The sequence below is a fragment of the Myotis yumanensis genome, unplaced genomic scaffold (assembly GCF_028538775.1).
Source record: "Myotis yumanensis isolate MYYU_CA2020_CCGP unplaced genomic scaffold, mMyoYum1.0.hap1 SCAF_16, whole genome shotgun sequence".
NCBI lineage: Eukaryota > Metazoa > Chordata > Mammalia > Chiroptera > Vespertilionidae > Myotis > Myotis yumanensis.
Window position 1 is genome coordinate 10,175,009 of NW_027223767.1, and position 142,532 is coordinate 10,317,540.

Here is a 142,532-nt window from a genome sequence, read left to right on the forward strand (position 1 = left end):
ACGTGAGCCCGTGAGGATGGCCTTGACCGATGGAGGGCCATGTCCACGGAGTGGAGCCCCTCTCCAGCCGGTGCTGGGATGGCCTGGGCCTGCCCTGCCTCCCGGATGGACATGACTCTGTCTGGGCTTTCATAGCCCATCAGTCCCCCTCTGCTGATGCTCTTCTCTCAGATATGTTCACGCATTCCTCAGCGCCCTCTAGCTGGTGGCCCTGGAAGGCCATCCGTGTCTTTCTGTGAGCGTGCCGGTCTCTGCTCCATTTCCTAGCATTGGACTGGCAATCCCTCTCTCAGAGAACAAGCAAGCACGGCTACCTCCCAGTTCTTGGAGGACAGATGCCCACACGCTGCCCAGGCACCGCTGGCTGCTGGTGGAGAAGCGAGTCCCCGTTGCCTGGCACCAGTGGCTCTGACTGCTTTCACAACGCTGTCACTGACCTGGGCGCCAGGGGGTAGCCCAGCAGGATAAAGGCCTGTGCCACCCTCTGTGCCGAGGGAAGGCAGCGTTGGCAGGCCCCTACTCCCCCCCACACCTCAGCATCTCTACAGCACCGTACCATTGCGGTGAACATGCATAATGTAATGTCTCCTCAAGCAGAGCTCCCTGGGATACTGGATTCATTTAAACTTATTCCTCATTATGTTTCAAAGACTTCTCTTCCCTGTCTTTGCACAATCTGGACAAGCCTACAGCAGGGGTGGGGGAGGGGTGCGGGATCTCAAGCATTGGCTTAACTATTGAATCAGGATTATACCAGGCATCATTCTGTGTCACAAAACCCCAACTCACACAGGCTTATGTATAAAGAAGAGACTTTGCTGGCTCACAAAACTGAGAGGTGGAGAAGCAGCTTCAGGTGCGGCTGGATCCAGAGCCTCAAGCGATGTCATCAGCCTCCTTTATCTCTGAGTTTTGCTTCCTGTCCATGAGTTCTTACATGCTACCAGCTCACCATGCTCACCAAAAAGCAAGCTTCTCTTTAATAAATAGTCCAGCTAGTCCAACTACCAGATTCAGCAATTATGTGGGACACATTATTGCTAAGAAACTATCCCTAGCTAATCTGGAATGCAAATGTAACTAAGCGTCCTGTATTTTACCTGACAGCCCTCATCTAACACAGGTCCTAGGACTGAATCTGACACATACCTTCCCAGACCAGGTCAGGAGGATGGGCGATGCCCCTGGCAGGCCAGGGTCCCTTGCCCATCTCTGCAAAGGAGGGAGCATGGTCAGCCCTCCCAGTGCTCTGACAGTGGAAATGGGGCCTCCTTCACAGTAATTGGGAGGCTGACCCTCAAAGAAGGGGGGTGAACTCTGCACAGGCAAATACAACAAATGTCCACACAGCGACCCCAAAGGTCCCAAAGAACAGGAAAATGGTGAAACTCCGCCCACAGTGGTGGTCATATGGCACACGGTAATTTATAAAGCATTTTCACACCGCTCTTTCCTTGCCACCCACACCACTCGTTGGTTGGCAGAGCAAATATAAGCACTCCATTTTATTTTGCTCAGGCTGTCATACCAAGTACTACAGAGGGTGGGGGTAGGGGCGCTTAATAGACCTCTCTTTTCTGGCTATGGTTCTGAAGGCTGGAAGTCCAAGATCAAAGTGTCAGCGGGGTTAGTTTCTTCTGAGGCCTCTCTCCCTGGCTTGCGGATGGATGTCGTCTTGCTGTGTGCTCACATGGTCTTTCCTCTGGGCATGTCTGTGTCCACATCTCCTATTCTTACGAGGACACCAGTTGTGTAAACTTTGTTCCCCCATGTCCCGCGTGGTTCAGGGTTCAGGATCTGGAGAGGAGCCGCACACAAATGAAAGAGAAGAGACAAGAGATAATTTGGAAATACTGGGGGGCCAGGCAGGTAAGTCCAACTCAAGGGGAAGGACTTCCACTGGTGCTCAGGCCTCGCCAACCTTTTATTGGTTAGGGATACACCCATAGCCCTTAGGCAGGCAATTTCCAGTAACAGGCAGACTTGCCCTTTAGCAAGGATTTATTTTACATAATAGTAAATGGGGAAGTTGCTTCAGCTACCATTGTCTGGACTAACAGTGGGTGCACAGCCCTGACCTTTGCCAGGGTTTCAAGGGTCACCAGCCTTCCGGGTTCCTTGTCCACACCTCTCTGCTAGTGAAGACAATAGGCGGCTTCCCACAACGAGTCATATTGGATTGAGGCCCACCCTAGTGACCTCGTTCTAACCTAATTACCTCCTTTAAGACCCTGTCACCAAATAGTTACATTCTGAGGACTTCAACATGTCAGTTGACAGAGGGACAAACTTCAGCCCCTCACACTCCACCCTCTCCTATTTTTTTCAGATTAGGAACAGAACAGTGAGGGTGCTCTGAGTTGTCCCCGTCCCAGGACTGATTTAATGGTGGAACTCTGTAAGGAGCCTTATCCAGCTCCAACCAGTGGCAGCCCCTGCTGTGGCCACCCAACCTCTGCCCAGCCTTTCTGTCCCCATGTGGCCATTGCGTAGACAAGGGCCCGCCTGCCAGAGTGGCAGCTCCCTGCCCGGAGAGCACACAGCAAGCCCATGTTCATGGACCCTGCCCCTCACCCAGCACACGATGTTCCTGAAATAAGCATTCCTTGAAAGGAATGAAACCGAGAACAAATTCCTAGAGTGTTAGCTTAGTTAAAGGAAGAGGGCAGGCGCACCTGCTCAAGTGGAGTGATGAAGACTCTAGGACAGCAAAAATCATGAGGCTTATGCATATGCAAATGAGCCGGGGAAGAACTAATCAGAGGGTAGATTACAAAACAGAAAAAGACTAAAACAAGTGAGCGGGGGAACAGTGACTATTTCAGTGTCTTTGGTTCATAAGAAATTCACGAGCAACGCATGTGAAAATGTTGTTGGTTTTGGTGATGGGAAAGAACTGTAAATATGTATAACATGTAAATACCTTTTATAATAAAAACCGTGAAGATAAACGAGCCTGCCGGCAGAAAAGCTGCGATCTGTCTGAGATGCTAATGTAGCTGTCGTCACCCAAAAATTACCATAATGCTTGCAGGGCTTTGAAAGTTCCTGAGCTTTGGAAAGAAATGCACAAATTGGAACCAGAAAACACACAACCACCACGCATCTCTCTCACTGTATATATATAGAAGGTAGCTTGAGTGAGAGCAAGCGCTGGAGTTGACCGATCCGGGGTCAGATGCGACTTCCTTCCACCAGGAAGGCGCTGTGCGGCCCGGCAAGTCGTCCAGTCCCTCTGGGGCTCACTTTCCCATCAGAAATGGGGACACCGACAGCTCCCCAGGCCGCGTTTTGGGGAGGAGCGATCGCGAGAACCGAGTACAAATGAAGCAGCGAGGCTTCCCCACAGGTGCACCCACCTGCTGCCCTGCCTGTCACTGGACCTGGCCGGGCGGGGCGTGTCCGTCTCCCGCGGCCCCGCCCATCGCTCCTGCCCCCGCCCCTGACCCCGCCCCCGGCGCCCGTGGCCCCGCCCATCACCCAGGCCCCGCCCCCGGCGCCCGCGGCCGGGTCGGACTCAGCGGCCCCGCAGATGGCTCCGGCCCAGCCCATGGCGCCCGCGGCCGGGTGGGCGCCCGCCCTGTGGAGGGCCTGCAATGCGCTGATGGCCGCCTTCTTCGCGCTGGCGGCCTTGGTGCAGGTCAGCCCCGGCCCCGGAGGCGGGCGGCGGGCGGAAGGCGGTGGGAGAGGGGCCTGCGGGTCCCACAGGGCGCGGGCTCCAGGCTCCGTGCCCGGCCGGCCTGAGCTCAGGTGGAGGACGGGCATTGGGTGCTGTGCTTCCGGCACCCCCTGGCCTCCCCCACCTAAGACACGGGGCGGCGGGGGTGTTCCTATGACCGCATCCCACCCCTCTCCTGCTCACATGCTGGAAGGAGCTGGATCATGTCACTTTGGAGGGACCTGAGCAGAAGTGGCCGGCGCCTTTCTCAGTATCCGGCCAGTGGATGAGACTGAACCATTTCAGGACCCGGGAACAAACCCTTAGACTTAGAGCCTAATGAGGCCTTCGTGTCCCCACAGGCCCCTCCTCATGGCTCTCCTGGTTCCTTGAGACGGGCGGGCCCAGAACAACACTCCTAGGGGCTCTCCGTGTCAGAGTCCCTTTGCGGATCTTCACAAAAATGTGTGGGCAGGAGACCGCCTGCTGTGCTCAGCCAGGAGCCCCTTCAACCATCTGCTCTGCTCGGCCTTGTCTTCCTCCCGTTTAGTGTCCTCGGTGCCCACGGGGCGCCTGTGGCAGCGTCTGCCAGGTAACAAATGACTGAGACTGGAACCTGACAGTGTGTCTGATGTTTTGGATTCCAGGTGAATGATCCAGACGCAGAACTCTGGGTGGTGAGTATGAGCTGCTGTCCTGCATCTGAAAGCGCTGTGGACTGCAGCGAACACACAGTATTGTCCATTTGCCACCACCCCCTCACATTGTGTACTTACAGACTAGAAATCAAATCCTTTGTCAGCTCTTTCCCTAAAATATCAGGGGGAAATGGGTCCGAGTGATAAGGTACGGGGTGTGTGAACTCAGAATTTCCCACAGACATCCAGGTCTTCCAGCAGTATTCCCTTTGAATGAAATGGTCCATACTTCATCTTACTCACGAGGCATACTTGTATCAAGAAGCACGCAGGTGAAAAATAATAGACAACCTGACTAGCATCAGGTTATAAAAATACAGAATTTCTCACTGAAAAGAAGTGCAGAGGCAGCTACTTAATGGTCAACGGCATCATCAGGGGCCTGGGCTTTCTCTTTTGTCTGCTCCTCAATGTGTGCTCTAGCCTCTCATGTTTACAGAATGGCTGCTGCGGCTCCCACATCTCATCCCCAGACAAGAGCATCCCATGTAGGAAGCGGCAAGGCAAGAGCAAAAGGAGTGTTTGTCCTGTGCTTTCTGCCTTTCGACCCGGGAAGAAATGTTTCCCAAGGCTATTTAGTTTGTACACACAAATATGGCTATTGGGCTGGGATCCATTCAGATGAGTCAGCATCTAGGCCTGTTGGTTGTTAAGTACTTTAAGCGTCAGCTTGGCCCCTAGACTTTCCATTTCAGTGCTGGAATGGGACCAACCCTTTGCTGCCAAAAGGGGCTGGGAAAACAAGCAGGCTTTTCCATTCTTCCAGTGGCCAGGGGACAAGGGAGGCAGTATCAGGAATGACTGCCAAGGGACTCCATGACGATAGACTGAGTTAAACTAGATATTGTAAAATAATATTATGATACCTTAGTCTAAAACATCCACCAACAGAAAAAGACTGTTAAGATGGGTTCTACTGAGTTATTATTTACACTCTGCATTGGTTTTACTTGTTACTAAAAACAATTATTTTTAGTCTCTCTGCCCTCCAAAAATGATCTCATTCAAGATAGAGAAAATAATTTAAATAAGGATTGACATGGCACAATGGCCATGGGAAACCATTACTTAATTTTAAGGGTTATTTTGTTCACATGTTTACAATATACTGAAATAAGATCTTACTTTACTCTGTTAGTCACAAAAACGTGATATATTTGAGTGCACATTTAAAAAATCTCTGCCAAACATTTCTTACAGAAAGCACAAAGAAATACTGTACAGCCTGTGTGTGTTAAATTTCTCCCCCTCTCAGTGGCTGAGCCATGAGGTTTTGCAGAGTCGGGACACCAACCCCTCACTGCTCTAAGTGTGGTCTTTGGAACAGCAGCAGCACCTCCCTTGGGAGCTTATTAGAGAAGCAGAATCTTGGGCCCTAACCCAGAACTTAGAATCAGACCTACATTTTAATAAGATTTCCAGTAATTCACATGCACATTAAAGTATGGGAAGCACTGGTCTAGCCCTCAGGAGCATGACTGCCCATCTGTGAGAGATGACCTGACTCCACATTGGCTAATAGACCAGTAATCATTAGGGAGGGAGTAGGAAAGACAAACAGGATCGGTATAATCTAGACGCTCTCTCTCCAGGGTCAAGACAGACATGTTTTCAGTGTCAGCAAATCACTTAAAAACGTACAGCTCTGACAACTTCTCCATAAACTCAACGTTCTGATGTAAGGATCACAATTAATGTAGTGAAGCAACTACGTTTCTGGGAAAACCCATGTTTTTATACACCCACCATCTCCTTACTTGCCCTGGGAAAGACCACGTTTCTTATACACCCACCATCTCCTTACTTGTCCTGGGAAAGACCACGTTTCTTACAGACCCACCATCTCCTTACTTGCCCTCTTCCGGCAGCACACGTGCAGTAGCAGGTCTGGCTAGTCTGCTTGCTATGAATGAGGCTTGCAGATAGGGCCCCTTCAGGGCCAGTCTTCCAAACTGCAAACCAGCTTATCATCAGTTTCTAGGATGAAGAGCCTGGTCTTGTTGGGCACATCTGACCGGCCGTTAGGAAACTTTCTGTGGACTCACTTGCAGAGATGGAATGTTGGGCTGGATGGTCCATGGTGCCTGACCCAGCAGGGCCACCTAGCTGATTATGGCTCCTCCTGACCTATTTGTCAAAGAGCATTTTCTTTAATGCACGTGGGGAAGGGCCATTTGGGCACGGATGTTGCTTGGGAGAGATTAGGAGGTCAGTGTGTCTTGAGACCCAGACTCTGCTCAATGCTAGAGCTCAAAAATGAATAAACCTTTCCTGGTATTGCCTACAATCTAGGAGGAAGGCATATAACATTACAACCTGACATGGTAAGTGCCATAAAAACAGAGGTTACCGCTGAAACCTACAGTAAATCGTGGACTGTGATGGCCACTGATGTCTTTCTTGACTTCAATACTTCTGGACATCTATGTTGGACATACTTCTTAACCCACGTGACTTCCTCTCTCTGTGCTAACAGGTTGTGTATATGATTCCTGCAGTGCTGACCTTGCTTGTTGGACTTAACCCTCTTGTCACAGGTATGAACCTTAGATATTGAATAGAGATACTTAAAAAAATGCTTGTTGAATGAATGAAAAAAAACACAGAGGTTTACCATATATTTATTCTGTAACCTGCTTCTTGGACTCCTTACATATATATATATATCCCAAGTGGGTATACATGTAAAAAATTCACTCAAAATAGCTGGTTTGTATTGCCCAAAGCAGCGGAGTGTGGGAAGGGTGGATTTTCAAGGAAAAGAAGGGCAGTCATCACAGGAAAAGGAGTGCTGGACAACAGAAATAATAAATGCCCACCTAAGTTTATAATTATGGCTTTAACTTCCATGATGTCCCTCAAAACCAAACCAAATCAAACCCAGCCTTTCCCGAGTGCTTTGTCTGAAAGCAGACAACAGCGAAGCACACACCGACCATTTTTCTCTGGAAGGTGATTCCGTGATTTGCTTTCAGGTAACCTCATTTGGAAGAGCGTCTCCGCAGTACAAGCGTTCTTCTGCGTGGTGTGGGCTGCCAGCTTGGCATACCACCTCATGCTTCATGCACAGTGGAACGTCTTACACGAGGAAGAAGGCAGGTGAGCACTGACCTTTGCTCTCTGGGAGAGGTGGGAAGGAGGAAACTTTCTGATCCTCCTCAACACCTTATCTGTGCATGTCTCCACCTACACCATGAAAAGCAGGGACGGGGTCATCGCCATTACAAGCTGAAGAAACTGAAGAAATGTTGGAATCAGCACTCACACCCAGCACCATCTAGCCCACCCCATGATCACTTCCCCAGGCAGCACTGCATATTACATTACCGTCAGGCAGTGGACCTTGGCCCCTTACAATGAGCAAAGATAACAGTCCAGTCTAATCAGGTGAAAATTCCATCAGCACTGATTCAGTTCGGGGCCAAGCCAGAATCTTATCTACAGGTGTGATCAGCCACCTCAGAGGTCAGCCTGGTTCAGCTTGGCCCCGGCATATCTCCTGTCATCTCCCTTTGTCACGGACATTCATTCTTATCAGCTCTCCCTTTGCTGCCTCCCACCCTAGACATCCTGGCCTAATAGCCGGATTCCTTTACGTTTTATCCCATTGCTAACATCTGCAATACGAAGATTTAAAGACCTTTGAGTATCACTGGTGAGGTACTGCTACGTTGTAGGTCCTAGTCCAGTGATGGCGAACCTATGACACGTGAACTCATTTTTTTGGTTGATTTTTCTTTGTTAAATGGCATTTAAATATATAAAATAAATATCAAAAATATGTCTTTGTTTTACTATGATTGCAAATATCAAAAAATTTCTATATGTGACACGGCACCAGAGTTAAGTTAGGGTTTTTCAAAATGCTGACACACCGAGCTCAAAAGGTTCACCATCACTGTAATAGGTCCTAGTCCTTGGAAAGTTGGATCAGGTTGGGACAATGGGAATGTAAACCAAATGCGTTGAATCACCTCCACCCACTTGATGCCTACAAGGTATGGTGAACTCAAGGTGGGGCTTCCAGTGGTACTGTGGCCAAACACAATTATTTTCTACTCTATGAAAAAAGGAAGTGCTTTTAACATATATTTCTAGCATTAGTCGGGCTCACTACAAATCATTTATCTTCATGAAGATGTGGCCTGATCTCTGCAACATGTGCTCAAACCATTTGTGCTCAACCTAACACCGAGCACTCGAAGACAATGTAAAAAGAATACCTGATCAAGTTGAAATTTTCTTGGTTGTAGTATTCCACCCAGTGACATGAAGTGATTTAGCTGTTTCTGTTTTATTGGTTTTGTTGTTCACTTCTACGTTGGGAAACAGTCATGGAGTTCATATCTGCTTTATAAAATGGAATTTATTTTTACATAGGGATTTAAACGGAGAAAAAAGTAATTTTTAAATCATACCAGACTTGAAAAATATTCTATAGATGCTGTATCTTGGGGGAAGCCATTCAATAATCAGAAATCACGTGTCATGGAGATAATGGGGTGATATGCATCTCCCTTGCGGCCATGTCACAAAGATGAAATGTATGCTATTTTATAGGGAGCTGTTTGGTCTGGTGATTATCGCAACATGGATGAGTCTATGCCACAGTTCATCAAAGTAAGTTTTCAAATCAGATGTGTTCAAGGTTGATCAGTTCAAGTAGGTTAGTGAGAATATTGAAACACAAATAAACACAGTAATCTTTTGAAATAAAAATGTCCTTCCCTAAGGAAAGCTAATAGTTAAGTCAAAGTTTCATGATCATTAATCATGAATACCAGTTTCCTACATGGCCCAGTGTAATCACATGGAGTTGCCAGCATAAAGGTGTTCTTCAGGAAGAAGGAAAAATGATCTCAGAGGGAAGCTTGGAGATTTAGGAAAGAATGCAGAGCAAATTTTTAAAAAGTGTGAGTATATATAAATGAATATTAACTTTATAAAACAATAATAATGATATTTTGTGGGCTTAAACATATAAAGAATAAAAATGCATGACAAGCATAGCATATGTTAGAAGGGGATAAATGAAGGTACTGTGTTCTAAGATCCTTAAATTATCTAGAAAGTAGTACCAATTTATATTAGACTTTGATAAGTCAAGAATTCATGTGGTAATCCTTAGGGTTATCACTAGAAGAAAAGAATGATTGTAGAGGGCAGGAAAAGAGAAGGGAAAAGGATAGAACAGATGGGAAAATAGGAAGCAGATGTTTAGAGAAACCCAAGTATATGAGAAGTCACATTAAATGTAAATGTTCCAAATATTCCAATTAAGAGTTCAAGATTTTCAAAGTGGATAAAAAGATTAAAAACCCACTAAACACTGCTTATAAAATTCACCCCTTAAGTATATAGATACAGAAAGATTGAAAGTTAAAAGATGGAAAAAATACACTATCCAAATACCAATCAAATGAAAGTTAGTACATCAATTTTAAAAGTAGACTTTAAGGGCATTACAGAAAAAGGACTTTTTGCTGATTAATTTTTTTTATTTTAAAATATTCAAACATATACGAAATCAGAGAGATTAATAAATAGTGAATTAGATGTACCTATCAACTAGCTTAAATGATTTTCAATATATGTCCAGTCTTGTTTCATCTATATCACTGTCCTCTCCACACTTACCTTGAAATAAATCTGAGACATATTGTTTTATCTGTAAATATTTCAGTATGAATCCTTAAAAGCACTTAAAAAAAAACCACTCTACCATCATCACACACAAAAATTAAAAAAATAATTCTTCAAAACTGAGTTTTCCATTCAGTGTTTATATTTCCCCAACTGTCCTGTAAATGCCTGCTCCTCTGTGCTCTATATTTCCAATAAATTGGTGATTAGATCTAGAGGCCTGGCCAGATTCTGGTATTATTACTATTACTACTAAGCAAAACTACTTCATGGGTGGTATTATGTACTTCCATCATAATATACATAATGCCTAGCTGTTTCTTTGTAATGTTAATAGTCTTTGTGATTATTGCATAAGCCCATTAATTCGAGTTGCAAATACTGCTATTCTAATTGTACCATTCCTTGATTATTAGTTGGAAAACTTCTATAAAGACAAACTTCCACTTATCAATTCTTTGAGATATAGCACATAAGAGGAAAAGGAAAAAAAGGAGTTCTTAATTTACCAGTTATCAAAATAATGAGTCTTTCATGCCTGAGCATCTTCCAATAGTGACCAATGTTCTGTTAGTAGTGTTATTATAAAGTCATGGGTTTCAATATAGTTTGTTTTTTCAGTCCATGGAAGTTATCAAGTTATTGATGCTTTAGCTGTCCATCTTCAACCAGTGGCACTTATTCAGGTTTGGATCCTGAGTTCTTTTTGACATAAGCATAGTAATTTTTGCTTTTTGGTATGACAAAATGTTCCAAGATAATGTTGTACATTTTAAGCCCCAGACCTGGAACCAACCATTCCAAAAAAGCCCTGGTTATTTTTGGTAGGTAATGGTATTTAGAGGTCACAATCCAGGCATAAGCAGTGCTTGTTGCCACTGGATTGGTTGGTTGTTCTTTTTAGTGGACAGAGCTAGGAAATTCTCGTCTATGTGTAATGTATATGTATTATACATATAAAGATAATCTATAATAATAAAAGCATAATATGCAAATCATCCGAATGACTGAATAGCAGAACAACGGTCCAGACAACCCTCTGGACAACCACGCTATGACATGCACTGGTGCCAGGCCTGCCAAGGCAAGTGCAATGCGATTGGTTGGGGGACCCCACCATAGCCCCACGATCGCCCTGCAGAGTGAGGCACAGGCCGCCGGCAGGGCAATTGATGACGGGGTGGGGGGGGGACAGGAGGGGGAGCTCCGTGATTGCCCCAAAGAGGGAGGCCCAGGCCACCCTCTGGGAGCCCTGACCAGGTGGGTGGAGCCTCCCTTTGCTGGGCGATTGATTGTGGAGCAGAGGCCTAGGCCACCAGGCCCAGGCTACCTGACCCTGGGCCTGTGGTGCTGCAGCAGATGGGCGGGGACTCCCTCTGAGCGGTGATCAATCTGGGGACCCCTCCTGCAGAGGGAGGCCCAGGCCACCCAGCCAATATCCACAGGGGGAGGCCCAGGCCAGCCAAGCAATCGCACCCCACGCCTGTTGCCACAGAGGAAGGCGACGGATGGCAGGGGAGGGGGGACCGCACCACACAGATGGCAAGCAGTGGCAGCGATGGGGGCAGGTCCAGCTGCCAGGAGCCAGGGGAAGGAAAGCCCCAATAGGCCCTGATCGCTGGCCAGGCCTAGGGACCCTACCTGAAGGGTCCTGGACTGTGAGAGGGCGCAGGCAGGGCTCAGGGACACTCCCCTGCCCCACTACACACACCCCCTTGTGCACGAATTTTGTGCACCAGGCCTCTAATTTTACATATATACTTAAAAATATCTTATGTGTTCCTACTAATCCCAGCAATTCAAATTCAAGAACACAGATTTTCATTTAACCTCATCAGCAATCTTACATCTATATTTCCTTTTAATCATGTCAAAAATCTCATCTCAACTAAAATACAGAAAAACTTCCTGAATAACCAATGGAAAACTCGCAGGAGAGAACCCTGGCACCTGAGGACCAAAAGAGGAGATCGCATAGAGACTATTCTAAAAAAAAATCTCATCTCAATATCCTCAACATAACTCATTTGACTTAACCCACAATACAAGCACAACCTCAGAATAACAGTATGATTACTAAAGATTTTTTTGGAGTACTTTTGTTTTGAATCAGCCCTCTAAGGGATGTATATTCAAATTGCTTGAGATAGTTACTCTATGTACTAACCCTAACAAGGGAATACAGTTAATTTCACTTTCATTTCTAGGGATAACTTTATTAAAAATATATTTTGTTTATAATATAAAGTATCTACATGGTCCCAGAGTCAAATCTACAAAACAAAGTATATTCAAAGACCTCTAGCTTCTTAGTCCCCTTAGTCCCCCAACCCTATACCCTCCTTTTGTCTACAGGTAAAACTTTTTTTCAATTTTATGGTTTATCCTTCCATGGTTTCTTAATAGAGCAAATATGTGCATTTATTTGTATTACTGTTTGTCTTAGAGAATTATACAATGTCCTCTCCGATTTTTTCATCACTATATGCTAAAGATCACTCAGTAGTATATACAGACTTTCCTTATCTGCTGATAGGTCCAGAGTATTTAATATTTTGCTGTTAAATAGAATTCTAAGAGCATATTGTCAAAATTTTGAATTTTTATTAATTACTAGAGGCCCAGTGTACAAAAATTGCCCTCAGCCCAGCCTGTGCCCTTAGTCTGGGACTTCTCGAGGGATGTCCACCTGCTGGCTTAGGCCTGCTCCCCGGGGGATCAGGCCTAAGCTGGCAGTCAGACATCCCTCTGGCAGCCCAGGAGCCCGGGGGATGTCCACTTGAAAGCGGGGAGCAGGCCTAAGCTGCAGTTGGACATCCTTAGCACTGCTGAGGAAGTGGGAGAGGCTCCCGCTACCACCGCTGTACTGGCAGCCATAGCCTGGCTTGTGGCTGAGCAGAGCTCCCCCAGGTGGGAGCATACTGACCACCAGAGAGCAGCTCCTGCATTGAGCGTCTGCCCCCTCGGGTCAGTGTGGGTCATAGTGACCAGTCATTCCCAGTCATTCTGTTAGGGTCAATTTGCATATTACCCTTTTATTATATAGGACAGAGGCCTGGTGCACGGGTGGGGGCCGGCTGGTTTGCCCTCAAGGGTGTCCCGGACCAGGGTGGGGGTCCTGCTGGGGTGCCTGGCCAGACCGGGTGAGGGGCTGATGGCTGTTTGCAGACTGGTCAAGCCCCCCAGTGGGAACCCTCACCTCATGGGGGTGTGGCCAGTCTGGGTGAGGGCCGTTTTCAGGCTGCCCACAGCCCCTTCAGAGTGGGGGTGTCCCCCTGGGGTGCCTGAACAGCCTGGGTGAGGAGCTTATGGCCGCTTTCAGGGTGGCCACATCCCCCAGTGACCCAAGCTCCCAGCCTCTCCTTTTTTTTGCGCCCCCTGGGATTTATTTATCTTCTATAATTGAAACTCTGCTGGGGGCAACCAAGCCTCCTGCTCGCTCCAGCCCTGTGGCCGCCGCCATCTTAATTGGGTTAATTTGCATACTCACTCCTGATTGGCTTATGGGTGTGACTTGAGCATAGCAGAGGGTTGGTTAATTTGCATGTTTCTCTTTTATTATATAAGATTGTTTAGAAATAGGTAGTTTTATTTATTTTTTAAACACATGTTTATTGATTTCAGAGAGGAAGGGATAGAAACATCAATGATGAGAGAGAAACATTGATAGGCTACCTCCTGCACACCCCCTACTGGAGATTGAGCCTGCCACCCAGGCATGTGCCCTTGACCGGAATCAAACCCAGGAACCTTTAGTCCACATGCCGACGCGCTATCCACTGAGCCAAACCAGTTAGAGTGAGAAATGGGTAGTTTTAATTTGCATTATGAGCAAAGGTGAGCATATTTGCATTTAAGAGCCATTTGCATTTTTCATATAAAATATTGGTTCATCTCTGAGAAATATAGGTTTAATCTCTAAAGTTGTTATTCTCTATTTTTAGCTCTTTATATACTATCGCTATTAACATTTTGTGATATAAGCTTGACGTTTTTCTTTTGCAGTCTCTTATCACCCTTTTACTTTGCCATGAAAATGCTTTGCTTTTAAAGTAACCAAATATATCAATCGTTCCCCTTATTGCTTTTGGATTTGGAGTCATAGGAAATCTTTCTTCTAAAGTAAATTTTCTTCTAATACATGTATAGTTTGATTTTTACATTTAAATCTTTGACCTAAAGTGTCCCAAAGAGTGTATACACACTTTGAGTTATTATAAAGTCACTGTTTATTAATATACAGTTCATTTTCTAAATTTAAAATACTCTATAGCAGCGGTTCTCAACCTGGGTAGCAACCCCTTTGGGGGTTGAACGACACTTTCATAGGGTCGCCTAAGACCATTGGAAAACACATATATAATTACATACTGTTTTTGTGATTAATCACTATGCTTTAATTATGTTCAATTTGTAACAATGAAATTGGGGGTCACCACAACATGAGGAACTGTATTAAAGGGCTGTGGCATTAGGAAGGTTGAGAACAACTGCTCTATAGAAATGAATAATTGTTTTTGTCAATGCCTATTTTCAAACTGATGACCATTCTGGTTCAGGCACTGCTGATAATGTGAAGCAAAGGAATAGCAAACATCAAGAATCATTTTGCTCAGTATTTGTGCACCCTCAATTCATCAACTGTTGCTGGTTTTTGTACCATAAACTTTATCCTTTATGTATCTCAATAAAAAAGTCTGGTGAATAAACTTTGTTCAAAGCTTAGTCTGGCTTCATCCAGTATTTCAAATCAGTTAAACCTGAAAAGGAGTGAAAATTAAGTGAGTTATCAGCTGTCAAATGTGTATACATCTTTTTTTTGGGGGGGGGAGACACAGGGTGTTTGAATAATTATAAAAGACAGTGTTTGTACTTCAACTGCATTTTCAAACTTCTAGTAGCATTTTAGGATGAATTTCTTTGTTCAAAGCTTAGTCTGGCTAAAAAGAAAGAAACATCAATTGAGCTATCAGCTGTTAAAATGTGTGTACATGTTTTGGGGACATGTATTTAGAATTTATCCTAGTGTGATTGTATAAAGAATTGATCCAACATTATCTTTTTTTCCTTTTGGCTATCTGGTGATCTCAACACCACATATTATTTGGATTTAAGATGCCAAAGAAAGACACTTTTTAATGACTAAAAATTCATTAAATCAGGAAGTATAATAAACCATTATATCAGACAGATAATAAGAATTCTAAATTTGTATAAAACTAATAACATAGCCTCAAAATAGATAAAAAATTGACAGAATAAAGAGAAACATTGAAAAATTGACAATCATCTTGGGAGACTTTCAGTCACTAATAATACAAGAAAACAAAAATCAATAATGATAGAGACAATTTGAATTACACAATAAGAAACCGCACTTAATGGATGTACACATAACACTGGCATCAAGAATGACAGAATTCACATTCTTCTCAAATACACATTGAATATTTACAAAAAGATTAGATGTTGAGCCATGAAAGAAGATCCAAAAAATGTAAGAGAATGTTCTTTCACCACAGCTAGAAATTAAGCTAGAAATCATTAACAAATAATTAGATAATTATCATATATTTGGAAATTAGGAAATACACTTCCAAATAATATTTGGGTAAAAGAAATTACATGGACTTTAGTAGATACTTTGAACACAATGGAGTACTATATATTAAAATTTGTGTAATGCAGCTAAAAATCATGCTTAGAGAGAAAAATATAGCCTAAACACATATATTTAAAAAACAGAAAAGGGTACAATGAGCTAAGTTTCCAAAAATTTAGGAATTCCCCAATTCAAGAAGTTATAAAAAGAACAGCAAATTAAGCCTAAAGAAACAAGAAGAAAATAAACATAAATGCAGAAACCAATGAAACATAAAAGAAAGAATTAAGTAGATCCATATTCATTCTCTGAAATGATTTATAACATTAGTAAGCCCTGGCAAAATAATAACAGCGAGAGCAAAGAAGAACAGGCACAAATAACCAATAGCAAGAATGAAAAACAGAACATTACTATACAGTATAACAGATATTGCAAAATGCTTAAGTGGGTAGTATGAACAATTATTTTGCCAATAAGTTTGAAAATGTAGGCAAAAATGGACAAATTCATTAAAAAATACCATTTACCAAAAGTGACAGAAGTACTCAGAACAGTCCCATAAATATTAAAGAAATTGAGTCCATAATTAAAATTTTCCCTAAAAGAAAACTTAGACCAAATGGCTTAACTAGAGAATTCTACCTAACATTTAAGGAAGAAATAACGTCAAACTTCAACAAAGTCTTCCAGAGAACAGTAAAAGAAGAAACACTTTCCAATTCGTTTTATTAGGGCAGAATATTCATGATACTAAAATTGGTAATACAAAAACAAAAGGAAGTTACATGGCAATCTCACGACCACAGATAGAAAAATGTTAAACAAAACATTAACAAATTAAATCTTGCAATATATAACTCAACCACCAAGTTGTGTTTATTCTCGGAATACAGATGGTTTTAATATTTAAAAAGCTACAAATGCTTTCTACATTAACAGAATAAAAGAAAACAACCCTCTCAATCTATACAAAAAGAGCATTTGATAAAATTTAATACCCATTCATAGTAAGGGCTCTTGGGAAATAGGCATCCAAGAGAAGTAACATGATAAAGGGTATCTCTGCCAAAGCATGATACATAATAGTGAGCAGGTGAAACTTTCCTTCTGAGATCAGGAATGAGCTGAGGTTAGTCACTATTGATGCTTCTACTGAGCATTGTTCTAGCTTTGTTCTAACCAGTATAATAAGGCAAGAAGAAGAAGGCTCAAAGATTGAGAAGGAAAAATTAAATGCTCATTATTTATGGTGACATGATTGCATACATAGAAAATAAAAAAGAATCTAAAAGTTACTTGTATAAATGACTTGAACATGACTGCTTGATACTAGGTCAATATACTAAAATCAACTGTATTTTTATCAGCAAGTAACAAAATAGTAACACAAAGTTAACATTTATAATAACATAAAAAATTAACTTCCTAGGACTAAATCTAATAGAGATGCAAAATATCTCTACACAAAACTATAAATTATAGGAGAAATGAAAGACCTAAATATTAAAATAAGGAAGACCTAAATAATTATCCAGTGGCAGTATAGGCTAAAATCTATTACTGGCAAAAGGATAAATTAATGAAACAAAATAGAATCTAGAAAGAGATCCATCCATACACAGACCCTTGACTTATGACACAGTGGCGCTGCAGGGTAGCAAAGAAAGAGAGCTTCAATGAACAGTGCTGGAGCAATTGAATAGCATAAGGGAAAAAAGTGAAACAACCCTCACCTTATAACTTTCACAAAAATCAATTCCAGGTGGATTATAGATCTAATGTGAAAATAGAACTTAGAAAATATAACTTAATATTTTCCAAACCTGTGGGAAGTTTTCTTAAACAGGACACAAAAATCATTATGAAAAGATAAATTTTAACAATCATTTCAGTTCCTCCAATAATTATCTAAGACATCATTGAGTGGGAAAAGCTATTTGCAACACATGTAAACAACCAGGATTTGCATTAAGAATATATAAATGTATAAGATCAGTAAGTTATAGTTCAGTATTTTTAAAAAAGGATCATACAAAAAATGATGTATTTTACCAAATTCTATCTTTATACTTGTTTCCAATGTAATCTACAATTTTATTGGATTTTTATTTATGATAATTTTTGTGTCTTTATAGGAATCCAGTTGGAAGAATTCAGTTGGTCGTTGCCACTGTAATTGCTCTTTTCCCATTTACTGCATGGCTCTACATATATATTAACAAGGATATGCGTTCCTCCTGGCCAACTCACTGCAAGACAGTCATTTAAATGAAGAATCCTGTTCTCAAAATGAGAATATTCAATTTTTATAAACATGAATTTTATTTTTTTAGTCCCAGGAATTTTTTAAGGCTGACTACAGGGTTGGATGGGACTAGTAAGAGACGGGGTCTGACATCCTATTGTGTCATAGTGTAGTACAAAAGGCAGTTGAAAAAAAGTTAAGAAATATGAATTCTAACTCAGCTTCCTCACTATCTATGTGACTTGGGAAATATAAAAAACCTCCTGGTGGTTATTTCTTTATCTATAAGCCAGGATTAAAATTAGATCTACTTATAAAGTTGGAAGGATCAAACTAGATATTATGAGAGCACTCTGAAAATATAAAGTGCTTACAAAGGGCTACTATGCATGATTAAAATACAGGGAAGCGGGGCTTGGTTAATATGACAGAAATAGAGGTTCAAGAGGGGACTGTCTCCCTGACCTAATCTCATTACATTTGTGCAGTGCCATGAACTAAATGAGGACCCCGGATGAAACAAATAAGCAAGCATGTCTTGGAAAGAAAGGAAAATTAGATAAAGGAATTTGGAACCAAAAAGGAAACAATATCAATTACACTGTAAATAAAAATAAGACTGAAATCTATACACATTTGAAAAAAATGAATTTCAAAAGGAACCCTGGGGTGAGACCATGCTAGAGCTGTCCTCTCCAATACCGCAGCCCCCAGCCACGTGTGCACTGAGCACCTGAAATGTGTCTAGACGGTGGACGTTTTCTTTTCCATTTTAATTTAAAAACGTATCAATTCAGCTATTAGAAAACTTACAATGTTTGGAACACTTGTTTTAAGCATGCTTGGAGTAAGTATGTGAACCTACTGCAAATTTTATATCTAAATATAGATCAAGTATTTCCAATGACGTTAGTGTCCAAATGGATGGGTTGAAGTATAATATATATACTAGATTTTAAAGACATAGTATAATAAATATAAAATTTTTATATTGATTACATGTTGAAGTATTTTAGATATATTGGGGTAAATAAAACGTATTGGAAGTTGATTTTATCTGTTTCTATTTACTGTTTTAACTCTTTTTTTTATTGCTTAAAATATTACAAAGAGTAGTACATTTGTCTCCTTTTTATTTTTCCCCTTGACCTTCCCCCAGCCTCTATTTACTGTTTTAAATGTGCCTGCTAAAATACTTTATTCATGAGGCTCGCATTATATTTCTGCTGGTCAATGCTGTTTATATGGCAACTTTTTCACATGGGCTACTCAAGACACCATTTCATGAGATGTAGGAAATATTTCACTCAAAAAGTATTAGCACCAATCATAACTCAGGAGAGTGAAAATGAGCCTGGTAGTTTGTCTCTATTCTTATAACCTAAAATACAATTTAAGTATTCTATAAATGTTTGTTAAAGGAGGTATACATGTGTTTTATTTTACACAATGGCCTCTGGATAGTCAGAAATTCTTGATCAAGATTTAGATAAGGTAAAAGGGGAAAAAATCTAGTTGACATTAAAGCGATTAAAGTGAAATTTACTTTAAGGATTTCAGTGTTCCAATGTGCATTTAGTCTACATAGCAGTTATGGCTTTTATACCTCTTTTTGAATAATTATTAAGGTCATACATGAGGAAATGGACTTACTTGCAAATTCTATATAGAACCTACCCATCCTCCAAGTTATGCTTGATTCTGTGCTTAAAAGATAATAATGTTCCAATTTGAAAAAAAAAATAATGCCCAAGATACACGTTCATCCTATCTGCATCTCCCACATCACACTGAATATGTGAGTTTATAGCTCCTTTTAAATCTCCCTAAGTATATATAAGGAACTAACTTTTGGTAGAGTACTGCCTTTAGAAAAGAGCATTACTGAAATTACTTTTAAACTCTACTTTTCAATTGAAGCATTACTAGTAAGTTTAATATTTCTACTATCAAAACATGTCTTCTCACCCCCAATCTTCTTTCTTCCCACTGAGACTTTTGTATACCAGCCTCTCATCATCTACTGCCCGGACTGAAACACGAATCTAATCATATATGGCCCAGCTCAGGAACCTGGGGTTCTCACACTGTGTGGCAAGATAAGTTTGAACTCTGGGCTGGTCATTCAAGGCTCTTCTGCACACAGCCATAGCCTAACCTTTTCCTGCTTTATTACTCAGCACCTTTCGGTGAATCGTGGTATCATTACTTGCATCTCCTAAACTCAGCATATCCTTCAATGCCTCTGCTTATGCTATTCTGTTTACTTGAAATGCACTTCCACACCCATTTAAACCTTTCTTCTTCAAGTCATCCCTAATCCTTTCAAGCAACATGAAATTCCTGCTCCATATTCCCACAGTCCTTTCTTCACACACTTGTATGTAGGGGTCTGTTTCCTCACCATTATAGAGTTGGTTACTGCAGGGAGTACATCAGTCACCTCGGAGGTAGGCTGGATAATGCCCCTCAAAGATACCCAGGCCCTAATCTCCCGGACCTAGGAATGTTACCTTAGATAGCAAAATGGAGCATGGCTCTAACAACAGCTTGATCCCAGCCCAGTGAAAATAACTCCTGACTTTTGACTCCAGAACTGTTAAGAGAACAAATATGTTACTTAAACCACCAAGTTTGTGGTAATTTGTCACCACAGCCATAGAAAACAAATACACCTGTACTGCCTAGGTAAGGGGTTGGGCAGGCACACTCATGTTGATCAGCACTGGTTGATCCCTTACTGTTTTTAAGCCCTTAATCAAACCTTCTCTACACTCCAAACAGTCCCCATTTGCCATATAGTGTTTCTGCAAATAAGCCTTAGCATGACAACTGAATTGAACACGTCCCATTTATCTACGAAGGGAGTTAAGGGTGAATTCATTTAGCTGCTGTCTATCCTCATGCAGCTCTAGCTGGTGGCCCAAACAGACCCCAGAAACAGGCACACAGCTGCACTGGCCACATAACTTCTCTGAAGGCCCTTCTTATAGCCTCACACGAGAGGCACACATCACTTATGGGAATGGGAGCACCATTCATTCATTCACCTGTGGAGTAACATGACAGTTTTGGTCTACAAAATAGGAACACAAGCTTATAAAAATATAATATGATGGCTATTCTGAGCAAAATAATGTCCAAAGCTCATTTGCACAGGATGGTTAAAAGGAAAAGCTTTACCTGAGCTGCTGCTTTATTATGAATTTTAAGTTACATAGCTAGTAAATGAGCATATTCTCCTCGTAAAAAAATTTTCAAAGTCTCAGGTAAGGCTAAAATAAAGTCTGTTTTGAGGACTATACCCCACCCCCACCCTGCCCGGTCTCCTCCCTGGTTCATTCATGGCACTTTTATTCATTTTCTTTCCAATTTTTAGCACTGGATATAGTTTCAAAATGACTTCAGAATGTCTTATGAGCAAAACACTGAAGCCATTAACACATTTTGTTACACCAACAGAACACTAAACAATGAGACTGAGGAGTTAGGGGCGGGGTAGCAGAGCACAAACATGAAGCTAAGTCTCCTCTTTCTATATGGATAAAATAAATCAGACTAAAAGTGGAAAAGGTTTTTCCTTCCTGTAATTCATAATTCTGTCTATAACTCGGCCGCTCCCTTTCAACATCATTTTGTCGGGATAGACATAAATCGTGCCAAAAGCCTGGCTGTCCGGAGCTGTTTCAATGACTCCTTCCACGTTGATGTGGTGCACACCAAAAGGATCCTCAGAGTAGCCACCATCGTGGGTGTGACCGGCGAAGAAACACACCACACACTCATGAGACCAAATGACTGCGAGGGCGTCTCTGTAATTCCAGGCCAGGCACACAGAGTCAGAGGCCTCTGGGTAAATGGGAAGATGACCTGTTAGTTAAAGAGAAGAGTTGTGAGCCAATTAGGATATACCACTTTCACCAAAATAAATGGCTAAAAACGAGTACTCAGGAAAACAATGTGCATTGCTCCTTCATTATGGGCTGAGACCAGCGAGAATTCACATACATGAAGTAATCTATAGCCAGGTGTCTGGAGCATAAAGGAGGGTGAGATAGTTCACATGCAAGGGCAAAGGCCACAGCAGAGACAGAAACCCTGCGAGTCCCAGGATGTGCACACGTCAAGGGAGACCAAGGCAACCTGCACAGGGCAGTCCACAAAGGCAGTAGAATCAGGCCAGTGCTGTGCTGGAGTCCAGCCTCTGACTTCTGAAAGTATAGACATGTTACATACACACACAGATGTACTCTTAAATAAAAGAGAGCTTAGGGATGGACCAGTGAATAATATGTCATTTTTCTAAACACTCAATGTCTTATAAAGAACTGATTTATGCCCCTTTAAACACCTCCAGGAGAACAAGGTAGCTATAGCCATTTTAGAGATGAGAAAACTAGGCGAAAGTGGGGAATATTCATACTAGGTCCCACAGGAGATATGTGAAAGTAGATGCCAAGACGTAAATGAGGCCACATCCTACATCAGGCCACATTTCACTCTGAAGGACAGATACAATAAACAGCTCATTGGTCTTTGCTTCTTCCCACTAATTCTGTTACTGTTTATTTTTATTCTGCTTAATATCTACTAGTTTTGTATAAAAAAGGGGGGCCAATAGTGCACACCTGTCCGCACACATACACTCAGCCAATCGTTAAGATGTGACAAGGGCTAAGGGTCCAAAGAGGCCATGTGACTTTCCAGATCTAGATGCCACACTGGACGCACCTATCAAATCCCCGTAGTGCTGGACACAATTAGTTGCTCCCTTTTTCTGGAAACACCTGGCTCCCAGGACAGTACCAATCCTCCCAGTTTCCCTCCAACCTCAAGGCTACTGATTCTCACACTCCTTTGCCAGCTCCTCATTTCCCCAGTATCTTATTAGGAGTGCCCGAATGTGTGGTTTGTGGGCTCCACTTCTGTCTACACCTAAAGACTTGGTGATCTCTTAGCAATATCCATAGTTTTAAATATCATCCGTATTCTTTCAACTTCCACATTTATACACCTAGCTCAAACCTCTATTCGGAATTTCAGATTCATTATACTCAACATCTCTGCTCATGTGTAACAGGCACCTGAAAGTTAATCTTTTCAACCTTGAACTCCTGAGCTCTCCACCCAAAGCCCCCTCCTGCTGCAGTGTTCCATATTCCAGCTAACAGCAATTCTGTCTTCCAACTTCATGGCCAAAACTCTAGAATTAGGCAAAATGACATGTGAGTAGCCAAAAGGGAAGTGTAAAAGCAAACAGGAAATTTCAATTAGTCATTTTAAACTTTGCTAAAGAAAACCCAAGGCACTGAGTTAAAGGTTTGTTCATCCAGTTTCTAAGTTTACAGGAAAACAGGAGAAATTTTAGAGACTGATAATGTAGATAAGTGCACTGACATAAATACAATGAGAACACAGGATAGTGTGGGAAAGGGGCTGGGATACAAAACATGGACTCTCTAGCCTCAATTCTGTCAGGAGCTGAGGGATTTTAGCTACGTTGTTTAATCTCTTTTGGTTCAGTTTCTTTATCTTTAAAATTAAAAGGTCTGACTATATGTTCTCTAGGTCCCTTTTAGCGCCAATATTCTCTAAAGCAAGGGTGGGGAACGTCCAGCCCACAAAATCACTTGGTCTGGCCCTGTCAAGGCATTAGGAGTGAGTTAATTAAATGTTTGACCAAATATAGCAGGCTAATTTTTAAGCTGATAATTTTGTATGGCCCGGGAATGATGTTATAAATATCCAAATAGCCCTTGGCAGAACAAAGGTTCCCCATGCCTCTAAAGTCACAAGTACAACTTAACAGCAAAGAAGAGACAAGTCAAGAAGTCTCAGTTTTTGAGACCACTCATTGTAAAGCCAAAATAGTGTCACATCATGCCAATAACCCCTGAGGGTCCCTTACATTTTCCAAGCCTTGAATGATATTTGATGGTAGCAGAAACACCCTTAACTCCATCTACATGTTTTTACTACATCAATGAAATGTAATAAGTAAAAACTATATTGATAGAAACCTCATTTTATATCAATTACCTGAGCAGCCTATCATTTTCTTCACAATTTCATTTGATGCAATATTGAGAAAACTGCAGTTTGTAGGTTCGACATATGCCCAATCAAAGCTCACAGATGTAAGAGCCAGATGGCATTCTGTCCTTGTGACCCTTATAGTCCATGTTCTTATCCATTATGCCACATCAATTTAATCCCTAAAACAAGGGATATAATCTCAGCCCCCCAACCAAGTATACCAGCCACAATGCAAATCCCAAGTCAGTTCTTTGTATATACATACATGTGCACACAGCCAATGCATGTACTGTAAGCACCTCCAGATTCCTAAATCTCTGATGACAGCATGTCTGTCAAAATCGATTCTAAATGAAAACAATATTCACGTAAGTGCTCACTGCCAGTTGTATCTCTAACACTTGTCCCTGTTACATCGGCTTTGCTTTCATCCAGGCAGCAGGGCCAGAGGTGTGGTAGGGGACCTAGACTGAATTTTTCATTTAAATATTACTATGTAAATCGATCCCATTTGGAGAAATTCTACTATGAAACCTAAAAGGCCAATTCACAGGCTCTAGTATTTGGCAAGATGTTTTTGTTACTTTACAATTCAATTCTTCCCTAACTCGACCTTAAATGTTAATCTCATACTTAGATTGTTTTTCAATTTAAACTAAGCATTCATTTTACTGAAAGAGGATATCACATGTTATTAGTATGCTTTAAAATCTCATTTCCCATTCTCTAAAATGCTAGTATACACAAATCATTTAAATACTTACTCACGATCACCACCTTTTCTTGGTTTGTGTCAGAGAATGTAAGGACTTCATTCAACCAGTTCAGTTGTTCTTGGCTGAATCCTCCATTAAACTGGACAAACTGAGGCTCAGAAAGTCCTAAAATAAATTCTGTAAGTTAGATCCACCAAATACAATTTTCTCATCATTAGGGCATTTTAACTTAGCTAATATGGGCAACTTATACTTCTCTTTAGGAACATTTGGCAGCAATCGACTTAAAACAGGAAACCACAAGAATTTAGAATACACAAATAAATCACACTGTACCAGTATCCTGCTCCTAGTCTTAACACTCCTCTGCTTATTTCACTAGCTTCCTGTTACACTGAAAATAAATTAGACTCTTAACTGTCCACAGGGCTCTTGCAAAATCATCCTGCACACTGGCCCTTCCCTGCGTTCAAGAATGCCAGTCTTAACTATGCTTAGTGCCTCTGCATTTGTTTATCCCTCTGTCACAAATACTCTACCCAAGGTTGACTCCCTCCAGTCATTTAGATTTCAGCTTAAATGTTTTCTCCTTGGAAAGGCTATCTCTGACCATCTGAACTAAAACAGTCCTCTCAGTCATACTTCATTTTCTTTTTTTTTTTTTTTTTTTTTTTTTTTCATACTTCATTTTCTTGGTAGCATATATCATTGTGGAAATAATCTTGTTACGATTTCATTTATTATTTGTCCTACTTTTCTTGTTCCTTCCACTCTACCCATTAAAAAAGTGATATTGTCAATACTGCTTACAGTCCTAAATAGCTAAGTTCTAGAAAAAGTGCTCAGCCCAGAACAATCATTCAGATATTTAAATAAATCTTCAACCAAAACAGCAACCAATCCATGTGCCATGAGGCTTGTGAGAAATCCTGACCCTGAACAACAGTGACAATATACTTTTACCTTAGTCATCCATCTTCCTGCCGAATAAAAGGTAGCTGAAGAATTTAAAGACAATGTATTAGACTCTCAGCTCAAAGGAATAATTCACCTTGAGGACTATTCAATTCCATATTTGGATTGTGCTCCTTCAGCATCTTCAGACACTGCTGGTATTTTGGAGAGGACTGGTCCACGCCCAAGACACTCAAGTCATAAGAATCGAGTAAAATGAACCGGAATTTAGGGAATGGAACAAAATGGTAAGCGTAAAAACTCCCCGTAGGCACAGTTTCAGGATGGTGTTCAATCTGGTCTTCTAGAAACTTTGTGTTCAGTTTAGAGTTTGTTAAATAGTCTCTGCTGAAGTTATAGAATTCATGATTTCCCCACGTGTGATGAACTGGGACTTTAAGCCTTTGGAACACGTTCATAACAAGTTCTAGTGACTTTTCTGATGCTTTATACTGCGCATTGTAGCCATCAATGATATCTCCAAGCTGAAGGACACAACAGGGTGGACTGCTTTCTCTATTCCAGTGTTCAATAGCACCCTGCAAGTGAAGAAGACTGTGTCTGTAGTATCTTCTTCTGGTTCTTTGGTAATTATAGCCATCTTCTAAGTTAGCATATTGAATATCTGCTATAACTCCAAAGGAGAAGAGATGTTCTGAACTCTCACTTACAGCTCCAGGACTGGGCTTGTCATCCATAACCTCTGAACAGATTTCTAAATAAAGTATAAAAGATAACTCAGTTATAAACATCTTAATCTTCTAAATGGTAAAGTGGGTATTAAACTTAATAGTTGAGTCACTAGGTAGCTTGGTATAGACTCTATAGAGTAAAGTGCCTGGGCTTTAGAGCAGCCGTGGGCAAACTACGGCCCGCAGGCCGGATCCGGCCCGTTTGAAATGAGTAAAACTAAAAAAAAAAAAAAAAAAGACCGTACCCTTTTCTGTAATGATGTTTACTTTGAATTTATATTAGTTCACACAAACACTCCATCCATGCTTTTGTTCCGGCCCTCCGGTCCAGTTTAAGAACCCATTGTGGCCCTCGAGTCAAAAAGTTTGCCCGCCCCTGCTTTAGAGTCTTAGATCCAAATTACCAAGACCTTGAAATGCTTCAGTTTTCTTATCTGTAAAATAGAGAATAACCTGTATTCTTTAGAAGGGTATTAATTTACAAGAGTATTATTCTATTAATGAATAGGCATTCTAATTCTAGCCAAGTCAAAATCAAATCTGGAATAATCTGTAATTTTTACGAAATATACACTAATTTTAAACAGGCACCTTCTTCTAATAATTCTATAAAAATTTCAGGATTTTTTGAAAGTCATACATTATACTCATTCATTGTACTTTATATATTAAATTCCTGCTGTGGGTTATTTTGTGTCTTTGTTGGTGGGTAAGTTTCTCATATTTTTTATCTGGGATAAAAGGATAAAGATATGAGAATAATAATTTTAAACAAAAAAATCTGGCACAAAAACTATGTATGACATTGATGTGACTATTTTCACTTAAAATTTTTTTTAAAAAAATATATTTTTATTGATTTCAGAGAGGAAGGGTGACAGAGAGATAGAAACAGCAATGATAAGAGAGTCATTGATTGGCTGTCTCCTGCACGCTCCACACTAGGGATCGAGCCAGCAACCCGGGCATGTGCCCTGACGGGGAATCAAATCATGATCTCCTGGTTCATAGGTTGACGCTCAACCACTGAGCCATACCAGCGGGACTATTTTCACTTATGAGAGTAGGGGGTCTTCGTTCTTCAATAGTTGGATATTAATTTCAAACCGCTTTTTAAAAGCTGAATATGAACTCCCCTTCCTTACAACAAAACGGATATGTGAAATTCTAATTGTCAGTGTTCCTATCAGAGGTGGAGGTGACAACCTCACAACTGGCAGTAAAGGCCAGACTTCAATTTGACTAATTGGAGAATTAGGGGCTTCTTTTCATTCTACAACTATTTGACCCACCCAATTATGAGCTTCAGCTACTTTCCTTTCTTCCCTAACCTGGTTGGGTATAATTATTCCAAAAACAGGTAAAATATCACCAGAAAAAGGGATGGAGACCCTAAAACATGGCCTGTGTTCTTACACTGGGTTTTTTCATTTGCTCATTTTTCCTGCAGTCTCCATTTGAAAACCCCACCAGATAGCAAGTCAGTCTATAAGTGTGAGGGTGGGTAGATGAGATAATCTGATTGGAAGGCAAAGAACTCAGATACAATTATAATAAATACAAAACTCACCTAAGTTAGTTGAAAAGCTCTAGTTCTAATAGATTTCAAATATTTACGATTCCAAGTACAGATTAATAGAAGAATCAAATCAAAAGATAACTTAGCAAAAGTATCAGTGGAACATTATTACCAAAGCTTAAGGGAAAACTGTTTCTGGGAGTGCTTTTGTCCCTTGTCAAATGCGCTTATTTTTAACTTTAAACTTAGAGCCTTTAAGGCAATAATAAGTTCTTGTGTAACTCTTAGAGGACATTTAGCCCCTATTAATTTCATCTTCTCTCCAGTAGATAGCTGTTATTTCTGCCTGCCTAGCATCCATTTCCTGTTCTTGTAACAGCACCACAATTTCTCTTTAGGTATCTACCTAATTCCTCAATCTTACTTCATGTGGTTTGAGAGGCACAGACCCCTGACCCAGGGTTGGCCTATAAAAGCCATTCCCCACTTGTCAGGGGTAGGCATATAACCTAAGCTGGGCCAAGGGTCAGCCCTGGGACTTTTGTTGGAACTACGAGCAAAATTATTAGAACTACTTCTACTAAGCTGATAACTAAGACTGGAACTGCTGGGGGAAAATTAACTAAGAAATCTGACTGGCAGAAAGAAGTAGGTAGAGTCCTGGGACTATTAGTTGAATACCTGGATTTACCTGTCCCTGCCAGAACTAATATTGGTCATTCATTTAGTTATATCAGCCAAGAAATTCTCCTTTGAGCTTAAAGTCAAAGTGAATTGGCTTTACTTTTCTATCATGTGATTCCAATCAGACACATCTTCCTGGAACACAGTGCAAGTTAGGGATAAAGTAAGATTAGCCAACTTTTTAAAGTGAAGCAACATGGAAGAACCAGCAAGGACCATACACTTCCAAAGAGCAATGTGTTCTGGAGTAGAAAAGAGATCAAAATACTGAATGCATATAGCTTTAAAAAATAAGGTTATGGCCCTAGCTGGTTTGGCTCAGTGGATAGAGCGTTGGCCTGCGGACTGAAGGGCTCTGGGTTCAATGCCAGTCAAGGGCACGTGCCTGGGTTTCGGGCTTGATCCTCAGTAGGGGGCGTGCAGGAGGCAGCCAATCAATGATTCGCTCTCATCATTGATGTTTCTCTCTCTCTCCCCCTCTCTGAAATCAATAAAAATATATTTTAAAAAAATAAGATTATGATATCAGTACAAAATTGAAAGACTCAGAAAGGTGAAGAATAAGAGGTTAGGCAAAGATAATCCCAGAAAAATCAAATATAAGAAAACAGAGGTTACTCCTTTGATGTTGCATTAGGTAGAACTCAGGCCAGAAATGATTAAAGAGGGAGACACAAATAAGGTTACAAGCTGCAAGCTCAACTGGGTCAATTAGTACTATTGGACACAAGGATATTATGACAACTTTGATTTTTAAAAAACGTTTTAGGAGAGTCAGTAAGACTTGGAAACATTAATAAAACTTAAAATCTCTCTTAGTTGAAGATAGATCAAGGAGAAAAAATGTTATAAGGCTATTGAAGACCTAAATGATACAACCAAAAGGTGGATCTCATCGCCATGTATTGCATGTGAAAGAATACACCTTCTTTGCAAATGCACATGTAACACTGAAGAAAAATGATTTGTTGACATATAAAGAAAACTCCCTCAAATTAAAAAATAATAATGAAAATAAGAATAAGGTTATGGCCCTGGCAGAATGGCTCAGCTGGTTGGGCACCAAAAAGGTTGTAGGTTCGATCTCAGATCACGGCACATACTGCATAGATATTTCTCCCTCTCTTTCTAAAACCAAGAAATATGCCCTGGCCGGTTTTGGCCAGTGGTTGGAGCACTGGCCCATGGACCAAAGGGTCGCGGGTTCAATTCCCAGTCAAGTGCAAGTACCTTGGTGCAGGTTCCCCAGTCCTGGTGGGGGCAGGTGCGGGAGGCAACAATTGATGTATCTCTCTCACAAAAATGTCTGTCTGGCTCTAACTTTGTCTCTCTCCCTCCCCCCCACTTCCCTCCTCCCTCCCACTTTCTCTAGAAATTAATGGAAAAAATATCCCAGGGTGAGGATTAAAAATAATAATAAATAAAATCAATAAATATATCCTCAGACGAGGATAAAAAATAACAAGGTTATGGATAGGATAGATGCAATTTTATCACATAAATTATTAAAAAAGACAGAAACTTAAATTCCCGTGCTGTGATCTCTTAAGGGAAAGATACGAGGCAAGAGGAAAGGACACAAGCACTTTCAAGGAATGACAATTAGGATCACAAGGGAGTAAGGCAGGGAAAAAAGCACCCATGCGCAGGAAACCGACTCTCCTGATTAGTTCAGAGTCTTAGATCATGACTCAGGGAGCTTAGAATGAGCAGTCCCCGTAGACAGAGGACAAAACTCAGACACCTCCAGGGGCGAGATTTAGAATTGTCCGGTATTTGCTGGCACCCTGCCCCGGGGGCGAAAAGACCCCCTCCCTCTCTTGGGCCGGTGAAAAACTGACCTCATCACACTGACGTCCAGAAACTGCCCTACCCTGGTGGAAAGTCCCTGCCGGACAAACGGCTCCTGAAAATGGCCAAAACCGCAGGACAGACCGCAGGTTTCACCTGACCCCGGACAACCCCCACTGCCACCAGTCTCTGCCAGCATAAAAACTTGCCCCTGCTCCAGTCTGGCGCGGCTTCTCCTGCTCCCCTCTCCGAGCTGGTGAACCCGCCCGTGTGCTCCCAATAAAGCCTGTTTAATCTGGTCTCTGATTGGACTCACGGTTTTTCCTTGCGGCGGCGTAAAACCTAATAAGAATTAATAAGATTCATCAATTAATTAATTCCAGGGACTTTTTCAAAATATCCCCCTGCTTCACCGAACACAAAAAACATGGGTGAGGAGAGGATGATAATTGTAGATGCTAGCAATGGGTACATGAGGTTTATTCTCTCTACTTTATGTGTTTTTAAATGTCTGCAATACAAAGTTTTAAATAGCATTCAAAAGTTTAGAGTAGCGGTTCTCAACCTGTGGGTCGCGACCCCTTTGGGGGCCCAACGACCCTTTCACAGGGGTCGCCTAAGACCATCGGAAAACACATATATAATTACACATTGTTTTTGTGATTAATCACTATGCTTTAATTATGTTCAATTTGTACCAATGAAAATACATCCTGCACATCAGATATTTACATGACGATTCATAAGAGTAGCAACATTACAGTTATGAAGTAGCAACGAAAATAATTTTATGGTTGGGGGTCACCACAACATGAGGAGCTGTATTAAAGGGTCGCGGCATGAGGAAGGTTGAGAACCACTGGTTTAGAGAAAATAAAGTCTGGAAGAATTAGAATAACCAAGGAAATAATTTGCTTTTGAAAAGAAAGGGAAATACCAAGTTTGTGACTGAGTGTGGGTGAGCCAAGTTGTGATTGCGCAGTCCATGGGGCAGGCGGCTGTGGAAAGAGGAAGGGGAGGGGGAGGGTGGCCTTGAAATGTAACTGTGCTAAATATTGCAGTCATGGCAAAACTGAGGCAGAAATGTTTGTGGCTAGACACCCGGGGTAGATGTGTGAACCAGAGACGAGAATCAAGTTCCAGTGCCGGGAAGGTTTTCTGAAAGTCAGGCCTAGCGGTCCCAGTCAAAACAGTCTACAGCAAGGACATCTGACCAGCATCGTCAGATGATCCTTTGTGTCCGCTCTTCCAAGAAAAGTATTGAAATGGAAAGAAAATTTTTAAAAAAACCCCATCTCATTTGGGGATCTTGGTGGTTTGATGGTAAGTGATAGGTTTACACTAGGTAATGTTTTAGGTAGCTTTTAACACTGAAGTTCCATAGGTCCATGAATCAGGCGCAGAGGTGTTACTAGCAATTCATCCGAAGGACAGCGACCCAGCACCTACTTGGAGTCAAGAACTGTTTCAGAAACTAATATTTTACTTAACATTATAGATTTAATATGAAGAGGCTGTATAAAAATGCTCTGGTAAACAAAGGCAAAGCGATGAAAAGAATCACCCTGGTAAACACAATTTAAGTGACCAGCTAGCAACACCACCGAACTCCATTTCAATGTACATGATGTGTGTGATCAATTAGTCTACAACTGAAAAGGACGGACAGCAATTTCATCCGCTCATTGCCTGAATAAGCAAAGTGCTTTTGTGGCTTTCTGTCAATTTGAGGGAAAATTTCTCCTCGGGCAAACAAATACACAAGACATATGAGGGTAAAGAAATATTACTACCCACAGGCAACTCCAAGACAGAAAATTTAATTTGATTAAAAAGGGCCCTAACCGGTTTGGCTCAGTGGATAGAGCCTCGGCCTGCGGACTCAAGGGTCCCAGGTTCGATTCCGGTCAAGGGCATGTGCCTTGGTTGCGGGCACATCCCCAGTTAGGGGTGTGCAGGAGGCAGCTGATCGATGTTTCTCTCTCATCGATGTTTCTAACTCTCTATCCCTCTCCCTTCCTCTGTAAAAAATCAATAAAATATATATATTTTTAAAAAGGATTTCAAGTGCTGAGCAAACACACGGACTTTGAGCAGAAATTCAAGAAAATTCCCGTTCAACTTTGGAATAAAAAAACACATGGGTGATGCCAGACTACAACCAACGGAGCACACGTGGCCCAGGAAAGCCTGCTCAGCGCCCCGCACCCCGGGCACCGGGAAAGCCAAGCAGGAGTGGGGTCTGCGGCGAAGGAGGAAGATGAGAGGGCGACTTCTCCCTTTTTCTGCATTTTGCGAATCCACCAGGGAAGCCGGGAGGGGAGGGGTTCCGATCACAGACACGGAGACAAAGGCAGACGAAACGAATGCGAGTCCAGCTTTCGGAAGGAACAACTATGGGACTACGGCTCCTCTGCCCCAGAGGAGACACTCGCCCAAACCTTCAGCCGCGGATCGGAAGGGGCAGGGGGGTCGCCGAGGGCTTTTGAAGAAACTAGGGCCGAGGGAGAAAGTTAGGGGACGGGGTGTGACGCAGCACAGCTCCCTCGCCCTGCGCCGCTGTGTGTGACCAGGCTCCATGAGAGCCGGGGGCGCCGGGCATCAGTCCTCCCGGACTCGCCCTCGCCGCTGACCACAGACATCAATCATCCGTATTAGCAACAGTTACTTCCAGCGCCAGGGGGCGGCGTGGAGGTGCAAAGGGGTCAGCAGCCAACTGGCGGCCTCCACACAGGGCAGGAGGCGGGCGACAAGGTGGGGTGAGGGCTGCGGGGACTCGCGGGGCTGCGGACCCCGTTTTCCTGTCCCCGAGACCAAGGGGGGGGGCTGCTCGGGGAGCGAGGGGCCCGCAGCGCTCAGGCCCGCCCGGCCCAGGCCCCGCCGCGAAGCCGGGACCCCCTAGGCGGCCGCTCCGGAGGGTCCCGCTGCCCAGCCCGGGGCGACCCGCCTCCGACCGCGAGGAGCCACCTACCGCGCGCCAGCTCCCAGCGAAGGGCGGCCGGACTCTCCGCTCAGTGACTCACCGCGTCACTAACGAGCCGAGCGGGCCGGGAAGAGCAGCTCCCCCGACTTCCGGAGGAAGTCAAAGTGGAACCGGAAGTCGAGGGGCGGGTCGAAGGAGGCGCGACCTCCTCTGCTCATGGCGGGGTTGATACAGGGATCGGGCCGGCTCATGCGGCTTCCGGGTGGTCAGCTTCGGCTCCTCTCGCCTCGAGGTTTCGGGGTGTGGGGCCCGGCACCGGGGACCGTGGGCGTCTTCCTGAGGCCACTCTGCGCGCAGCCGGAGAAGGGATGGCGGGCCTGGGGGCTCCCTCGCGGCTGTCCGGGGTGCCGGCGCCTCAGCTCCGCGATGCCGCCGCCGCCGGGGGCGCCAGGACCCGAGCCGAAGGGCCGCCGAGACCCCTCGCGCCCCTCGAAGCCCGGGGTGAGTGCACACCCGGAGCACCTCCTTCCCTCGTCGCGGCCGTCGGACCGCCCTCCCACCTGGTCGTCACCTCGGAAAGCACCCGGCCGCGCCTGAAATCGTCTGCGGCCCAGCCGCTCACCTGGGTCAACATTTTAGGTTTCCTTAGCGTCCTCCACCCGAAACTTTCCATTGTTGAGGGGTCAGGGCGTTTTGAGAATCTCGACACTCGGGTCCCCTTTCGGAGGGTCGGTGTGCACGTTGAAATGGAGCAAAATAGGGATCGTTGTTGCCTGCTGGATAGGTCCCCCCCCCTTTTTTTTGAGAGGGGGGTTCTTTCAGGTTCTTCTAGCTGGTGAGTGAGGGCAGTGTTTCTCGGATCTGGGGGATGTTAGTGAGTTAGGCCTGCGCAGCCCCGCATCTGAGGACTCGCGGAGAACCAGGAAATGAGGTTGCCATGCGTCTGCAGGAACTCCACTCGCAGCCTCTTCCACTTCGCGAGCCAGGTTCACCTCCCAAACTTCACTTGGTTTATTGATATTCACAGTAGCAGCACCAGCAGGTAATGAACTGGTTTTCAAGTCAGCAGTGGGGATCAGAGGCACACTGCTTGTCTTTTTTTTTTTTTTTTTCAAAACAATGAAAAGAAATGGGCTGAGCGGACTTGCCCTTGAAAACGTGCCTTTGTGGTTGCGTTTAGGAGCCCAGATACAGCTGCATCCGCAGACACTTTCAGTACGTCCTCATCCCAAGTAGCATGAAACTTTCCGCACATTGAACAATATCAGGGCCCCCGTTTTTATATTTAAAACTACGGTAATATGTTCAGTATGGTTAAGTGTCTGTGTCTTACTGGTGGTTTTGGTTTTGAAATCTCTGCCCCAGTAGCCCGTTTCCTGGAAGTCGTTAGCTGTCACGTTTGCCATTGGAGGAGCTTTACTGGCTGGAATGAAGTTCTTCAAGAAAGAGAAGACTGACAGTGAGTACCTGTCATTTGGTCAGCCCTGCATAACGTCTTTCCTGCCTCTCGACTAGCAACTCTTTGTTTTTAGACTTTTAATTTTGAAATAATTTTAGGTTTACAGAAGAGGTGTAAATATGGCATAGAGCAGCGGTTCTCAACCTGTGGGTCGTGACCCCTTTGGGGGTCCATCGACCCTTTCACAGGGGTCGCCTAAGACCATCGGAAAACACATATATAATTACATATTGTTTTTGTGATTAATCACTATGCTTTAATTCTGTTCAATTTGTAACAATGAAAATACATCCTGCATATCAGAAATTTACATGACGATTCATAACAGTAGCAAAATTACAGTTATGAAGTAGCAACGAAAATAATGTTATGGTTGGGGGTCACCACAACATGAGGAACTGTATTAAAGGGTCGAGGCCTTAGGAAGGTTGAGAACCACTGGCATAGAGAGTTCTCATATACCCATTACCTAGCTTCCCCTAATGTTGACGTGTCATGAAAACTAAGGAATTAGAATTGGTACACTAGTCCTCACTAAACCATTCACTCCCTTTATTTGGATTTCACTTGTTTTTCCGTTGCCTTTTACCTGTTCCAGGATCCAATCCAGCATAGCACTGTCCAACAATATGAAATGGCTTCTTTTGAGACAGATTTGAACGTGGGTTAGTGCAAAGTCCAGAGGCTACAAAGATGACTAAGGTGCATTCCAGCCTTTGTGATAACTGTGAAGTAAAGATTTTACTAGATGAGGTTCTGTCAGGCCAGAGGGAAGTTCAGGGTGCTCTGAGGGCCAAAGGAAGGCTCAGCCCCTACCATAAATCACTGGGTATCAGCAGACAGAAGCAGGCCAGAGACTGACCATGAAGACAGAGAGAGGGAGAACCTGTGGCGGGAAGCTAGGAACCACTGTGAACAGGCACTTGAAGTGTTTAGAAATTGTTTACAGGAAGTTTATATTTTAGCGAATATTCTAGGACTTTTTTTTTTTTTTTAAATATATTTTATTGATTTTTCACAGAGAGGAAGGGAAAGGGATAGAGAGTTAGAAACATCAATGAGAGAGAAACATCGATCAGCTGCCTCCTGCACATCCCCAACTGGGGATGTGACCGCAACCAAGGTACATGCCCTTGACCGGAATTGAACCTGGGACCTTTCAGTCCACAGGCCGAGGGCGGACTTCTTAAGATTTGCTTTAGAGTTTTCAGTAAATCTTTACAGTGTCACTTAAATCTGTTTTGATTTTTTTAGTGTCTCTTTTGATGCCATTATACACAGGATGGTGTTTAAATCTGGGAGTGAGAATTCATAGGCTTTAGAACCTGAGCAATATAAGATTCATGAAGATATTTAGACCTTTCTTTTGTATAACTGGTAGTACTTTATTGATATAATTTTCATATTCTAATAAGCAGTTAAGTTCCTTTAGTATCACAGTGAAATAAAACTGAAAAGCTAGGAAAGTGTTGGTAAAGACATTTAAGGAAAATGCAAGCTTCATTTGACTTTAGTTTGGAATGTCACCTGCAATTAATAACATTTTTATTAAAAATGTATTATGATACATACAGTATTAAAAGTGTTCCTAAATCATTTGAAAATATTTGCTTGACATGATGCCTCAGCATCTCCAAATACTTTATTGTATATTTCTACAAATAAGGACATTCTCCAATATAATCACAATACGGTGTTCAAAATCAGAAAATCGACACTGATATGCTTTACTGTTGAATGTTCAGACCTCTTTAAAGTGGTGCAGCCTGATGCCCTTTTTGGCAAAAGTTGTCTGGTTTAGAACCACACCTCATGCCTAGTTGCTTTTTTAGTCTCCTTCAATCTGTAAGTTTTTCAGTTTTTACTTGACTTTCAGGACCTGATATCAGCTATTTCTCTAAAAAACCCTGTTTCCTTTTTGTGGAGGAGGATATTTAGAAGTCAGGATACGAGTTCGTTGTTATTGGTATATGAGTTCAATGTGTCTTCTCCCAGGTCCTCTCAGTAGACAGAGCTAGGAAAGAGATATACAGTATATATATATATATATTTTATCTATATTTCTCTATATATAGAAACTATAAGTTCATATTGTACCTCCAGTTTCTTTCCAGTACTGCAAGTTTCATTCTAGTTTTCTTTCTTTCTATTGTTCTAACTCCTTGTCCATTTGTAACTTTCTTATCTCTAATATATTTACTTATTTGATCAGCCCCCAGTAAGTAAGTAAGCTCCCATCACCGCTGTCCCCTCCCCTCAGCACACAGCTGCCCTCAGCACACTCAGGCTCAGACTCCCAATGCCAGGCCACCATCTTGCCCTCTTGGGCTCAGGCATTCTGTATAGCTATGCCCCCTCTCTCACCCGCATCATGGCACGCCTGTTGGCTTAGGACTGAATTGTTCCAGAAGAAATATTTTTACCACTTTCGTTTCTTATTGTCTTTAGTACATATTAGATTTATTTTGATTTTGTTTTACTTTATTTTATGCTTATTTTCCTTAAGAGGTTTTTTAAGGTTCTTGAAAACTGACACTATTTCTTGTACATTTTGTGCCCACACAGCCATTAGTATAGTATGAATCATATATCAGGTATTGAGTAACTATGGTTACATTGACGATTTTTGTGTGTGTGTGTGTGTGTGTGTATTTGTGTCTGTTTAAGAGCTGGAGAAGGAACGGCAGCGAAGCATTGGAAAGCCTCTACTTGGGGGACCATTTTCCCTCGTAACTCATACCGGAGAGCGCAAGACTGATAAGGACTATTTGGGTCAGTGGGTATTGATTTATTTTGGTTTCACTCATTGCCCTGATGTTTGTCCAGAAGAACTAGAAAAAATGATTCAAGTCGTGGATGAAATAGGTAAGGAAGCCATCACTTACTATGAAAAGTATGTTTGCTTAATGTCCTTAATGTTACTATGCTTTTCACATTCTAGTATTACTGTTAGATGGAGGTTTGTAATTATTTGGTTTGTGTGAACATAAAATCTTAGTGTTAGGCTTGTCTATTGCTTGGATTCCCATGACCTATAAATTCTCCACCAAAAGAAGCTTGTTATGATGCTAAATATTAGTTTGCTTAAAAATGTCAATGTGGCCCTACCCGGTTTGGCTCAGTGGATAGAGTGTCAGCCTACCGACTGAAGCATCCTGGGTTCAATTCCCAGTCAAGGGCATGTACCTCAGTTGCAGGCTCAATCCCCAGTCCTGCTGCAGGCACGTTGTGGGAGGTAACCAATTGACATGGATGTTTCTCTGTCTCTTCCCTTCCCTTCCACTCTCTCTAAAAATCAATGGAAAAATATCCTCAGGTGAGGATTTAAAAAAAAATGTCAGTGTGATCTGGGTCTCTCTTAACTCTTCTTTGTGTCCCTTTATTGTGGCTTCCATCATTGACTGCACTGTTGCCTTTTGTAGATGACTGTTGGTTAGACTGAAATCTGTCGGTGGTCAATGACGTGCAGGCAGGGGCATTTATTAGTACCAATAAGAAGACAGGCTACATCCTTCTTAAAATGAATTATCCCAGGCTATTCGGTTCTTATGAATAGTTTGCCCTGCCTTTGGGGCATGGTGCGGGGAATAACCTACAATATTGGGTTGGATTAGGGGACAAGATACCCTGGTGCAGGTATTTGGTAGGTTATCTGATTCCACCACAGACAGTATACCGATCTGCTTCTCCTCAAGGCCATCCCATCCCCTTCCAGGTCATGTAACACCAGTGTCAGATGTGCCTTTGTTTCCCTAAGCCTTGCTGTAGCTACTACACTCTACTGTAATTGCTGGTTTTCTTTGTCGTTTCCCTTAACAGTGTGAATACTGACTAACAAACTTTCTTTCAGACGATATTCCAACTCTGCCAGATTTAACTCCACTTTTCATCACTATTGACCCAGAGAGGGACACAAAAGAAGCCATTGCAAATTATGTGAAAGGTATGTTCCATTACTAATACTTAATATCTATTTAGCTCTACAGTTTTTGAAATATCAACTCATTTGTACCTTAAAATGGCCTGTGAAATAGGGAGGACAAATGTTATCTCCAATTTTACAGTCAAATAAAAAGATGAGGCTTGCCGAAACCGGTTTGGCTCAGTGGATAGAGCATCGGCCTGCGGATTGAAGGGTCCCAGGTTCGATTCCGGTCAAGGGCATGTACCTGGGTTGCAGGCACATCCCCAGTGGGAGATGTGCAGGAGGCAGCTGATCGATGTCTCTCTCATCGATGTTTCTAGGTCTCTATCTCTCTCCCTTCCTCTCTGTAAAAATCAATAAAATATATTAAAAAAAAAAAAAGATGAGGCTCAGAGTTGTGACTGTGGCTAGTAAGTAAATAAGAAACAGGCTTCTTTATTGCTGGGGCAGGGTCCTTTTATTTTGTCAGGGTGGGAGAACTGAACTCAGCCTTCGTGTATCAGCAAAGTCAATAGAGCCTTGAATTGAGAGTAAGGGGCCTTGTTTCTAATTCCGCCTGTGCATCTCATTCTCTCCTTTGTAAAATTAATGTGCATACGTTCTGGGAGTATGTGCATTGAGAGATTAAAAATAAATCTTATATAAACACATTTTGAACTCAGGACATAGTTTATAAGCCCAAAATATTGATTATGACGGAAACATAACTACTAGTGGAAGGATTTCAATTCAAACATCTCAACATGCAGGTCAAAACCTATTAGAAGGTACTTTTAAAGACTGTAAATTATGGTAGAATTAAAGGTGAATACTTAGGTCTTACGAGCTTAGGTGAGTTGCTTAATTTCTCTAGATTTGAGTTTTTTCAGCTGAAAAGTGTGTTGAGAATAAAGATCTGATCAAGCAGGTTTTGTTCTTATACTAGTGTGCAGAAAGTGGGTGCTTAAAAATCAGGAATTTAAGTTGTAGTTATGGTGAAATTGATTTAAATTACTGGACAGAACAACTAGTGAATAGTTTTATATTTGTTTTTATTATGGCACAGTCTAATGCACATGTCCTCTAAACCTTTGAGGTTATTTTTTAAAATGTGTTTTTGAAGAACCTTACTATATATTTTATTATTTAACAGACTTATTGAGAGATAATTGACAAAGTGTATATATTTAAGTGTGCAATTTGTTACCTTTTAACATATGTGTACTTGGGAAACCATCACCACAAAAAGAGTAAACATATCCATGCCCCCCAGCAGCTTCCCTGTGCCCTTGCTAACTCCTCCCGCCCCTCCACTTCACCCACCCCTGGCTTCGGCAACCAGGATTTGCTCGCTGTCTTTGTATATCAGTTTGCATTTCTACAAGTCAATGTAAATAGAATTATAGAATATGTACTCTTTTTTTGAATGGCTTCTTTTAGCTTAATTATTTTGAGATTCATCCTTGTTGTAGAATGTATCAATAGTTCGTTCATTTTTATTTCTGAATAGTATTCAGTTGATGAACACTGGAGTTATTTCCAGTTTTTTACTATTACAAATAAAGCTGCTAAGAGCATGGATATGCACCTCGTTGTGGTTTTAACATGCGTTTCCCTAATGTTGAGCATCTTTTCATGCTGTTGTTTGCCATCTGTATGTCTTCTTCAGTAAAAAGTGTCTCTTTATATCTTTTGGGGCTGTTTGTTTTATTTATTCACTTTTATTTATATTCCTGATATAAGTCTCTTATCAAGTGTATGATTTGCAGATATTTTCTCCCATGGCTTGTCATTTCAGCCATGTTTTTTGAAGAGCAATTTTCCATTTTGATGAGATCCAGCTTATAAACTTGTTCTTGTATAGATAATGCTTTTGGCTTTATATGTAAGAAATCTTTGCATAATCCAGGGTTACAAAGGTTTATGTTTTTAGTGTGTAAAAGTACAATTAATGTTCATAGTTTGCAAGTTTGTCAGAAACTTGGGCAATAGGGTATTTTCTAAAGCAAGAAAAAGCAGGTATACTAGTAGTAACCAAACTATAAATACCCCAAATGAATAGATATCTGAGTTGCTGCACCTAACTAGACTACCAAAACCTTGTGGTGATATTTCTCATCAATCACTGTCAATCACTTGGCAGTGATTGATGAAGTAATCATTAGTAATTGCATTTGGGGGGGATTTTAAAATATTTCAATTAGTAGCTAGAAAATTATTGAAATTTCAACAATTTAAAAAGATCATGGATGTGCAACTAATTCAGGCTTCTTTTACCTCTCTCTTCATTTACTCAATTGAGCAGAAAAGAAAGACAAGCCATCTTGCTTTTTCAGTACCTGAACAATTTTTCAATTTATAATGAATTAGTCCAAGGATTGAAAATAGGCTTTCTCTCCCTTCAGAAGAAGGTACTGTGGTTAAATGTTGGACTATCACTTTAATAGTCTGATGAATCCAGGTGTTTTAAGTGACTTTCACCAGCTTACTTACATAAATTCCAAAAACCTAACAGCAGATCCGTAGTATGAGATTATTTGCTGGAAAATGAGATACAGATATTTTGACCTGCTGTGAACTAATACTGAGACAAATTTTTATCTCATGATATGATATAAAGATAAATACTATAGTGCGTAATTATGACAATATCTTTGAACTTCAGCATATCTCATTATTTAAAAACAACTAAATAAGAAATGTGACAAATAATTAGAATATATTCTCTCCTTACTAGATAGTCATGAAAGGATATGACTGATAGATTATTAAGAACCAACTTTCAGTTTCATTGATCTTCTGTATTAATATCCTGTTTTCAATTCCATTGATTTCTGCTCTCATTTTTCTTTTCTGCTTGCATGGGGTTTAATTTGCTCTTTTTTTTCTAGTTTCCTAAGGAGGAAACTTACCAACTTTAGATCTTTCTTCTTTTCTAATGTATGCATTCAGTACTATAAATTTCTCTCTCAAGCACTGCTTTTTCTTCATCCCACAAATTTGGGTAAGTTGCATTTCCATTTTCATTTTTCAAAATATTTTTTACTCTCTTGAAATTTCCTTTTTGACCCATGTTATTTAGAAGTGTGTTTATCTCCACATACTTTGGGATTTTCCAGCTATCTTCTGTTAGTGATTTCTAGTTTAATTCCAGTGTGACTTGTATACAACAGGAAAAATTTTATTTGTTCTCTATGTGAAATTTTTCTCTTTTGAAACCTGAGGAAATGTTTAGGGACTCACAGGAAGAAAGTAGCAATAGGGCTTCTTTATAACTAGTACTGCTTTTTCATGTAGGGATAGGTTGTTTTGTGCGCTTCTCATTTTTTGCTGTCTTTCTCATTTTTTATTTAGAATTTTCTCCCAAACTGGTTGGCTTGACTGGCACAAAAGAGGAGATTGATCAAGTAGCCAGAGCTTACCGAGTGTATTACAGCCCTGGCCCCAGGGATGAAGATGAGGACTACATAGTAAGTACTTGCTCAGGTTTCTACCCACAGGCCAACTCTCAGGGCTCAGATGTTCATATAGATTTAAGTGACAACTGGCATCAGAGAGGAAAGAAAACCTGAGATTTTTGCAAATTCCTTAGGAATTAGGGATAAAGAGAAGCCAGCATTTTGGAGTAAAGCTATTTTACTGGTTAAAAGCGTTGTATTGTTTCTGTGTCCCCTGTGAAGAGGTCAAAGAAATATGCTTCTTTTGAGAAGCAGTGTCTGGCCATAAGGAACTGTATTTTGGGGTTGAATGAATAAGAATTTAGAAAAGCAAAAGCAAGAGAAAATAGGAAAGGCACAGATAGGTAGACTTTCTATAAGGTGTATTTTCTTTCTTTTTTTTTTTTTCTTTGTTAATCCCCACTCAAGGACACTTTTTGTGTTGTTTATCCTCACCCCAGGGTATTTTTCCATTGATTTTTAGGAACAGTGGAAGAGAGAGGGAAAGAGAGAGAAATATCAATGTGAGAGAAACACATCGATTGGTTGTCTCCTCCACAAGCCCTGACCAGGGCCCAGGCCAGGGAGGAGCCTGCAACCAAGGTATGTGCCCTTGACCGGAATTGGACCCAGCCTCCTTCTGTTTGAAGGCTGACCCTCTCTCCACTGAGCCAAACTATCTAGGGCAGGTGTATTTTCATATCTCTATATGACTTGCATCATTAGGTGTTTAATTATGTTCTTTTTAATGATTCCATTAAGGTGTTCTGCTGTAGCTCATACAGTCAAGAGCTATCTACTTTCATCAGCACTGCCCCAGGAGCCCTAGGCTAATGCCCAAGTTCCTGAGTTCCGTTTCTTACCAGTGGTTTCACAGTGAAGCACCAGCGAAGGGCATGCATACTGCTCTATTCGGTTTTCTCAATAGGACATTCTTTCCCATCACATTAAGAACTGACATTGCCTGGCCGGCGTGGCTCAGTGGTTGAGCATTGACTTACGAACCAGGAGGTCAGGGCTTGATTCCCAGTCAGGGCACATCCCAGGTTGCGGCCTCGATCCCCATTGTGGGGCATGCAGGAAGCAGCCAGTCAATAATTCTCTCATCATTGTTGTTTCTCTCTCTCCCTCTCCCTTCGTCTCTGAAATCAATAGAAATATGTATTTTTTTTTTTAAAAAGTTGACATTGTATTTTAGTATCATTTCCATTTTTTTCTTCAGTTGTCATACTCGGGTTTCTGTATTAATTTGGATGGACAAAGTGATTAACCAGAAGAGCTTTTTTACCAGCAAAGCTGTTTTATAGAAAGAAAGCTGGCCAGGACCCTGAGTCATTGATCTGCTGGCTATGCCATGACTCATTTCCAAGAACAGTGTGCAGAGGGGACATCTCACTGTGGTGCTTTATCTGCGGCCCTATGGTTTCTCTGTCACCTTTGAACCTGGGGCACACTGTAGCCTACAGCCTCAATTTGGCTTCTGGTCCCTTGGCTTCAGTCTTATTTTCCATAATCTTATTTTCCAATTCTGATACCTCCTAGATTTAGGGAAACTTGGGTTCATGAGAAAAAAAAGACAAAAATTAGCATATTTCTTGCCCTGACAGGTTTGGCTCAGTGGATAGAGCATCGGCCTGTGGACTGAAAGGTCCCAGGTTCGATTCCGGTCAAGGGCATGTACCTTGGTTGCGGGCATATCCCCAGTAGGGAGTGTGCAGGAGGCAGCTGGTCGATGTTTCTCTCTCATCGATGTTTCTAACTCTCTATCCCTCTCCCTTCCTCTCTGTAAAAAAAATCAATAAAATATATATTTTTTTAAAAATTAGCATATTTCCATAAGCCCTAAGTTTAAGGACAGAGAAAACCCTACTGTGGTTTCCCTTTGTTGCACCAGCAGCATGAGAAGAATGAGAGAAGAGTACAGGGCGAGAGAGGAAGCCATGGCAAGAAATTCCAGCTTATTTACTCTTTCTGTAAAAGAGAGTTGAATTAACTGGTTTCGAGTTTGGGGACTGAGATTTGTACTGTGTACATAATCCAGAATGGGATGTTAATATTTTTATCTTAATGTGGAGTCCATTGCTCTACGTTTGCCAAATCAACCAATAGGGGGCGACACTCTCCAGTTTCTTGGTTCATCATTAGTATGGCTTCTGCCCTGGAAGTCACAGATTTTCATCCACAAGATGGTGTGCGAAACTGCTGTTACAATTTTAGGAACTGCAAGGAGGCAGGGAGTATTTTAAAGGTTGAGGTGTAATGGAATGGGGTTTTCTTAATCTCAAACAACAGCAACAAGGTACGACTCTGGCTTCCAGACGCCAGTGGAGCCCTCAGAATGGTCTGTGTGTGCTGGTGTGCCACTGAAAGCTAAATGCACAGCACTGCACGCTATGCATGCAATCTGACATGATTGTGTATGCATAGAAGCTACTTTTGACAAAGAATATAAATGGCTTTCAAACCAAAAACAGATGTTCAGTGTCACTCAGTGAAAAACCTGTGACTTGTGATGCCATTTTCACTTGTTAGGTCAGCAAAGATCAAAAGTTTGAAATATGTTGTCAAAGTCAAATTTGGGAAAAGAGCCCAGGAGCTGTTGGGATGAGGCACTTCCTGCGTGGTTGACGGGCACACCCTCTTCAGAGGGCAGTTTGTCAGATGCTCTTTCGGTTAGAGCAGTGGTTCTCAACCTTCTGGTGCTTTAAATACAGTTCCTCATGTGACCCAACCATAAAATTATTTTCGTTGCTACTTCATAACTGTAATGTTGCTACTGTTATGAATCGTAATGTAAATATCTGATATGCAGGATGGTCTTAGGCGACCCCTGTGAAAGGGGCATTCGACCGCCAAAGGGGTCGCGACCCACAGGTTGAGAACCGCTGGGTTAGAGATTCTACTGTTTGGAACTTATCCTGTAGCTATAACCTACAGCATTGCTTATAAAAAGACTGAAAACCAGACAACCATTTTTTAAAGGCTTACTATATATGTGCTAATACAGAACAATGTCCAGTATGTCATTAAATGAGAAGAAAAGTTACTTCTTTGTAAAAATAAATAGGTGACAGGTGGTAAAAGAAATAAGTAGATAGAAACTCACACTAATAAATGCAGAGAATTTCTCTAGGACAGGAGTGGGAAACCTTTTTTTCTGTCAAGGGCCATGTGGATATTAATAACATCATTCCCAGGCCATACAAATTTATCAACTTAAAAATTAGCCTGCTGCCGAAACCGGTTTGGCTCAGTGGATAGAGCGTCGGCCTGCGGACTGAAGGGTCCCAGGTTCGATTCCGGTCAAGGGCATGTACCTGGGTTGCGGGCACATCCCCAGTAGGAGATGTGCAGGAGGCAGCTGGTCGATGTTTCTCTCTCATGGATGTTTCTAACTCTCTATCTCTCTCCCTTCCTCTCTGTAAAAAATCAATAAAAAATATATTTAAAAAAAAAAATTAGCCTGCTATATTTGGTCAGACATTTAATTATCTCACCCCTAACTCAGGGCCAGACCAGGTGATTTCATGGGCCTTTTGTGGCCCACGGGCTGGACGTTCCCCACCTCTGCTCTAGGAGAACACAGGAACTGGCAGCAGGGGTTCCCTTTAAGGAGAACTGAGGACTCGGAGGGTCTGGAAGAGGAAGAGGAGGACTTTCGTTGAATAAGTTCGTTCTTTTTTATGAGCATTGGTTACCTTTTCAAAAATTAAAAGGTGTGTGCGTGTATATCCAGTAGAGATAGTGCCAACATGATGATATAAAATGATTGTGGACTTTGAAATTGGACAGATCTAGGTTCTAAGCTTCGGTCCGGTATTTACCAATCTGATAATTTACCCTCTCAGCCTATTTTATTGTTTGTAGAGGTGTCTGATACCTATCTCCTGGGTTAAGGTGACACTTGAAAGAGCTTGTGCCCTGGCCAGGTGGCTCGGTTTATTGTTCTCTACTAGGAACTACTAGAACTTTAGAGTATCCCACTCAAAAAACAGGTGGCAATTTGCTCTGCCCTTAACCAAATGTGCATTGAGACTTGACCACTGACAAGTTTGACATACATGGATAGTACAATATTTTTATTATGTATTAGGAAGTAATTTATATTAAGAATACTCATAAAGTAAGTTCAGTGCACTGACATTCTATTTTTAAATAGAGAACAGAGAAAAGGAAGAAATAGGGAGGAAGAGGGGATAAGCTTCAGGATAAGGTTTGAAGATGAGCTGGAGACCTAGTTCTGACCAATATTTCAAATATGTGGAGAAGCACAGAGCCCCTGCCCTGCTCCTGCAGTAAATGATGCAAGACATGAAGTCACAGCTGCTTGAGCCTGCGGTGTACATTCTTTCCGTATCTGAGTGGGCAGGTGGCTCTTTCCATTTGCTGTGTCTTTATGAATGTGTGTTTATAAAAAAAGTAATTACCTCACACATATACCATATGTTCAGATATATTTGAGGGCTGTCTCCAGTTTGGTATGTGTGATCACATTCCTGTCTTTTAATCTTGCCAAGTAGCAACCAAGCCTGCAGTAAATTCCAAGGACTCTAAATTCTAAGTCTTCTGCTCATTTAAAATGGGGTTTTGTGGAATCATGTAACTAAGAAAGACTGGTGACTAGTCTGAACTTAAGTTAAAGCTAGGAATACTTTAAGAACTTTGCCTGGAAAGGATAGTGCAGTGGTCGGCAAACTACGGCTCGCGAGCCACATGCGGCTCTTTGGCCCCTTGACTGTGGTTCTTCCACAAAATACCACATGCGGGCGATTGAAACTTCGTGGCCCATGCGCAGAAGTCGGTATTTTGTGGAAGAGCCACACTCGAGGGGCCAAAGAGCTGCATGTGGCTCGCGAGCCGCAGTTTGCCAACCACTGGGATAGTGGATTTTAGGTGATCCCTCCGAGGTGTAGTGTTGTGGCTTCTCAGGAGTTTCCTGGTGCTTTGCTTCGGATGGGATTGCCCTGTGTAGTGTAAGAATTTCCTGCGGGAGAAAGACACCTGTTGTCATGTTTCCATTTGAATCACTGCTATCAGGACTAAATACTGTGTTAGAGTCTATAACTTTTTTTTTTTTTAATATTTTATTGATTTTTTACAGAGAGGAAGGGAGAGAGATAGAGAGTTAGAAACATCGATGAGAGAGAAACATCAATCAGCTGCTTCCTGCACATCTGTGCCTGCAACCCAGGTACATGCCCTTGACCAGAATCGAACCTGGGACCTTTCAGTCCGCAGGCCGACGCTCTATCCACTGAGCTAAACCGGTTTCGGCTAGTCTATAACTTTTATAGTTAGTAGTTGGTTTTCTGGTTTCTTCTCATGAAACATGGTAAGCAGAATTCAGGTCCTGATGAATTGACAGCCAGCCAGTTCTTCCTAAAGCAAAGGCATACACCCAAGAACTCATTGAAGAACATAATTTCTCCCCAACATTTTTAATTCCATGTGCTATGTCTTTGTAATATGGTCCAGGGGTCTGATGAAATATTTTACTCATAAATGTCAGCTCTTCCCAAGCGAGCATCGTTCACAAGCATTGACTGTGTTACGAAGGCCAGAGCCGCTGTTTCTTAGAAGTGGAAGTTTTAATAGAGATTGTGTGGATATGCTAAGGATTGAACCAAAGGAAATCCAAATTATAGCTGATGTTTCAAGCAATGGTCAGTGCAGAGTTCTAGACCACAAGCTATTTGAGATAATGTGTCACTATATTAGGCTTCGGCCCATTCCGTAAATAATAGGTGCCACGGGTTATTTAAGCACAATGTGAAGTTCTGTTACCCTGCAGAACCTAAACAGTAAAATAAACCACTTATGTTGGTAATCTTGTCATCCCCACCCCCCTTTCTCTGCAGGTGGACCATACCATAATAATGTACTTGATTGGACCAGATGGTGAATTTCTAGATTATTTTGGCCAGAACAAGAAGAATGCAGAAATAGCTGGTTCCATCGCTGCGCACATGCGGGAGCACAGGAGGAGGAGCTAGCCAAAGCCACTGCCCCTGCACTGTTCTCTACTGAAGAGGAAGGAGCTCTGTCTCCCATAGGAGACCGCTGACATATATGTGCAACCTGCAGGATGGCCTTCAAACCATGAGGACATCTATGTATTGGACAGGGCATGCCACCCTTGGAATCAGCCAGTGTGGGTTCTTAGAACTTACAGGTTACAACCAAAAGTCTTCCAAATAGCACCGCAAGACTGAGGACCAAGTTAATATGAAGCCAGTGGAGTGGACCTCGGAGAAGGACACAGCCGAGAAGGAGGCATAGTCCGTGCGTTTCCGCCCGGGGTAGGGCCCGCTCAGTGTTGCTGCCTCTCCTTTGTCTTGGACCCCTGCTCATGCAGGTTGTGGGGCTGGATTCCCAGGAAGAGTATAATGTCCGCAGTGCTGTTGCTTCCCCTTCGGGTCTGGTGGCTGATGAATTAGACTCGCTGCCATTCGAAGTTGATCTTTACACTTGAAAGCTTATGTGGAGTCGTCCTTGTTAAGAAATATCACTGTCAGGTCTGCATTGCATTCCCTTCAGCAGGTGCTGGTCTGACTAATAAAGAGAGAATCTATTGTTTGGGGGAAACCATTAGATTTGTTTCTTTTGGGAACTTTTATGTGAATTTTAGCCAAATGATGTGCTAGGTTTTCAATGATACAGCAAATGGAAACCGAGTTCTTTTCTGCCTGTACTGATTGCTCTGTGTGAAATAAATGTGTTTTCAGTTTTGCAGCTTGGACAAGCGTGACCTTCCTCATGGGTGAAGAGCCAGAGCGTAGATGGCAGCACACAGCTCAGGAAGACTCCCACAGACTGGAGGGGACGGGTGGGTGGTGCTGTAATGCAGGTTCCCAGACCCCGAGTGGATTCCCTGAGTCGGGTGGGATGTAGAGGCTGCGTTCATAACAGATGTCTGAAGTGCTTCAAATGCTGTGGCCTGGGAACTGCCTTGAGAAAATGTGAGAGAACAAGGTTTGGACGGGGCGGAGTGAAGACTTGACCATCACTTTATGTGTCGATGGAAGTACACACAGCTGGCCCCACCCGGTTTGGCTCAGTAGATATACTAGTAGAGCGTCAGCCTGTGGACCAAAGGGTTCGATTTCAGTCAAGGGCATGTACCTTGGTTGCAGGCTTCTCCCTGGCCCGGACCCTGGTCAGGGGCTCGTGCAGGTGGCAACCAATCAAGTGTTTCTCTCTTTTTCCCTCTCTTCAACTCTTCCTAAAAATTTCAATGGAAAAATATTCTTGGTGAGTATTAAAAAAAAAAAAAAAAGTACACACAACCAGGAAATGACTGTTGAATGATAGAATGAATTTTGGCCTTTTTTTAAATTTCACTTTTTTCCACCTATAGCTGCTGTATAAGGCAAAGTCCTCTGAAAGTTTTCAGATCCTCGCACAGCAGGTATAGTGCCTAGTCACACCACAGATTCTCTGTGCACATCAGTTACGTTTTACATGCACATGAAACAAGCCTATCTTTTGGGTTTTATATATCTTCTTTTTTTTTTTTTTTTTTAATATATTTTATTGATTTTCTACAGAGAGGAAGGGAGAGAGATAGAGAGCCAGAAACATCGATGAGAGAGAAACATCGATTAGCTGCCTCCTGCACATCTCCCACTGGGGATGTGCCCGCAACCCAGGTACATGCCCTTGACCGGAATCGAACCTGGGACCCCTCAGTCCGCAAGCCGACGCTCTATCCACTGAGCCAAACCGGTTTCGGCATATCTTCTTAATACCTAATTAAACCTACTCTAAAGGCATGTCAAAATATGTGAAAAAGAAAAATCATGAACAGTGGTTATGGGCTGAATTGTGTCCCCCAAAATCCATACGTGGAAATCCTAACCGACCTCAGAATGTGACTGTATTTGGAGATGGAGGTCTTTAAAGGTGATGAAGTTAAAATGAGACTGTCAGGGTGGGGCCTCCTCCAGCCTGACTGATGTCCTCATCAGAGAAGATTAGGGCGCCCAGAGGAAGCCTACCCTGCTGACACCTTGATCTCAGCCTTCTGCCTCCAGAACCGGGAGGAAGTACATGTCTAGTTGCAGCCCCTGGTCTCTGGTACTTCATTACAGCAGCCTTAGCGAACGAGCACAGTAGCCGTCCCTTCTTGGGGTGGGTTCCTTAATAAACAACTACAAGGTTGGAATGACTTTCCCAGGAACCTTGTCAAGGTGAGGAACTTACTGAAAGGCTAGTCTCATGTAACAAGATGCTAAGTGTCTAAAATGCCAGACACGTTAAAAGATGGTCTGTTTTAAGCCACTGAACAGTTGTATGGATCACTTTGCAGCGTGCTTGCTCTAGATAAAACTGTCTTCATTCTCAGCTGTTGCAGGTTAGAGCTTGTGTAATGATCCAGAAAGGGAACAGCAGCTTTTGAAGAAACCTTTGATTGGCTCTTCATTCCAGTGTCAAGTTTAAAGGCTTAGGATTGAGATGTTAGAAGCAGGGAGAGGGGCCTCAGGGATGACGTCCAAATCTTGATACATGAGGAGACAATTCCAGAGGTGAAGGTGGCGCCCTTCTGAACCTCGATTATAATTTGGGTCCCAATTTCTAGTCAAGTCACTACTTGTTCCACTGCTGTGGGGTGTTTATGGTGATACTAGTGGCCTGGTGCACAAAATTTGTGCACAGGGGGCAGCGGGGGATGGGCATCCCTCAGCCTGGCCTGTAACCTCTCCAATCTGGGACCCCTCAGGGGATGTCCAACTGCCAGTTTACAATCCCTATGGGATCGGGCCTAAACCGGCAGTTGGACATCTCCCAATCCGAGACCGCTGGCTCCTAACCGCTCACCTATCTGCCTGCCTGATCGCCCCTGACCACTCTGCCTGCCAGCCTGTTCACCCCCAACTGCCCCCCCCACTGGCCTTCTGGCCCCCAATTGCCCCCCCTTGCTGACCTGATCATCCCCAATTGCCCCTCCTCCTGCAGCCTGCTTGCCCCAACTACACACACCCCCACCCCCGCCGCCAGCCTGTTCGCCCCCAACTGGCCCCGCCTGCCGGCCTGCTTGACCCCAACTGCCCCCCCTCACCAGCCTGATCACCCCTAACTGCCCTCCCCTCCTGGCCTGATCGCCCCTAACCGCCTCTGCCTCGGCCCTGCCACCATGGCTTTGTCCAGAAGGACGTCCGGAAGGTCTCCCGGTCTAATTAGCATATTACCCTTTTATTAGTATAGATGAATCCAAAACGGGGTGTTGTGTCCCCGGGGGGCATCCTTTCAATTGTGAATCTTGGGAAATTGAAATCAAGGCTGCCTTTCAGCAAAGCATCACTTGCAGGTCTTTACCTGAGTGGGTTAGAGTGTGTTTTTTCATTGGACTCTTCAATGGAATTAACAAGAAATGCTGTTTATTTGAAAATCGTAAGAATCCTGTCTGCAGTAAGCTCGGAAGTACTTAATACCCAGCTGTCCCTGAGGCAGCTGATACCTTAGGCGTGAGAGCGGAGATTTCAGTAAAAACGCACATGTGAGTTGGAGGCTAATGTGAACTCATTAAAGTGATTTGAAATTGTCAAGCATCTGCCCAAGATATAGTTTTAAATGTAAGGTTAAAGAAAATGTTTCGAATTACCCATAATCCCCCAAGTAACTCTTTTTTGCATACAGCACTATTTAAATTGTGTGTTACCTTTAAAAGAGCAGTCACTCAAGCATTTTTTATCCTTTCAGCTTATTTTTTTTTTTTACTCAGTTATGAATTACATCAGTAATGACATTGGAGTTTATTCCTATTTATTAATGAGATGCAATTAACCTTTTCAGCCATGTGTTGTTTAATAACACCCTTAGAACTTAGGAGATAATTATTTTCTGTTCATTTAAAAAATGTATCTTGCCCTAACTGGTTTGGCTCAGTGGATAGAGCGTCAGCCTGTAGACTGAAGGGTCCCAGGTTCGGTTCCGGTCAAGGGCATGTACCTTGATTGCAGGCACATCCCCAGTTGCGGGTGTGCAGGACGCAGCTGATCGATGTTTCTCTTTCATCGATGTTTCTGATTCTCTATCCCTCTCCCTTCCTCTCTGTAAAAAATCAATAAAAATTTTTTAAAAAGTGTATCTTAAAATTTATTGGTTCTTTCATAATTATAACATCCTCAGTAGAGAAAATTTGTATTATACATACAGAAAAGTCAGAAGAAATTTTTAAATCATCACCAGAAAACAATATTTGGATGCATTTTCTTACCATCTGCAACATTTTAAAATATTTTATTGTACCAGAAATTCACAAATGTATTCCTTTAAAAAAATTAGACATGGCGGATCAAGCTCAAATCTCTTGCCCACCACTGCCCACTGCTATGCAGTGGTGGGTGGGTATCTCCAGAGTATTAGATCTACTTAAGCTGTTTTTGGCTCAAGTGATGAATACTAGGTTAAAAGTTTTATCACCATGACTAGCGCAGATATTACTAGTTTCTGTGGCTTATTTTTGTTATGTCTTTGTATATTTATATTACTGAGTGGTAAATATTGAAAGTAACCCGAAATAGTTCCCCTTCTCCCTTGCCAAGGTTAGGTAGTAGATTAACTCGAGAAAAAATTTGTTTGCGAAGTAAACTTCAGTTGTCCCCTATCCCCACCACAGAGACACACCTGTTATTGAACAATGGTGTTGTTTGGGGTATGTTGTTGGATAAGCTTCCTTCTCTGAGAATGGCCATAAGGAGCTAGGAACCACACAGTCAGGATCCTCTGTTGGCAGAATGGGGGCTCTCCCTGCAGGCACTGGTGGTGTGCAGGGTGCCCACACAGTCTGCTCCCACCATCACCATCACTGCTTGCTCCTCAGGAACTCAATGCACCAGAACCAGCCTGGTCTGAACCCCTGGCTAAGCAACTTCCAGAAGCCTCACTTGTCTTCCCCGCAACCTAGAACACTCACAGACTGTTGTCGGGTCTATTTGACATGAAGGCTCTGATGCACATGCTCAGTAAGGGAGGGTCGCCGTTCTATTTGATGACGGTGGTGGTTTGGAGCTTGCTTGACCAAGGCTGTGTCAGGAGGTGGGTTTGGTCATAAGTGTTTTCACTGTCCCTCCATCACGGTTCCCCTCCAGCCTGCCTTGTATGCTGATCTCTGGTCGCCTCCACGTTTTCTGCAGCCCCACCCCCATACACGTATCTAAGCCTGGAACTGTTTGGTCATCTTGCCTTAACTATTCAAACCTGCCTTCTCCTATGTGGCATTAAATTTAGAGAAAAGTTTCTTGAAAAGACATAAGGTTCAAACCAGAAACTTGGGCTTTTGATCTTGACAGAACATGAGGGCCTGATTTCCTGGGAAGAGCAGGCAGCCTGGGGGGAGGGAGTGTTTCTAGGGGCCTGCTAGGCCAGAGGCCTCAGGAAGCCAGCTGATTTCCAAGTGAGTCCATTGAAGAGAGTGAGCTTCCTTCAGAGTTCTTGACAGATGCTCAGGGCAGAGTGCTGGGGGAGCTGCTGCTCCGCCAGGCCATGGCCATTTCCATCGGGGACTGCTGCTTCCACAGAGGGGTGTCACTCCCACTCTGATGGAGGGACCTGTTGCTGTCCTTTGCGGCCCAGGTTCCCCTAGGGCTAGTGTCTGCTGCTCTGGGCATGGTTAGTTGAATCCGTATCCACCTTGCCTGTAGTCACTGGCTCACAGGGTGGGTTCCAGAACAGATGGTGAGCAAGTTTCCCCTTCTCAGCCCTAGCATAACCAGCCTGGAGAACAGCTTGACTCATCAGCCTACTTGTCTGTTCATTCAACAAGTATTTATTGTGCACCTACTGTGCACAGGCACTGCCCTGGGTGCTGGGGATGCGGGAGTGAACTGAACCAACTCCCTGCCGTGTGGAGTAGGGTAGACAGACTAGAAACATAAATACCCTCCGTGGGTCAGAGAGTAATAAGTGCTGTGAAGAAGGTGGGGGTTTGGGCAGTTATGGGAGGGTGGGTATCAGTGTGATTGGTCACTCCTTCAGGAGGTGACCATCTGAACGCTGGGGGTGAGCCCTGGGAGGATCAGGGGAACCTGGGAGTATGTGTGGGATGCTCGCGAACAGCAGGGAGCCCAGCCGGACAGCACCTTGGAGAGTCACAGTGGGCAATGAGGGCAAAGGGGCAGGACCCATTCCTTTCCCAGCAGGCACTCTGAGTGTCATGGAGGCCCCGGGAGGGCAGAGAGCAGGCCCTGACCTGACCCATCGCCTGGGGCGACACAGGGATTATGGTCTTGATTCACAGATGTCTGACCGTGCTGACGCCACCCCTCCTAGCGGTCTTAACAGCACTCACCCTGTGTAATATTTCAGGAGAATAGCTCTGGATTGTTCATTGAGAGACAACTTGAATTCCTTTTTTTTTTTATTGTGGGAATTTAAAAATCTATTCAGAGTAGAATAGTTGAATGAACTTGAGCTACCCATCATTGAGCTTTAATAATGACCAACATGAGGCTCATCTCGTTTCATCTATACCTCCATCCACTCCCACCCACCCTGATCCTGCATGTGTAGGTATCTCTAAAAGATACCAACTCTAGCTTGAAAAGCATAACTACAATCCCATTCTTACACACCGTCTTTTTTCTTAATATCAAATAGCCAGTCAGTGAAAACCCAAGTTCATTTTGGATCCTATGCTTTGTAGGAGGCACGGTACCGTCGCCGTGGAGGTGTGTTCTGTTCACGCCGCACATGAGACTGCGTCACGTTTGCACCCAGCTCACGGCGGACAGAGGGGTTTAGAGAGAGACGACCCTGCAGCCTCCCTGCCACTCCCACGCACGGCTGGTGGCATTCAGGTTGGGCCAGATTAGAAAGACCTTGGTTCGGTGTTTTGTTTTTGTAAATGGACAACTTGAGGACTAGGTGAGATGCTGGGAGAACAGGGAAAACTGAACTATGATCATAGTCAAAAGAGTGTAAAGTAATTGGGTGGCTAGTAATTGAAAAGCTCGAGGGGACCTTTGGAGCCCTGGGCATGTGCACGGTTTAGTTTGATCCGGATGGTGAATTACGTATCTGAAAATGAATTGAGGTATAAACTAGACTTATGCATTTTGTTGTATAGAATCTATGACTCAAAAATAGGGTGTGGGGGAGGGAAGAAGTGTTCCCGTGAGAGGCAGGCCTGAAAGGAAACTGTGTGTGGTGAGGAGAAGGCATCGGCCACCACCCAGCAACTCGCTCCAGTGTGGCCAGGGGGACAGGAGCTAATGGTCCCCACCAGGTTCCCAGGTGAGAGAAGGCCCACACAGTGACTGCACAGAAGGCGAAACTCCAAAAGCTTTAACTGAGTCAGTGATGGGAGTCAGAGAAGTCGGTGGGTCTGGTGAAGGCCCACCATGTTCAGTACCTTTCTTCTCATCTACACTCAGAGGCTCAGGAAATGAGTAGCTCTGGTGACCCCCATGCTGGGGGACAGGGGCTGAGGCTGCACACTTGGAGAGAGGTTTGCTCAGAGGCCTTCTGGGGCCCAAGACTCAGATGTTTCTGTCTCTTTCTCCCTCTCCCTTCCTCTCAAAGGAGAGAGTTTACTATTGTTACAGAAGAGCAGCAGCTGGGCACTGTCCATCGAGCTGTGTGGCTGCTTGACCACTTGATGGGTGGCTCCTGTGCCTGGTGGAGTCCCTTTTTAGGGAGTAAGCCAGGGACAATGCCCTTAAACTTGAGCCGTCCGAAGTATTCTTGGGCAGAGCCACAGTTAGCGGCCCATTACCCATTTTCCATTCAAGATGATGCAAAGATAAGGGGCCAGACAAACTCTCCAGACACGTGTTAGAGCCTCCCAGTCGCAAGAGGCCTGCCCCAGCTGGGCACCGAAGTTTCCGTGATGCCATCCCAGCATCAGAATTGGCGGAGACCATCTCGTGTGCCTTCACTGTGCAGGAGAGGAGGAGTCCGAGTGAGGACTTGCCCACAGGTTTGTGGCAGAGCTGAGACTAGAACTCACTCTCCAGCCTTACTTCCCAGGTGTGGCCCCGGACCCGCAGCACCACGTCCCCTGGGAGCTTAGGGACCTGGGAGTCACGGGCTCCACTCCACGCCTCCCGGACCTGAGTCCTGTGTCCGTGCAGGTTGGAGAAGCGCTCGCGGCACACTGACCTGTGTCATCTGCACCTCAGAGCCTCTGCTTGTTCCCCAACAGGCAAGGGACAAGGGAAACAATAATAAATGAACTCATCCTCCCCAACCAGGAAGCCCTTTAGTTAATTTGCTTCCATGAAACACATCATTTGTGTCTCTCAAGTAAACAATTCCATTTTCTGATAATTATTTGATGGCCCCATTTTCAAAATTCTCCTCAAAAACATCGATCACTCACTCCCTGTGGCAGCTTCTGTTCAGCACAGGCTACCCGGTGTCTGCACGGAGTTGATGTAACTCCAGCAAACAGCGAGGGCATGGCTGTTGGTCAGCCTGTGAGGCCGGATCAAAGGGGAGGGAGCCTGATTCCTTGCAGGGGCCGCGCAATTCCACCTTCGGCCATGGGTTATGTTGTTGCTGGGCACTGTCGCCCCGAATCTGACTGCACACTTGCATTTGCATTCCACGCCCTGTACAACAGCAACTTTGCAGAATGCCCTCTTGCAATCCGGGACTCCTCGGGGGATGTCGGAGAGCCGGTTTCTGCCAGGTGCAGCCAGCTGGGGAGGGACTGTGGGAGGTCAGCTCCAGGGCCTGTCCAGCCTGTCTTGCCCAGTCCTGCCCTGCCAGCCACCTTTTAATTAATTTCCTTTCGATGTGCATGAATCCATGCACCAGGCCAGTAGTATTGTAATAAGTATGTAAGGTGTCAGATGGGTACTAGACTTATTGGGGTGATCACTTTGTAAGTTATATAAATGTCCAATCACTATGTCATACACCTGAAACTAATGTGATATTGTATGTCAACTGTAATTTCTATGCTACTTTCTTTATTAATTTTTAAAAATTTATCTTTATTGTTGAAAGTATTATAGATGTTCCTTTTTTCTCCAATGACCCCTCCACTTTGCCCCTGCCACTCCCCACCTCCCCGCCCCTACTCAGGCCTTCACCAAAGAAAAAGAAAGAAAAAGGAGTTTTCTGTATAATATGCAAGACTTGAGCATGTAAAAAATTCCATGGGAATCTCTTGGCCCAGACTGAAATTGGGTAAAAGAAAAATTAAACTATTTTTTAACTTAATAGTAAAATTAAAAATTTGGAGGACTTTTTAATGCTTCTATAAAGAAAGAAAGAAAATCTTGATTTATGTAATTTTCCTCTTCTCCCCAAATATCCCATGTCTGATCCAATGTCTGGGTCAGACTCTAAGCAATGAATTGGCTGCAAATAAAATTCCTGTTAAGGTATTTCTTTAACTTACAATGGCATTTTTTGGAGCTCAACAAAAAGATTCTGAAATGAACCTGAAACAATAAATGTGAAAAATGATTAGTAGAAATAAGAGCAAGGAAAAAGGACTTGCCTTAATAATATTAAATATCTTACTAACCATATGAATATTTTTAAAGGATGGTGCTTACACAGCATTTAGCAGATCAAGTCACAAAAGTATGGAAACAGATCCATGTTAATGAAACTTCATTATATAACAAAGGTATAATGTTGGTGAAGATTACTAAAAAATTTGTATTGGAATATTGGTTAATGAAATGATTTTTCTCATTCTGTCCACCTTTATTAGTGGCATTCTTCTGTGACAAAGGGTTTTCCTTCCTCACTGGCCCACCTATAAGACTCATGGACTATTTTCTATCCAATATGTTGATATTCATCTACAGTCATTATTCTTTCAGATGCTCAGATTGAGTCATACTAACAGGCACAATTCAAATGAACATTACAGGGATTTTCTTACCTTCTTGTCTTATTTTATATTTTAGAGTGAAAATATTTGTTTCTCATAAGAAGGACATATTTATTTAGTTATTTGCCTTTTCCAAAAAATATAAATTATTTGAAATTATAATCCATTATTATAACTAATAATAAACACACTTGAGAGGCGTTCCCAGTTTCTTTGCAGTTCTTTTATGCTTTTAATACATTTCCCTGAGAAGGTACACAGTACTTTTCTAAATTGACAGGAGTCTTTTTAAAGTGTGGTTATGCTATCATTTTGATGTACTTTAGGTTTATTTGTTCAGTTTGTATTCAGTTTTAGGAATTGCTTTTCCCCCTCTTTTTCAATTTAAATTTATCTTTGAATATATGTCATTTACATGGCTCCGAGTCAAGGTCATGTAAGAAGGCAGAGTGTATGGTTCACATTCATCCCCTGTAGGTAACCACTTTTACCATTTTTATTAGTTTCTGGTTTAGCCTTGTTTCTTTTTGCAAAAATGAGCAAATATGTATAGATATTCTTATGTCTCCTCACACAAAAGGTAGAATTCTATATACACTGTTCTGCACCTCTCTTTTTTCACTTGCAATATATCTTGGGAATTATTCCATCTCAGTTCATAAAGATCTTTCTAATTCTTTTAATTGTTGCATAGCCATAGACCCACATATTCCATCATGTGGCTATAGCATGATTTAGTCAGCAGGTCTCCCATCAGTACACACTTGGGCTACTTGCGATTTTGTACTGTTTATTTTAAGTACAGTAACCTGGTGCTTACAATGTTTTAGTTCTCATGGACATAGATCTTCAGGGCAGATTACTGGAAGAGGTTTTGCTGGGTCAAAGGGAAATTGCTATTTGCTTTTTTTTAAAGTATATTTTTATTGATTTTAGAGAGAGATAAATGGAGAAGGGAGAGAAACATTAATTGGCACGCCCACTACTGGATATGGAGCCCACAACCTTGGCATGTGCCCTGACTAGGAATCAAACCAGCAACCTTTCGGTGCATGGAACACTGCTCAACCAACCTAGCCAAACCAGCCAGGGCTCTATTTATTTTTGTTAATTTTTTCTAAATTCTCCTCCATAACAGATGCACAAGTTTTCACCCACCAGAAAAGTATGGGAGTATGAATTTAATCACAGGCCCCCAACCGAACATGTTACTCAGTGTTTGGATTTTTTTCCATTCAAAATGGTGAGAAAGTGTGGTTTAATATGCATTTCTCTAAAAACAGTGAGCATTTTTCTATGTTTAAATGCCACCTGGCTATCTTTATCTGTGAGCTGCCTGCTTTGTTTGCTCAGGTTTCTATGTTTTTCTTCTTAACTTTTAAGATTTCTATACTAGGAGATTATCCCTTTGTAATTAAACTGAAAATATCTTCTCCCAGTTTATTATTAATATATCCTCTGCTAACTTTTGTTGCCATTAGGTTTGCTTTAGTTGTCATGATGTTGACTTGGTCTGTTTTTTTATTTGACTGCTCTGCATTTTGAGTCACAGTTGGCTTTCTCCACTCCCAGACTGTAAAGGAATTCACCCAAGCTTTCTTTTAGTACTGCCTGCATTTCTTTACATTTGGATCTGATACTTGTTGTTAATCTGGTATGTGGTATGAGGTATGGATCCAAATTTATCCTCATCCAAATGGCCATCCAGCTGTCCCTCCACCGCTATTAAAGAATCTGTCTGTGCTCCGGGGACTTGAGATGCTCCCTTCATCAGAAATCAAATTCCTTGTGTATTTGGGCCGTTTTCTGGGCCTTTGATCATGTTTTTGTGTATGTGTGTGTGTGTGTTTTTGTCTCTTCAGGCACCAGCACACATTCTTCACTATTGATGTTATCGTGTAGGTTTTAATATCTGGTGGACTGCTTGCCCGTGACTTTTCTTTTTTTTCAGGCCTTTCTTTATTATTCATGCATGCAATTTAGAATCAACTATCTAGCTCTAAAAGATTATTGGTATTTTTATAGGGATTGCATTACATGTATATATTAATTTGGGTATAACTGGCATCTTTATAATATTGAATCATTGTATCATCAATAGCAAAGAAAATCTCTTTTTGTGTCTTCTGGAACCACTTTCAGGTTTTGCACAGATCTTGTTAAGTTTTTTCTACAGTGTTTTCATCTTATTTATGGCTGTGGAGTCTTTTCTTCCACCTGACATCATGTCTTCCAATTGGTTATGCAAAGTTTTTTTTCTTCCTTTTTAAAAAAAATATATTTTATTGATTTTTTTTTTTTTTTTTTTTTTACAGAGTGGAAGGGAAAGGGAGAGGGATAGAGACTTAGAAACATCGATGAGACAGAAACATCGATACAGCTGCCTCCTGCACACTCCTTACTGGGGATGTGCCCGCAACCAAGGTACATGCCCTTCACCGAATTGAACCTGGGACCCTTCAGTCCGCAGGCAAATGCTCTACCCACTGAGCCAAACCGGTTAGGGCCAAAGTTTTTTTCATAAGAGCTCCTCAGGTGATTTTAAGGTATAGCCAACTTGAAAACCACAACTTATTATGAAAATTCAGTGTTATCCTTTGATACACAGGGTATGGCTCAAATCTTAATCAGCCCCTTCCCCCCACACTGGCCACCTTTCTTCCAGAAGCTCTACGATCAGGGTGCTATTTGTTTTCCATTTCATCCCCTTGGCAACCTCCTGGTGATCTTTGACCTTTACCTTCCACACCCACATGCAGCCAGTGGGCTAGTTTACCTGTTTCTTTCTCTATGGCCTTGTCCAGACTCATGCATTACATTTCATTCCTATCCTCCAACCCCTTGGCAAGGCTCTGGGCCAGGTCTGCGTCTTTACCGCCTCCTTGCCCTCGGAATAAAATGACCGTCTTCTCCCAGCCTGTCAAAGCAATCTTCCCTGCTCCCATCATGCTGCTCGGTGCTCCCAGCCACAGACCCATGAGCCATCCAGCCTCTGCCAGCTGGGACGGGACGGCAGCAGGGCCCACCTGCGGCAGGATTCCCTCCTCTTTGCCAGCCCGAGTGGCTCAAGCCTCGCCCACGCTCATCTTTAGTCCTTGCCGTGGGTTTGCCCGACTGGAGTTATCTCCACACTGGCCACGTTTTAGCACCGGCTCTCCCTCTCACTTGCAGATTGAAGTGGGATGTTTTCAGTAAGTTTGCTCTGATTGACTTCACAAACAGGTGGCTCACTTCCCAGTTCCTGACCACCCCTCCCTGAACCCCCCAGACACCTAGCAGGAGGGTCCACATCCGAGTGGGTGAGCATTTACGGTGCTTTGCACTTGCCTGTACATTGAAATTTTTCATAATAGAAAGTGGGGGAAAGGGACGTTTGTGGAATTGAATTCAAGGGGCGGTAAGGCCTCTGCTTCCATTTCACCGGGGGCTCTGGGCATTGGCAGCGGTCTTGGCTCAGTGTAGGTCCTCGTTTCCCAGACACTCAATTCCCTCCCAGTGGGACACTGGGAAGGTACTGGGGCCGGGAGGCACCTGCTCCCAAGAGAAGCTGACTTCATGCTCCGGGGACAGTGGCCTGAGCACGCGGTGCACAGCCCGAGCCCGTGGCCACACAGAGCAGGGGTGGCAGGTGCGGAGGACAGTTTGGGAGGAAGAGTGGGGCTTGGGGAGGGGGCGCAGTGGCCCCCCACTTACTGCCTCCGGAGCCAGTGAGCATTCCTGAGACAATACGTGTTCTTTCCAGCTCATCCAAAAATAAACGCAGCTCTCCGCCCGGCTGCGGGGATTAGCTCTGGCTGGGGGATGGCTGGACCAACAAGGGCTCCTCCTGGTCCCCCAAAGCCGGCTAATAATACACGGATAAGTCATCTGACCCGGTGATCCCGGGAGGAATCCCACCCAGCAGAGGACCCAGTTAGCCCCTGAGGACTGCCCTTGAAGCAGCAAGAGGTTCTCTTCTTTGATATTTTTCTCTCTCTGGATGGAATCTTTGTGAAAAATATATTATATATGTCCATCCCCTCTCCCCCTTCATCTCAATGAAACAAATGTTCAACATAGTCCACTCAGGCTCATCAGAAAGGCAGTGGTACTGCGTGTGCCTAACACACGGAACCTTCACGTGACAGACACAGCGGCAGGCACAGTGTCTGAGAAGCTAACATCCTGCTGAATGCCCATAATCACTGATGTTTTTCTCTCTCCCTCTCCCTGCTTCTCTGAAATCAATAAAAATATATCTAAACCGCTTTCTATGTGGCCATTTCAGTAGTCACTTCCGTCTTCAGGGTTTCTTCTGGAGGGCTGCATTTCATGCCTAACCGGATCCTCTGTTTTATGGCCGTGGGCAGCGTCCTGCCCGCCACTTGCTCAGGTGCAGAAGGAGGTCGGGCAGCAAGTGCGCTCTATGACCTTCCAACTGAACACTCTGATTTGACAGGAAGTTTGAGGAGAGAAGGAGGATGGGTAGCTGGAGAGGCTGGGGAAGGCCGGCAGCATCTCAGAGCCCGTACTGGGCTCGGTGATGTGACATCTGCTCCTTCACGGCGCTCACACAGTCCCGTGGGGAATACACCCTTCAGTTCCTGAGCGTGGGTATGCCTGTGGTTACACAGAGACCTGGGTGAGGTGGTGACCGAGAAGGACAAATCCAAACAGACCTGTGTTCTTCTCCCACAAAGGCCCTCCCCACAGCGCTCCTGTGTTTAAGAAGGCACTGCGAGCGCCAGCCCCACCCTCCCTCTGCCCAGCATCCCTCACCGCCTGAGAGGTAGCCAGGGCCCTTTGCACTGTCCCTTGGCTCCACGGGGCCTGAGAACACCTGTCCCCGCAGGTGACATTTATCTGTCCTGCGGCTGTGCTGCAGGCCTCCCAAAGAGATGGCCAGACAATAGCACAAAGACATAGACGGCAGCCCCAAGGCAGGCGGGGAGCAGGAAGGGGTTAGCAGCCTTTCCCCGGTGGCCACTCACCTGGCCTGGCCTTCCTACAACAGGCACTCAATAAATGTGTTGCATTGAACTTCTATCGCCCAAATCTGAAAAACAATTGATCCATCATTTATAATATAAACTATTAAGCATAAAGGCTGCATCTTCCTTTCCTTTTGTATCTTTTTGAAGTGCTCTGTATAGGGGCCAGCATACAGTAGGTGTTTCATTAATGTCCCCACACCTCTTTGAGTAATCTCCATACCTGGGCTTGGTAAGGGTGGGAGCAGGCAGTCCTTATTCTTAAGTGGGGACCGTTGACACACAGCTCTCTTTCGAATTAACAACCAACGCTTGCCCTCTGGCCGCTCCCAAAGATTTGATCAGAAAACATGGGGTAAAACAAGCGAAAAGTAGAATGGAATGGGCAAAAGCTTCAACTATACCCTTGCTCTTCTCTGAGCTTTATTTTTCCAATCCTGATTTAGAAACAACCACACTTGTAAGACACCCCCACACCCTCCTGTTCTCTGCAGGCCACCGCTGTCCCCCGGCCCCCGGCCTAGGCCAGCAGCTGGTTTTTCCTAATCGGTCATACGTCTTAGTAACAACAGGGCCTTCGCAGCTGTTGCTGGGAATACTAGCGGGTGGGATAGCGCTCAGCATTAATTTACTGGTCCTACTGGTGCTTGAGAAAGGATCACGTTAATATGCTGCTAGTGAAACGGAAAGGTGCACAGGGAAAGGAGAAGAGGGCAGAGCGGGGAGGGAGGGAAGGAGAATTACTATTGTTGCTGTTGTTCCTCGCATACGTTTTATAATCACACAGTCCTGCCACAACCCTGTGTTGTGACAGAAGTCTACTCAAATCTCCAGGAGGATGGGAACATTTTCAGTTTCGTTCACTTTCCTGTAAGATGAGGTTTCTGAGGCCAGTCTGACTGCTCTGTCCCTGGGCAGGGCTCCCCCTGATGTCGAAGCCTGGTAGCTGCCTGTGCGGTGGTCAGGCAGGGTCTCCCCAGCCAGGCTGGTCCTTCACGTCGCCAGCCCCAAGTTCAGCAAAAGGCATTTCAAACTCCCAACTTTCTATAGTTGGAAGAATGGCTATAATCCTGCTCATTTCTATATATACCTTTCCCCTGGCAACAACGCCAAAAAAACGTGAGGCAGGAGCTGCTTCTCAGCCTGTGGTGTGGTCATTCTCTTTCCAAATATAGAGAAGGAATGAGCCAGGGGGGTTAGTGGGGCCTATAAAAGCACAGCCAGCAGCAGCCCCTCATAGCTGCTCTCGTGGGCGGAGGTAAGTCACAGCCCCTCCGGCATGGCTCTCGCCTCGGTGTGGCCGAGCACTCAGGGCCGGGCCTTGCCTGGCTTTGCTGAGGAATAGATGTGAAGGACAGGTCCTCCTCCGGCCTCCCCTCCCCATCACGGGCAGGATCTCCATGGACCTCGGCTTGTCCAGTGGGATCACGGTCTACCTCTGCCTCTCTGAGTGGTGCAGGGACCACGGGATGCGGTGCCTTCCTGTACCCTCACCTTCCCCACCTACATGTGTGCCTGTCACATGCACTGTTCTCCCAAGAACAACCACACAGTCCAGGTGTCAGTCAGCCGGTTTAGAGGTTTCTCCCTGCCCCAGGCCTAGAACCACAAGCTTTTAGACAGAGATGCTGTTTTTATTGTCCACTTCTAATGGGAGGCATTGCAGACTGAACAACGGCCCAGAGTGGGCTGGTAAGAGCCAGGTTGGGGATAGTGGGGGCTTTTACTACCTTAATGGCTTACTTGTGGGTCCTGTCCCATCTGCTCCTCCAGCTTGTCTCTGGGGTAAGTTATTAGTCCTTTCTCCTTATTTACCTAATTTATCAAGAGCTGAATCGAATACAGAGGCAGAGTTGCCTCGAACAGACTGTCAAACTACAGCAGGAAGGCCGGGGAGGGTGGGGGGGTGGGGGGGTGGTAAGAGATCAACCGAAGGACTTGTATGCATGCATATAAGCATAACCAATGAACATAAGACACTGGGGGGTAGGGGAGGCCAGGGGATTGTCAAGGGCGGGGGGAAAAAGGAGAAATATGTAATACTCTTTGTAATAATTTAAGCAATAAAAAAAATATATATTAAAAAAAAAAAAGAGCTGAATCGAAGCTGGACCGGACGCCGCCAGGTGCTCTGAGCTTTCCTCTTGCGTTCTTTGCAGGTCTGATTTCCTGGGCTGCTGCGGCCTCATTGTCTGTTCTGTGTCTGTGACTCTCAGGTGAGAATTCTGGCCACGTCCCTGGCTGGCGGGAACCTGGGAGCTCAGACCAGGACAGGGAGGCTGGGGAGGAGCAGAGGGGCAGCACTTAGGAGACCTCCCAAAGGATGCGAGGTCAGATTCGACTGCTGTTCTCAGCAACTGGACCAGGGGTCCTCAAACTTTTTAAACAGGGGGCCAGTTCACTGTCCCTCAGACCGTTGGAGGGCTGGACTATAGTTTAAAAAAAAAAACTATGAACAAATTCCTATGCACACTGCACATATCTTATTTTGAAGTAAAAAAACAAAACGGGAACAAATACAATATTTGTATTTGCATGTGGCCCGCAGGCCGTAGTTTGAGGACCCCTGAACTGGAGGAAGCCCCGTTGCTTTCCTTGAGGGAGGAGGTGGCCACCTTCATTCAAAATGGTTCAAAAGTTCCTCAGCTATTTGTGACTGAGCAGGATCTCTTTGAAGAATGGCCTTTGTTTTTTATGGTGTTTATTCTAAAGCTTCCCTGGGCAACACCTGGGTTTTAAAGGGAGTGAGGTCCCGAGAGGGCTGGGCTCACCTCTAGGTCCCTCAGCCAGCTGAGCCTCAGATGACGAGGAGACGGGGTTACATGTGCTCCGCTGATTTTCCCAGCACTTACGTCTGTGGGTGGGGCTCCTGGGACCCAGCACAGCCTTGTCCGGAGCCATCGTAGAGCAGAGGTGGGCAGACCTGGAGCCTGCTGGGAGGCAGCGGCTCACGATGGCTTGCCTTGCAGCTGGCGCCATGAGCAGCGACACTGAAATGGAAGTGTTCGGCATGGCCGCTCCCTTCCTCCGCAAGTCGGAAAAGGAGAGGATCGAGGCGCAGAACCAGCCCTTTGACGCCAAAACCTATTGCTTTGTGGTCGACTCGAAGGAAGAGTACGCCAAGGGGAAAATTAAGAGTACCCAGGATGGGAAGGTCACGGTGGAAACCGAAGACAACCGGGTAAGCCCCGTCCAGGCCCGCATGGCCTCCTGGCTCTCCACCTGCTCCTCCAGGCCTGGTCCATGCATCGCCCCGCCCGGCCCTGCCCTGCCGCAAGTGGCCCTGGTGCCAGTGCGCCTCTCACAGCTTCACTGTGAGCTTCCGTGGAGAAAGCACCGCACATGCCGGTGCAGGTGGGAGACCTGACGCGGCTGATGAGAGGAGTTAGTGCCCACGTGGCAGAACCAAGTCTCCTGCTGGCAGCACCATCGCCACCTGCCCCCAAACGTGTCTCCCTCACTGCCAGCGGGCGTTTTCCCTGGTGCTCGCTCCGGACCAGGGCTCACCAGCCTCTTCGCGGGAGACATGTCCGCAGGGGGCACCCGCGCAGAGGACCCCTGGTGAGCACTGTGCCTCTCCCCTTTCAGACCCTGGTGGTCAAGCCGGAGGACGTGTATGCCATGAACCCGCCCAAGTTCGACCGGATCGAGGACATGGCCATGCTGACGCACCTGAACGAGCCGGCCGTGCTGTACAACCTCAAGGACCGCTACACCTCCTGGATGATCTACGTCCGTGCAGGGGGCGCCCTGGGGCCGCGGGCGGGTGGGGGAGGGGGAGAGGCCTGTGCGGTGATGGGATCTGGAGAGATTCGTGTTTGACTAAGCTGTTGAACAAAAGACAGGAAATGGAACCAAGAGGAAAGGGCGAAGAGAAGCTAGAAGATGAGAAAGCGAGGATGAATGGGACAGGAAGGAGAGGGGCTGGAGGAAGGAGGGCGGAGCAGGAGGTTCCAGCGGGGGAGCAGGAACCACAGGCTTTGGGTCTCAGCTGTCACTCACCAGCTGTGGGCGGCCCAGCCACGCCCCTGCTTGAGTCTCAGGGGCCTCACCTGTAAATAGAAATTACATGTTTCCTCCTCTACTAATTGATTGTGAAAAAATAACAAAGGCAAGGTTTTATATATATACACATGCATATATGCTTTTAACCCTCCCACAGACCTACTCCGGCCTCTTCTGTGTCACCGTCAACCCCTACAAGTGGCTGCCGGTGTATAACCCGGAGGTGGTGGATGGCTACCGAGGCAAAAAGCGCCAGGAGGCCCCGCCCCACATCTTCTCCATCTCTGACAACGCCTATCAGTTCATGCTGACTGGTAGGTTTCTGGGAGGAAGCCTGGAGTGGTGAGCAGGCGCTGGACAGGGCTCCGAGGAGCACCTTGTGGTCCTGAGCCTGCCCTATTCGGCCTGTGACCTCCGCACAAAGGAGACGGGGGTAAAGATGCTTAAAGAGCAGAAAGGGGCCAGTTCTCCGAGCCCCTTGCAAGCCCTGGTGAGAAGTGTGCATTTAATGCAAGTATTGGTTAAACCCTATGAAACTAAGATTTCTATGGGCCAAAACATTATTGACAATCTCACATGGTTCAACCCAATACAATCAGAAGCCACTGCCCGGTGACAAGCCACTGGCTGGTTTTAAGCAGGGGCTTAACCCCTCTGAGCCACATTCTCCAGCTCCCACATTGGGCTAAACCAGTGGTCGGCAAACTGCGGCTCACGAGCCACATGCAGCTTTTTGGCCCCTTGAGTGTGGCTCTTCCACAAAATACTGACTTCTGCGCATGGGCCACGAAGTTCCAATCGAACTGTACGTGCACACCCGCACGTGGTATTTTGTGGAAGAGCCACACTCAAGGAGCCAAAGAGCCGCATGTGGCTCTCGAGCCACAGTTTGCCGACCACTGGACTAAACTAACTGTGAGAGGGCAGAGGAATTGTGCATTGAACCGTGACTGCTTGAGAGGTGGGGCAAAGGGGGAAGCTCTTTTTATATTGCCATCAGCTCCGTTTTATTTTTGCTTCTGGCAGATCGTGAAAACCAGTCCATCCTGATCACGTAAGTGTCCGGGCGCAGGGCAGTGTCAAAGCCGTGGCTGCTGTCCCCGGTGCAGGAGGCAGCGGCGCCACGTGCTCTGTTCTGTCCACTGGAAAGTATTTAGAACAAAGTCCAAGCGAAAGATCTACTTGGGGTGGGCGGGAAGATACATGGGAGGCCTCAGAGCACTGGATTGCCCACCCCTGGGTCAGCTCAGCCGTGGGCTTCCCTGGGCCTCTGCCACTCTGTGTGATACATGTGTGTCTGACGTGGCTCACAATGTGTTCAGGCCTCTGTGTGGCATCTTGGAGAGACCGTCTATGCTAACAGAACTGGTTTCTCTCCCTCTCTCTCTCTCTCTCTCTCCCCCAACAGCGGAGAATCCGGGGCAGGGAAGACTGTGAATACCAAGAGGGTCATCCAGTACTTTGCAACAATTGCAGCAACTGGGGACCTTGCCAAGAAGAAGGACTCCAAAATGAAGGTGAGGAGATGAGGGAGGCTTGCTGCGTTTCCACGGCTGCTACCCTTTGTCTTAACTTCCCGGTGAGGGCACGGGAGGCAATACCCCTTCCCCAGGAAAGGCGAGCAGGCCAGGAGTTAACCCTGAAGGACAGTGGCATCTTAGGTGGCCCGTGCAGGGCTGATGGCACAGGACCAGACCCTGTCACTGTTCTGGAAAGGGAGGCTCTGAGGAAGGTCCGCTGGGAGCATCGCAGGGAGCTCCTTCTTTTATGGCAGAATCCATCCCCCCTCTTGAGAGAACTGCAGCGTGTACTCCCTTTCTAAGTGAAAACATTACAACAGTTAGAAGTGAATCAGACAACCTAACTGACTGGAGAGTCAAGGAATGCGGTATTAAAAGAACTTCAAGTCAAGTCCCTCACTATAGCTAAATAGAGCAACGTGGCAAAGGTGTGCTGAGTGAGACGTGCTTTGGCCTCAGATTGGCAAGGGGGAGGAGGGACTGGCTGTGCCCTGACTGCCAGGCACATGGACAGGCAGGAGCGATGGGGGGGGGGGGGGGGGGGGCGGGTGGGAAGCATTGCTTACTGCCGTTCCGCGGCTCCTTCCTCCCCTGACCCGTGCCCAGGGGACTCTGGAAGACCAGATCATCAGTGCCAACCCGCTGCTGGAAGCTTTCGGGAACGCCAAGACCGTGAGGAACGACAACTCCTCCCGCTTTGTGAGTCCGAATCCGGATACGCTGCGGTTTTCTCTGTGGCTTATGAGATAAGCAAGGTCCCCATCCTCACAGAGGTTACAGTCGGAGGGAAGAGACAGTGAAAGAACAAATCAACAAGATGGTTTCCGATAATGATACATTTGTATAAAGTTCAACAAGCAGGGCCTGTGATAGGGTAATGGGGCAGGGTCTCCTTCAGACAGTGTCGGCAGGGGAGGCCTCCAGGTTGGGGGGGAGGGGCCCATGAACCCTGAGCTCTGCAGGGTGAGGAGGAACAAAGGACAACACAAGACTCTGACATAGGAGGGGGCCTGCTGGTAGGGGAGCAGCTGCAGAGAGCTGGGCAGGGGGCGCCCATGAGGTGAGGGGAGAGGCAGAGAGACCTGTCACATAGGTACCTGTAGACTGTGAGGAACAGTTTGGATTTCACACAGGAAGCTCCGGAAGGATTCTACAGACAGGGAAGTGACATGGTATGATTTGCATCTAGAAAAAGACAAGTCTCTTACCTTGTTGGCTGCACATGTGGGGTGGTTTGGAGGGAGCGTGGAATAGAGGAATGGGGAGGAAGGCACATCATCTGGAAAGAGGAGGAGGAAGAGGAGGACATAAGTAATTTCCAGCCACAGGGAATAAGGCTCCTATCACCCAGCCCAGGAGGCTGCTGGGACGCTTGGAGCCATGGTAAATGCTGGGCTCCCTGTTCCCACAGGGCAAGTTCATCCGAATCCATTTCGGCACCACGGGGAAGCTGGCCTCTGCAGATATTGAAACTTGTAAGTAGATGCTCGGGACCGGATGTCTCAGGGAGGTGGGGGGCAGCTTGGAAAACAGTGCTGTGTTGTGTTCACAGATCTGCTGGAGAAATCAAGAGTGACTTTCCAGCTGAAGGCTGAGAGAAGCTACCACATCTTCTACCAGATTCTTTCCAACAAGAAGCCGGAGCTCATAGGTGAGCAAGTCCCCAGCGGGGCTGGTCTTTCAGGCACTTCGGCTCTGACATCACCAGTCCAGGTAGAGCCGCACCTATATACATAGGGGACTCCACAGACAACAAAGTTTGTTTTCTAAATGAGATGTAGGTATATTGACAGTGACGTGCCCATTTGAAAAAAATAAAACAAAACAAAACAAATCCGATGGGCAGCAACAGATGAAACCACTATTGAACTCAGCTCTGGTTTATTAAAGCCTTTTGAGCAGCTAAACATTTAATTGACATGTAGCGCCCCCTTGTGTTCGAGCACAGAAACCCATCTTTCACCAAATGCTGTGAGGCCAGTGCAAAAAGCAATGAGCAATCCAGCCTGTGGAGCGTCCCTGCCCTTTGTTCTGCACCTAAAGGGGCTTGTGCACACGCTCTTCCACACCCTTTGGCTGTGTTTGCTCAGCCTTCTGGTTCCAAGCCTGGGAACAGGCCGCAGCTTTTCAACCTGTGCTCCCCTCCCCCAGACTCTGCCAGCTTCCCTTTTACCTGCTCTGAACCTTCTTCACTAAGCACCATTTGCATGCAGAGCAAGACTTTAAATACTGCACTCTGCCTGGGTTCTTCCTCTACACTGCACAGGCCGGCTGCACTGTCTTCCCCGCACACTTTATATCCAGGCAGAGCCTGAGCACCGAGAGGCTGTTTAGAGATCTCTAACTCTAACTCTAACTCTAACTCTAAATCCAATTTGGGCTCCAGCAGTAAGAGATTCAAACCTGAACGTAGGAGCTCAAACCCACTGGTGGATGTTCTCTTCGAATCTATGCGACCTCCTCTAACTACTCATTTCAGAGCTGCTGCTGATTACGACCAACCCTTACGACTACCCGTTCATCAGCCAGGGCGAGATCCTGGTGGCCAGCATTGACGATGCGGAGGAGCTGCTGGCCACGGATGTAAGTAGAACAGAGAGAGGTGCGGGGTGCTCATCCTGGCCCCTGGGGTCAGCCGGCTGACGTGCTGTTCTTTCCATGCCAGAGTGCCATTGACATCCTGGGCTTCACTGCAGAGGAGAAGTCTGGGCTCTACAAGCTCACGGGCGCCGTGATGCACTATGGGAACATGAAGTTCAAGCAGAAGCAGCGGGAGGAGCAGGCAGAGCCTGACGGCACCGAAGGTACAAAGTCACCGAGACAGGGTGTGAGCCAAGCATGTCAAACTCCAGCTGGCGGGCCACATGCCGGGAGTTTGACATGCTTGGTGTAAGCCAAGGTCGGTGGGTGTTCGACTGAGGCTGTTTGAACCTCTCCAGGGCTCAGATGCCTGTAGGCACTGGTAGCACCCATGTTTGCCGAACGGCTAGAATGGCCCGGTTTCAGCTGCAATGAGCAGTGATCGAAGCTTTCTGGAACCCCTCTGCCTTTCAGACAATCTGCCATGTTCTCGGGGGGACTTAGCTTCCAGTGGCCGCATGTACGCCATTTAGAGATACAAAAAGTAAAACCCCCTGAGACAAACGGAGCCACCTCTGCAGCATCTGGATGACTTTCAAAGCGTCTCTTCTTCGTTGCCAACTTCAGGGCTTCCCTTTGAACCGTCTTTCTTCTCTTGGCAGTGGCTGACAAGACAGCCTACCTGATGGGCCTGAACTCCTCAGACCTCCTGAAAGCCCTGTGCTTCCCCCGGGTGAAAGTCGGGAATGAGTACGTGACCAAAGGTCAAACTGTGGACCAGGTAGGCGGCCCTTCGGGGCGGGGAAGGGATGCGGGTCCACGGCGGCCGCTGCCGGCAGGCTCATCCTGGTCTTGCCCACAGGTCCACCACGCTGTGAATGCCCTTTCCAAGTCAGTTTACGAAAAGCTGTTTCTGTGGATGGTCACTCGCATCAACCAGCAACTGGACACGAAGCTGCCAAGACAGCACTTCATTGGGGTTTTGGACATCGCTGGCTTCGAGATCTTCGAGGTTTGTGTTGCTCATGTTCATGCTTTTATGTGGCCCTTGTGAGGGAATTGGTTCTCATGATTCTGTAGGGGCGATCTTGAGGTGGCCGCCATGTCACAGAATCACATGTTGTAGGAAAACTAGACGGAGGGTGAATCAAGTAGAAGAGAATGTGAGGAGGGTTTGTATGATTTTAAGAGGGGTTGTATTACTTTAAGAGAGGGGAATATTTGTGTCAAGTACAATTTTAAAGGCTTAGCCCAATGAATAAAAAAAATCTCAAATGCAATTACTGACTTAGGGAGAGCCAAGCAAATAATTTGATAATAGGCCAATCATGCAATATTTTGCATAAATATCCTCCTAGCATAGAGCCATTCATCAAAGTGTACATTGGTGTCTACCAGATAGAAGACATGCAGGTAAATAAAAGATGAGCTTGCAGTCTGTAGAGGAAGATGAGAAGTATATAAGGCGCACTGGGGAGTAACTACAAAATAAGACTCTGTGGTGGGTGCACAGGCGAGGACCCAGCCCTGGGAGCTCAGGAGAGGGAGACACACCTGCTAGACGGAGGTGCAGAGGAGACTCCAAAGAGGAGGCATGGCCTGAGCTCGGCCCTGGAGACTGACCATATCTGAAAGTGAAATGAGCTGGCTGGAGCCGAGCAACGAGGGGGGAGGTGGACGGGCCTTTGCCTTAGAAAGAGGTCTAACTTTTCACATGAACATTGCATTTTGGTGTTAGTACAACAGCCTGGAGCAGCTGTGCATCAACTTCACCAACGAGAAACTGCAACAGTTTTTCAACCACCACATGTTCGTGCTGGAGCAGGAAGAGTACAAGAAGGAAGGCATCGAGTGGACGTTCATCGACTTCGGGATGGACCTGGCTGCCTGCATCGAACTCATCGAGAAGGTATCCTGTCTGTCCACTCAGTGGCCTCTCCTCGCACCCTCCGCTGTTCACCACCGCAGCTCTTGTTTACCACATGCATTTCGCCCTAATCTAGCCCATGGGCATCTTCTCCATCCTGGAGGAGGAGTGCATGTTCCCCAAGGCCACAGACACCTCCTTCAAGAACAAGCTGCATGACCAGCACCTGGGAAAGTCCAGCAATTTCCAGAAGCCCAAGGTCGTCAAAGGGAAGGCCGAGGCCCACTTCTCGCTGGTGCACTACGCGGGCACCGTGGACTACAGCGTCTCGGGCTGGCTGGAGAAGAACAAGGACCCCCTGAACGAGACCGTGGTCGGGCTGTACCAGAAGTCCTCCAACAGGCTCCTGGCTCACCTCTATGCCACCTTTGCTACCACGGACGGTAACCGACTCCCCAGAGTGCCCTGTAGTCATGCCTCCTCCTTCCAATTCAGCCCACAGGACCCCCAAATCCCTAGTGGCCTGCTAACAAGCGTGCGCCAACGTCATTTCTTCCAGTTGACAGCGGAAAGAAGAAAGTTGCCAAGAAGAAGGGCTCTTCCTTCCAAACTGTCTCTGCCCTTTTCAGGGTAAGGAAAACACGCGTTGATTTGCTTGTAGCTGGTTTGAGTCATTGCAACATGAGCAATGGAGAGATTCTAAACTCGTTTATTCGAGAACAGCAGTGTGGTCTTAATCTGGTCACTGTCACTTGGTGAGGTGCTGGTGTGATGATGTTTAAGGGAGGCCTGACAGAGGTAGGACTGGACCTTAAGGATCATTTGGTTCTGTAACTAGCCGGGCTGGCTGGGCTGGGAGTGGATCCTCCGCACAAACTTTCTCACTTGCCCGAAGGACACGGGCAGGAGCAACTCATTCACCCAGGGGGCTGCGTACATCTCTTGCATTGATTTCAGAGGGCATTTTCTACTTCGGTAGTCTCTGGCCCGCTGTGAAACAAAAGACTATTATTATATAAGGTTGTGGGTTTTGTGTGTGTGTGTGTGTGTGTGTGTGTGTGTGTGTGTTTTACCCACTCCTCTAGCCATAGGACTATTAAAAGAGTTAAATAGCTCCATCATTCTTTAGAATCCATGATAAGTTTAAAATATGCATCTTACTTTTCATTACAATATTTCTCTGTGTTTGGAAAAGCCTACAGTAAGCTGTCAAATGTAATCTTTTTCTTTCAGGAAAACCTGAACAAGCTAATGTCCAATTTAAGAACTACGCACCCTCACTTTGTGCGCTGTATAATTCCCAACGAAACCAAAACCCCAGGTGAGACAGCGGCGGCTCTCTGGGTGCGGCCGGTCTCCGGAAATGCTGTGCGGAGCTGATGTACTTGCTTCCTTCCTCAGGGGCCATGGAGCACAGCCTGGTCCTGCACCAGCTGCGCTGTAACGGCGTCCTGGAGGGCATCCGCATCTGCCGGAAGGGCTTCCCCAACCGCATTCTCTATGGGGATTTTAAACAAAGGTGTGTCTTAAATATTCTACACGATTCTTGATAAGATGTGCATATACTGGAAATTGAGAGAGAGAAATACTGATGAAAAAAAATCACTTCAACAGAACAGTTAGGGACCTTCCGTGTAATATGAATAACCTTCCACGTGACCACAGTGTACATCCTTCCTCCACGTTTTCTCAGGAGCTTATCTGATGTGCACATGGCAGAAAGCACCTGGACTGGGGATCGGGAGGCCTAGCCTCTAGGCCAGTGATGGCGAACCTATGACACGCGTGTCAGAGGTGACACGCAAACTCATTTTTCTGGTTGATTTTTCTTTGTTAAATGGCATTTAAATATATAAAATAAATATCAAAAATATAAGTCTTTGTTTTACTCTAGTTGCAAATATCAAAAAATTTCTATATGTGACACGGCACCAGAGTTAAGTTAGGGTTTTACAAAATGCTGACACGCCGAGCTCAAAAGGTTCGCCATCACTGGCCTAGGCCGTGACCCAGCATGTGATTACAGTGGCTTTCTTTCTCTTTCTGGACCTTGGCTTTCTTCACAGGAAGAGAGACTGAACTGGATGGTCTCCAAGGTTAATGATTTTGCTAATAGTCTCTGATTGCTTCTGTGTCTACAATGGCAGATACCGAGTGCTGAACGCCAGTGCAATCCCAGAGGGACAGTTCATCGACAGCAAGAAAGCTTGTGAAAAGCTGTTGGCCTCCATCGACATTGACCACACTCAGTACAAATTCGGACACACCAAGGTGAGCCTCAGTTCTGACAGCTGCTGGCCTTGAGTCCCTTGTCGACTTCCGCAGACACGGACTCACGCCGCCCTTCTCCCCTCTAAGGTGTTCTTCAAAGCTGGCTTGCTGGGAACCCTGGAAGAAATGCGCGATGACCGCCTGGCCAAACTGATCACTCGGACACAGGCTGTGTGCAGAGGGTTTCTCATGCGTGTGGAATTCCAGAAGATGGTGCAGAGAAGGTGAGTGGGGTCTGTATTCAGACATGAGGTCTTCTGAGGATGTTTTGGGGCGTGGGTGTCTCTCTGAGAAATAACCAATATATTTTTTTAGGGAGTCCATCTTCTGCATCCAGTACAACGTCCGCGCCTTCATGAACGTCAAGCACTGGCCCTGGATGAAGCTCTTCTTCAAGATCAAGCCCCTCCTCAAGAGTGCGGAGACCGAGAAGGAGATGGCCACCATGAAGGAAGAGTTCCAGAAGACCAAGGATGAACTGGCCAAGTCGGAGGCAAAGAGGAAGGAGCTGGAGGAGAAGCTGGTGACTCTCGTACAAGAGAAGAATGACCTGCTGCTCCAAGTACAGGCTGTATGTGTTTAGAGACCTTTTTGTTTTCACTTTTCTTCTAGAATCGATTATTTAAGAAAACTAGAATTTTGGTGGAAGTTTTGCTTTTCGGTTCAGATGCTTCATAAAGAACTTCATATATAACAAAATACTGGAATGTCACACGCCTTATCTCATTAAAGCAAATCACGATTCTTTTCTTAAAGGAAAGTGAAAACTTGTTGGATGCCGAGGAAAGGTGTGATCAACTGATCAAAGCCAAATTCCAGCTGGAGGCTAAAATCAAGGAGGTGACTGAGAGAGCCGAGGATGAGGAAGAGATCAATGCTGAGCTGACGGCCAAGAAGAGGAAACTGGAGGATGAATGTTCAGAACTGAAGAAAGACATTGATGACCTTGAGCTGACACTGGCCAAGGTTGAAAAGGAAAAGCATGCCACAGAGAACAAGGTACTCTCTGGGTCTTTCCCGTATGATGTTGTCATTGCAAACCAAGCTGTATCTCTTCTTACAGTTGCTTGTGGCTTCTTCTTAGGTTAAAAACCTGACTGAGGAGCTTGCTGGGTTGGATGAAACCATCGCAAAGTTAACCAGGGAGAAGAAGGCCCTCCAGGAGGCCCACCAGCAGACCCTGGATGACCTCCAAGCTGAAGAAGACAAAGTCAATTCTTTGAGTAAAACCAAGAGCAAACTGGAACAGCAAGTCGATGATGTAAGTAAACACTGCTAGTTGGCAGTCCTAGAACTTCAGGGTTGAAAGACTCCCCAACCCCCCACCCCCCAAAACAACAACCCTCTGGCGTAAAAGCATTTGTTCTCAAAAGGAAATGATGCCTTTTGCAGCTGGAAAACTCCCTAGAGCAAGAAAAGAAGCTCCGGGTAGACCTGGAACGGAACAAAAGGAAGCTGGAGGGAGACTTGAAGCTTGCCCACGAGTCCATATTAGATCTGGAGAATGACAAGCAACAGCTGGATGAAAGGCTCAAGAAGTATGCGCTCAAACCACTGGTTTCAATTTTGCAACTTACTGAGTGATTTAACTTCTGCAAGTTAACTGGTATTTTGTCTTCACACATTCTCCATTTCCCTTCACAGGAAGGATTTTGAATATAGTCAACTGCAGAGCAAAGTGGAAGATGAGCAGACCCTAGGCCTCCAGTTTCAGAAGAAAATCAAAGAGCTCCAGGTAGGAGGTGTTGGGGATTTCTCTTTTACATGTGGTCACTCACAGTGCACTGGGTGTTCTGTGCTACAAGCCATTTTGAGCAAGTGGTCATGCCATGGGCCTGCCTGCCTCAGCAGTTTCCTTTCTGCTAGGTGCCAGAGCGTGTGAATAATGTTTTATATAATCTTAAGTAAAATCCATAATTGAAATATTTGAGTCAACAGTTCATTGGATGGACAATATCCTGGGTTGATCACTGTGGGGTAAGGACCATGTTGGTGCAGGAAAAGGTCATATTAAAGAAAATTAGCAATCTTCCTAGCTCTCTGGGAGCGGTTCCAGAATTGGTTTGTTAATGGGGATGGAAACTAGCCTGCTCTTGGCATGCCGAGTGAGTGGCTCGGGGGCTGACTGGCTCACAGGCTCGCATCGAGGAGCTGGAAGAAGAGATTGAGGCGGAGAGGGCGACTCGTGCAAAGGCAGAGAAACAGCGCAGCGACTACGCCCGGGAACTGGAGGAGCTGAGTGAGCGGCTGGAGGAGGCTGGAGGCGTCACCTCCACCCAGATCGAGCTGAACAAGAAGCGGGAGGCCGAGTTCCTGAAACTGCGCAGGGACCTGGAGGAGGCCACCCTGCAGCACGAAGCCACGGCGGCTGCTCTGAGGAAGAAGCACGGGGACAGTGTGGCCGAGCTCGCCGAGCAGATAGACAACCTGCAGAGGGTCAAGCAGAAGCTGGAGAAGGAGAAGAGCGAGTTCAAATTGGAGATCGACGACCTCGCCAGCAACGTGGAGAGTGTGTCGAAATCCAAGGTACCTGGGCACAATGCTTTGGATGCAAGAGACCTCTTGGGTCATTCAAATCTCAAGACTGACTTACTTTTCTCCTCTTTCTCCATCCTTTAGGCAAATCTGGAAAAAATATGCCGAACTCTGGAGGATCAGCTAAGTGAGGCCAGGGGCAAGAACGAGGAGGCTCAGAGGAGCATGAGTGAGCTGACGGCACAGAAGTCTCGTCTTCAGACAGAGGCTGGTGAGCGATGGGAGACGGGGAGGGGCGCCACCTCAGGGAGTCCTAACAGGAGCAACTGGGCAAAACAAAAGACTTTGTTTGGGGGAGAATTTCTACAAAAGTACTTTTTCAGGAAAGAAACTATTGAAATAACCCAGGAAAAGAGCTGCTCGAAATATTCTGAAGGGGGAGAACAGAGTGCGAGTTCAGTAAAAACAAGAGAGAGAGGCAGGCCAGAAAGAGAAGGGACTCAAACTGTCATGTGGTTGAAACTCTTTCAGAAGGAATAGAACCTGAGCTGAAAGAGGCTGAGAGGAAGAACTCGGGCTAGAAACGGAGCCCCAGGGCCTTCCTACTTCTTGCTGCACATGTTTTCAGATTGTCTGCGATCAAGACAATAAGGAAAGGAACATGGCCACTATGCACGGGCTCTCGGTGTGCACTCAATATTAGGGGACATTACTGGGGCTTTTCCTGGGAATGTGGCTGCCCCAGCCCTGGTCCTGCAGCCCATCATCGCAGGTGGACCAACCCCTCACCAGCAGCCACCACAAGGCAGTGAAGACAGGAAGTTTTTTTTTTTTATTGCTAAAAAAAAACCTCCTCACCCCTCCCCCCCCCGCCCTTGACAGTCCCCTGGCCTCCCTTACCCCCCAGTGTCTTATGTCCATTAGTTATGCTTATATGCATGCATACAAGTCCTTCGGTTGATCTCTTACCCCCCTCCCTCCTGCCCCCCAACCCTCCCTGGCCTTCCCGCTGCAGTTTGACAATCAGTTTGAGGCAGCTCTGCCTCTGTATCTATTATTGTTCAAAAGTTTGTAATGGTTTTTATTATCCATGAATGAGTGAGATCATGTGGTATTTTTCCTTCATTGACTGGCTTACTTCACTTAGCATAATGCTCTCCAGTTCCATCCATGCTGTTGCAAATGGTAAGAGTTCCTTCTTTTTTACAGCAGCATAGTATTCCATCATGTAGATGTACCACAGTTTTCTAATCCATTCATCTACTGATGGGCACTTAGGCTGTTTCCAGATCTTAGCTATGGTGAATTGTGCTGCTGTGAACATAGGGGTGCATATATCCTTTCTGATTGGTGTTTCTGGTTTCTTGGGATATATTCCTAGAAGTGGGATCACAGGGTCAAATGGGAGTTCCATTTTTAGTTTTTTGAGGAAACTCCATACTGGAAGACAGGAAGTTTAGTTGTCATTCCAAAATAACCTTCGGATTCTAGAGTCCTAAAGCCTCTCACCCCCTCCTTTCTTCTCTTACCTCCGTATACATGCAAACCTGAACTTAGCATATTCATCCAGCAGACTACCTTCAAATCGTTAGCGATAGCGAGTCCTTGGAAAAGCACTATTTCCCTTAATGACAAATCAACAAACAGCTGGAAACACCAGCCACTGGGAGGTCTGAAGGGAGTGTTTCCGTGTTCCTGGTCATGTCTAAATTTACACTTGTCCCCATGAGTTATGTTGACAGAGTCACTTCACATTTCTAGTCATTTACAACAATACTTACCAGGTCGGGCTTTCATTTTCCTTCTCATGGACTCACCCCTTCACCCCCAAGAAAGGACCACACCTTATCATTTACTCTCTCCCCAGATCTTCTTACAGTGGCTTACACACTATAGGAACTTGCTAAGTGAATGAATTGATGGGTGCGCTCATGAAACCTTTCTTTCTGGACACAGGGGAGCTGAGTCGCCAACTGGAAGAAAAGGAAAGTATAGTATCCCAACTCTCTAGGAGCAAGCAAGCTTTCACCCAGCAAACAGAGGAGCTCAAGAGGCAGCTGGAGGAAGAGAACAAGGTACTATCTGAGCGAGCGCTTCTCTGAGCTAGTTTTCAAGTACCACCGGGCAACTTTGTTCAGTAGGTGCTGAGAGGAGGAACAGACTTGGATTGTGACAGGCACACGGCATTAAAATATCAATCCCCCAGGGGCTCCTCTCTTTCTTAACCATTTTTAGGCCAAGAACGCCCTGGCCCACGCCCTGCAGTCCTCCCGCCATGACTGTGACCTGCTACGGGAACAGTACGAGGAGGAGCAGGAAGCCAAGGCCGAGCTGCAGAGGGCGCTGTCCAAGGCCAACAGCGAGGTTGCCCAGTGGAGGACCAAATACGAGACGGACGCCATCCAGCGCACCGAGGAGCTGGAGGAGGCCAAGTGCGCAACTCTATTTACCTTTAGAACTTGAACCCTTAAATGAGTGGTTCTCAACCTGTGGGTCGAGACCCCATTTGGGGGTCGAACGACCCTTTCACAGGGGTCGCCTAAGACCATCGGAAAACACATATATAATTACAGATTGTTTTTGTGGTTAATCACTAGGCTTTAATTATGTTCAATTTGTAACAATGAAATTGGGGGTCACCACAACATGAGGAACTGTATTAAAGGGTCACAGCATTAGGAAGGTTGAGAACCACTGCCTTAAGTGATCATGTGACTGAGGGCACTGACTTTAGAACTGCTAGGGAATGAACTTGTTTTGTGACTAGATGTCCCCCCATCTCACGCCTTTGCGTGCGGCGCTGTGCCATTGGAGGGACCCGTCTTTGCGCATTTCCTAAGACAGGCCACTTGGATCTTGGCTAGAGGCAAGGCAGGCTGTGGGTCACTGATTTCTAGCAGCCAGGAGGCTCTCCTGAGCTTAGGAGAGCAAATGCACGTTTGAATCACAAGGTTGGTGATTCCAACATGATGAACAGTGAAGTCCAAGAGCCTGGAAACTGAAACGGCACCTGCCTCTCTTTCCCATCCTCCAAGGAAAAAGCTCGCTCAGCGCCTTCAAGATTCCGAGGAACAGGTTGAGGCAGTGAATGCGAAGTGCGCTTCCTTGGAGAAGACCAAGCAGAGGCTGCAAGGGGAGGTCGAGGATCTGATGGTGGACGTGGAAAGAGCCAACTCCATGGCAGCAGCTCTGGACAAGAAGCAGAGGAACTTTGACAAGGTGCGGGGTCAGCCCTGTCCTGCTGAACACTGTGATGCGGGGAATGCCTGTGGTTTGTGAGGAGGAGACTGGGTCCCCTCCTGCCCTGCTGCACAGGGCCCTGTGAGGTTGGGCCAGTCCCCGAACTTCACTGAGCTCTGGTTTCCTCCTCTGTAAAATGAAATGGGAGTGGGATGGGGCTGGAGTTCCTTTCAAACATTGGCAGTGGAGACAAACATCCCCCCCCCCTCCCCAACGTGCCCTCTGCTGGACTCTGTGGGTAGCTGACGCGCAGGAACAGAACCTGGGCACTAGGAGAAGCTTTCTGGGAGCCCCCTGGTGAGATGGCAGAAAGGTTGAGTTGAACCAAAGTTTTAATGAAATCTTTAAAAGTGCAGGCCCATTTCCATGTTAGGAAAAGGGTAATTATGCTCAGCTAATTCCTTCTCAGAGGATCCATTTGCTTGTTGGAGACAATCATTACTGAGCAGTTATGGATCTTGAATAAATCCACAGAACAAAATCTTAGCTAGTCCACCAATGAAGAGCAAGGAGCTGGGCAAGAGACACCCCAACTCTGAGCTTTCCCTCAGGGCGGCATGTAGTTAGAAGCTGGGGGCGGAGCTAGTCAGCGGGCCACCTCCTTGCCTGTCCCAGGTGCTGGCCGAATGGAAAACGAAGTCCCAGGAGAGCCAGGCGGAGCTGGAGGCGGCCCTGAAGGAATCCCGCACCCTGAGCACCGAACTCTTCAAACTGAAAAACGCCTACGAAGAAGCCTTAGATCAACTTGAAACTGTGAAACGAGAAAACAAGAACTTGGAGCGTAAGCAGTTTAAACCTCCTGAAACCTCCCTCTCCCAGCTGCCGAGTGTGTGCGGGAGAGGGTGACGCCGGCTCCCATTTCTGTGCCGCGGGCTCAAAGAGCGTTCATAGAAGGGGCTATGTTGGGGTCTTTCTCTCTAGAACAGTGGTTCTCAACCTTCCTGATGCCACGACCCTTTAATACAGTTCCTCACGTTGTGGTGACCCCCAATTTCATTGTTACAAATTGAACATAATGAAAGCATAGTGATGAATCACAAAAACAATATGTAATTATATATGTGTTTTCCGATGGTCTTAGGCGATCCCTGTGAAAGGGTCGTTCGACCCCCAAAGGGGTAGCGGCCCACAGGTTGAGAACGGCTGCTCTAGAGCATCTTATCTGTAGGAAACAGCGTCCTTAGAATTGAATGAACTAGTGAAAAGGATTTAGTTGATGCCACCTGCCCGGGAACCCGTGCAGAGGGGTTCAAATGCATCACAACTCACTTCTTTGCAGAGGAGATAGCAGACCTCACAGAACAAATTGCTGAGAATGGCAAAACCATCCATGAACTGGAGAAATCGAGAAAGCAGATCGAGCTGGAGAAGGCAGACATCCAGCTGGCTCTGGAGGAAGCGGAGGTGAGCGGACGCTGGGGTGGCGCAGGCGCCATGAGGCCATGGTGGGTGCCACCCTGGCAGGCTAGCTGGTCCCACTGTCTTCATTGTTGTCTCCGTAGAACCCACAGTCTGAAATCTGCACCCTTCCTATCAAACAGCATAACTGCGAGGTTGAATGGGATACTACTGTGAATTGTTTTAAATGTATTGGGAAAATCATTACACTTAAAATAGGTCTAAAAATGAGATTTTACAAAATCTTCGATGAGTTTAAAATATGCACAAGGTTTCCCGGCTGTGGTGGCCCAGTGGATTGAGCATTGTCCCATGGACCAAGGGGTCCCGGGTTCGAGTGCAGGTCAGGACACATGCCTGGGTTGTAGGCTCGATCCCCAGTGGGGGGCGTGCAGGAGGCAGCCAATCAATTAGTCTCTTTCATCATTGGTGTTTCTGTCTCTCTCTTCCTTTCCCTTCCTCTCTGAAATCAATAAAAATATATTTAAAAAATATACACAAGGTGTTATACGCTCCTAAGAAATATGATCATTGCCGTAGCCGGTTTGGCTCAATGGATAGAGCATCACCCTGTGGACTGAAAGGCCCCAGGTTTGATTCAGGTCAAGGGCACATGCCGGGTTGTGGGCTTGATCCAAGTAGGGGGCGTGCAGGAGGCAGCCAATCAATGATTCTCTATCATCATTGATGTTTCTCTACCTTCCTCTCTGAAATCAATAAAAATATATTAAAAAAAGAAATATGATCATTTAATGTTATCATTTCCTGATGATATAACCTAAACAAATAGTAAGGAAACATTTAATTTCTGCACTGAAGATAAATTAGGGATTTTGAATTGCAGAGTTAGGGTTATGAACATTCCATTGAAGCTTTATCACCCAGAAGGGCAGTGTGGCAGGCATGGCACCATTTCCGGCACTATTCCCGTGTTTTGTTCTTTAAAGGCTGCCCTTGAGCACGAAGAGGCCAAGATCCTCCGAGTCCAGCTGGAATTGACCCAGGTGAAATCGGAAATTGACAGAAAGATCGCCGAGAAAGATGAAGAGATTGAGCAGCTGAAGAGAAACTCCCAGAGAACGGTGGAGACGATGCAGAGCGCGCTGGACGCCGAAGTGCGCAGCAGGAACGAGGCCATCCGGATCAAGAAGAAGATGGAGGGGGACCTGAACGAAATTGAGATCCAGCTGAGCCACGCCAACCGCCAGGCTGCCGAGACCCTCAAGCACCTCCGGGGTGTCCAGGGACAGCTGAAGGTTCGAGAGCGCTCCGGGTGGAAACCTCTCCTGCCTCAAACACTCAGAGGTCCTAACGCTGACCTTCCACGAGACCTTCCCTTTTCTCTGGCCAGGACACCCAGCTACACCTGGATGATGCCCTCCGGGGCCAGGAGGACCTGAAGGAGCAGCTGGCGATCGTGGAGCGCAGAGCCAACCTGCTGCAGGCCGAGGTGGAGGAGCTGCGGGCGTCGCTGGAGCAGACGGAGAGGGCCCGGAAGCTGGCCGAACAAGAGCTCCTGGACTCCAACGAGAGAGTGCAGCTGCTGCACGCCCAGGTGTGCGCAGGGAGGCGGGGAGGCAGGGGGCGACTCAGCCCCGGACGCCTGGGTAACCCCGCTCCTCTTACCCCAGAACACCAGCCTCATACACACCAAGAAGAAGCTGGAGACAGACCTCATGCAGCTCCAGAGCGAGGTTGAAGATGCCAGCAGGGATGCAAGGAATGCGGAAGAGAAAGCAAAGAAGGCCATCACAGATGTGAGCTTTCCCCCGCGCCCGTGTGGCAGCCCTGACCGTGTCATCAAAGCCCCTGCCCTCTCCCAACCCCGAGACAGTTCCCCCTGAGACAGGTGGGGCTCCCTCAGGGCACATGTGGGGTGCATTCTGCTCTGAAACCACTGCCCACCTCCCTCAAACTCAGCTGTCCTCTCCTGCACATTTAAAAGGAGGATATGAGAAATACAGAGCACAGAAAAAAACAAAAAGACCAGGAAGGATTACATTCTGTCTCTTATGCCCAAGGGGGCCATGCTCTTCTCTCCCTCCACATATGACTTATTCCACATATAAAAGTGAGACCGACAGCTGTCAATATTCACCACATTTCACCTCACAAGAAGCCATGTGGCTTCCAGCAGCACCGCTTTCTGGGCTCAGATGTCTTCTCACCGAGGCCACAGCGCCCACAGCGCCACCTGCTGCCTGAGGAAGACATTACCTTGCAACTATTTTGCTCTCCTGCGGGTTCAGGCACACCCTGATTCCCTAGCGGCCTTCCCTTAAGCTCCCTACCCCCATACCTGTGATGCCAGGTAGCAAAGCAACCTTCTCTACGTTTCAGATCCCTTTGAGAAAATATATCGGTGATCACGTGATAACAAAAGAATTTCCTTGGGTGGGCAAAGTTCCCAGGAGGCCAGTGTAAGAAACGAAGAAAGCATTTCCCAGCCAGTCCCCGAGGTTCCTCTCTGTGCCTAGTGTAGCCCATTTCATATTCGCTATGAAGGGTGGGCTCATCACCTTAGCCATGGCCCTTTCTGTTAGCGTGGCTCTGGTCCTCTGGCCACCCGGGCTCGGGCAGCTCCTTGGCGCCTGACCCCTGCCTGCATCTTAGTGGCTGTGATTGGCTTTGCAGGCGGCCATGATGGCCGAGGAGCTGAAGAAGGAGCAGGACACCAGCGCCCACCTGGAGCGGATGAAGAAGAACCTGGAGCAGACAGTGAAGGACCTGCAGCACCGTCTGGATGAGGCTGAGCAGCTGGCCCTGAAGGGCGGGAAGAAGCAGATCCAGAAACTGGAGACGCGGGTACTCGCCGTGCAAACAGCTTCCCAGCTCCTCCCGTTGGGGCTCCAGCCCCAGACTAACCCCCCAATCGTGTCCCCAGATCCGAGAGCTGGAGCTGGAGCTTGAAGGGGAGCAGAAGAAGAACACCGAGTCCGTGAAGGGCCTGCGGAAATATGAGCGGCGGGTCAAGGAGCTAACTTACCAGGTGAGTGGGAAGGACTCCGGGGCCTTTCTTCTCCGTAAAGTGCAAACGACACCTCGGTTCTGTCTTGGAGATACAGGAGGACACGCTTCAGCCCCAGGAGCCTGGCCGGACCTCACCCGGCTCTCCATCCCCATGTTCCCGTTTCTAGAGTGAAGAGGACAGGAAGAATGTGCTGCGACTGCAGGATCTGGTGGACAAGCTTCAAGTGAAAGTCAAGACCTACAAGAGGCAGGCGGAGGAGGCTGTAAGTCAGCCGCGTGCGGGGCTCGGAACGGCAGCCGGTGTGTTTCTCGCAGGGAGCGCTCAGGGGGGTGCACGCTGACCTCACCTGCCCGGGCGCTTTGGTTTCAGGATGAACAAGCCAACGCGCATCTCACCAAATTCCGAAAAGCTCAGCATGAGCTCGAGGAGGCTGAAGAACGGGCCGATATTGCAGAATCCCAAGTCAATAAGCTTCGAGCTAAGACCCGAGACTTCACCCCCGGCAGGGTAGGTGGCTCCCGCTGGAGCGAGACGGAGGGCAGCAGATGCGTGCATGACTCGCAGCCCCTGGTGACCTGGGAAGGACCCGCTGTGATGTAGACATTTTTGAACTGGAAGGGGCCTTAGAGAGCCCTCAGCGTTAGAGCTGTGGACCCTGGGTTCAGGAAGGGAAGGGGTTTGCTAAGGTCGCAGAGCTGAGAACAGCCCTGCTAGAACGCTGTTCTGAGTCGCACTGAAAGACACGCCATTCTGGAAAGGAAGGAAAGGTTCCCACTGAGACCTTTCAGTGCTCTCTGCTGGCACCGTCCTCAGTCATGTTCCATGTCGATACCTGTAGGAGGAAGCCCAGTGTGTGGGGCTAGTTCTCTCAGGGCCAGTTTCTCATCTCTGGGTGAGTTCCTCCATGTGTGCCATTGTGCATTCTCCTGAGTTCCAACAAACACCCCACGTCCCACTGAAATATACAAGCAAGCAACTGCCGGCCGCTCGCCAGCAGAGGGCGCAGGGGGCAATGTGTCGGCCACTTGCCCTAACTCAGGCTGCCCGCTGTCTTTGCAGATGGTGGTCCATGAGAGTGAGGAGTGAGCAACCCTCTTCTGGAACAGGGCAGAAGATATGCAAAATGTATATTTTCATGGTACCTGGCCATTTTACTTAATTTCCAAGGGACTGCTTTTCACCTGCAATAAACTTTGCTTTGTTTTCAGTCGGGGGCTCTTTCATTGTTTTCTCTTAGTGGTGGGGAAGTGGTTCATTGTTTGGTGATTTTAGTGCTTAATGTTGAAATCTCAGTAAGCTGATGGCTTGATCAACTGGTGCGTGTTTGTGGAGACAAACAGAGATTGCTCTTGTTCAAATTTGAGATTAGCTCAGAAAGAAAAAGTGCTCCTAGGGTAACCCCAGCTTTGGCAGTGGGAGGAGGAGAAGAGGACCAGTTTGTCAAGAGGCATCTCTCAATATGGCATGCGGGAAACCCAAGTTGAATAGGGTTAAAGGCAAGGGATTCCCCTCCCCCAATTCTATCAGGGAACCTCTGGGAAGTCTGCTGGGCAGACTTCACACAAGCACTGTGCTAACTCTTAGAAATGCACAAATGAAGACCATACACGGGGAACCTGCCACTAGGTCCCTGGCTGGGTCTACACTAGTTCAAAGCCGCACAACAGAAAATCTTAGCCCTTACCCAGGGTAAACCTGTCTTTTTCTTAAAAGACAAAATAAGTAGGAAGTCAGAATAACTCTCTGGTTGACCTGCTACTTGAAACAGCGTCTTCTAACTTGGAATCATTTGTTTATTGTCATAATTAAACTTACCGGAAATAGTTGTGAAGTTCCCTTCTTTATCTGGTTCTAGAAGATTGGCGATGACCAGTCTGACTCCAGGAGAATGAAAGGCCCAGGGGGTCTCCTCGGCACCCAGCACCGAGTTCAGCACCTGCTGGATGTGTCATTTATAGAGAGGAGGCCATAATGAGGTCAGACTTGCCTATCAGTGACTTCAGATAATTGTGTCTCAAAGACCACTTTGTGCTGACTTGCTTTCAATACTCCAGGGCAACGCTGTGACTAAAGCTGGGGTGTCCTCCTGAGGGTGCTGTCCCTGAAAGGGAATCGTAGCAGTGAGAGTGAGTCTGGCCCAGGCCTGAGGCCGTGCCATGGGCTGGAGTCCTCAGGGCCTCCCAGGACTTCCTGGCACTGCCCTCTGTGGAAAGGGCAGGATAGAGAAAGCAAGTGGGGTTTCTCCTTACAGAGCTTTCCAATTGGTAAAGGAGGAATGGAAGAACTAGGATATCATCATTTTTATGTGACTCACAAATCCCAAGTGAATGATGACTACTAGTATCACCAAAATATAGACAACCAGACATTATATGCCTCATGATAGGAGTGCATGCCACGGCCTGGGGAGAATTCTTGCCCCACAATCTAACTTGTGTCTGACCCAAATTAGATGTCATCACCAACTTATAGGAAATGCAGGGGATCCAAGACACAACCAATAAACTCAGGATGTGGGGAACTCAACGACAAACCATCTAGTTTTTTCAATAAATAAATTGCAAGGAAAAGATATAAAAGAAATAGAAGGAGGAACTATAGATTACAGTTTAAAATAGATTTAATGGACCTATCCATCAATTGCAGTGCATGGATCTTGTTAGGACACACACACACACACACACACACACGTACCCCAATTGGTGGAATTTGGAAATTGACTGAATATTTCATGATGATATGGCATTATCATTTATTTCCAATATGTAATGTGATATTGTGAATATGTTTTCTAAGATAGTCCTTATCTTTTAAAAATATGTACTAAAATACAGATAAGAAAGGAAGTGAGAGGAAGGAGGGAGGAGAGTGGGTTATCTTTGAAGTGAACTTGTGTTATAGAATTTCTGACATAGAGAATTGAGAAGAGAGGGCCCTGGTGCATTTTACGCAAAACTTGGCCACAAACTTGAAAACCTCTGAGGCATAAGACCTGACACGCCCACTCATGGGCCAAGCATCAAAGGCGAGGAGTTGGGGTCTGAAAGCTACCCATGACCATCTCTGTGAGTCTGATTTTGGGAAGGATATAAATGGAAAAATTCATTTTCTAAGCGTTAGTATTATGACCACCTCTGCCAGAGTTCATTTATTCCATAAAGCAAAGGATGCCGGGACTGTAGAAAACACAGCCCTGTTTCAGCGGAGAGAAAAGTGAAAGCACGAATCTCATTCCAAAGAAGGACCCACTGGGCCACCCCGCAGCAGAGGGAGCCTTGTCCGGGACGGAGAGGATGAGCTCAGCCACTATTTACTGAACTCTTAGCCCGCTCTCGGCACGTCCTGCCTCACGTCACTGGTGTAACAGCTCCGCGATGACACCATGGGGCTATCACCCTGCTTTCCAGCCGAGAAGAAACCAGAGCACAGTGTAACTTGCTCAAGGCCAAAGTGGCAGAGCTGGGACTCTCTCTAGACCCCACAACTCCTTCCCACTACAAGGCGCTGCCCACTGCGCAGCTGTGGGACACGTGAGAAATGCCTTGAGGAGTGGAGCCAGGGGCCAAGGTGTGTTACTGTGTATGTTCCCCCATGTCCCGCGTGGGTCAGGGTTCAGGATCTGGAAGAGCCACACACAAATGAAAGAGACTAGACAAGAGATAATTTGGAAATATTAGGGGGCCAGGCGGGCAAGCCCAACTCAAGGAGAAGGACTTCTACTGGTGCCCAGGCCTCGTCAGCCTTTTATTCAATTTTGGATACACATCTAGCTCTTAGTCAGGCAGGTAATTGCGGTTAGCAGACAGACTATCTTAAAGGTCAGTAAATATTAGAAGGATTTACTCTGAGACTATTTGATCAGGAAATAACTTGAGTCCCCATTGTCAGGACGACACAATTGGTGCATAACTCTGGCCCTAGCCATGGGTTCAAGGTTCACCAGCATTCCGGGATCCTTGTTTGCACTTCTCTGCTAGTGAAGACAACAGGCAGTCTCCTGCATGTTACCACTTGGCTGATAAGGCACAAAGCACAGGGTTTTTGTCTTTTGTCTTTTGACTGTTTGTGCTACCTTCCTCCAGGCATTCCACTCTAACCCTTCTCTTGCTCAGGCTCAGCCTGCCTGTCTTCTGAGAGTGCTCCTCAGGCCATTGAATCTCTCACAGGAGCCTGGTGATCTTCACTCATTGGTGCTTCTACTGGTTCTTTTGCGCAGGAGCCCATGCATAGGAGGCCCCAAAGGGCGAAAGGTCCCCCCTCTCCCAGCTAACTTCTTTGGGTGGAAGTTAAGTAAAGGGCCATTTTAAATTACTTTTTCTAGAAGGACTCACATTTCCCCTTTATTATTATTATTTATTTTTTTTTACAGAGGAAGGGAGAGGGATAGAGAGTTAGAAACATCGACGAGAGAGAAACATCGATCAGCTGCTTCCTGCACACTCCCTATTGAGTATGTGCCCGCAACCAAGGTACGTGCCCTTGACTGGAATCGAACCTGGGACCCTTGAGTCCGCAGGCCGATGCTCTATCCATTGAGCCAAACCAGTTATGGCTTATTATTATTATTATTATTATTATTATTTTATTTTCCCCACTGTAATCCTTATATTATCCAGAAATCTCTGACTTTCTGAATTCTGTACTGTGACCCCAATCTCTTAGCTATAGATTTCCATTTTTATTATTTTAATAATTTATTAATTACACAAGAAATACATGTTCAAGCACAGGATTAACAGCCACCTGTCAACTATAGGAGGGTGGCCAGCTAGGAGGGCAGGCTCCTTCCTTATTGGGAACAGATGGATCTTGACTGACAATTGGCAGGTGGCCCCTTCTTAAGGACATTGAGGGACGCAGGTCTATAAGAGGAACATGCCCTTAGAGGGGCACAGGCCGCCACCAGCTGGGGGGCGGGGGGCGCCCCACCTTTCTCCACGCCTGGGTCACGGTGACAGCTGAGAGCTTTAATAGAGCGAAGGGCCTTGGAATGTGGGCTGAGGAAGCCGCCCAGAACACGGAGTCTATTTCCACCCGGCCAGTAATCCCACCGCTAAAAACAGAGAGGCCGAGAGGCCCTGTGGCTGCTTGCTGGAGCCCCGCCGGCGATCCGGTTACCCCGCGATGCTGAGACATTCCGGAGGCGCTCAGGGCCCGGCAGCAGCCCCCGGGAGCGGGGCCCAGATGGCCCTGGGTATTTTTAGCTAAGATGTTTCAGCCCTTCCATGGCAGTGAGCAAGGAGCCCCGGCGCCTGGGCATGGGGGGCCTTCTCCATGTTCTCCCTCCTTCAGGAGCCTCGCAGAGATGTGGGGAGCAGGTAATAGGCACCCCAGGCCACCTTGGTCAAGTACCCTGACACCAGCTTGCTGAGAGAAGGGGCAGCTTCAGTAAAGAACATGGACTGCTGTCACCAGCACAAGGCAACCCAGTGACCCAGCAATACAACTAAATGAGACCGAATGTGAAGCTCAAGGACAGTGAAGGAGATATAAATCATAATGATGAAAAACAGAGTCGTGGGAAACTGAGGAATGGGATGGTGACATGCTTTTATAGCCCAAGAGCAAAAGAAAGCCGATTCCTCTAGCAATGAGGACAGTGGTGTGTACACAGCAGGTGCTCAATGAGTGCTTGAACTGGATTCCTAGGAGAAAAAGTGAAGTGGTGGGGGAATCAGGTGCCCTGGAGTAAAACACATGCTTTCTATGCTGATTTTCTGCTCCGCACAGCCTATAGAATAAAAGGCTAATATGAAAGTCGACCAGTGGAACAACTAGTTGCTATGATGTGCACTGACCACCAGGGGGCAGACACTCAACGTAGGAGCTGCCCCCTGTTGGTCAGTGCGCTCCCACGGCCAACCTCCTATGGCCGGCCAACCTTCCATAGTCCTTCCCTGCTGGCCAGCCAGCCCAGATTGCCCCGATCAGGACTGGGTGAGACAGCCCTCATCAGCCCTGATTGCTGGCCAGGCCAAGGAACCCCACCCATGCACAAATTCATGCACCGGGTCTCTAGTCAGTGATAAAAACCGTAATAAGCCAGAAGCCATTCTTCACAAATCTGTGAGCAATCCCAGCCATGAACTTGATTTTCTTGGCTTTCTAAAGCAACGGGTGTGGGCACAGCTGTTCACAATCCCCGGGCTGATAAGCCTGAGGAGGGCATCAGGTATCAGAGGAGGCCCGAGGGGGCAAGGTGCTGCCCTGTGGAGCAGGAGCCTACCAGCTGCTGTGCCCAGCACCAAAGCCCCCACTGGCCCCGGGCTTTCCTGCCTGGAACTCCAGGTCTGGTTTCTTTACACATTTACTGGCTCACCTATCATTTACCGACTGCCTACTACATGCCTGAGAACAGGAAGCAGAAGTCCCCAAGAAAGCTAGACCCGGAAAAGGGAGACAATGCCTGGTTTGAAGTCCCAAGGCTGGGAGTGGGGAGGGCAGGTGGGTGGGTGGAGGGACAGACCTTTCCAAAAAGGGCTCATCCTCAGTCCCGCCCGAGATTAGCATCACAGCAGCTGCTCCTATTTGGGGCCTGGGTCTCTGACCCATGGGCAGCAGGTGTGCAGACCTGAAGAGCAAGGCACAACGTGTGGGTGCTGAGTATGCGGGCATCCTGGCATCATTCCTGGGGGCAAAAGCCAGCCTTTCACAGAATGGTTCTCAGCCAGAAACATAACATTTCCTTCTTCTTTGCTTCCACTGTGGCCATCTGACCCGTCTCCTCTGCACCCCAGGCTACTGGTATGGGATGGGAGCCCCTCTCTGGGTTACAGAAGACAGGGGACATGTTCTGCTCACAGCTCACATTCCGCTCCAGGCTTCTCCTGGAGCAGAGCAGAGTTGGGGAGGCAGAGAGAGGCTGCCCGTGTCTCAGAACCCACCTTAGCATCTGTGCCTGGCTGTGCCGGGGCCAGACACCGCTGGAGGCCCTCCTCTGACGTACAGTATCTACCACCAGGCACAGTTCCCTGAGGCAGCGAAGGCCACCACCTTCACACGTGACGATCCCTGTTGGAAAGTGGATGAAAAGGACACAAGTTTTTACTTTTGAAGTGACTTGCTTTCAGTTCCACAGCAAATCCAGACCATAGCAGGGTCTTATGTGTAGTGTAATCATGTAATCAGTGATCTATACTTATACACTGATTGCATTTGGTGTGGCCACAATTAGTTTCCCATGGCCAAGGGGGCTCGTGCTCACCTTTAAAAAATATTCTTATTGATTTCAGAGAGGAAGGGAGAAGGAGAGAGAGATAGAAACATCAATGATGAGAGAGAATCATGGATCGGCTGCCTCCTGTACGCCCCCTACTGGGGATCGAGCCTGCAACCCGGGCATGTGCCCTGACTGGGAATCGAACCTCGACCTCCCGGGTCATAGGTTGACGCTCACTGAGCCAAGCAGGCCGGGCTTGCTCTCCCCTTTTGAGAGGTTCCCTAGGACAAAGCTGAGTAAGAGCCATTGCCGTTGGGAAGACCAGCACTTCCGCTGGGACCTCGCAGGTTCTGCTGCAGCCAGAGGGAGCCTTACAGACGTGGCTCAGCAGCGTTCTTCCCCTTCCTCCGCGATCCTCCCTGGGAAGGGGTCAGAGGGCAGTACTGGCCAGGCTGCCCCCAAACCCGGATCAGTTCTTTTACTGATGAGGGAGCCCACACTTCTGAACCCCAAACAGCTCCACAGGCCGGTTTCCCATCCTGACTCTGACCCGAGAGCCACTTCTGCCGCCTGAGAGTGAGTGCTGACTGCTGGGCTCCCCGTCCTCCTTCCCTGAAGTTCTGTGCCTGGGAGCCTGACAGTCTGTTCCTTTGGTTTTGTTCTCTGGAACCTGGGGTTGAAGATGGAGATGGGCCTTTTTCGTGGCGTGAGCCGTCTCTGTAAGGGACGATTTACAGCGGTCCCAAGGTGAAAGGTGGTTGGAAGGATTGCTGTTACTCCACGGCACAAGGAAGAGGCCGTTTCCACAGGGGCCCCTCCTCCCTCTCAGGGTCTCCTTGTAGCTGCTGTGGACTTGCAGGCTGGTGATGTGAAGGGGGACCCACATGGTCCACAAGCCCTTTGGCCAGAAGAGCGTGTAGGGTCAAGGCAGCCAAAGTCACCGCCGAATCCGTTCAAATTAGTCCTCAGTTCTGTTCAAAACATCCAGGGATCTCCAGGGTTTTGTCCAGGCACCTCCAGCGCCTCTGCCTCAGGTGAGCACTCATGCCTCAGTGTGACACCCGACAAGCCTGGCTGTTGTCTGCTCCCCCCACCCCTGCCACCTCCACCAGGGCCACCTCTACTTGCTGAAATCCTAACGCACCCCAGATCTGTGGTTCCCTCTGGCCTGCGGGTCAGGCACTGAACCAGCATCTGCACACTAGGGATTGAGATGTTGGTTTTTAACAGGCCCCAGAACCCTCTGGAAGGTTCCTTAGCACTCTTATCACTGGGCCCCCCACTTTCTGATTCTCAGGTTTGGGGTAAAGCCCAAGACTTTACATTCCCAACAAGCTCCCAGGTCCCGCTGCTGCTGGCCGGGGAACCCACTTTGAGAATCACGGCCTTGAAATAATTTCTCAGAATCTTTCCAGTTCCAAGGGCCTTTTTTTCCTTTCTTTAATTCTCTGACTGAAGCCTTTGATGTGTTTTCTTGTTAATCTCCTTGGACACTCACAAACCCCTATTCACTCACCCGAAGGTCCAATATTCTATGAATTAATTAGCAGCATATTATTTATATGCTAAGTTATTTGACACGGATTGTTTGTTCTAAAAGTTTCAAGAACAAGCCACACACTAAGCTGGTGCGGTCACCCCCCCACCACCACACGCGTGGGGCAGGCCTCGCAGGAAGTGCCACTCCAGGACGCTGCGGGAGGAGCCGCCTGGAGCCCCTGCCAGGAGCACGTTTTGTGTCTCCAGAGCTGCTCTCCCGACTAGTCCCGGAGCCAGAGACTTGGTCCCAGAACGCTGGCGAGGGCAGGGGTCACAGAGGGGGTCCGCACCCACCCTCTTATTTCCCAGATGAGGATGCAGAGCACAGGAGGCGGTTTCAAGGTCACCCCACCTACCCATGGCAGCGCTAAAACTAAAGGAATTTCCTGCCTGGGGGACCCAGCCCTCAGGACCGGTTAGAGGCCCCCTCCCCACCTCCCGGCCCATCTGCTCCCCAGTCCCGGCTGCCCCCCCTCAACTGCCACCCAGGAGTATCTCCCAGTGTGGACAACCCCGCTCAGCCTTGGACACCTTTGCCCTCTTTGCTCTGCCTGGCATCTCCCTTCACTCCCTGGCGCCCTGGGCTGCCGCTGGGTGGCACCACTGCTCTGCCGGCCGCGCAGTCCTCAGCCAGAGTTAAAGCAGTGATGCCCGCTGGGGGCCAAGGGGACCCCAGGATCCGGCGAAGCGGGGGGGGGGGGGGGGGGGGGGAGGGGGGAACACACGCTCTCCCTCTGGCTTCGCCTGCTCCTTGGCGGAGAAGCCCAGACAGCGCCACATCAGAGCCGAAGCAAAAGGAAAACCCACTAACACCATCCTGTCTTGTTTAAAACGTTGATATTTTGTTCACCGTGAAGTCATCTGCATTAATTTTAAATGAAAAATACTGTATTGAGATCGTAATATTATCATTACCAAGTTTTCCCCTTAAATTTTGCATCACTTGCCTCACCCCAGCCCCTGCCTGGCCAGAGCAGGGTGGATGGTGCCAGGTGTTCAGAGGCTAATGGAAAGCTATTCCTGCCGCTAGGGGGCCCCTTCTGTCTGAGAGACCCTGCTGCTGGGCTGGGGCAGCCCCCTGCCGGGGACGCGGGGGTGGGGGGCGGGCGGGGGGCCAGGCAGCCCTGTCACTGCAGGACCCAGCTCCTCTCAGGACACGCTCAGCCTCGGGAGCCCCTCAACCTCCCTGTGAACCCAGGTCCCCAAAGACTCCCGAATCCCAGAACCGCCACCGCCCGGCCACAGCAGGAGCCCCGCAATTGGAGGAGCCGGGTCTCCTGCCCCAGCCCTGCCTTCTAGAGTGTTCCATTAGCGTCCTCCCTTGTCCACAGTGTGGCTCCACTGGATTCATTTCAGGGGGCACGAGTGCCCGTGGTCCCTCAGGTACACTGTTTGGGCTCCTGTTTCTTCTCTCCTGCTTTGAGAGGAACCCTTTTCTCTCCTTTCCTTCATGAGCTCGTGTTCTTTACAGCCTCTGGGGCCATCTCTGATGCCCTGGAGTTTCCCTGGACCCAGGCTCCCCTGCAGAGTGCAGCGAAAGGAGAGAAAGACGAACAAGCTGCCCACTGGAGCGACAGGATGGCAGGGCCAAAGCTCTCAACCACTCCCTTAGAGCCCCTGCGAACGCTCAGACAGTCCCAGGCCCAGCCTCGCCCAAGGCCAGTGATCAGAACCTCAGGTGATAGTCTTCCCCCCTCCCCCCACCTGCCCCACCTGCCAGGAATCAGTAGTTTGTAAACCGCCTGGGTGAAAAGTTGTGCAGCCAAGAATGGGAAACCGGGCACCAATGGGCTTGGGCTCCTACCCAGCAGCGCTGCTACCTGCCACCTGCAGGCTGGAGCCAGTACTGCTGTCCACTGGCAGGATGGAGGAGGACAGGTGAGGAGGTGGGGAAGGGGGGAGCTGCACATGGACAGGGGAGACTTTAAGGCTTTCTGCCCACAAATGTTTCCTGAATAAACTCCCCAATGACCTCCAATCTAAGCCCTTCCAAAGACGCGCACCTCCACAGGCCTCCATTTTCATGGGTGGGACCGCCCCCACTGGCTGGCTAGCCAGATGCTTTGACCCGCACCTGACATCTGCCTTGAGAACTCCTCTCCCTGGGCCCTGGGGCTCCACATGAGACACACAGAGAATAAACCCACTCTCCTGGGCCCTCAGCGGCATGAAACCGCTGCCAAGCCCTATGAATCCTGTCTCTTCGGTGAAAGAGCCCAGTTGCTATTTCCTGGCTGTCCTCTTGGGGACATGTTCCACGGGTGATATCCCTTCATCATGGGAGACACCCAGAATTTAGTCTAAACTTTAAAATATAGAGATAAGCCATCAATATTCATTCTTAAAATATATTTGTAGCCCAGTTGATGTGGTTCAATGGTTGAGCATCGACCCACGAACCAGGAGATCACAGTTCGATTACCTATCAGGGCATGTGCCCCGGATGTGGGCTTGATCCCCAGTAGGGGGCATACAGGAGGCAACCGATTGATTATTCTCTTTCATCACTGATGAGTCTATCGCTCTCGCCCTCTCCTTTCTCTTTCTGAAATCAATACAAAGATTTAAATATATATATATATATATATATATATATATATCTGTAAAATATACATTAGAAGTGTCCCTGCCCCTTCATTCCCCCTCAGTCCCACTGTCTGGGTATGGGGTGTGAGTGGGCACCGTTGTGAGCAGGTTAGTTGCACCCAGCACTGAATGTCATATTCTTGCAACAAGAGTGAGATTTCCTCTCTGAGTCTCAGTTTCTTCATCTATAACCCGTAAACAGTTACAGCACCTTTTCCAGAGATTAACAGTATGACACAAATAAAGGGCCAATCACAATGCCTGTCACATTTTAAGTGTTTGCTAAGTGCTAGTTCTTAAATGCTAACTGAATTGTCTCAGGCTATTGGTGGAACTAGGCAGAAGCCTAAAGTACATTAATTTTCCTGATCATTATACTCGCATCACAGACGTATTGGGTTCATGTAGATGAGCAAAATCAGTCCCAAAGTCCCAAGGCTGAGGGCATGTGCTAAGTTGTAAGTTAGAGTCTCCAGCAGGAATCCTAAGCCAATGTGCATTTGATGGAGCTCACCACCAGAGGGCAGTGCGGGGTCACCTATGGCGGGACTGCATCTGTCAAACACAGGGCCATCAAGCACAGCTGCTGTGGAGGCTGCCACAACTCTGGTCACCCTATGTTGAGCCTGGGGTATCCTGCCTGCTGGTCCACCCAGGTCTGAGCTCAGCAGAGTGCCAGGGAGCAGGTCAGCATCTCTGGGGCCCATCTGCAGGTTAGGGCCACCTCAGTGTCCTCACACTGGGCTTCTGTCCTCACTTCCCACCGCAGGGCTTATCCGGGGCTTCTCTCGCTCACCTGCCCCCGGGGCAGATCAACCCTAAATTACAGCATTTTCCACCTGGCTGAGCCCAGGTGTCTTTCTCGGCATCTCATGCCAGACAGTCGCTACCAACTGCTCAGACTCGTCACCTGACCCGGGTCCCGCAGCAGCAGGTACTTCTGAGGGTCTGCTGTGTGCTGGGCACTTTTTTGCTGGCAGCCTGTCCCTGCCCAGCCAGGCCCAGCAAAGGGTTTCCCGACACAGACTGAGTTTTCTGGGGTCTCACAAGTCAGAGCTGTTCTCAGCAAGGTCCCCCAAACTGCTGGGCTTATCCTGACATGAGGGTGGGGGGAGAGCCCTGAAATGTTCAATCCCCACGACACGCTCCGGTCAGACCCTGCCATGCTCCACCAGACAACTTCAGAATGGTGACACCTCTCTCCCCGTGGAAGGGGCTCAACCGCAAACAGCCCTGGGAAGGTCTGAGCCAGACCCGAGGCAGGGCCCCCAGCCAGCCTCTCTCTCACCTCATTCCCACCAAAAGGTAAAGAAAATACTTGCGGAGACTCTACTTCAGGACAGTTCAGACATCAAGTGTCCTCTTCCTGCTAAACACAGAAAATGCTCTTGGACTTGGCAGACACGTGACCTGTTGACTTAAGGGCTGCCGTGCCCCTTGCCTGGAGGTTGGCATTTGAGGATATTTTGATTATGCATCCCTTCAAGGGAAAAAAGGAAAAATGTTTTTTTTAATAATTTTTTTTTACAATGTAATTTTAGAGAAAGGGAAGTCAGTAACATCCTTGCATGAGAGCAACAGACTATTTTGAGAAAGGGGAGAGGAAGCATACAGGAATCAGAGGGTTTTTAATGCCGCTTAGACCAGAGAGCTCATCAAATGCTTGTGGGGGGTTTCTCTCTCAGCTGCAATCTAGCAGACCAGGTCACATGAGATGCTCAAGGCAGCAGCGAGAGAAGGGAGGGTCCCAGTCCCTTTGATCATTTCAGGAGCACGAGAGAAACACACCAGAGATTCAGAGTTGACTTCCATTATGAGCCTTAGTCAAGAGAAGACATGAGAATGCAAGCCTGACCTAGATGATGTACTACTGGTCCAAATGTACTAATGATGGATTGAAGGCGAGTCCAGGGTTGTAAGATGAGGTGTTCAGGAAGCTGCCTCACGGCCTGAGCAGTGAAGAGCTGATGGGCCACAGAATCGAGAGGCCAAGCAGCCGCCCTGCCTCAGTGTTTCTTGAGGTCATCATGTGTACACTCTCAGTAATAAGCCCAAATGATCAAGGAAAGGGAAAATACGCTTTACACTGTTTAAGGAGATAGGAACAAAAGCTCACATCTACACTAATAAAAGACAAAGATGCTAATTGACCATACCTTCGCTACACCCATCAGCCAATCAGAAGAGTATGCAAATTAACCCAACAAAGATGGCCGTTAAATTTGCATACTGCAGGCGGGGCAGCACAGTGTGAGCCGTCACCTGCCCACTGCCATCTTGGCCTCCCGTGTGCGACCCGGGGCGGTGGAGTGGGACAGCACGATCCGCCGCCTGCTCCGCCACCATCCGGGCCTGCCATCTGCGACCCAGGAAGGTGGGGCAGGCACCGCGGGATCGGGCCTGCCATCTGCCACCCGGGGAGCAGACCTAAGTCAGCAGGTGGTTATCTCCCGAGGGGTCCCAGACTGTGAGAGGTCACAGGTCGGGCTGAGGACCCCCTGCCCCCTGCCAGTGCACAAATTTTTGTGCACCAGGCCTCTAGTCCTATATAATAAAAGGGTAATGTGCAAATAGACTAAACAGCAGAACAACCAAACAACCAATCAAAGTGTAATATGTTAATGATATGCTAAGGCTGCTCAACCACTCGCTATGACGTGCACTGACCACCGGGGGCAGATGCTCCAACTGGTAGGTTAGCTTGCTGCTGGCATCCTGCCGATCAGGACTGAGCGAGATGAGTCAGACATGCCTTGGAGCCCTCCCACGGTCCCTCCCTGGCCCAATTGTGCACCAGTGGGGTCCCTCACCCTGGCCTGTGCCCTCTCGCAATCCGGGATCCCTGGGGGGGGGATGTCAGAGAGCTGGTTTCAGCCCGATCTTGCAGGCCACTCCCCTTGGGAGGGTGCCAGACACAGGGCTCATGGTTGGCAAGCACTGTTGTGGCAGCACGAGCCTCTCCTGATCGGGACTTACTGGGCATGAGCCTACAGTAGGCACAATGGGGCTGGGATGAGTGGGAGCTGCAGGTAGGAGCTGCAGGCGGCGTTGGACTGCAGGGTTTGGCTGATCCCTGCAGGCTACCCAGAGGGACCCTACCCGTGCATGAATTTGTGCACCAGGCCTCTAGTCTACACTAATAAAAGAGAAACATGGTAATTGGCGTACGACTGCTACCCTTCCCATTGGCTAATCAGCGTATCCTTATGCAAATTAACTGTCAGCCAAGATGGCGGCCGGCAGCCAGGCAGCTGGAAACGAACATGAGGCTTGCTTGCTTCAGTGAAGGAGAACTCCAACATTCCACGCCTGCCGCTGCCGGCCTCTGAGCTGGCAGTTTGAAACATTCTAACAAATATAGGCCGGGATCTCAGAGCTAAAGTTATACATTGTTTCGATTGTAGAACCGAAACAAACCAGATACCTGCTCTGAGAGCTAGAGCCAGAGCTAAAGCTGGCCCAGAATAAAATAAAAAAAAGGAGCGGTTGGGAGCTTAAAATCAACAACCGCCAGCCTGAAAGCAGCCCTCAGCCCCTCACCCAGACTGGCCAGGTGCCCCAGTGGGGACCCCCACCCTGAAGGGTGTGTGACCAGCTGCAAACAGCCATCATCCCCTCATCCAGGCTGGCAAGGCACCCCAGTGGGACCCCCACCCTGATCCAGGACACCCTTCAGGGCAAACCAGCTGGCCCCCAGGCTTCTATCCTATATAGTAAAAGGGTAATATGCCTCCCAGCACCGGGATCAGCGGAGCCTCGAGGCCTCCTGGCACCAGATCAGTGTGACAGGGGGCAGCGCCCAAACCCCCTGATCGCCCTGCAGCTCTGTGTGTGACAGGGTGCGGCGCCCCAGCTCCCCCCCCCCCCCCCCCCCCCCGCCCCACGGGCCCTGCTCTGTGTGTGACAGGGTAGAGTCATAACCTCTCCATCGGCCCTGCTCTGAGTGTGACAGTGGCTGAGCCCCAACACCCTGATCGGCCCTGCTCTGTGGGTGATAGAGGGTGGCGCCCCAACCCCCCCCCCCCCCACACACACGATCCCTGCTCTGTGTGTGATAGGGTAGAGCCATAACCTCCCCATTGGCCCTGCCCTGAGTGTGACAGGGGGCAGCGCCCCAACCCCCTGATCGGCCCTGCTCTGTGCATGACAGGGGGTGGCACCCCAACCCCCTGATCGACCCTGCTCTGTGCATGACAGGGGGCGGCACCCCAACCCCCTGATTGGCCCTGCTCTGTGCATGACAGGGGGCGGCACCCCAACCCCCTGATCGGCCCTGCTCTGTGCATGACAGGGGGCAGCGCCCAACCCCCTGATGGGCCCTGCTCTGTGCATGACAGGGGGCAGCACCCCAACCCCCTGATCGGCCCTGCTCTGTGCATGACAGGGGGCAGCGCCCAACCCCTTGATTGGCCCTGCTCTGTGCGTGACGGGGTGGCACCGCAACCTCCCCATTGACCCTGCCTTGAGTGTGACAGGGAGCGGTGCCCCAACCCCCCAGTCAGCCCTACCCTGAGCGTGACTGAGGGTGGCATCGCAACCTCCCAATCCGCCCTGCTCTGTGCATGACGGGGGCGGCGCCCCAACTCCCCAATCGGCCCTGGTCTGAGCCTGACCAGGGGCTGCACCTAGGGATTGGGCCTGCCCTCTGCCACCCGGGAGCAGGCCTAAGCCAGCAGGTCGTTATCTCCCGAGGGGTCCCAGACTGCGAGAGGGCACAGGCTGGGCTGAGGGCTCCCCCCCTTTCCAACCCCCGAGTGCACAAATTTTTGTGCACCGGGCCTCTAGTATTATATAATTCTGAGAAATGTCCAGAATAGGCAAATCCACAGACACAGTAACAGATTCGTAGAATGACTGCTTAATGAGAGTTTCTTTTGGGTGTTGAAATGTCTCTTATTAGATTGTGGTGATATTTACATACCTCTGTGAATATATTAATACTACTAAACTTTTAATAGGTTGAGCACTATGTGAAACATATCTCGACAAAGCTGTAAAAAAAGATAGGAAGGTATGTAATGCAACTTATAAATAGTCTATGAGAAATGATTCCAAACTTCAACAATTTAAAGGGGTTAGACTCATTTACCTGGACAATTCAGAGTGTGAAAATTTCATTCTCAGGCAGTGGTGGAAAAATGAGGTGTTCCTAAATAACCAACAGAGTGGGATTCAGTAAAGAGTCTAGAGAAAGAAAGTACAAAATATGCCCTCAATTCACGAGAATTACAGACTCAGACCACGTGATCATTCAGACATAATCTCTTATTTAATGAATGAAGAAGCAATCTAAAGTAGCACAAAGGGTTTTGTAAAAATTATATCTCTTCTACCCCAGTTTATTAGTTTCCTTCCCTAAAGAAATCAGTTTCCAGTTTCTTGTATAACCTTCCATAAATGTTTTATTTGTGTGCAAGTATACACACAGGCACACACACACACACACACACACACACACACACACTCACTTGCCCTTGGTTCAATTAGAACAGCAGTTTTCAACTGGTGTGCTGCAACAATTTTGAAAACAATGCAATACTGACTATTTAGTTAGGGGCCAACTAAATACTGACCTCTTTTCCCTTAGATTGTCAAGTAAAAAAATGACAACAGCCAACACAACAATAGCCATCTGGTGTGAATGAATCAAAATTATACCTCCCCCCCTTTTTTTTGTCAGATCTGCAAAAAAATATAATAAGCCAAGGACTCAGGGGGAGAATTTTAGTAGTTTATGTGCGCCCTGAGATGAAAAAGGTTGAAAATTGCTGAATTAAACTAAAAGTGTAGGAGAAAAAAACATAAATTAATCTTAAGGAAGAGCTTCCTTAATGTGAGAGCAAGTCCTTGGAGTTACTCTAACATTAAAGTAGCTTCCTCTTACTTAAGCACACTCACTAAAATACAGGGGGCAGCCCATGGTGGGGCCTCACACATTCCTGCCTCAAATAGGGAACTGCCCACTGATTGGCATGTGAGTGACTCTCAGTGATGCTCACATAGCTCATCAAATCAGTGGCTACAAAGACTTAGAAACATACCCACAGCTCAGTTTGAACCTGCAGCAGCACAATTACATTCTTTTTAAAGAAAAACACCAGCATCCGTGCAACACAAATCCATCTCTGTTCTCTGGCCTTGGGCTTCTGTGTGGGCTCATTAATTATATTACCAGGGGTGGGAGATGGAGGTGGCACATAGGACTGTGGCTGAGACACAGGGATGGAAGCTCCATTTGCAGGAGTAAAATGAAATACCGGCATCTGCACAGGGAGGTGGCTAGTTCTGTATATTGAGGCTGAGTGTTATCAGGAAAATCCCAGGCAACGTGGTTATTGGGTACATTGGCAGGGAAAAGGTGATGTAATCATGAGTTTCAGCACAAAAATTGGCTTCTAATCAACGGTAACATGAAATATTGGCCAAGCAGATAATATGCAGCTTAACACAGTAACAAGGCTATTACCTTGATATATGATACCAGAATGTGAGAAATACAGTCCCGGTTGCAAAGCCCCCTGGAAGATTCTTTACCCTCCAAGGTATTTTTAGTCCTGGTAACTGTAGATGGTGGACAAAAAGCCCTCAAAATACGGTGGCTCCCAAAGCACAGGGTCAGCAGATGCCATGTCTGTCAGTCCAGCCTGTGAGAAGGACGGGATCAGCTGTGACAGGACAGCTCTCCAGAAGTCACCCATTTTGCACAGCGACTTAGAGTGACCTCGCTGAGGAAATTAAAGTGCCTGTCCCCGTATGTCATTAGCAAGTAGCCTAACTCAACACAAAATAACCCAGCAGTTAGGAACGGTGTGTTGTGGTAACAAGTGTAAGCGGCCCACTGGTGGTCTGCACAGTATTTGAAGGGGAAAGTTTGAGAGTGAGAATCTCCCAATCTGCCACTGGTTGATTGATCCTGGCCCTTGAGGTAAAGGTAGACACAAGGCCATTGGGGCAGCAGATCCTAGGAGAAATAGCACATAAGAACATTCAGCTTTTGTTCTGTGCTCTCCAAGGATCCTGCTGATCCCATTCACCAAGAAGACACTGTACCAGGGCAAAGACTGGATCCACTTCTGGGATCCAGGATAGCTCCTTTTACAAACGAATAAACTAAAATTCAGCTTTAAAAAAATCAGCCTTTTGTGAGTTTGGTTACTAACTTCTGACCACTCAATTAACCCTGGATATCCTGATGAAACCATGCCAGGAACTTCAGTGTATCATTTTTTTACTCAACATTTCTTCAGCATCTACCCTATACCACACACTGTGTAGTAACTGGCAAAACCCAGAAAAGGCCAATGAGCCTACAAAAGTGCTGGCAGAGGCCATTGTTCCTTTTCTGAACCTTCCCCCACAGCACCTTCAGACAGGCACAATATCTGAGCCTCCATCAATCTGGTGATTCTCTGAGACCCTGCCCCACACAACTTATGGGGCCATGTAAGCTGTTTCCAGTAGCTTTTTAATATGAATGGCATGTCTTGGCTCATGCTTCAGACTTTCCTAAAATCTCTCAAACAAGCAGCATCTGGCCTTGGTGTGCCATGTAGCTCTCACTAAATGATCCTCACTAAATGATTCTGGCACTAGCAGCAGCTAGCCTTGGTTCACAATTTAGCCTCTCCTAGGCACCTCCAAGCCCAGCACAAGTTGCAGCCATCTGCAGATCACTTTGTATCTCATGTCAGATAGAACACAGGTAGTAGCTGACCTTGGTCTGGACCTCCTGGGAGACCCCAGAACCAGTGCACCAGGTAGACAGTTTCAGACCATGCTGAAACACCACCCAACCAGCTCCACAAGTGGCACACTCAAGGATCAGATTCAGTGGGCACCAGAGCCCCACTGAAGTGAGTCTTGCTCCAGGGACTGGGCTCCTGCATGGCTAATCCTCCACGGTGGTTGCAGCCAGTCCTTCCAGCCAAATGGCTTGGGGGTAAATCCCTCTCATTGATGTGCCAACAGCAATCACGTCTCAACTACAACAGGAGGCTATACATGGCCCACATGATGGGTCGGGGGAGGGTTGTGCACCTGGAGTATCCAGCTTGGGTGAATGGTGAGGCTGTGCCACTAGACACTCCAGAACACATACTACATTAGGCCACTCTGCCAAGTCTTGGAGATGCAGAAGTTCTACTTAATACACAGAAACAAGTACAGGGAGACACCCAAAATGAGGAGACAAAGAAACATATCTTAAATGAAAGATGAGAATAAAACTCCAGAAAAAGAACTAAATAAAATGGAGACAAGCAATCTCCTAGATGCAGAGTTCAAAATACTGGTTATAAGGATGCTCAACTTAGGGGAAGAGTAGATGAACTTAGTGAGAAATTTAACATAGAGATAGAAAACATAAAAAAGAACCAGTCAGAAATGAAGACTACATTAACTAAAACAAAGAATACATTACAGAGAATCAACAGTGGAGTAGATGAAGCTGAAAATCAAATCATATATTTGAAAGATAAATAAAACACCCAATTAGAACAGCAAAAGGAAAAAAATGAGGACAGTATAAGAAAGTTCTGGAACAACGTCAAGTGTACCAACATTTGCATCATGGAGGTGTCAGAAGGAGAAGAGAGAGGGAAGGAATTGAGAACCTATGTAAAACAATAATGATGGAAAACTTTCTTAACCTAGTGAAGGAAATACACATACAAGTTCAGGAAGCACAGAGAGTTCCAAACAAGATGAACCCAAAGAGGCCCACATCAAAACACATCTTAATTAAAATGCAAAAGAGAGAATGTTAAAAGCAACAAAAGAAAAGCAGTTAGTTACCTATAAGGGAGCTCCCATAAGACTGTCAGCTGCTTTCTCAACAGAAACTTTGCAGGGCAGAAAGGATTGGCATGAAATATTCAAAGTAATGAAAATCAAGGACCTACAGCCAAAATTACTCTATCCAGAAAAGCTATCAATTAGAATCAAAGGACTGATAAAGAGCTTCCCAGACAAGAAAAGGTTAAAGGAATTCATCACCACCAAACCAATATTACAGTAAATGTTAAAGGGTTTTCTTTAAGAAGAAGAAGAAAAAAAGATAAAAATATGAATAATAAAATGTCAATAAATACATATCTATCAATAATTGAATCTAAAACACAAAATAAATAAACAGCAAAACAGAAATAGACTCATTGATACAAAGAACATTTTGATGGTTGCCACATGGAAGGGGGTGGAGGATTGAGGGGACGAAGGGACTAAGACATACAAATTGGTAGTTACAGAATAGTCATAGGAATGTAGGGTACAACATAGGGAATATAGTCAATAATCCTATATAATAAAGAGCTAATATGCTAATTGGACTGAACAGCAGAACAACCATCCAGACGACCTTCCTGATGAAGCCAGGGCTGTGAGGGCTGAGGCAGCTGGGGCTGTGAGGGCTGAGCCCCTTGCACGATTTTCATGCATTGAGCCTCTAGTGTTGTAATAATTATGTACGGTGTCAGATGGGTGCTGGATTTCTTGGGATGATCACTTGGTAGTTTCTATAATTTATTGTTACTGAGTTCTACACCTGAAGCTAATATTGTATGTTAACTGTAATTGAAAAATTAAAAAAATTATCCTATATAATAAAAGCCTAATATGCTAAGTGTCCGGTCAGCCATTCAACCAATCAAAGCATAATATGCTAATGATATGCTAAGGCTGCTCAATCTCTCGCTATGACGTGCACTGACCACCAGGAGGCAGACGCTCTGACTGGTGGGTTAGCTTGCTGCTGGGGTCCGGCTGATCTGGACTGAGTGAAATGGGCCGGACATGCCCTGGAGCCCTCTCACGGTCCCTCCCTGGCTGGCCAACCTCCCACATCCCTCCCTGGCCCTGATTGTTCACTGATGGGGTCCCTCGGCCTGGCCTGTGTCCTCTCGCAATCTGGGGCCCCTTGGGGGATGTCGGAGAGCCAGTTTCAGCCCGATCTCGCAGGCCAGGGCCGAGGGACCCCACTGGTGCATGAATTTGTGCACCAGGGCTCTAGTATATATATAAGGGCCTGAATGGTCCATACTGAGGAACAAATGCAAAACTCAACTTTTGACAGGTGACTGACACATGTAAAACTGGCAGAAAGGATTGCTAAAAAATTAAGAAAATAACGGTCAATTAAAATTTTATACAATTTAAATAATAGTGAATTAGAAGTGTCTCACTTAATGAAACAACTTTTCTATTTAAAAACACACGGCAAATTTTTATCTTAATTTCTTTTTTTCTCGAATTTACTTTTAAAATGACAGCAGTAATATACAGTCATTTTAACCAGTCAAACAATATAGAGACAGTTAAAAAAGTTAATAAGCCCCCTCTCTTGTTCCAATGACACCTCCATCCCACAAATTAACCAAGATTAACAATTTGGTACGTATCCCTTCACCCCTTTCTCTTTAAAATAGTTTTGTGAACGTTTTCAAACCACTTTAATTTTTAGAATTGAAAATAAGTTATTTTTACTATTCTCAAAGTAATCCATAATTATTTTAGAAAAATACAGAGAATGCAAATGAGCAAAAGCAAGGTGAAATAAAAACATTTAAATGGCTGTGCATTTTCATTCACTGTTTGAGAGCACTTCATATATATTTAATCCTGAATCAAAGTTTTAGGACAAATGCCACTTGCCAGATGCAGATGGCTGGCTTCCTTTACAATGGTAGTTTGCTCTGAGAGGACCACCCTACTGATCTTGGGGGAGTCAGACAGATGGCTCCACTTCAGGCGAGTGTAATTTGGGTCGGTAAATTACCAACCGTACTCTGAGGTTCAAGGAAGAGTGTCCCCCTTGTCCCCCAAGGGCAGCAGGGATCGTGGTCAGGGACAGGATGCTCCCGTTCCATCCCACCAGGCTGCTTGACAGCTGTGGCCCATTGCGTCCTGCTTCACTCCTTCTTCACTCCCCCACCCTCTTGTCACTGTCCTTCCTCCTCTGTCCTTTTCTCCACCACCTCCCTTGCCCCACTCCTTTCCTTTCTCCAACTGGCAAAGTGTCCATGTCACTCACCTCTTAAGTAACTGGAGCTCTTCAGCTGTTTGTGTCCCTGTTTGGAAGGACATCTCAGTGTTTTCCGGGGCTCCTGGGACAGCCAACCTCCCACAAGGCCTCATCTGTCAAAGCAGGAGGCTGACTTAGATTTCCTTACAAGAATTTTGCAAGAGCAATTAAAATCTTATCTTAGGTGCTTAAAAAAATTGCTCAGGCCCTTTCTGAGACCTATATTTTAAAATAAAACTTTTTCCTGTCATAGTTTGAGGGCCCCATTATGGAGCCCTGGAGGATGTGTGGGGGGAAAAACTGCAAAGAAAAAGATTCAAAGTCAGAGTTATCTCTCCAGGAAGAGGAAGGCCCAGAAAAAGGTGTAGGATGGTAGCAGCAGATTTAGGAAAGAGAAGAGTCTGGCCATTTTCGGCAAGAATTATCACTAACCTCTACCTGTGAAGGAATTGGGGGTGGGACTTGCCTGCTGGCTGAGCTGATGGCCCTTTCTCTTTTCTTTTTTCTTTTCTTTTCTTTTCTTCTCTTCTCTTTTCCCCTTCCTTCTTTCCTCCCTCCCTCCCTCCCTCCCTCCCTCCCTCCCTCCCTCCCTCCCTCCCTCCCTCCCTTCCTTCCTTCCTTCCTTCCTTCCTTCCTTCCTTCCTTCCTTCCTTCCTTCTTTCCTTTCTTTCTTTCTTTCCCTCCCTCCCTCCCTCCCTCCCTCCCATTTCTCCTCCTCCTCCTCCTTCTTCTTCTTCTTCTTCTTCTTCTTCTTCTTCTTCTTCTTCTTCTTCTTCTTCTTCTTCTTCTTCTTCTTCCTCCTCCTCCTCCTTCTTCTTCTTCTTCTTCTTCTTCTTCTTCTTCTTCTTCTTCTTCTTCTTCCTTCTTCTTCTTCTTCTTCTTTTCTCTCTCTCTCTCTCTCTCTCTCTCTCTCTCTCTCTCTCTCTCTCCCCCCCCCCCTCAAATTATTGTCAATCTTAATTACTCTTCTCTAAAACAGGTTATTTGGAAACAGGCTAGCATCACCAGCCTTGCCCCACATTATTTGGATAGGCTTCCCCAGGACAATTGCTGGTATAAAAAGCCAACAACTCCCATAGAAGGTACAACGCCAGGAGAGAACACTAATGTAAACTAAAGAATTTGAGTGATGATGATGGGTCAGTGTAGGTTCATTGATGTAACAAATGTACCACTTTGGTGGGGAATGTTGATAGTGGGGAGGCTGTGTTTGTATGTGGGGGTGGTATATATATGAGAACTCTCTGTGCTTTCTGTTTAATTTTTCTGTGAACCTAAAGCTTCTCTAAATAAAGTTTATTAAAAAATTTAAAGACAACGATTACTGCCAGGAGGTAGAAACACACCCTGTACCCATTTGTACACTTAGCTATTAAACACTCAAAGACAAAGGAAGAAAGAAGCAAGGACTTTAAAGACAGTCCCCAAGGTCTAATAGCAGCAGGCACCAAGTAATCATGTGGGGACAAGGAGCCTTGGGCAGGGGACACATTCCCTTGCTTGGTGCCAGGAACCGTTGGCATTATCATTTTACACAGGGAGATGCAAGAATGTCTTCATAATCCACGGCTTGGACTCCCCCTCCTTAATCCCCGTGGGGAAAGAAATCTGAGGACAGAATGAGCCTGCTGGGCTCATCCTTCTGACGTTACAAGTCTGGCTGAGTGATGGGGTCAAAGCTGTAAATCCCATCAAGGCTGTTTTCAGAGACCCAGTGATGGGGTCACCTGACCTCCATTGACCTACCTGACCCTGACAAAGGAATCACTATTATCAGTCATATTATTCTTCAGTTATTCATAAGATCTTATTAATAATCATGTATTATGAACTCAACATTTGTTGACTACTCACTGTATGCCAGTCAACGTTTGTTGCGTGTGTAACATATTCTCTTATTTGTTCCTATCTTCCTGGCTAAGATGTTGCTACCCCTATCTAGTTCACAAATAAGGAAACCGAGGTTTAGGGAGAGTTAATAGTTTTCCTAAAATCTTAATTATAGTAGGTTTTGGAGCCAAGAAAAAAAAACTCACACTCTTACCATCTCGATCCTGATCTCTGGGTCTCAATAATAGAACAGGCAAAAGGATGAGCAGGAGGGCCCACTGGGTTTTGTGGGTGGTATGTCTGTTTCAAAGTGTCAAGAACTGGAACAATTGCAGACCCTTTGTCCTTCACTTCTTCGTAGCCCACCAGATTATTATTCTGTACTCACTCTCCCTGCCACGCCCCATACAACAGCCACCCTGGACAATGTACTTTTCTCCAGACTCACCAAGCTTTCCTCTATCTCCACTTGGTATATGCTGCTCATGTGGTTCCACATGCTGGGAATGTGCTTTCTCTGTTCTCTGTCTGGCAAAGGTCCCTTTCAAGAATAATTTCCAATGTTGTCCCCTCATCAGAGAAGCCTTTCCTAGTCTTGCAAGAATTACTGTTCCTCTCCCCACTGTGTTTTCACCACATTGCTTTAGACTGTCAAACCTAGCCCCTAGAACATTGCTCTTTATCATTTATGTTCATGTCTGTCCTTCTCACTAGACTCTGGGAGATAACAGTTGTCCATCTCTTGCCTTATCTTACTCATCTCTATGGTAAGTACAAGTGCTATTGTACTAAATGCATACTGGGTGCTCAGAGTATCTGCTGTATGAGTGAATGCATAAAGTGAGTTTAATTGGTAAGTATAACTAGGACTTTAGAGATTATTATTTTGCATTTGTATTTGCAGATCCTAAGGCTCAAAATTATTGACTCGAAGTCACATTACCTGAATAATAAAAGAATTAAAAGCAAAACCTAAATTAGAACCAGAGAGCAAGCCCTTGGCTGCAGTTTGTATCCTCATAGCTGTGAATTTTGTTCTTATGAAAAATAGTTCCAGATGGAAAGAATGTTCTGGAAACGGGACTTATTTGATAATAAGTCTAAGGGAAGATACTTTGTTCAAAAGGATTCAAAGAGACTTTCCACATCAATTGACTTCTAAGAGTCAGACATTCCTTCCTGGGACCTCCTGAGAAAGAGGGGACATTGCCTCTTTTGGAAATAAGTAGAAACTAACTCATGATGTGCCCTTGTGCTGCTAAGTGGGTCTTTCTAGTTTGTTCCAAACTGGGTTCTACATGGATCAGAGAGACCACCGAGTGTGCTGACACCAAGGCACATTGGTTGCCTGGCCTAGAAGCCACCTGGACTATGGGTTCTGGGAGGGCAGAGGCCTTCTTATGTCAGAGGCTGGACAGTGTTTTGAACTTGTGCAGCAGGGATTACTTAGGGAGTTCAGCTGCCAAACTGGCCCCAAATTCAAAGGGCAAAGGGTGTGTTGAATGATTAGGTCCAGCGTTGATATGTGTCAGTGTCTAAGCTCAAACTGTACCCCAGGCATTGCCCTCTCAGAGAGTAACTGTAAGCTGGTGAATGGGGCTAAGCCAGGAGGTTTGGGCCCTGCCATTTCATCCTCTGTCTCTTCTTCCCACCCTCATCACCTCTATACTATTACTATGCACACAATATTAAACTCTGGCTACTGTACTAGGTCATGGTTAGACTTGATATTTCAAGTTGAGTGGTGAGAACAACTAAGTTGTGTGCTAAGAAATACTCAGCTTAGGTTACCTATTGCTGTGGGTTTAGCTTGGCTCCTGAATCACATGGCAGGTCGTTAGAGTAGGGATGGTCTCTGTGCATCCAGCTCAAGCCTGGAATGCCATCAGCAGTGGGAGCAGCAGCAGAGTGGGCTTGGAAACAGGCTGAGCACTCTTCCTAGGAAGTGTCACTCCTAAAGCACCCACTTTTTATTGCTTAGAAAAACCTGATCCTTTGCTAGGGTGAGCCATTACGTCTTTGTTTCACCGGGAAAAGATCATCAGGGTGCTTCATCGGTTTCCTAGTTGAACGAGTGGCCACTATCTCTACTATTTTAATCCTCCATAGGGATATCCGAAAGAAATAGAACACTTTCATAATAAATTTCAAAAAGTTTAGAGTAAAAGCATTCAGGATCTTACTCCCCGACATATGTCATCAGTTTGGCTCAAATAAAATAAACTCTTATAAAAAATGTTTTTTAAATGCTTAGAGTAGTTTATGTTTCTTAGAGTTCCACCGAAAGCTGAAGTAGGCCCGTAGTTTCAACTATTGTTGTCTGAGACGAAGGTTTTATGGAGGCTCATTATTTTAACAAAGCTTTTGATTGTACTCTCTATTCTATAGTGATCTTGCCACATTATTGCTTCTATGAATGGGCAGTCTCCTTGATACACTACAAACACCACTCCACCAAGGATTACTTTGAATGATTGTGGCACCATCTACTCCATGAGAGAATGCAAAAGAAGGGCCAGGCAGGGGCCCTGGATTATTCCTCCAACAATAAACTCAGCAGCAGGGAAGGTAAAACAGCATCCTGCTAACTCCACGGAATGCTTTATCCACATTCCTAAAGCTTAAAAGAGGTGCCAGCTCTGCAATCCTGCAGTGGTGAGGGCAGGGACTGGCCAGACTGCATTCCCACGGCTGCTCGGGTGGAATTTAATGTACAGTGACTCTGGCTAGCCCCTGCTGAGCCACGCACTAGGAATTGCCTGAATTTATTGAGTAGCTTCCAAAAGTTTCAAACATTTTATATATGAGGTCTCACTCTTGTATATAATGTTACTTCAAAAAGGAATGAGTGTGTTTTTCTTACTTCACTGAATGGAGGGTAACAGAGATTAGAAGGGTGCTGGATCGGCACAGACTAACATTTAGGAAATGAAGGAGTTCTTTTGTCCATTCTGGCTCTCCTGCAAAATTGCTATCAGACCAGAGACAAGTCATTCAGTTACTCAATGAGCATCCATCCATCCATTCATCAATTTTAGTGTCTAGTATGTGCCAGTTAATGGACTAGTCATAGGAAGCAGATAGGCATAAATCTCTTATAATGTACTAGATGCTGTGGGGGAAAATATAGTCATCTTTTAAGAATGCTTTTTTAAGAGGAAACCTATGATAACTCACATGCCATGCTTCAGGGCCTTCGCATTTGCTGTTCCTTCTGCCTAGTGCTCTTTTTCTATTTGTGCCTGGCTAGTACCTCCCATCATACAGATTTCAATTCTAATGCTTTCTCTTCACAGAAACCTTCCCTGAGCATCTTACTTAATGTTAGTCCTCTCCTCCTCAGTCACTTTACCACATCACCTTGCCTCATTTTTTCACTCTTTGAAATTATTGCATGTATCTGTGTACTCGTTCATTCTGTTTCACACATCCTATATAATAAAGAGGTAATATGCAAATTGACCATCATGCCCTCACACAAGATGGCCACCCCCATGTGGTCACAAGATGACCACCACAAGATGGCTGGCAGGGGAGGGCAGTTAGGGGTGACCAGGCCAGCAGGGGAAGGCAGTTGGGGGCAACTGGGCCGGCGCGGGGGGGGGGGGCGGAGTTAGGCGTTGATCAGGTTGGCAGGTGAGTGGTTAGGGGGCGATCAAGCTGGCAGGCAGGTGAGCGGTTGGGAGCCAGCAGTCCTGGATTGTGAGAGGGATGTCTGACTGCCGGTTTAGGCCCGATCCCACAGACCTAAAAATCTCCAGCCAGACATCTCCCGAGGGGTCCCAGATTGGAGAGGGTATAGGCTGGACTGAGGGACACCCCCCCCCCCCCGCCCCCCGCCCGACACACACAAATTTTGAGCACCGGGCCTCTAGTGTGAGTATAAGCTCCATGGGAACAATCTTGTGTGTATCTCCAGAACCTGAAGAGCACCTGGCGTATAGTAAGTGCTCACACACATTTGCTGAAGGCAGGTATGATACAACATTCCACAGAGAAGCACCTTATGAGTAGATGAGAGAAAGTTTTCTATGAACTCAAGGGGGAATGAGTATGGTTGACTGGGTTAATCAGCAAACGCTACCTAAAGAAATGGAGATTGGGATCTGGGTCATGATGAGCAATGACCAGCTATGTGGCTGGGCCATATGAGGGTGAGTCAAAAGAGCATGAGCAAAACTCAGAGCAGGAAGGGGCTTTTGGAGTGGCAGCCCCAAGTTCATGGAAGCACACAGTCCGTCTAAAGGACAGGCTGGACTCGCCCACGGAGAGGCTTCACATCCAGCTGCAGAAAACAGTCTTCATGAGGAGAAAGAATCAAGAACATTCAGGTGCATCCCCATTGAACAACACCCATAGTTGTTTGTTGTCGTTGTTTTAAAGGATAACCACCCCTGTTTTGTAGAAGATGCCATACAGTATTCAGACATCTCGTTTCCTACTTACAATGTAACTAAATCGGTGGGAAGCTAGAGAAAGGATGAAAAAATCCACTCACAGCTAACTTCCCCAGGCAGGGTTCTCCCCGCCCCACCAAGGTGTGAGGACCGTGGGAACTGGGAGGGCACAGGGAGCTGGCTGGAAGTGCTTCCCGGAGCCCGAGCGGCAGTGTTCATGGTAAAGGCACACAGAGCACATGAAGATCAGACTTGTCCATAAGGATCTGAAGTCCACGGGCAGCTCGAGGACTTAATGAGAAGTAGGTTACCATGGAGCTTCCCTTCCATGAGGACTGACTGCCATTTAAGACCGTTTAGGGTAAACTAAATAAGGACAAATAAAAACCTTCCTTCTAGACCATTGTGGAATATCAGAAGGAACACTGATTAGCATTTTGGGAGGGAAAAGATACCCTTTTCTTATCCCTTTCTTCTTTAAAAACATAAAAGAAAAAATATCTATTCTTAACAGCCGAGTGGAAACGCTGGGGTGGGTCTGTGAGCAAGTGGGGGATGACACTGCAGAACTGAAAGAGAAGCTGATGTCCGAGGCAGGTGACAGGCGAAGCCGCCGCGACACAGATCACTTCTTTTTGCAGCTCGGCAATCACATGTCACATTCACTCACTCCTCAAGGATCATCGCTCCCTCCAAGTATTAAGGTGTCAGCGAAAATCTACCTTCTGGGGAAATGTAATCTGCCGAGAGGAGCTGCTGACGCTCATAAAAATAGCTCTCAGACATTATGACTCCTCGGGGACACACTCGGTGAAGGGGTCATGGAGCCCAGGGAGGGAAAGCAAGGCCATTTGGGATCCTCAGAAACCAGGCCCGCCCGGAGCCCTAAGGGGTCTGTGGGAGGGCTTCGGGTTATACAGAAATTCCCTGAGATTGGACAAAAATTTTCCTGCCTTTATGGAACTTTGTGGGGGAGGAAAACTTTCATCAGATTCTCAGGGGTCATGACAAAAAAAAAAAAAAAGACTAAGAACTATCAAATTAGTACAGTGGGGCCTTGACTTACGAGTTTAATTCGTTCTGAGACCGAGCTGGTTAAGGAGCTCGTTAAGGAGCTCGTTAACTCAAATTACTCTATCAACTCAATGCAAAAAATCGGCGAAGAGACAGCTAGTATCTCAAAAAACTCATTAGTCGGGACACTCGTAAGTCAAGGCCCCACTGTATATTATTTCCCTAGATATGGTTTTCACTCTCAAAAACTGTCTTTCATTGCTCAAGAAATACATAAATCTTATAAGAAAATTTAAAATTATAGATAGGTCTGAAGTGTCTTTCATACTTCTACTCTAGATCTGTTCCCCTGAAAGAACCCCGACAGAGGTAATAATTGTTCCAATTTTTTATTCATCTTCATAATTACGCACTCACAGAGAAAATTTAGAGCATTTGGCTGTGTTTTCCTTAACGTAAATGGCACCCCTTAAATATTTCTGCTACTTGCCTCCGCATCCTGGTGCCTCAGGGAGAGCGAGCGCCATGTGTCCAAGTCCCCGCATCCGGTTCACCTGCCGCTGTGCCTGTCGTCAGGCTGCGCTCAGGGTCCTTAGCGTCCCTCTCCTGAGGGACACAGGTCGTCTCCAGTCTCTCCCAGGACTCAGAGCAGCACAAGGACCTTTGTGTGTCTGTTTATGCACGGGCACGAGTTATTTCTCTAGGAGAGAGGCCGAGAGGGAAATGTCTGCGTCATGAGATAGGCATATTTTACATTTTAAATTTTCACTAGTCATATGTGAGAGTATCTGTTTCTTCTCTCCTACTGCCACATGGGTATTATCAATCTTTTAAATTTCTATCAATCTGAAAGAGACATAAGTCTATCTCCCTGTTATTTTCATTGTTGGTTTCCTACTTGGGTTGAATATCTTTTCATATGTTTATTGACTACTTGTATTTCCTTTTTGGTGAATCGCCTGTTGGAAGAACAGTGATTCTCACACCGCACCACACATCAGAATCACCTACAGGGTTTAGAGCACGGTTGCTGGGCCCACCCCATTTCTGATTCAGTGGGTGAAAGCCAATGTGCATTTTTAAATATATGTTTTTATTGATTGCAGAGAGGAAGCGGGGAGAGTGAGAGAAAGAGAGAGAGAGAGAGAGATGATGAGAAAGAATCATTGATTAACTGCCTCCAATGGGGACTGATCCCGAAACCTGGGCATGTGCCCTTGACCGGAATCCAACCTGGGACCCTTCAGTCCCCAGGCCAAAGCTCTAGCCACTGAGCCAAATCAGGTAGGGAGTGAATGTGCATTTCTAACATGTTCCCAGGTGATGCTCACGCTGCTGCTCTGGGGACCAGATTTAAAACCACTAAACCAGAGAAATCGCCTGGTCCTTGTACCTCCCTATCATTCTACTTCAGTGGCCAACCCTGACGGACATTAGAATCGTCTGGAGAACTTTATAAAAGTTCTGGTATCTGAGTTCCATTCAGATTAATTAGGCCAGAATGCCCTCCCCATCTGTATTTTTCCAAATATGTTTTTTATTGGTTTCAGAGAGAGGAAGAGAGAGATCGAGACATCAATGATGAGAATCATTGATTCTGGGGATCGAGCCTGCAACCCGGGCATGTGCCCCAACTGGGAATCGAACCACTGAGCAACACAGGCCGGGCCCCATCTGTATTTATAAAGATCCCCAGGGAGTCTGCTGTCCAGTGGAATTGAGAACCGTTGCCACTGATACTTGGGCTTTGAAGAAGGGCAAGGTCCTACAGTCTACTTCCCCCTTTAGAGCTGCATCGCAGTTGGAGAAGCTTTGCCCGGGGCCATCTCTAAACACTTTGCCTTGTGTTTTACCCAGAGCACAAGGCTGTGAAATTACCACAAAAAAAATATTTTCTCCTACGTTTGTTCCTCTGTGGTTTGTGGCAGCCCAATGCGGGGGACACTCAGACCCACGTCCTGATCTCAGTTCCAGAGTTGACCAGCTACCTGATGCTTGGATTAGTAGCTAGGTTTCTGTTTGTCCTGTGAAACGGGCCTCATTACAGCCACCAGACAGGCTGATGTAATAAAGTGAGGTGTGTTAGGCCCAGACAGTGCCCAGCACAGTGTGAACTCAACAAGACTATACTCAGAGCCCTTCTGGTCTGCTAGATGTTTGAGATAAAAGTCTGGTTTCTAGATTCCCTTCTCACAGACGAAATAATCCTACTTCCACTCATTGTGCAGAGCAATTGCAATCTTTCCCAGGCCTCTACACAAAATCCTCATGCTATTCCCAAAATGTAATCACCCAGGTTGCTTTAAGTTTACATAATTGAATAGGAATTTCATTAGAAATAAAGACTTCGATAAAAATATATTTGGTACTGAATGGTAAAGGAAAATCAATCAATCAAGCAATCAATATTATTACGAGTCTATTAAATGCAAGGCACTGAAGGAGTTCAAGGATAACACCCCAATGCCATCCTCAAGAACTTGTAATGGATTTGGGGAGACTTGAAACTTAAAAGCCATCAACAAAATCAGGAGGGACACAGCAGATGACAGTGAACACTCAGGAGTTTCAACAAGGAGAAGAAAAAGATTTTTTTGAGGCGGTGGTCAGGACATTGAAGGAAGAGCAGAATATTGCTAGGTAGACGGGAGAGGAGTGTTTCTGATGAGAAACATGGAGTGAGCAATTTGCAGGAGCAATGAGTGGCCCGAATGGACAGCCTGAATTGTTCATGGGTGGTGGGGGTGGGAAGGGAGCAGAGTGTGGGAATAGCTTGTGCAGAGCCTTAAGGACCGGGTAGGGAGCTGGGAGTCATCTGGATTTTTAGTAGGAGTTGTTTTGTTTCCCTGAAATTGAAGAGAAACATGATGAAACTGTATTTTTTTCATTGTATTAGTTGCTTTTTAAAAATTTCAATTTAATTTTCGATGGGTATGATTGTATGGCACCAAACACAAAAGGCCTTTCAGTAAAAAGTCTCCTCCCACTCCATCCCTCAGCTGCCTAGTTTTGCTCTCTGGAATAATTAGTGTTGCCTTTTTTTTTTTTTTCTTTGTTTGTTTTTGTATATTTTTCAAGAGAGCGCATGCGTATATATGGTGATTCTCAGTATCAATGGCAGTTATGCACAGTAAGGGTGCTGCTGCGGACATGAAGTCGTGCACACTGAATGAGTGCTCCCAGGGAAAACAGGGTTTGGCTCCTGAGAGCCTCTGGCCACATTTTTACCAGCTGATCAGTACATAACCTTGTTTTATGTGGGATTCTGTTTAGAGACACCTTATTTAATTTGTACTGTTGGTTAATTAATATTGAACTCATAAACCACAGGACTTTAACTTGGGCCTGAACAAAGCTTATCTAACACACGGTTTCTCCGCAAGCACACCACAGCCTTCTTGCACTTTGGAACACTACACAGGACGTTACCATTACTCTTGGGGACCATTTGAAACAATATATTCGCCAACAAAAATACAAAAGAAAGTGGTCCCAATAGAGCAGGGTAAGACACTAGTTTACAGTATGAGCTGAACCAAGAAGGCAGAGTGTCGCCTTGCTCTCCCTCCGCTGGGGACGTGCAAGTTTGATGACTCCAATTTTTCTCCACCCTGAGCATGTCCATGAATGACCACAAAAGTTCATGAGTACTGACTTGGGGGTCACAAATACATTTTAGCAGTTAGGCAAATTAGCAAATATGGAATCATCAAGTAATGCAAATCTATTTTACTCTATTTTCAAGCAAATGATGAAAGCCATGATATTAAGGAGAGATGATAGTAAGAGCAGTGAGAGTGAGAAGCAGTTAGGAACAGTCCCCATTCTTGGGCACAGGGTTCTGGGAAGGCAGACAATGACTTCATGCTCAGAGCTGGATCACCAGGAGACTCAGCTACACTTGAAGATGAGAGGAGGGGTAGTGGTGGTCACGGGGACCCCTCCCACATGCATAGCTTGGGAAGGAGTGGGGGTGGGATGTCAAAGGGAGAACAGTTGGCAAATTAAAATCAAGCTGGGTCTTGGGCAGACGACAGGCAAGGAGCAGAAGCCGGGGGTGGGAAAATGAAGTAAGGTGTGGCATGGCTGTGAACTTGGGAGAATTGCAGGGGCCTCTGCTGACACAAAGGGACTAGAGGGATGACTTTTGTGATTCAACTAATGTCTAAGAAGAAAACTTAAGCTCAGCCATTATCTCTCTCATGCAGAGAACTCTGAGCAGGAGAAACTGTGTGATTGGTGCTTGAGTGAACTCCAAGGGCTTCAGCAGCCTTGATAGAGGGCAAAGTTCTCAGAGGCCCTTTGTGGGGTAAGGGGGTGGGGGGCTATTCCTATTATCAGTCATCCCTACAGCTGTTCGGAAGAGAGGATATTTGGCTGGGAAGTAGAATCTTAGAGTGGGGAGGATTTTAGAATAATGATTGATTCCAATTCTAATCCAATACTGGCCTCCTCCTGTTGTGCCCCTGACGGGGGGGCCTTGCCTCACAGTGGGAGGAGGCTGGTGTTGGATTAGAATTGAAATCAATCCTTATTCTAAATGAGCTTCCCACTCTACTTGCCAGCTGTAGACTGGCCTGGCGCAGGACCGTGTCTCCCGAGACCTCCCAATTCCCAAGGCAGTAAAGGCTCCCATAGATCTGTAAGAAGCTGTTAGACAAACCATAACTACCCGTCAACGGTAGAACAGAACATCCAGGAATGCTGATGTCATCAGACACCAAGCCTAATAGCTGAGCGACTGCATCCTCAAAATTCAACTTCCTGGATATTCCCAGCCACCGTGCCGAAGCCTCACTGTCTGATAAGCTGTGGCTGTGACCTCAGCAGACCTGCCAAGGAGCAGACTTACCTTCCGGGTGACTGTTTACCTGGACTCAATGCAGTGCGTCTCATCCGGGGGCAATTTGCCACCCAGGAGACAGGTGGCAACATCTGGGACCTTTTTGGTGGTTACGCCTCTGGGAGGGGAGGTGCCACAGGTGTCTAGTGAGGAAAGGCCGGGGATGCTGCTGGACACGCTGCAACACACGTGTGTCCTCACGCATCGAAGAATCACTTTGTCAGAGCAGAGGCGGAGAGACCCGGGGACAGGGAGATCAGAGTTTCTTTGTTTATGCTGCTGTCACATCTCGTTCAAAGCGTATTTAAAATATATGGAAACGTGCTTCGATGATTACTTCACGTCGACCTTCTGACAGGCCGTTGTTCATCAAACTCACAATTTACAGTTCTGGTTCTGATATGTGATTGGCGATCAAAAATGCAGACACAGGAATTCATTTTAGAGGTTCATATTTTCTGTTACTCTGGATAGCATTTCATTTCTAAGACTCGTACCGCTGACTCTATATATTTACTTGTTTTATCACCAGGTCCTCAAAATTGTCATTCAACAGTGACACTGAATGAAGTTGACTCGAGCTCATTGGATGTGAATGGCAGTTTCATCAGCTACTGATCGCTCAGCTCCAGCCCTGCAGAGATGAGAGAGATGATTAACTTCTACTCTTAGGTATTTATCTTAGGGCAGCTTCAGGCCTCTAAGTAGGAAGGTGATAAAGATATAGAGACTGACTACTCTCTTTAAGGAATATTAATTGTGTGTATATAAGAAACAGTATGTTAAGAGGTAAAACCATTCTAGAAAACCCTGCTCTTACTTCCTCATGAGACGCTATCATTTGGAAAAATGATTTTCTGTTCCCTAAATGTGAGTCGGGGGATCATGCAGAGCCAAAGATTATGAATTTCTTACAAGCTCCCAGGTGACACTGATGCTCCTGGCCCATGGACCACTTTGAGTGGCACCAGAATGTAGGAGATTCTAAGTAGCACTTTGTTAGACTATATTTTTATTTAAAGCCATGGGGTCATAATATCCAGGATTTAGAAATCACTTCTATTTCCTCATTTCCTTCATTATGCAGTGAGATTGAAATCTTTGGGCCTTTGCCCTTTTCAGGATCTAGAAAAATATCAGTTGATGTTCATCAGTTTATTTTTTTAATTAGATTCCACATATGAGTGAGATCATGTAATATTTGTCTTCCTCTGACTGGCTTATTTTGCTTAGATAAAACTCTCCAGGTCCATCCAGGCTATCTCAAAGGGTAACATATAATTTTTTATAGCTCCATAGTATTCCATGGTGTAAATGTACCACAGCTTTTTAATTCATTCATCTACTGATGGGCACTTGGGCTGTTTCTGGATAGAGACTAACCAATGAACTTATTTGTATTGCCCATGCCCAGACAATAGTGTGGGGAAGGCCTGGGGAGGGGGAGGAAGCAGTGTAGAGAGGATCAACTGTGGGAAAAAAGAGGACATCTGTTAATACTTTCAACAATAAAGATAAATTTTAAAAATATCAGTTGAAAAGTAATAGAGAGTGAATGCAGGTAATAATCATCAGGTATCCATTTTGACTTGAAAGCTGGTCATTATTAAAAATGAATGTCAAATATGTGCTTTTTTAAAAAGTATTTTTTATTGATTTCAGAGAGGGAGAGAGAGAGAGACAGAAACATCCATGATGAGAGAGAATCATAGGTCGGCTGCCTCCTGCATGCCTCCTACTGGGGATAGAGCCCACAACCTGGGCATGAACCCTTGACTGGAATTGAACCCGGGACCCTTCGGTCGGCAGGCCGATGCTCTATTCACTGAGCCAAACTGGCTAGGGCCAAATATGTGCTTTTTAAGATATAATAGCATTTAATAGCTGAATAGTGTAAAGCCCACTGAATCAAGAATCAATAGAACCAGGTACCTATCCACTGCTTGGTCTCCTTGGAGAGTCAGGAAGCCTTTGTGGGTGGGGCATGGACTGTTCTAGGTCCCAGTGCATTCAGGAAGACCATGGCTGTAAGATGAGGAAAACTGTGATTTTATTGTTACTTAAAACATACACCTATCTTGTATATGATCTTTTATATGACATATTTTATAACAATAATTATTTAAAAGTCAAATAGTGTCATTGACAGGAAGTTAGAGATTGATGTTCTGTTTGTAGGTTAATATCTTTTTTAAAAAATATATTTTATTGATTTTTTACAGAGAGGAAGGGAGAGAGCTAGAGAGTTAGAAACATCAATGAGAGAGAAACATCGATCAGCTGCCTCCTGCACATCCCCCACCGGGGATGTGCCCGCAACCCAGGTACATGCCCTTGACCGGAATCGAACCTGGGACCCTTCAGTCCGCAGGCCGACGCTCTATCCACTGAGCCAAACCGGTTTCGGCTGTAGGTTAATATCTTATTTAGTCTGTAAATAGAGTCAGTTGCAATTTTCTATAGAACAAGGATATTGCATCAGCCAAACATGTATCTCATAGCACATGTATGTGTAAAGGGGCTTTTAAATAGCTCAAAAGTATATATATTAACAATAAGGCATAAGGTTAGCTTATGAATGTAGAATACAAACCATAATCTGATGGAGACTCGGAATGAAAACTTTCACAGTAGAACTGTAAGGAATTCCAGCCTTTGGCACCCAGGGATTACATAGGTCAGTCTTACATACAGAATTTTTTTAAAGCTTTTCTTACAATATGACATCTGCGGACATCCTAGGAACAGGATGGATGCCTCAAGTACATTGAAGGCATAAACTTTGAAGGTTCATAAACTATATATATATATGACCATAACAAACCACTAATTATAAGAAATAGTAGGAATATCAGAATAGGAAGGGAGAGTGAGTTTGCCAATGTGACCTCCCTGGTTTAGAAAAATCCCCCGATGCATCTGGAGGCCCCATATCTCACCTCTCCAGGACCCAGCATTAAGCAAACACCACATTCAACAAATGTTAAGAATTGCACCTCTCTCCCCTTAGTCACAACAGAAGCTGGCATTAGAGGGGCCCTGGGTGCTGGTATGACGATAACACTCGGGACTAGAGGGAAGGGAACGAAACGTTGATGAGTGAGCTCAAAATGTTGGCAGAACTCAGGTCCCTTTCCTTAGGAACCCAGAACAAGCTTCCCCACGGGCGAATCTGCACTCGATGCTCTTTCACCAGCTGTGCTTCGCTTGGGGTGGTTAGGGAAGGACCACCTTTGTACATCGTTGTGTCAGCATTACTCAAGGCACTAATTCTCTAACTGATATTATTGAAAATGACCCACCTGAGCCACATGCTGAATACCTTAGTACAGCTGCCCACAGTTACGATGGAGGGTGAGACTGAGAACTGGATACATGTTAATAATATGGCAATTTTAAGAAGTTAAATAGAAACCAGAAGAACAGTAAACCACTTGAAAGTGATTTCTCATTCCCCATCATCCTTAGATTAAGAATTCCACATTTCTCTTTGAGTTTCATGTCAGAAAGGAACTGATTTACCCAGTGGATCCAAAACTTAGGTCCACATGAAAACCTGCACATAAATGTTTATACAAACTGTATGAAACCACCAAAAACTGGAAGCAGCCAAGATGTCCTTCAAACATGATGAATAAACATACTGCAGTGCATCCACACAATCAAATATTATTAAAGCAATAAAACTAAATGCACCTTTAATCCACAAAAGATGTGGAAGAACCACTCTTAAAAGGCTATATACGGTATAATTCCAATTATCTGACATTCTGTAAAAGGCAGAACTGTAAAGACAGTAAACAGACCAGTGATTGCCCGGGACTCGGGGAGAAGAGGTAGCAGGGATAGGTGAAGCATGGGGGATTTTTAGGTCAGTAAAACTACTCTGTATTATACTTCAATGGCAGATAAATGACATTATGCATTTGTCAAAACCCATAGAACTTATAGCACGGAGAGGGAACCTTCACCTATGCAAATTTCAAAAGCTATTTATGAGGTCAGGGGATACCAGGAAGGAATGCAGGCTATAACAAGAGATATAAATATATTACAAATCTATGAAATAATCTCACCAAAGGGAGATGGTGGGGGATGGGGCAGGGAGGAGAATGTTTAGAGTAGATGGTGACCTAAGTAACTTTGGAAATGAACAGAGTCTGTAAGACTAAAAGCAAAAGGACGCACAGAACACTCTAGTCCATAAAGCTGTTTCCCTGGGTGCAGGGTAATAACTCTGATGGTGCTTTACATGTGCACTGAGTTGGAACAATTAAGTGAATGGCCAATGTTGGGACCAGGTTTCTCACACTTGGAGTGAGAGTTTTCAGATAAGCCAAGGAAGGAGGCTACAAAGATCCATGTGGTCACAGATTAAAGTTCACCAGGATTAACTCATGTGTAGCTTGATACATAGGTGGTTATATATAGATATGTGTATATACACAGGTTACTATTCGCACATATATTTCTTTACTCTGTCAGCTGAAAAGAATGAAATGGCACCCTGTAGCAATAAGCACATTGAACGCCCAGATATTGGTTTCTTAATACTATTTTCCAAAACCAATAGCTAAGTAAAGGATTAGGGAGTGAAATGTAGAAGATGAGCCTAGAGCATCTTACTGCACTAGAAAGTAAGGAAGTGCTACTACAAACAACCCCCACCGGCCACACACACACGCACACACACACACACACACAGGCTCACACACACTCACATGGCGGGGGGGTGCCAGAGACACACAGGAGCCAACTAAAAGAGCTCTCAATGGCCAAGGCTGAAACCATTTGAGCCACAAAATAAATAAAGTCGTATTAGATTATAACCCAAAGTACAAAATAACCACCCATACTTGTATAAACAAATGATTGATTAATAAATGGGGGAGAAGAGGCAAATTTCCCACGCAGAAGAATTTCAGGTAATTTATGTAGACACTCTGCCCCCGAGGAGGGGGGCATAACTCCCCACACCCTGAGTGTAAGCTTCCCATAGTAACTTCCTTCAGGGGATACAGGATGGAAAAGGGGATAAAAAGAGTAACTTTAGAGTGGAGAACCTGACAAATACCACCTCAGACAGGTGGTCAAGGTCACCATTAGTAGGAAATGACATTTTACCTTTGTGATGTTAATTCTCCAACCAACCAGCCCAGTATAATCATAAGCTTTGACGATAGAGGAGCACCCTGAAAAGCAGCTAACCCATACTCCTCAAAACTGTCAAGGTCATCAAAAGCAAGGGAACTCGGACAAACTCAGAGGAGCCCAAAGGCAGCCTAGGAGACATGACAATTCAACATAACGTGGGATCCTGGAATGGAAAATTAGTATTAGGTAAAACTACAGACTTTAGTTAATAATAATGTATCAGCATTGCTTTATTAACTGTAACAAATGTATCATGCTAAGATGTGAATAAGAGGGGAAACTGAGCCAGAGGTCTATGGGGCCTCTATCTTCTCAGTTTTTCTGTAAATTGAAAGGATTTCAAAATGAAATCTATTTGAATAATAAAATGTGTTTGATTGAAAGTCATAAAAGCAGGGACTGTTAGCATAGAATAAACTGATAAATGTTGACTTTGGTTCCATTTATATGAAGAAATCCAAATTTGCAATTCCTTTCTCCACATCTGTCCTTTGTTCTATGAAGATGCTACAGAGATGCAGGCAAATCTAGCTAATGCTAATCTCTCTCATCCTGTACTCCCAAATACGAGGGCCATACAGCACCAATACCATGTTCCCACAGGCCCTATAGCTGTCAATCAGAAACTATATCTTCTAAGTTTCTAAATTGGACTGTACGAGAGTCAGATGAATTTGAGTGGCTCTGACGGCTGCCAAGACTTGAGTTCTCCACTGTAACGAGGGAGTGTACTTGTAAATCCAGCATCCAGCATCTCAGCAAGTTTTATGATGATGTTGAGTTTCGTATTTTCAGCACCTCTTTTGAAACAAATCCTCAAATGCTCTCCTGGACATGCAATGGAGACGAGTGGCAGTTTTATATTCCGTAATGTGTATCTTTAACCAACAGGTGTGGTTGTATTTATTAGGCTTTATGATTTCTTCTCTAAAGGACTGGGAGTGCGAGTTTGTTTCAAATTCTTTTAAGAGTATATGTCCAGGCATTTTATTGAAATAAACAGAATGGAAAATAAAAATAAACATGAGGTGAAGAACTAAAATAGCAAAGGGAATGGAATCATGCTTCCTGACCTACCAAAGTCCAGGGAACCATTAGATTGATGTCAGGGTTTTCAGTCTTTTACATGATTAATTCAGGAGAAGAACATTTTAAAAATTACTCTCTTTTCACTAAGAATGTATCTTCAAACTCCTTGACATGAAAAAGTAAAACTCCATCAAGCTTACTGCAAGCGTATTCTTTTGCAATATTTTGTCTCACTTGAGGAGTGAACTTTGCTGAGCTGTGGAATTTGTGATAAAACTAACAAGGAATCAAGTCACATGTTTTCAATGGGACAGCTGGCAATTTCTGTCCTATTCAGTCTCCAGGCACAGCCGAGCTGCCTGAGCCCTGAGCAAGGTCCATGGACTCTCTGAACAGTCACAGGGTTTGCTGTGGCTCTTCAGTGGTTCTTTCCCTGCCTCACCTCTGCACCCCCGGGGATGCCATCGGATTTGGGATTAAACCTTATCACTACTAAACAAAACCATCTACTCCAAAGGCTGGGTGGTGCAAAATATTCCTATCTCCTGCAATGGCAACTGGAAGAGACCAAGGATCCAATTAGGAGGAGCCTTGGGAAACACCAAGTGCTCTCTAAGCCTTTTTAATAGGCAAGTGTAGGCTCATTTAGAAACCCCATTCATCGTTCCTTTACTCACTTAAAAATTGTACTGCTGCCTCTCATGGTCCAGGTACTGTTTTAAGTGCTGGGAGGAAAAAAGACAAAAATGCATGCCCTCATGCAGGTAAGAACACCTACATAGAAACACTCATAGATTTATCTTGTACTTTTTAATAGTGATTAGTAATTTATTGAATGGTATTCGTGATGTATTCATTAATTCGCCCACTGATGGATCTATAGGTTTTCCCCCTACTTTTTTTTTTTTCTTTGCTATTACAAACATCGCTACAGTATATTTTGTATGTACATGTTGGTGCACCTATGTAACTAAGTGTGAGTGAGATTTCTAGAAGTAGAACTGCTTGGCCCCCCAAATGGTGCATGTTTAGTGTTGAGAGACACTCCCAAGTTGCCCTCTTGAAGATATTGCTTCAGTTCATACTACCACCAAGATGGGCTGAGAAGCCCTTGCCACAGGCATATTTAAAAGGCAGACAAATGAGCCGCAGAGGCTGACTGAACAAGACCAGAAAGGTCATCTAATCCAACCCCCTCGACAAATGTAAATCCTATTTCTGGGGGAGCAGCCACCCTGTTTACTTGAAGGTCGCTACATGACAAATGTGTTCCCAGCTCAAATTTACATGTTCCAGATTAAGGTGGTATGCCTTTCAACACAGACCATCTTTCACCAAGTTGATCCTGAGACTCCCAAGGGCAGCAACCTTCCCAGCACCTGTGAGTTCAGGACGCACCAGGGCACTGCAGAGGCCCGGGGAATGGGCCATTTCCCTTCATTATTAGCAGATACATTTCAGCTCCTAAACTGGGGCATTTCCCCTTCCCAAGAACCTATCCCATTCTTTCGGAAAGATAAGAGCGGGAACATTTCAGCTGGGACATTTTAAGCCTTTGGCTAAGACGCTTGCATTTTGATGAATTGATTAATGAAGAAGAAATCTCTGCACAAAACATGTTATTCTATTAAGGTGGTTCTCTAATATAATTACCACTCGTTATTAGCAAAATGTATAATACCATTACTCTTATATACTACTTTTGGAACACTTGACAAATAAAAGTATTCTTTTAAGCTGATCAAAAAAGAAAAAAAAAAAAAAAAAGGGCTTACTTTGCTTTGGAGCAGGACCAGGCCTCCAGTCCTCTGACTGAGACTTAAGGGGCTGAGAGCCTCTTAATTTTTCTTACTAAATGCCTATTCACAAGTTAGGAAATCAAGCTCTTGCCTTTCCCAAGACTCAGTAAACTGACAGATGCTCTGTATCCAATTACTTTTCTAGACATGTTAGCTTTCCAAGGGAGCTGTTTCAAGGCCATACTTCTACAGGCAGGTAGAATGCTGGTGGGTTTGCTGAAGACTAATGTCACTGCCTCTCCCTCCTTTCCCACTACGCTGCCACCCCCTGACTTCAGCTCCTCTCCCATCCCCATCACAGTATCCTCTCCTCTCCTCTCCCAGGGACCACCTCTCATCTTATTTCACTCTCTTATTACTTCCTGTCCGCCTCCTCTGCCCCTTGGCGCACTCCAAGCCCCACGCTCTCACCACCAGTATCCTCACTCCTAAAACCTACTCTGGTCCCCTCTTCCCACTGGCTTCCTCCCTCCTCCCTCTAACTTTTCCAGTCTGCTGCCTTAACTCCTCCCTCTGTATTTGCTTAGTCTCCGATGACCAGTCACCCTACACTTTTCCATGAACAGATACACATTTGTAACTTTCCTGCTCTCTGCATGTCAGTCACCTGCAATTCTGAAGCCTTCTGGCTCTATTTCACAGCTAACACAACTCCTTAGTCACTGTGGGCACAGACTTCCCCTCCGAAATGTGCATTCCCAGTCCCTTCTGACAGAGCCCAGAGGTCAAGGACCACCCACTACATTGCAATTACCCTGAAAGGAAATATAAATGAAGGCAAAAAGTAATGAACCTTAAGTGTTGAGTTTAAAACACATTGGGAAGGAGGAGAAAGGTAGAGTTAAACTATCTTTGGTTTCTTAAATCATTTTGGGGGGAATCAAAGAGCAAAAATCTTCCCAATATTCAAGTTCCTTTCTTGTGAAAAGTTAAAATATTAGGACTTCACAAGTCCTGGCATAGGTATGTCTTGAGAAATAGAAATTGTATCCATGGTCAGTTTTGCAATGAGATAGTTACTTAAGTAACTTAAGTAAACATATCGCATATTCACAAATGGTGTAACTGGAAGAGTATGGAGTTTCCTCAAAAAATTAAAAATAGAACAAGCATATGATCCTGCAGTCCCTCCTCTGGTTCCATCCATCCAAGAGAATAGAAACCAGGATCTCGAAGAGGTATCTGCACTCCCAGGTTCCCTGCAGTGTTCACATCGTCCAGGCATGGAAACAGCTTACAGTGGGGCCTTGACTGACGCGTTTAATTCGTTCAGAGACCGAGCTCGTTAAGGAGCTCGTTAACTCAAATTACTCTGTCAACTCAATGCAAAAAATCAGCCGAGAGACAGCTGGTATGTCAAAAAACTCGTTAGTCAGGACAATCGTAAGTCAAGGCCCCACTGTACATGTCCACGGATGAGTGAGTGGATAAAGGTAATGTGGTGTAGACATACAATGGACTATCTCTCAGCCTGTCACATGCCACAACATGGCTAGGCCTAGAGGACACCATGTTCAGTGACATAAGCCAGACACAAAGGACAAGCCCTGCACAGCTCTGCTTACTCCAGGACTCTGAGTCAAACTCGGGGAAGCAGAGAGTAGCATGGAGGTTGCCAGGGCTGGGGGAGGGGAAGTGGCGAGTTGCTATGTAACAAGCATAAAGCTTTAGTTGGGAAGAGGAATGAGTTCTAGAGGCCCGTGTACAACACTGAGCCTACAGTTGACAATACTTACTATACATTTAAAACTGGGCTAGGAGGATGTCATGTTAAATGTTCTCACAATGTTTTTAAGAAGTTAACATTCTCCAGACTTCTTTGGCTACTGTCTGTATTCAGTCAAATGAAGATCAATGTTTTCTATTTTTCAGTGTGTGGGAGGATGAGGATGTGCACTTGTGAATAAATGCACACATACAAACACATGCCCGACCCAGGAGCAGGCCCGGCTGCAGGAATGGGGACAGGGAAGCCTGAAGCCCTGGGAGCCAGAGAGCCAACGACAGCCACTCTGCAGTCTTCAGTCACAGCAGAGGCCTGTGGGGCCGGGGGGCTAGGGGCTCTGGGGGAGTGTCCATCCCCTACACTTCAGCTTGGCCATCTGGTCCCCTGGTTTGATAAGCAACTGCAGCAGAGGCAGCCCCTTGACCTTTCAGATCCCTGTCTTTTCCCTTCCAGTCCTGCTCTTTCCCACTCCAACCCTCAACTGCTTCCTCCACCAGGCCCCAGAGAGACACCCTGTAAAACTGTACCTACCCACTGATGCTTTAAAACCAGGGACCTCGTCCATCCTCTCACGCCCCACCTTCCAGCTACATGCACATACTGTGGCACTGGATTGAATAAAGGTAACGGATAGATATCAGACCCACAGAGATGTACAAATAAAAAAATGGAACACAAAACTAAATACTATCGACATGATTACTAGTATAAAATGAGGTAAAAAGAAAACCAGTCCTTTTGGCCAGCACGTATCACCTTTACCAAGTAAAACACCACAGGAGCTATTGACAGAGTCAGATCGTTTGCAGAGCATGTACATGCAGGAGTATCCTGAATTATTACTAAAGTACAGTCGCCACTTTTTTGCTAATATTGTGCTTTTTTGCTCATCCATTGATGCTTAATAAAGATCCACATCCTCTACTCACCAATACATCATTTCATTTGACAGATTCTGCTGATGGATCAAAAAATGAAAATTATTGCTCTGAGCAATTCAAATTTTTGCTTAAAGATGTGGTTCTTAGGAACAAAATGTATGTGAAAGCAGTTTTCCAATAGTGAAATACTCACATAACCAAGTTGACAGTTTACTCTGAAACTGCCATTGTATTACTTCAAAGGCAGACAACATTTTTTGTGTGGGGAAGGGATAGCCTCTGGCCTAAACTGAATTAGGTTTAAACCTTATCAGATTAACAAGAAGAAGGGGCTGCTGGGCACTGGTGATGTGGTAATGTTCTGTTTGTGACCTGGGTGCTGACCACCTGGTACGTTCAGTTTGTAAAGATGTATCAGGCTGTAATCTTATGACATGTTTACTTCTTTATATTTATACTAAAGGCCCAATGCACGGAATTTGTGCACGAGTAGGCCTTCGCAGCTGCGGCGGCTGCCTGGATTCCCCCCCCCCCCCCCCCCCCCCCCCCCCCGCCTCGCAGCTGCGGCTGCTGCCTTGATCCCGTGGCTATAGCCCCGGCTTCGTCCGGAAGATCGTCCAGAAGGACATCCGGAAGGACGTCCGGTCTAATGAGCATATTATGCTTTTATTACTGTAGTCTATACTTCAATAAATAGTTTTAAAAAGAAACATGCTACCTTCATATAAAGATACAGGACACCTGGACATCACAGATGTGATTTTCCACAGTAACGCTTGCTGCTTGAAACCAAGAGAGGGTGAAATTCAGAGACTCAATCGTATGCCCTGGAAGTGCATTTTTATTTATGGGGGACGTCTGAGCACAGTCAACATGATGTCCTCCCCACCCCCAGCATTATTGAAATACAATTGGTATCTGAACTGTGTAAGTTTCAGGTGTTGATTTGACACATGTGTATATTGCAAAATGATTCCCACCAGGAATTACCTAACACCTCCATCATGTCACATAATTATCATTTCTTTTTTGTGGTGAGAACACATAAGATCTACTTTCTTAGCAACTCCCAAGCATATAATACAATATTATTAACTATAAGCACCGTGCTGTGCATTAGGTCCCCAGAAGTTGTTCATCTTATAAATGGAAATCTGTACCCTGTGAGAAATATCCTCTTGATAATAATTAGATGAGATTTGCTCTCAGGGAGTGTGGGGGCAGGGTTGCGGCCAGGCCTTGCAGAAAACTGCTCTGTGCCACAGCGATCTCAAGAGACTCTGCTCGGCAGTGACCAGCTGTGCCTGTCCATCTACCAGGCAGTTCAAGTCCAGGGAAGTCAGAGCCAGTTGCCTCAGCAACTGTTTACAAAGCTACACACCCATTGTCTCTCTGTGGAAACACCTTCTCTTCCCTTCCTCCCTGGGGAACTCCACTGGACCTCTAGACCCCATTTCACCACTGGTTCCTCTCCTCTGCCTCCAAATAAGCACACATGTACCCCATGAAGAAGAAGGGGGAAATCTTATTTTTACTCTATTGAACTCTGCTTTTGTTTTATTAAAGTATTAGTGTCAGGTGTATAACATAATGATTTCACATTTATATACCTTACGATGTGATTACCACACTAAGTCTAGTAACCATCAGTCATGGTTCAAGGTTTCACACTATTATTGACTATATTCTCCTTCACCTTTTCACCCACATCCCAAACCACTACCCTCTGAAAACTATCAGTTTGTTCTTTGTTTCAATGAGTCTGTTTTTTTGTTTGTTCATTTGTTTTGATTTTAAAAATTTCCTCATATAAGTGAAATCACTTATTTCACTTAAGTCAGACAGAGAAAGATGCATTATTTCACTTACACTGACCTTTGAATGGTTTCTCCCTTGAACTTGCTAATTGCTTGCCTCTACATCAGCTAATCCCTTTGCCCCTCCCCATATTCTCTGATTTCTGGGTGGGTATCTAGATAGTTCCAGGGAAGGTGATTCTCCTCCTGCTCCCTCCAGAGATGGATGGGGCATGTGGCCTAAGCCACTGATTCAATTGTTTAATTTTTTGTTATTGTTCATACACACCTAAAATAATTTTGAAAAACTATGTGTCCCTTTGCACATTTTTTGCTGATATCCAAAATCTTTTATTATCAGTTTTAGATGGGTGCAAAAGAAGTAATTTTGTGTATGTAACTTTTGACATATATATATATATATATATATATATATATATATATGCCTAAGTGACTGTTATGACCAGACGACCGGATGGCTGGCCGGTAGCTATCATGCTCACTGACCACTAGGGGACAGACACTCAACACAGGAGCTTCCCCCTGGTAGTCAGTGCACTCCCACAGCCAACCTCCCATGGTCCCTCCCCCTAGCCAGCCAACCTCCTGCGGTCCCTCCCCACGGCTGGCCCCGATTGGGACTGGATGAGATGGCCCCAATCGGCCGGGAGGGACCCCACCCATGCACAAAAACGTGCACTGGGCCTCTAGTTTTAAAATAAAACTGTTAACTCTCTCTTTTACATGTATACAATAGAATCTAAACACCATGGTGATTGGTTCCAAACATCTAAAAATATATGAGCGAGGCTTCCAGTCAAGATGGCAGAATAGGTAAACACGGCACTCGCATTCTCTCACAACCACATGAAAATGTAACTAAACTAAAGAATCATCATTCAGAACCACCTGAAATCTAGCTGAATGGAAGTCCTACAACTAAGGATATAAAGAAGCAGTCAGCCACATTAAGACTGATAGGAGAGTTGAGACTCAGAATGGGCCAGTCCCACACCCACATGTGGCGGATAAAAATTGGGAGGGATATCTCAACTGCAGAAATTTTCTCCCCCTCCTCCACTGCCTGAGGAGCCAGGGGTCCCAGTCCCACACCAGAACCCCTACCCCAGGGTTCTAGTGCCAAGAAGAGAAGTCCCCATAACTTGCCTGTGAGAACCAGCAGGGAATGAGGCTAAGGGAAACGGAGGCTGCTGGAGTCCCAGGCAGTTCCTTTTAAAGGGCCCATGCATAGACTTAGACTCACTCTTTCTGAGCTCCAGCACTGAGGCAGCAGCTCAAAAGGCACCAGGGACATATAGGAAAGAACTGAAGTGTCTGGCATCAGGGCAAGAGCTGGAGGGGCACCTTTCTTCCAGATAGAAGTGCTGTCAAAGGCCATTGTTCCTTTTTGGAGCCTCACCCCCCCCCCTCGCCCCCTGCAGAGCTGGCATGTGGGCACCATACCTGAGTCTCCATTGACCTGCCTATTACTGTTCCACCCACTCTGGTGATTTCCTGAGACTCTGACCCACCCAATTTGTGGGCTCACACAAGCTGTCTCTATTGGCTTTTCCAATGAATGGCATGTCCTAGCTCATGCTTCAGATTTTCCTAAAATCTCTCAAGTAAGTAGCATCTGGCCTTCGTGTGCCCTGTACCTCTTGTTAAATGGCCCCAGGCCTGGCACTAGTGGCAGCCAGCCTTGGTTCACAGCTTTGTTTCTCCTGGGCACCTCCAAGCACAGCACAAGTAGCAGCCAAGTAGATTGCTTTGTAGCTTAAGCAAGGTAGAACACAGGTGGTGGCTGACCTTGGCCTGTACCTCCTGGGAGGCCAAGAGCCAGCACACCCAGTGGAAAACTTCAGACTTCATTGAAGCACCATCCAAACACCTCCACAAGTGATACACTTAGAGGCAGACTCAGCAGACACCAGAGCCCCACTGAAGTAAGTACTGCTTTGTGGGGATGGGTCTCTACACAGCTGATCCTCATTAGTGGTTGCAGTCAATCCAGCTGAAGATAAATCCCTTCTACTGATGAGCCAACAGCAATTAAGACTCAACTACAACAAGAGGGTATACACAGACCACATGGGTGCACCTGGAATGCCCAGATCAGGTGAATGGGGAGGCTGTGTCACTGGACTGTACAGGATACCTACTAATTAGGCCACTCTACCAAGCCTGGGAGACATAGCTGAGAATCAAAACAGCAATTTAGAACATAAGGAAGCAACAAATACCCAATCAAAACAGCCAAATTTTTTTTTTAATAATTTTTATTTTTTAAAGTATTAAAAAGAGTATTACATATGTCTCCTTTTTTTCCCCCCTTGACATTCCCCCGGCCCCTGACCCCCTCCCCCCCGTGTCTTGTGTCCATTGGTTAATCTTATATGCATGCATATAAGTCCTTCGGTTGATCTCTTAATCCCCCCCCCCCCCCCAAACCCTCCCCAGGCTTCCCACTGTAGTTTGACAGTCTGTTCAATGTTGCTCTGCCTCTGCATCTACCCCTGTTCATCAGTCTATACTGGTCCCCATTATCTGTCCCAACCTCACTGGAGCAGTCCCAACCTCACCGGGGCCGTCTCAGCCTCACTGGGGCCGTTTCAACCTCACTGAGGCCGTCCTGAACAAATACCCAATCAAAACAGCCAAAATTCTTTTTTTTTAAAAAAGAATAGTGAAAAGAGCTTCTGGGACAACTTCAAGTGTACTAATATTTGCATCATGGGGGGGGGAGGGGCAGAAGGAGAAGAGAGAGCAAGGAATTGAAAACCTACATGAAAAAGTGACAGAAAACTTTTCTAACCTGGTGAAGGAAATACACATACAAGTTCAGGAAGCACAGAGAGTCCCAAACAAGATGAACCTAAAGAGGCCCACACCAGGACACATCATTATTAAAATGAAAAAGGTTAAAAACAAAGATGGAATCTTGAAAGCAGCAAGAGATAGGCAGTAAGTTACTTACAAGGAAGTTCCCATAAGACTTCAGCTGATTTCTCAACAGAAACGTTTCAGTCCAGAGGGATTTGCATGAAATATTCAAAGTGATGAAAAGAAAGTTCCTACAACCAAGATTACTCTATCCAGCAAAGCTATCATTTAGAATCAAAGGACATATAAAGAGCTTCCCAGACAAGAAAAATCTAAAGGAGTTCATCACCACTAAACTAGTATTACATGAAATATTAAAGGGTCTTTCTGAAGAAGAAGAAGAAGGACAAGGAGAAGGAGAAGGAGAAGAAGAATCCAAAATATGAATAATAAAATGGCAATAAATACATATCTATCAACAATTTTATCTAAAAAATAAATAAGCAAGCAGAACAGAAACAGACTCATAGATACAGAGAATGTTTTGATGGTTGCCATATAGGAGTAGAGTTAGGGAGGTGAAAAGGATGAAGGGATTAAGAAGTACAAATTGATAGTTACAGAGTAGTCATGGTGATATAAAGTACAGCATAGGGAATATATTCCATAATTTTCAAACAACTATGTATGGTGTCAAATGGGTATGAGATTTATCAGGATGATCCCTTAGTTAGTAGGTTATATAATATCTACTCACTGGGTTTTACACCTTAAGCTAATATAATATTATATATCAACTACAATTGAAAAATCAAAAATGGCCATGACTGGGTGATTCAGTGGATTGGAGTATCATCCCATACACCAAGGGTTGCAGGTTCAATTCCTGGTCAGGGCACATACCTAGGTTGTGGGTTTGATTTACTGTTTGGGTGTGTATGGGAGGCAATCCATTGATGGTTCTTTCTCACATTGATGTATCTCTCTTTCTCTTAAATTAATAAACATTCTTGGGTGAGGATTAAAAAAAGAAAGAAAAAAAGATATAAAATAGGAAAAAATAAAAATACATGAACGAGCTCATCTACAACAGGCCAAGTGTTCCATTATTCTTTTTTATTACTTAAAAATTGCATTTCTATTTAATTTCCTCTCTGGAATTTGATCATAATGTAACATTCTTTTTGTTTTTATTAAGCAAGCTATTATTCCTCTGTGCAATAAAATATGTCCATTATTTGAGATTAATTTCTTATTTCTTGTGACCATAAGGTTCTAAATGTTAATTTTTCCTGCATTGAGTTATTATTAAAATTATTGGAAGTAAAAATTTGATTTAAAACATTGAAATATATGATGGATTTTGATAAATAATGATCAAACATAAATAGTAAAATTATACTGGAAAGACATTTTTAATGAAATAGATGGGGCTGCTTTTATATTTTAATTAGTTCATAAATCTATGGGTAAATACTGCTAATTTTGAGAAATAGCTTCCAGGATTAATTCTATTGCTATTTTATTCTTTTTATAAATGTAAGTGCTGAGACTCCATTCATAGAAGAAAGAAGGAATTTTAACACAGAAATTAATATTTTATTATGCACAAAAGTTGTGTACTTAAATTTGCACAGTAGTCTATAAAAACTGTTTTGATGATCAGTTGGTAAATCAGTTAGGTTTTTTTTTTAATTCATAGTAAACAAAGATTTGAAAATTGCATGTCTTGCTAATGGACTTGTTTCCCAGTTAGTCATTCACTTTCTCAGTTTGGGGAAATTATATCAAAAAGGCTTTACCTACACAGCAAATGCCTATTAATTACACTTGTTATTGTTTCTCTAAGAGATACTTTATTTAATTTGATATACCCAGAAATGGTGTGGAAAATAGAAATGTTGCTAATTCCAACATATCATTACATATATTTTTTCCTCACCAAAACACTTTATTTTTTATTTTATTTTTCCCCATCACCATTTATACCCTCTATGCCCTCTTCCACCTCCACCCACTCTCTCCCCACCCTGAAATCACCACACTATTATCTATGTCCATGAATTCTCTCTTTTTTTATTGCTCAATTCCTTCAGCCCCCTAGGCCCCTCCCTCACCCTACTAGAGCTTCTGCCTGCTTAAAATAAAATGTTTATCACATGCTTAAATGTATTTCATAGAAACCTTAGAATAGCAGATTTCACTCACTGAATTTATAGAGGACGTCACATCATGTTGGTGAATCCAGACCTCACTGGTAAACCTGCAGACAAATAGACTTACTTTCTGTCAGAAAAGCCTCTTTTCGCTTTTTAGTTGAAACACAGGTGTTACTCACGTAACACAATCCTGCCACCTCTGAATTCTAGACTGACACGGAGGCAACAGGAAACCAGTCACCACCTCTTTGTCTTTCTCATGCCCGCCTTTGCTTTGTTCTCATGAACTTCTCCCTCCAGAATACTGCGTTTTTAAGCAGAGTTTGGGGCAAGACGACATGGGGGCTATAAGAGGAAATGTTCACCTCTCCGCACCATGTGACATCTGAGTGCAGAGCACGCCAAGGTGCTCAGATGCTTGCTTTCTAAGTCCTGCTTCGCTCTTTTTGCTGTTAGTAATCCTCACCCGAGGATATTTTTTCCATTGATTTTTAGAGAGAGTGGAAGGTAGGGAGAGGGAGAGAGAGAGAGAGAGAGAGAGAGAGAGACATTGATGTGAGAGAGACACTTCAATTGGTTGCTCCCCACACCTGCCCGAGGTACGTGCCCTTGACCAGAACTGAACCCAGGACACTTCAGTCCTTGGTCCAATGTTCTATCCACTGAGCAAAACTGGCTAGGGCAGTCATGCTTCACTCCTAACAGACGTGTAAGACAGGAAAGTCATAAAGCCTTGATTAAAGGAGCTTGCGCCACGGTAATGTTTCAAACTGGCCTTTCTGAGTGCCCCTGAGTTGTATGCCCCGGGCAATGCAGCACAGTAACAGGTGATGGGTGAGACATGCCTCTTTCCTGGTGAAAGAGGCACGAAAGGACTGGTCTGATGCCTCACCTGCAGACAGGTTCTCAGCTCTTTTCAGTTAGGCAAGAGGAAGTGAACATATGAAAATAGACTGCCTTCGAACTATGCAAGCTGTGTAGCTTTTGGATGGCTTCCTTCACCCTGGAGACTGTGCACAGCTCGTTTAAAGACACCTGACCTAGGCTAAGCAGATCACTGCATTCCTGTCCCCTGGCCACAGAGATGAGCATGTGCCAAGCTTGTCCAAGAGGGAAACGCTCCCTTACTTCTCGCCTTGTGTAGGGAAGCATGTAGACCTGTGTGTGGGCTCTGGCAGCCTTGTTAGACCATGGAGAGATCCAGCCTTCGAGCAAACAACTCACAGGGAGAGCAGAGAGAGTGAAGGAAGCGGAGTCCTTGATTCAAGCAGCACTGGGCTTCCGGACCAAGCCTTGCCTTATACCAGGCCTCCGTGGCTTTTCCAAATATATTAGCTGATGCGTTCATTGTTTCATCTTCTTTGAGTTGGAATTTCTGTTCTTCTTAATGAAAACATAGTAACTGAAACACTTCAAGAACATTTTTTATATAAGTACTTATACCCACTAGCTCCATTCCCTTATCACTTCCTCCCTGAAATCAGCTTCAAGCTAAGGGATATAGCCATGAGCCAAGTACTCCTATGTGTGTTCAGTCCTGTAAATATGTTTTTATTGATTTTAGAGAGATGAAGGGAGAAGGTGAGAGAGAACATCAATGATGATTGGCTGCCTCCTGCATGCCTCCCACTAGGGATTGAGATTGCAACCCAGGCATGTGCCCTGACCCAGAATTGAACTGTGACCTCCTGGTTCATGGGTCCATACTCAATCACTGAGCCACGCTGGCTGGGTGACACAGTCCTTTTTATAATAGCATTTATTCCACTTTATTGTGTATTGTCTAGGTCTACCATGGTTTATCTGCAATTCTGAAATCTAAAAAGGTTTGAAAAGACAGATTTTTATGCAGATGAATCGACAAATAGATAGATTTGCACTGTGGCAAAAACAAAAATCCTTATCTTAAACTGCTATGAATATTTGTGTGCAGAAACCATTTGTAAGGTGTTTGATTCTGAGGTGCTATGGCCCTGCTGGGGATGTTGTATAATACAGGCCCACAGGTCCAAATCCAAAACCTCTGGGGCCAGATGTGTTAGGAACACAGTATTTTTATGATTTTAGGAAAGTTTCACATGGTGCATAACACATATAACCCTGCTGGGAGTATGATGTGATATTCAGTAACTCATTACGGATGCCAAGAGAAATCTCCTCTAAAGAGGAAGGGCAGCCCTAGCTAGTATGGCTCAATGGATAGAGCGCCAGCCTACGAAACAAAGGGTCCCAGGTTAGATTCCAGTCAAGAGCATGTACCTTGGTTGCAGTCTCCTCCCAGGCCCGGGCCCTGGTCAGGGTGCGTGAAGGAGACAACCAATATTTCTCTCATATCAATGTTTCTCTTTGTCTTTCCCTCTCTCATCCACTCTCTCTAAAAGATCAATGGGAAAATATCCTCGAGTGAGGATTAAAAAAAAAAAAGAGGCAGGACACTCAAAAGTCCTCAGCATAACCATGGGGACCCACTGATTTCAGTGTAGGGACACTGAAAATCCCTTGGTGGTCACAGAAAATCCCTTTGTCAGTGTGGTATTAATCTGCACTGTCCCTGAAAGAGAAAGTAATGTCTGTAGGATCCTGTCATAGTGCATGTCTGGCATTACACATTTGTCAAAGCCCACAGAACTGTCAGCACAGAAAGTGAGCCCTGATGTAAACTATGGACTTCAGTTGGTATCAATATTATGCATTAATATTGGTTCCTAAATTCTAACCAGTGTGCCACGCTAATGCAAATAGGGGCAACTGTGGGGTGAGGGGTGAGGGGGGAGGGAGAGGTCCTAAGAGGACTCTGAAGTTTTAGTTAGGTTTTTCTGTAAACATAAAACTGCTCTAAAAGTAAAGCCTATTCTTTTTATTAAAAAAAAAAGAACATACATTTTTGAGAGATATGCCTACCTTTAATCAACCATTTGGTAAAGAAACTGGTATGCCCACACTGAAAGGGACATTTGCTTGGGAGGTGGAGGTGTATGTCCATCTTTATCTACGGAGCTGGAATCCCCCCCCCCCCAAAACCTGAGCATTAATGAACATCACTTCCTATTTGCCGGGGGATCTGGGTGTTATTCAAGCTCATGGAACTCACTTTAGGACAGTGTATGGGGAACAGACAGAGATATGTGGAGGGGGCGCTCCGAGGTGGGATGTGGTAAAGCTTCCCAAGGAAGAAGAGTGAAGCTTTGCGTGGGGAGAGCTGAAGGTGAAGGAGCTGGGAGGAAAAGGCCCAAGAACCGGGCAGGGAAGCCCCTGAGGGGTGGGGAGAAGTGGCAGGCCTCCCTGGGAAGGTCTGCGTCTGGTGTTCCTATAGCCTAAGCGCGGCGCTTGGGCTTAGGCTCTGAGGCCACACTCCCTGGGCATGACTTTTAACTGTACCACTCAGTGGAAGCCTGACTTTGGGGAAGTTGCTAAATCTGTCTGGGTCCTGATTTCCTCTTTTGTAAAATTGATTTCACCTTTTGGATAGGTTGAATGTTTTGTAAAGACTAAAAAAAAAAAATCATGCATGTAGAGCGCTCAGTACTGTGGTGAGGATAGAGTAAGCACACAGTGAAGGTTATAGCTCTTACTGGCTTTTACCCCCTTACTTTATAATTCTCTTCTAACTCTTCAATAAAGAAGCTTCATAGATCATAGTCATTGTGTGGATGTTGAGCTTACAGGAGCAGGATGGCAAAAGGCTGAGTGAAGGAGGATCTGTTTTTACCTCATCTACGCCAAAGAGAAGGGTTGTTGGCCTTTTAAGGGGTTTACATCGCCAAGTTTTAGGTGGGGATGACAACCTGGGGCAAAGCTAGCAGAGAGACTCACAGTGCTATAGGAGCATTCTGGAGAGGACATCAAAATATTGCTGAGAGAAGCAATAAAATAACTCCTGTAGTTTAGAGAATGCTGTTTTCCTCAAAGGATAAGAGGACTCAGTGAACCCCTGGATATAGCAGCATAAAGAAGCCTTTCAAACATGCTTGTTAGACTGAAATAGACTGTAGTGCTCAGCAGGTTGGACCAGACAGCGGCAGACACCATCTAGCCTGTTTAGAATTCCTCTTTGTGAGCTCTGTGTTCTTTTCATTGGTTCAGATCTGTCTCATCTCAGCACCCACACTCAGTCGGAAATGCCATTAGCCTCTAAATCCAACTTCTGCTCTTTGTCCCAGTCTGCACTCGACTTCCCGATTTGCCTCTCCAACACACTGTCTTCCTTGCCTGCTTTTTTCCTTCAAGACCTTCAGTGGCTTCTACTATTTACTAAGCCAAGGTCATGAGCTCCCCTGGGCACCTAAAGTCATAATGAATTCACCTGGTTCCCTGTTTACTCATGCAAGCTTTAGCTCACCCTAGCTCACTCTCTCTTCACAAGGGTCCTATAATAAAGGAAAATTCCTCAGTGAATATTTGTAAAAGGGGCCCAGACCCTGTTCTTTCTGCCTTTTACCTTTCACTGATTTGGATTGTGTACTTCTAAATTATTTTTGCCATTGTCATAGCCACTCAGTTCTCATGCATCAATCTGTCCATAGGCCCGCTCAATTGTTCTACTCTTGAAAAATCTTTCTTGGTTCTAATCTAACATTTCAACCATGACCAGTGTAGTTACCTAATTTGAGTTTTTAAACGTTATTTTCCAAAGGGGAATCCTTGATGAATTACACTCCCTTTGAATGTCTGATCCTTATAAGAAGCTCTGTATTTGGGTTCCACACACTTAAGAGTCTGTATTGTCAAATTTCCCAGTAAGAAGAACCAAGTGTTCCACTGCTTTCAATATAAGGTTAGGGAGAGAAGGATCATTTTCTTGACATATAAAAGGACCATTCAGTCATAACAATTTAACGAAAGGAAAGGATTAACTTGGATTTGAAGTATGTCATTTTCTGTCATCTCTGGAACACAGACAAGGGACCGGTTCTCTGAGACCAAAACTCAGAATGTCATTCTTCTTGATGTTGGTCTGTTTTGTTTTCCTTTTTTTTTTTTTTAAATATATTTTATTGATTTTTTACAGAGAGGAAGGGAGAGAGATAGGGAGTTAGAAACATCGATGAGAGAGAAACATCGATCAGCTGCCTCCTGCACATCCCCCACTGGGGATGTGCCCGCAACCCAGGTACATGCCCTTGACCGGAATCGAACCTGGGACCCCTCAGTCCGCAGGTCGATGCTCTATCCACTGAGCCAAACCGGTTTCGGCATTGTTTTCCATTTTTGACACCTACATTTTGTTGTTTGTTTTTGTCAGAGCACATGTCCATAGACTAACATGAAGCTTCAGATTCCTATGCTGTCTCTAACCAGAAACCTAAGAATTCAAAGGGTGAGTCAGTGCACCCCTGGCTCTTGATTTCATTGGTTCTGGATGCCAAACACAGGCGGGAGGAAAATGGCTGTGAAATTTCCTTTAAAGCTGAATTCATCTCATAAGTGATTGCTGCTGAAGAAGACATGGGGCTTATTCAAATCCAATAGCCTCAGAGGAAAGGGACTTTTCCATAAAATGGCCTGGTCTATCAGCAAATGTCACACAGACTTTCCCAAGTGAGTAAACCCAGTTTCCCCAGGATTCTGACATTGAAGGAAGAGTAACCAATGGTATTCACTGACATAGCCAGATATAAAATATTGTCTTCTGAAAGTTACCAGCTATGCATACATATGGTTGAGGTGCACAGGTGAGAATATGACAAAGTGATATAAAACTGCTTGTAAACAATAATTTTGACGAA

General features: G+C 45.5%; 4 protein-coding genes and 3 long non-coding RNA genes across 12 annotated transcripts; 3 read left to right on the top strand and 4 right to left on the bottom strand.

Annotated features, from left to right (window-relative positions):
- The first annotated feature begins 3,522 nt into the window (after positions 1 to 3,522).
- TMEM220 (transmembrane protein 220) lies at positions 3,523 to 34,590 on the top strand. 4 transcript variants are annotated; one of them, XM_070394299.1, is made up of 7 exons: positions 3,523 to 3,640; positions 4,306 to 4,335; positions 6,833 to 6,893; positions 7,332 to 7,455; positions 8,917 to 8,976; positions 17,740 to 17,776; positions 34,530 to 34,590. In XM_070394299.1, exons 1-7 carry the CDS (start codon positions 3,533 to 3,535, stop codon positions 34,530 to 34,532), a joined length of 423 nt encoding a protein of 140 aa, XP_070250400.1. In that variant the 5' UTR covers positions 3,523 to 3,532; the 3' UTR covers positions 34,533 to 34,590. The 4 variants fall into 4 exon arrangements, with proteins under 4 accessions (XP_070250400.1, XP_070250398.1, XP_070250399.1 ...); XM_070394297.1 differs by lacking the exon at positions 34,530 to 34,590 and having other exon boundaries at positions 17,740 to 19,403; XM_070394298.1 differs by lacking the exons at positions 8,917 to 8,976; positions 34,530 to 34,590 and having other exon boundaries at positions 17,740 to 19,403.
- On the bottom strand, positions 16,314 to 33,303 carry ADPRM (ADP-ribose/CDP-alcohol diphosphatase, manganese dependent). Its single transcript, XM_070394294.1, has 4 exons — positions 33,213 to 33,303; positions 25,653 to 26,270; positions 24,650 to 24,766; positions 16,314 to 21,719 (listed from the first exon to the last, which is right to left on the bottom strand). Exons 2-4 carry the CDS (start codon positions 26,251 to 26,253, stop codon positions 21,403 to 21,405), a joined length of 1,035 nt encoding a protein of 344 aa, XP_070250395.1. The 5' UTR covers positions 26,254 to 26,270; positions 33,213 to 33,303; the 3' UTR covers positions 16,314 to 21,402.
- On the top strand, positions 33,357 to 48,696 carry SCO1 (synthesis of cytochrome C oxidase 1). Of its 2 annotated transcripts, none has more exons than XM_070394296.1 (6): positions 33,357 to 33,665; positions 34,533 to 34,623; positions 37,291 to 37,395; positions 38,474 to 38,566; positions 41,882 to 41,997; positions 47,823 to 48,696. In XM_070394296.1, exons 1-6 carry the CDS (start codon positions 33,381 to 33,383, stop codon positions 47,955 to 47,957), a joined length of 825 nt encoding a protein of 274 aa, XP_070250397.1. In that variant the 5' UTR covers positions 33,357 to 33,380; the 3' UTR covers positions 47,958 to 48,696. The 2 variants fall into 2 exon arrangements, with proteins under 2 accessions (XP_070250397.1, XP_070250396.1); XM_070394295.1 differs by having other exon boundaries at positions 33,361 to 33,665; positions 37,291 to 37,488.
- Positions 48,697 to 65,704: 17,008 nt separating this feature from the next.
- Positions 65,705 to 86,176, top strand: LOC138994057 (myosin-3). The gene is made up of 39 exons (XM_070393664.1): positions 65,705 to 65,908; positions 66,316 to 66,459; positions 66,890 to 67,046; positions 67,759 to 67,786; positions 68,141 to 68,249; positions 68,859 to 68,951; positions 69,664 to 69,727; positions 69,805 to 69,903; positions 70,732 to 70,835; positions 70,918 to 71,056; positions 71,495 to 71,613; positions 71,695 to 71,844; positions 72,571 to 72,741; positions 72,836 to 73,142; positions 73,259 to 73,329; positions 73,933 to 74,020; positions 74,101 to 74,218; positions 74,847 to 74,970; positions 75,058 to 75,194; positions 75,286 to 75,541; positions 75,727 to 75,969; positions 76,055 to 76,231; positions 76,363 to 76,508; positions 76,615 to 76,705; positions 77,107 to 77,496; positions 77,590 to 77,716; positions 79,402 to 79,520; positions 79,681 to 79,877; positions 80,481 to 80,664; positions 81,301 to 81,466; positions 81,965 to 82,089; positions 83,031 to 83,339; positions 83,435 to 83,638; positions 83,715 to 83,840; positions 84,718 to 84,888; positions 84,968 to 85,072; positions 85,221 to 85,316; positions 85,424 to 85,561; positions 86,114 to 86,176. Exons 1-39 carry the CDS (start codon positions 65,705 to 65,707, stop codon positions 86,138 to 86,140), a joined length of 5,823 nt encoding a protein of 1,940 aa, XP_070249765.1. The 3' UTR covers positions 86,141 to 86,176.
- On the bottom strand, positions 66,471 to 68,945 carry LOC138994060 (uncharacterized). The gene is made up of 3 exons (XR_011468381.1): positions 68,819 to 68,945; positions 66,730 to 66,779; positions 66,471 to 66,554 (listed from the first exon to the last, which is right to left on the bottom strand). It is a non-coding gene; the product is annotated as an uncharacterized lncRNA (long non-coding RNA).
- Positions 68,950 to 107,892, bottom strand: LOC138994058 (uncharacterized). Of its 2 annotated transcripts, XR_011468378.1 has the most exons (8): positions 107,822 to 107,892; positions 107,365 to 107,468; positions 86,870 to 86,990; positions 85,401 to 85,629; positions 85,070 to 85,291; positions 77,564 to 77,771; positions 69,350 to 69,531; positions 68,950 to 69,016 (listed from the first exon to the last, which is right to left on the bottom strand). It is a non-coding gene; the product is annotated as an uncharacterized lncRNA (long non-coding RNA). The 2 variants fall into 2 exon arrangements; XR_011468379.1 differs by lacking the exons at positions 68,950 to 69,016; positions 69,350 to 69,531 and adding an exon at positions 74,054 to 74,197.
- LOC138994059 (uncharacterized) lies at positions 79,986 to 82,293 on the bottom strand. The gene is made up of 3 exons (XR_011468380.1): positions 81,955 to 82,293; positions 81,292 to 81,436; positions 79,986 to 80,634 (listed from the first exon to the last, which is right to left on the bottom strand). It is a non-coding gene; the product is annotated as an uncharacterized lncRNA (long non-coding RNA).
- Positions 107,893 to 142,532: the final 34,640 nt, after the last annotated feature.

Bases quoted from the DNA above. Each gene is read 5' to 3' on its own strand.
- SCO1 (XM_070394295.1), top strand. From the start codon at position 33,381: ATGGCGGGGTTGATACAGGGATCGGGCCGGCTCATGCGGCTTCCGGGT. The intron at 34,624-37,290 runs GTGAGTACCTGT...TGTCTGTTTAAG, and splicing joins CAAGAAAGAGAAGACTGACA to AGCTGGAGAAGGAACGGCAG. The intron at 41,998-47,822 runs GTAAGTACTTGC...CTTTCTCTGCAG, and splicing joins ATGAAGATGAGGACTACATA to GTGGACCATACCATAATAAT.
- ADPRM (XM_070394294.1), bottom strand. From the start codon at position 26,253: ATGGATGACAAGCCCAGTCCTGGAGCTGTAAGTGAGAGTTCAGAACAT. The intron at 24,767-25,652 runs GTGAATTATTCC...AATTTATTTTAG, and splicing joins GGAATTGAATAGTCCTCAAG to GACTTTCTGAGCCTCAGTTT. The intron at 21,720-24,649 runs GTAAGTATTTAA...TTTAACTAACAG, and splicing joins AGAAAAGGTGGTGATCGTGA to GTCATCTTCCCATTTACCCA.
- LOC138994057 (XM_070393664.1), top strand. From the start codon at position 65,705: ATGAGCAGCGACACTGAAATGGAAGTGTTCGGCATGGCCGCTCCCTTC. The intron at 80,665-81,300 runs GTGCGGGGTCAG...TGCCTGTCCCAG, and splicing joins AGCAGAGGAACTTTGACAAG to GTGCTGGCCGAATGGAAAAC. The intron at 83,639-83,714 runs GTGTGCGCAGGG...CTCTTACCCCAG, and splicing joins TGCAGCTGCTGCACGCCCAG to AACACCAGCCTCATACACAC.
- TMEM220 (XM_070394297.1), top strand. From the start codon at position 3,533: ATGGCTCCGGCCCAGCCCATGGCGCCCGCGGCCGGGTGGGCGCCCGCC. The intron at 4,336-6,832 runs GTGAGTATGAGC...CTGTGCTAACAG, and splicing joins CAGACGCAGAACTCTGGGTG to GTTGTGTATATGATTCCTGC. The intron at 8,977-17,739 runs GTAAGTTTTCAA...GTGTCTTTATAG, and splicing joins CTATGCCACAGTTCATCAAA to GAATCCAGTTGGAAGAATTC.